Source organism: Cupressus sempervirens, chromosome 9 (assembly GCF_028749045.1).
Source record: "Cupressus sempervirens isolate cs-2001-9-10 chromosome 9, ASM2874904v1, whole genome shotgun sequence".
NCBI lineage: Eukaryota > Viridiplantae > Streptophyta > Pinopsida > Cupressales > Cupressaceae > Cupressus > Cupressus sempervirens.
This window is the reverse complement of record NC_143126.1, coordinates 654809331-654953509: the sequence shown is the minus strand read 5'-3', so window position 1 is coordinate 654953509 and position 144179 is coordinate 654809331. Positions and strand designations below refer to the sequence as shown.

General features: G+C 35.4%; 1 protein-coding gene across 1 annotated transcript; it reads right to left on the bottom strand.

Annotated features, from left to right (window-relative positions):
* Window positions 1-39140: 39140 nt before the first annotated feature.
* Window positions 39141-100155, bottom strand: LOC149540433 (microtubule-associated protein RP/EB family member 1A-like). The gene is made up of 8 exons (XM_089801541.1): window positions 99232-100155; window positions 69018-69086; window positions 68830-68916; window positions 43247-43353; window positions 42954-43123; window positions 42745-42821; window positions 40759-40872; window positions 39141-39745 (listed from the first exon to the last, which is right to left on the bottom strand). The coding sequence occupies exons 1-8, from the start codon at window positions 99343-99345 to the stop codon at window positions 39455-39457; spliced, it is 1029 nt and encodes a 342-aa protein (XP_089657667.1). The 5' UTR covers window positions 99346-100155; the 3' UTR covers window positions 39141-39454.
* Window positions 100156-144179: the final 44024 nt, after the last annotated feature.

Below are 144179 nucleotides of genomic sequence, written 5' to 3'. Positions count from 1 at the left end.
CAAGACCAAACATCATGAACTCACTCAATCGGTCTCAATCCGAGAGTATGGATTCTACACAAATCCCAATGATGTAACAAGACCAAACATCATGAACTCACTCAATCGACCTCAATCCAAGAGTATGGATTCTACACGAATCCTAGCGTTCACGAAACAAAAGCAAAGGTCCAACAAAAACATAACAAATATAAAATCACTCAACCGAACACAACGTCGAGAGTACGGATGCAACACGCATCCCAATGCAACATAAAAGTGCTAAAGTGGTCTGACTGATATCCAAATGGATCATCAAGGTCCACGACCCACATTGTGCCAAGAAAACTCGAGAAAATAGGGCGGCACGCAAAATGAGGTAAAAACCCCAAAAATTTGGAAAACTTCAAAATTAAAACCCATTTGGCCTTTGGGTTCAAAAACCCCAAAAATCCAAAAATAAATGAAATCGGACATCGTATGCAAAAACGGCTAGCATAACAGCGTAAAATTCCAAACCCTCATCTCAAAAAATAGAGAAATGTTCATACCCGCCCAACCGGATAGAACTAGCATACAGAAACGGAGGGGAACACTAGTTCTCAGCCTCCAAACAAACGGCTACCAAAAACATAAGCTGAAACGGAGCAGAAACAATAAAATGGGAAAGCCCTACCTCACAGCCAAAGGGGCAAAACAGGAATCTGAACCATAAAATAAATATCTCGCAGAAGTAGCTGAAAATTGCAGCAATCCAAGGTTTCCCCGAGCTGGATCCAATGAGCCCAACCTCGCGACGATCCCATGCCCATAGCTCCCACAACGAACAAAATAGTAAATCCTCATGAAGAGGATTTTGGGTTTTACTCTCCAACTTTCCAATTCAAAAGTGAGAAGTGAGGAATTAAATTCCTTTTTGGATATTTATTCACTTTTCGGGTGAATAATCGATTAGGGCATTTAACCAGCCAATCTAGTTAAACTCCGAATCGACCCAAACGAAAACAGGCTATTCTTATAAATAGGAATTCATCTATGGCAAAGCTGCCAGAAATATAAAATAAATCAATTAAAAAGCCCGAAAACTCAAAAACACATAAATCTCCTTAACAACTTTCGCGACAATGCGAACCTCTAAATGCACAGACACGCTTACTGGTCTAATCACATAATGCAAATGATTTTGGATTTAATAATCACCGAAAGGTTTAAATTAAACATTTAATTAAGGATACGTCGACCATACAAAGGCGACATTGGTAAAATATGAACGGTTGAATCACTAACTCCATGTGCCACTGCCAGGGATATAAATCCTGCACACTAAACAACATGATCAAGTGCAATTGCATATAATAACATAGCCGAAGCAATAAATGTATTAAATCACCTAATTTAACCATTTATTTAATTATATTAAAATAATCTATTTACATCACTCACGTTCGCAAAAGGATTTACATCACTCACGTTCGCAAAAGGCATAGCAACGCAGGAATGAAGTAAATAACCATAGCATTAAATCCATCACATAACAAAATCAGAGGTATGTCCAAATACCAAATAACCAGATAACATCATAAAACACACTGTCATCTCAAAATAGCATCATCATGCAATATGATTAACTGAACAGCATAGTAGTCTATTATCTATGATACTGGAATCAAAGAGTAACATTCGACCCTCAGGTCATCTCAAATGTAAAACATCACATGAGTAACAAATATCTCTCTAATCAAAAATATAACAAGGTAAAGGCCTGCAGCACATAACCAAATAAATCAACATGAACAATCCATTCTAATTACTTAAGAATTTAATAATGATTGATTACTCTGCATTAAAAAGGCATTTAAAACACATAAGCAAAAACAGTCATAAACATGACTAACCACTGCTATAGGAACCTAGTCCAGTGTAGCATGGTAAAAAGTACACAGTGCAATCTCTGCACACATCTTAGGGTAATCACGGAACAACCTCATGATACCACATCGATCCTAGTAACCACTGGCACAAACCTCAGTGAACCAAAAATCACATCATAATCTCAAAGATCAGTCAAAAGCATAATCAAAGCAACTGATATAGAAACATAAATCTAAATGCCTCAACGGTGTAGACCACTCAGGGTCACAATCATGATCCATCACAACAAAAGATCAGCAAGGGTGCATCCATCAGGACGACTTACAAAAGTCAAATGGGAGAGGCACTACAGATAGATAGATAGTTGTCTAGAACTATGGGAAGATTCTAACTATACTTTGCAATAAATATAAGATCTCTTTATTTCCTTACGTTTAGGTGTTCCAAAAAGGTATATAAATGTGTGTATATATTAAATTTTCAATACAAACATTTGAAACTAAATGGAATTAGATGCTAAAGTAAAATAATTACTCCTTTTTTTCATTAACTTCTGCATAGTTTTTGAAACATGAAATAATGAAGTAGTATCAATACTTTTATTTACCTTTTGCAACTATCAACAAAATTGGAAAGTGTTGTAAATGCTTAAATGAGGAGACAAATTTAGTATTTCTTGTTTTCTTAACTACTTCTATGCTTTGTTTGCAGCATAAAATGTTTTAATACATTTAGAAAAAAACATATTCATACGTTTGCAAAGTAAACATTCCAAAACTATGATGGAAATAACTCCTTTTTCTTTTACATATTTAATGTCATAGGAGCATTAGTAAAAGAATTTATTGAATCCTCAAGATCATTTGTTTTGCTTGACCTTTCAACTCAAAGGAGGATAACTATGTATTCAAATATAATTTCTTTTCTTTTCTTTATTATACCTTCAAAATTCAAGATTGATTAAGATTTCAAGGAAAAATAATTAAACTTTAATGCACAAGCCAACCTACAACAACAAACATAATTTCTTTTCTTTTCTTTTCTAACATCTTCATTTTCACTTTAATGCACAAGCCAACCTACAACAACAAACAACTTGACCATAGAGGCCCAATTCTCATCCTACGTCTTTACAAGGCCACCCTTGAGCTAGGAGATCTAGATTCTAAACATGGTTACAACCACACTCAAACACTCAAATAACCAAGTTTTACAAGCAATGTATCAACAATGAAGCTTTCAACCTAAGCCTTGCACACAAAGTCATTATTTGACTCAAACAAGGGGTGAAGGTGGACCAAGTATCTAATCAGAGAATAATGGTTTACAAAGTAACAAATGCCTTCATGGCATAAAACTCCACAACATAATACCTCTTGCATGAATCAACAAAAACAATTCTTATGACCCCGAAATGACCACTAGCTAAAATTCCCCTTTTGACCCCATTTTACAAAACATAGTAGTAACAAGGATCACATGATCCTCCTTGTTTCGTCTCTTTCAAGAAGAGAGACTCAACACTCAATGGGTTGTCACAAAGTAAACCCTTCACCCCAAGGATTCTCTTCCCTTCCAAGGGTGAGTTGTATTGCACTCCAATAAATAAAAGCATAGATTCAAATGATAACAACAACAAAATTGTGGGAGAAACTAGCTCCAAATCACATAAACGTGAAATACCAACATACATACAAATTCCAAATTTCTCAACAAAAAAGATGCACACATTTATCAAGAGCATGAATACAACCAACCCTAACTCCTACAATTGAAAAATAAAATTTGTAGAAGAGCTTCCTGATGAGAGCAACTTATGTCCCATATTATGCCATATTTTAACCTTTGTATAACCTTCATATTCATTTCAATTTCCATTTTCTATTCCATTTTCTCCTTCTATGTTGCATATGATCTAATATTTAGGAGTAATATTTATTATAGTTATTAGATGAAATATGTGAATAAATAGATGAAATTGTATTTATCTAACAAGTTGATAATATGTTATGGTTCTTCCTGTCACCCACTATGCATCTTCCTGAAGCTATTTTAGAAATACAAAGTTTCATCCACTTTGAAATATATTGATTGCTATGTCTTATTGGCATTCATTATTTCCTCAAAAATTTAAAGAAGTATTCCTTCCAAGAGTATTGACCAAGGAGTATGTTGAGAAAGAACTTAGCAGAAATAATTACCAACTAAAAATAAGGATAGTCAGTTTTGCATTCCCTTTTGCAAACAGATATGGATGAATCTCAAAAATCTGAGACATGGGTATTGTCCAGAACATGCCCAATTACAATCCCTCGCAATAGAATCTTCAAAGCGTGGATATTGGAAAAGTTAGAGGTTGTTTTCAAAACATGATTTTTCTAGTTTACTATTACGGGTTTGGATTTCAATTTTCAAAATTTGTTCTATCTTTTGTTGTTTTTACCAACTCAACATAGAACTCCTCCAGCTTAGTTGAATTCATAAGTGGACAATAGAGAATCCAATCAAGCATTGTTGCTAAGGAGATGAGATAGTCTCATGTGAAAATTAGAACCACTAAACTCCAAACAAATTCAAATATTGTTGCAAATCATTTTTGGTTGAAGACAACATTGCTACTGCAAAATGTTGGATATTATGGCATGGGTATGATTATTGTTTCCTCGATAACAAACCAATTTTTGTCCACCAAAGGAGTATGTGGGTATTAGTATTATAGGTTGTCTTCTATTTTATACTGTTCATTTTTGAAGATATGAGTAGCAACAATATCTTCCATATATGTCCACCATTATAACAAACCAATTTATGATTTGTGGGCTGAAAGAAAGTTTGTATGTACCCTCATATTCCCTAGATTTTAGCAAAAAAAATCATTTAGTTTGGTGCTATATTTGTAAGCTAAACACATATAAATATATGTGCTATGTAATATCAGAAAAGTAGGGAAAAAAGAACATTCTAATCAATAATATAAACATTGCATGACTGAAATTTCTTGAAGAAGAATCATTTGAATTTCATCACTTAACAAACTAAGGAGGAAGGGCCCACTCTGAAGAATGCTGGTGATTTTAGTAGCTTACATTTGGTTTGTTTGAGTTTGTTAATAGAATAAGATTTTCCTTCATTTCAATTGTTAGTTTTCATGAATAGTTTTGCAAGTAGATTAATATCATAGCTAGGTAAGAAAGATTATCACATTCTCATTATAGATTATTAATAATGACCAGCATATTATGAATTTGCTATCATATTAAGAGATAAATCAATATAGCAATATCATATTCATATTATTAAACTATTATATTAGATCAGTTATATGCCTAGTATTGGAATTGTTTCCTCTAGATTAGCTAGATTTGTAAATTATTACATTTGTTATTATTGTTATTTCTCAAATATTTATTTCAAGTTTTTGTTGTTGGAAGTGATAGTTCCTATCACAAAAACATTTCAAATTGGTGTGAGTTTATTTTTGTGTGTTATAGATGCATGCATAAACCCTCATCTCACAACTACCATTCCTTGATGGCATATTGCTTGGACACCTTTCACAAGCTTACACTCTCAGATTGACACTATAGAACAAGATTTAGTGTGCAAAGAACATTAACAATAAGAGAAACATTCACAAATTAAAACTAAATTCACATATAAGTTTAGACAAAGAAAGCAAACAAAAAATGCAAACCTCAAAAGAGAAAACACTCCATGCTTTCTTGATTTTGTAGATGTGTCCTTTGATGTGGATGTATGCTCAATTGCTTGCCCAATTGCTTCAATGGTGGAGATGGGTAATGGTAAATCGGTAGCCTTGTGAGCTCTCAATTTGGCATTATAAGGTTAAGATTGATGACTTTGGTCCTCAAAATAGCATGGTAACTTTAGCTCAAGGATTGTGATGAAATGGCTTGGGAGGGGATTCAATTTATAGGCCAAGGGGTAGAGGGCTGGAGGGCTAAGATGCAAGGATGGAGAGATGGTCAAGGAGGGCTAAGATGCACTCAAAGGGGAGCACATGGATTGTGCTTGTTTAGCACCAATGGGAAGGTGACACTTGTCACAAGGAGGATGAGTGTGAGAGGGTAGGATAAGGGGTTGGTTAAAGGCATGATGATGGATATTGAGTATGGAAGAGAGATGTAAGAGTCATGAGTGGGCTTGTAAGAGTCTTTTATGATTTGTAAGAGCACTCATGGCTTGGTGGTTGGGATATTTTGGAGAGGGGACTTTGATTTGGTTTAGGAAAGTCTTAAATTTGTTTAGGGAATGTGACAACATTAGGGGGTGGATTAGGCTTGGGTTTAAAATTAGATTAAGGATGTTAGAGATCTGCAAGTGGATGGCATTAATGAGGTTGGGTGAGTTAGTGGCTAAGCTAGGTTAGTATGGGTGGATGGGGTGGATTAGGCTAAATGGAGGATTAGGGATAGGTTAGGGGTTTTTAGATTTGAGGATTTTTATTTATCAAATAGATTTATTTAATACATGAGAATTTTTAGAATTAGATAGAAGAATAGGGTTTAATTGATAAATAATAGGTTATTTGATTTATCAATTAGGACTATAGATGATTAATTAAATTAATCAGCTAGGGGATGGCAAAGGATTAATTAAATAAGAATTTAATTAATGATGCCTTCAGAGATAACTAAATAGGATTACCAAAGCAATGTAATAAAATTTAGGTGTCTACATTTTGCCCCTCTTTGACATAGTGTTGAGACAACACTATTTCAAAGAAGTTTGAGTGAAGATGACATGAGGAAGATGTTTTAGCAACAAGGTTACCCCAATCTCGCATAAGAAGAGGAGAGACTAGATTTAGATGATGCTCCCTCAAGAAGGTGGTGGAGAGAGAAATGAGGCTCGATGGCTTCTTAAAAAGTACAAAAAATCAAGATGAGCAAAGACACAGATTGGCTAAGAGGAGGGGCTAAATTAGCTCAAACTCTCACTACGGGAGAATGATAAAGGAAAATCAGATGCACAAGCTTAAGACTTTCTAGGATTGGGGGGGGGGGGGGGGGGGGGGATGAAGGAGCAGAGTGCTATAAAAAAGGAATCCAGGATAGGGGGATGGATGATGGGGATGATAAAACTAATGCAACAGAATTTTAAAGAGTCGGATTGGTAGAAGATGGGTTTCAGAGATCCCTAGGACTAGGATTGTGGATCTCAAAAGATGAGGCTTGGTGGATCCCTAAGACTAGGATTGTGGATCCCTAAAGCTAAGAGTGATGATTTATTCAAAGAGATACTGATGCACAAGCTAGGGTAGGAGAGACAGATGTTGGATATGGATGGGGGATAATGGAGATGAAGGGAATCCATTGAAGCTTTTTTGAGCGGGGGGATACTTCAAAGAGAAGTACCACCATGTAGTTGAGCACTAGATTTGCTATAGGACTGTTGGTTAATTTCCAAGGTTACCAAGAACATCAAGGCCTTTTCACCAACCGTCCAAAGGACTAACAAACTGACTCAAAACAAACACGCAAGGATTGCCCCAATATCACACATGAATCCCAGAGGAAGCAGTGTGGAAACAACACTAGGTAACCCACAAGTAGAAAAGAAAACAAGCAAAAGACATGATCAAGACCTAACGCTCAGATTGCCCCATTCGCAGTATACCATGATATGGAAGATCGTGGCAACCTTGAGGAGGGAACAAAAAGATTGCTTAGAAAAGATACTTCAAGACCCAAAAGGGAAGATTCCAAATCAAAAGAAAGTGAAAATCCAAAAGAGAGTCGTTTTCCAATGAGATGGGTAGGACGAGGTACTAACGAACCAAGATCAGACATGAGGAAAGCTATATCCTACAAGGATCTATCGGAGAGCACCTATGTTGATGGATCTAGATGAGTGATGTGTCTAGCAAGCTGAACTAAGAAGGATAACACTTTGGTGATAGGAGATCTAGCTAAAGGATGCATTGGAATAGCTAACCAAGATGTGCAATGTGTGCAAGATGTTGATCAAGGATGAATTGACACGAACGCTGGATAGATATAATGGTACTAAGCTAAAGAGGATGTACAAGCTGACGGACCAAGATATGTTATAAATGTACAAGGTTGTTCATGTTTGGGCTTTTTGAGACGGAAATGATTATGAAGGGTGGGATGTCTGCAATAGTTGATAGGTGGATAGGTAGATGGTTTGCAAAAAGCTTAAGTGAAAATGGGATTCTTTGTGTGCATGTGATAGGATACAAGCTAGGATACAAGATTATTTACACGCTGGAATATGGTACAAGCGTTGGACAAGATTCGGATATATAAGGTATGGTACAAGATTTACAAGGTATAATACAAGCTTTGGTACAAGATTTACAAGCTGAGGTACAAGATTTACAAGCTGTACAGGAGGTATTTACGAGCTTCATCAGATTTTGGATATTTGGTTGGAACACCAAGGGAACAAGCAGGTGTTTTTATGAGATGGTGGGTGGATGGATGAGGGATAGGATAGTGATAGATAATGGATTTGGTAGGATGCATCCAATGATGATGATACATGTATGACCAAGGATGGGTACAATGCTAAGGTTGGTAGCTGAGCTGGTAGATGGTGCTAGAGTGAATGGCTAAGGAGAGGATGACATTGGATTTGCATGAGGATAGCCTAGAGCGAGTTACCAATGACAAGGGAGGATGGACAAGACAAGATCCCCAAGGAATACAGTGCCCCTAGTTAGAAGATGACATGTAGAAGGAGGTCTTACAATGGATGTGATAGGATTGAAGCTAGGATGGAAAAGCTGAAGGCACTATGGAGATGGATGATAGCGGAGATGATGGGTTGAGGTTGAGAAGATAAGTGAATAGTGATAGATAAAAGCTAGGAGATGAAAGATAGATGGATAATTTGGAAGATGGAGCTAGATGGCAAGATGTGACCAAAAGCATGAGGATGATAGGCTAAGCTGGGGATGGATGGGTTACGCATGACGCTTTTCTGCCAAGTTTTCATCATGGTACTTGTCCAAGGTGCTTGAATTGCCAAGTTTTCACCAGTGGACGCTTTCTTTTTCTTTTTCTTTTTTTGACTTTTTGACTTTGGACTTAGCTGGAATGATTTTGGCTTTCTTCAGCTATTTTTGGCTTTTTTTTGGAATTTTTCATTGGTTGTTGAAATGTTCAATTTTGTTGCTAGTTATTGGTACACCGGATGTGTGATTTATGCAATAGATTGGATTAGATGAGATTTATGGTAGGAGATGGAGGGATGAAAAGGTTGGAAAGGAGCATGAGACGAGGATGCTTGTAGGATCAACATTGGCACATGTTGGGATAGGTGTGAAAAGAGCATATGGGGGATAGATGGTAGATGTAGGCTTGATGGTGGATTTGTGGAAGCGCGCTTGGGGATATAGGAACCCAAGATGGAGTTAGGAGATGGGGGACACGAGTCACTAGATGGGGGATTAGCAATGGTGGATGCCATAATGCATTGGGTTTCAACTTTTTTTTTTGGGATCCACATGGTTTTGGATTTTCTTTTCATAGGCTTTTGCATTATTTTGCATTCTTTGATTGGATTTTTCCTATTTGGATTATGTTTTTTAGAATAGACATATGATTTCTTAGGATGTGGATTTTTAGCTTTATGTTTTTTTGAAGTTGGCATTCACATTGTTGTGGTAAGCTTTGGAAAGATGGTTAGGAGAAGCTTTATGAGATGGAGAGGATATGGAAGAGCGTGTAGGGGGATGATGATGGATGATGTGCCCTGATATGTGCCTTTGTTGATCTTGCATAGGAATGGAGGGAATAGGATTTGAATGATGGCTGATAGGAGGATGGAGGATGGTAGATTTTGGGACATAGGGACCCAAAATGGATTTAGCGGATGAAGGGGGGATATGGTAGGTTGTTTTGGGTTGCAAAGATGGTGGAGGGGGGATGACATAAGATTTCTTGAAGCAGTGATGGGAGGCTGGCATGGTGGGCCTAGAGATAGGCTTGGTTTGGGGATGGCATGTACCAACACCTTTAGATGGTGAGCCTTTGGATACATATCCAAGACAATGAAATCCTAGATTCTTTTGTGCAATAATAGGTTTTCTAATTCCTTGCTCTTTTTGTCCTAAACCTTGACCTTGATAATTCCATTGATTCAGCATTTGAACTAGCTGAGGATACTTTTTGCTTGTAGAAAATGGTGGAAGTACTTTATCAGATGTACTACAACATGGAGATATTGTTCTTAATTCTTTTGTTGAGAGGGGGCCACCATGGATGAATGTAAGTGAACCAAGAGGATACATTATAGATGGTGGAATAGCTTGGATAGGTGGTAGGATGGAAGCATGGAGTGGAGGAGATGGTAGGATAGGATCTTGATTTAGCTGATGGGATGAAAAGATATCCTGTAGTAGAAGAGGTATGGCTTGAGGTTTTGGAGATGGAGGGGATGGTGACTGCACTATGGATGGAAGACATGATATTATGATATCTTCGTTTATGCTTTGGTGGATGTCAACATTCTTTTGGGCAAGATCTTGATAGTATTGGTTTGGAGTGGATGGTGTGATAGGAGGTGAAGGGATGGATTCTTCAAAGGCAGCGGATGGATAGATGGGAGATTCAGTAGTGGAGATGAGTGAGTAGAAGATGGATGCATAAGGGGCATTACGGGAGATTTGGGAAATGCTTGGAGGTGATGTGGAAAGGATTTGAAGGGATTTGATAGGTGTTGGGATTTTGATGCTTGCGGGAAGTGGATGGATTTTAAGCAATTTCATAGATGGTATGGGGATGATAGAAATGGGAGATGGAGGTGATATTATAGATGGGGAAGCTTCATCACTGACTACTTCACATGGTTGGATTAGATGACATGGCTTATCGACTACTGGAGGCGACTTTTCGTGTATTTCCTCTAGGAGATTCCTTGGAGACTCGTGTGTCAGAGGTGGAAGTGGATTGACAAGAATAGCTAGTGTGATGGGGGTGGAAGATTGGAAGCTTGGTTGATTGGGTGATGGAGGAGAAGCTAGGATATCAGATGGCATGACTAGATAGTTTGGAAGAATACGCAGATTTTGGGGGATGCTTGGGGGAATGTTTCTAAGGCTTTCAATATACCCATCATAGTCAACAAGATTTTCATCATCATTGGAATAGGAGGTGGCGGGAGCAAGGACAATACAATCAAACACATCATGATAGGTTTGGGATTTCATGTTTTGATGATGAGTCGAATGGGGATGGGGTCTTGCATATGGATGAACATGGAAGCTCATGGTTGGATTTGGATTAAGCACAGATTTTGGATTGATTGATGAAGGATTTCCTAGGGAGAGTCAAAGTTGTATGATAGACCTAAGGAGGATTGGCTAGAGATTTTTGGCTTTCCTGTGGATGGAAGACTTCAAGGGCATGCTATCAAAAAGTGAGAGTTTTTCTTTCTTATGCGCTGGATTGGTGGAGATTGTGTCAACTTAAGGATAGACTAATGATCCTATGGGCATGACATGAGATTGACAACTTGTGGATCCCAACATTTAGCTCAAGGTGATGAGGGATACAAGTGACAAAGCTGGATTACCCTAGACAATGCTCTGTCAGAGGGATAACCTTGGTGAGATTGGTTGATTGGTAGGATTGATTGGATAGAAAATTTTGGCAGAATGACAACAACTCTCTAAAGGCTTGGGTGTGATTTTGGATTAGGTTGCTAGCTGGCTAGGGGGGATGATTTGGATGGACTTTGGATTTGGAATTTTTCTAAAGCAAAGAACTAAGGGAGCTTGGATGATCTTCTGATGAGGCAGTGACTATGCTAAGTATGCCTTGAGCTGGGAGATTTTTGCTTTTCTGGGATTTTGACCAAAGTTAGCAAACATTCTTTCAAAAGCTATGAACAAACAAGCAGACAAAATTTTGGAGCAAGCATGTCAAACACACCAACATCCTCACAAGCTTTCTACAAGGATGAAATTTGGTTTAGCTAGGGAGTCCTCGATATACACAAGGTACGTGAGGCCCAAATCCGTAGATGAAACAAAAAAGATGTCACATAGCCAAGAGGAGTGGTAGCCCACTTCTCCTCTTTCACTTCTCAAGGGTATAAAGTTTCTTGAGGCTTAGCTCGAGTGACAAAATCTTGATCCCAAGAGAGGTGTCTTTTGATTCACCTCCCGATTCTTATACTTCGTCAGAATGCTAGAGTTGAGGTCATCCTAAGGGGTGATGAAATCCCCAAGCAGGCCTCCTAAAAATTTAAACAAGATTTTGGATCCTAATATTATGCACCCAAGATGACCTCAAAACATGACAAGGGGAGAGAAGACTTGGATGATCTTGGGCTAAAAGACATAATTCTTTTCCAACTGACGCTTATGTTTTCTGATCTAGACTTTACAAGCACTCATGTTTAAGATGCAAATGTTCAATTCCAACTTGAAATGTGCCAACAAAAGTAAAATCGATCGAAGAATGCAAGCAAGAAGAAGAGTTAGGTTCAACAAAAAGAAAAATCGCGCGCTTGGAGGCCCTCCACGTCAAGTTTCGATTGATTTTCTTTAAGGCATTCAAGATTGAGTGTGAGTTTATTTTAAGCCCAAAACAAAGATGTGTGAAACTCGATTTCAAGCGCGCACCTGGAGGCCCTCCACGTCAAGATTTGTTCAAATTTTAATGCCTAAATGAAGTGTTAGCAAGCCTAATGTGCATTCAAGAAATTTTCTAAGTTAGAAAAACTAATAAAAATACAAGTGAAGTTTGATCTTTGTGGAGCACTTAAGACCCTCTTAGGTGGACCCATCCCCATAGATGGCGCTGAGATTGCAACTAATGGTTAAATTGATGGGTGATTAAAGAGGGTGAGTCCAACTACAAACTCACTTAGAGCATCTTTATTTGGTTTTTATAATTTAGGAAGTTTCTAGAATGTAGATTCTTTTTATGCCCAAAAATTGAAGTGTGAGACATTGTATTGATTCATTGATCCCTTGCATTCAAGATTGAGTTTGTTTTTTTTAAGCATGCATTCCAAGAAAGGTTGATTTTAATCCATGACATTCAAGATTATGTTTGAGCAACATTCATTCAAAGGAAAAATGTTTAAACATTCAAGTTCATTTTAGCAACATGCATTCAAAGACAAGTGTTTAAACATTCAAGTTCATTTTTCAAGCGCATTAAAACCATGTAAAGAGAACCTGCAAAAAATATGATTAGTGGTTTCATATGTACTCCAACCTACAATAGCTACAAAAAGCCTATTTGATTAGTAACCCAAAAATCTCAAAATTTGAAGCTTAAGTATGGGAAAAATAAAATCAACTTTTTTTGTTCTTTTTCCTAGGCGTAAAAATGCTTAAAATAGCCTCTACTCTATGGAACCACCAAAAGTTAAAATTCGATTTATACTCTTTTTTTTCTTTTTTTTTAAACTACAAAGTGTAGAAACAAAGATGTTAAAACAAAAATGCAACAAAGACAAACGGAGACGACAGTTCATCAGGTGCAGACGCCAAATTGCAGAGACGTTGATGTACGGAGACGTCGATCTGTGGAGATGCCGATCTGCGGAGACGACAGAGAAAGAGGCATAGACAACAATTCAGGTTGGCAATGGCGAAGACGACAATTCAAGTTGGCGGCAATGGAGACGACAAAGTATCTAGCGGAGATGACAGTTTGCAAGCACAGATGCCAATCTACCGAGATGATAGTTGAGGTTGCAGAGACGACAGAATAGCTGGCAGAGACGACAGTTTGCGAGCGCAAAAGCCAATCTACGAAGATGACAGCTAAGGTTGCAGAGATGACAGAATAGCTAGCGGAGACGACAGTTTGCAGGCGCAGACGCCAATCTACGGAGACGACACTACGCGAAAAGAACTGAAATGCACGAATTTTTTCAAAAAATAATAATAATAATAATTTTTGAGTTTTTAGAGGGTATGTCTTCTTCCTAAGTGTGTCTTTCAACCTGCAAAAATAAGAAAAACACCCTACAACCTATTCAAACAACAACAAGCATTAGAGGGTTAGTTTATAAAAGCAACATGTAGATTAAAATGGATAAATAAATGACTCATAGTGGGGTCCCACCAGGCGTGCCAAAATGTAGAACAAGATTTAGTGTGCAAAGAACATTAACAATAAGAGAAACATTCACAAACTAAAACTAAATTCACATATAAGTTTAGACAAAGAAAGCAAACAAAAAATGCAAACCTCAAAAGAGAAAACACTCCATGCTTTCTTGATTTTGTAGATGTGTCCTTTGATGTGGATGTATGCTCAATTGCTTGCGCAATTGCTTCAATGGTGGAGATGGGTAATGGAAAATTGGTAGCATTGTGAGCTCTCAATTTGGCATTATAAGGTTAAGATTGATGACTTTGGTTCTCAAAATAGCATGGTAACTTTAGCTCAAAGATTGTGATAAAATGGCTTGGGAGGGGATTCAATTTATAGGCCAAGGGGTAGAGGGATGGAGTGTTAAGATGCAAGGATGGAGAGATGGTCAAGGAGGGTTAAGATGCACTCAAAGGGGAGTACATGGATTGTGCTTATTTAGCACCAATGGGAAGGTGACACTTGTCACAAGGAGGATGAGTGTGAGAGGGTAGGATAAGGGGTTGGTTAAAGGCATGATGAGGGAGATTGAGTATGGAAGAGGGATGTAAGAGTCATGAGTGGTCTTGTAAGAGTCTTTTATGATTTGTAAGAGCACTCATGGCTTGGTGGTTGGGATATTTTGGAGAGGGGACTTTGATTTAGTTTAGGAAAGTCTTAAACTTGTTTAGGGAATGTGACAACATTAGGGGGTGGATTAGGCTTGGGTTTAGGATTAGATTAAGGATGTTAGAGATGTGCAAGTGGATGGCATTAATGAGGTTGGGTGAGTTAGTGGCTAAGCTAGGTTAGTATGGGTGGATGGGGTGGATTGGGCTAAATGGAAGATTAGGGATAGGTTAGGGGTTTTTAGATTTGAGAATTTTTATTTATCAAATAGATTTATTTAATAAATGGAGATTTTTGGAATTAGATAGAAGAATAGGATTTAATTGATAAATAATAGATTATTTGATTTATCAATCAGGACTATAGATGATTAATTAAATTAATTAGCTAGGGGATGGCAAAGGATTAATTAAATAGGAATTTAATTAGTGATGCCTTCAGAGATAACTAAATAGGATTACCAAAGCAGTGTAATCAAATTTAGGTGTCTACAGACACATATAGACCAAGCTCAATTTCATCATTTAAAGTATTAAATATTTCTTATTATCTACCCCAGTGTTAGCCTATCACTTCCTTAAGTCCAAAAATCCTCAAAACCTTCTAACTCTCAGTTGTCTCCAAAATTATAGACTAGGTGAACAACCTCTAAATTTTGGTGATCCCTCTAAAAAGGCTCTACACATTTCCCACAACTTTCTTGGGAGAAGGTAAGAGTTTCTATTGGTTGGTCTTCCCAACCTCTAACATCTTACTAAGAATGAAACAAGGAAAAAGTGACTCCAAAAATGAAGAGGGTGCCCTTTCCAAATGGGAAAGAAGGTTTACCTCTCAAACCAATCCCTCAAAACTTGATTTTCATCCATCTTGGAAAACCAACTTTTGAGGTGACATTATACTCATTTGAAAGTGGCCACGTGCCTAAAAATGTCCCTTACCCATAGGAATATTGTGTGGGTCTTCAAAAATGACCTAAACTCAACCTTAGGAGTTTATTTAATGTTGAAATGTGATTGAAAAGATCATTGTTGAGAAAGGGAGATTGTTGAAGAAGAATGTTTCAATCATTGTTTTGTCACTAATGTCAAACTTACTATTTTTTGGAAAGATGATTGCTTATAAGATTCAAGTACTATCACTTAGTTGATTGATGAAGAGGATTTAATCAATAAGATGTGACAATAGCACCTGGAGGAAAGGTTGAGTTATGATTATATAATGAAGTACAAGGATCAGTTAAGACAATGGTGAAATGATGTATTGATAATCTACTTGAAGATATAGAGGTTGGCTATACTTAGAAACTTTAGAAGAACAAGTTATAACAAAACTATCTGCAAAGCTTCACTGAAGATAGTAGTGGGTGTCAAGCAAAGTTAGTTCAAGCCAAGCAGAAAATCAGATGGTGCCAAGTGAAAAAAATTCTAGTGTGTGCCGAGTGAAGTAGTTGATGTTGAGCAAGTTTAGGTGCCAAGCCAGAAAAAATTTAATAGGTTTCGAGCATCAGTAAAACTTAGTTGATGCTGAGCTATTCAGTATGTGTCGAGCATCAGAAGGTTAATAGTGCCGAGCTATTGCATTATTTGAAAAGTCAAATATTTTCCAAATCTGAGTCAATAAGTTTTTTATCTTGAATTTTGTGAACTAGGTGGAAGATAAGGACGATGAGCTAGTGGTACATAATTTGAGGTTAACCATTTTTAGGAGATTTCAATTGAATTCTGTATGAAGTTTCTAGAAGAAACAAGACAAGGGGTAGATACATTGTATCTTACCTAATCCATCTAACCCTAATTTGGATGATGGAAAATAGAGTGGGAAAAGTATTATAATTTCCTATTAAAGGAATGATTGGTCAAGAAGCATAGTAGGTTATGTGATGGAGTGCATAGAAGAGCGAAGAATTGAGAAGGTCAAGAGGACCAAAGGGAAAATAGAGTACAGAGACTCTACTTCGTTAAGTGACCACAGGAGTGACTGCGTTGGCACAACAAGAAATAAGGCTTAAGGAGACAGAAGCTTGAAGAGTGAACAAGCTATCAGAGCTGTAGAAACTGAAAGCCAAGTAGAATTGGAAATAGAATTGAGATCTAAAATTTGCAAGATATATTGTAAGTTGTACCAGATCAAAAGCCCTCATTATTACTCTCTAGCAATTGTATCAGTTAGGGAAAAATCCTTTGGACTAAGGTTGGCTTAATAGTCATTAGAAAATCGTTTAACAGGGTGAAATTCCAAGTGAATGTTCTAAAGTCCTTTAACCAGGCTCACTTCTAATAGGGTGATTGAAATCCCTTAACCGAGTCACACTTAACAGTGAGTGTTGTAACCTTTAATAGTTGGTTGGCTTTTCATAGGTCATCACTTCAAAAGAGTGAGAAAGGAGTAGCATGTTACTAGTGATTTTCCCAAATTGGATTTCCACATAAATCATTGTGTTATGTGTGGTGATATTTCATGTTTTATTGATGCATGTTGATTTATCAATAATTTTCAAGTTTAAATGATTAGTTTTGATGCATGAATGTTTGATGAGTTCACTAAGCTGAATTAGATAGTTTTATTGGGACATATGGACCTTGAATAACTAATTCACCCCCCCACCCCCCATTATTCTAAAGAATATCTAACAATTGGTCTCAGAGCCATCTGCTGATAGAACTAGTTTGAAGGTACTAGAAGCATAAAGATCAAGATGTCCAAGAGAGAAGTGCCCAAGTTTAACAAAGACAACTTCCCTACTTGGAAAAGTCTAATGAAGTTGCATCTTACAGGAATAGGAGATCATGCACAATCCTCAATTTCAGTGGAACATGTTGATCCAGTTGGTATGCCTATTGCTGAAGATATGAAGAAAAAGAACTAGCATAATCAGGAAATGTTGGAGATTTCCTTAGCACTCAACTATGTAAAATTTGATGACGTCAAGGGATGTGAAACTGCATTCAAGATTTGGGATGCCTTGTCAACTATTTATGGAGGAGATTAAAATGTCCAAAGGGTCAAGGTAGAGATTCTTAGAGGTAAATTTGATAACATGAGAATGGAAGAAGGTGAGAATGCTGCGCAATATGTTTCTAGAATAAAAGAGGTTGTTAGTGTAATAAAAAGTGCTATTGGTCATTTAGATGATGATATTGTTCTAAGAAAAATCTTAAGAACTTTATTGTTTGTCTATGCTATTAGAGTCTCGGCAATCCAAGAATTGAGATGTATCCTAAGAAACAAACTGACTCTTGACAGACTGGTAGGAAGACTTACTGTTTTTGAGCTATCCAAATTTGACAACTACAAACCTGAGAGTCTTGAATCTTCTTTCAAGGCCAAGCTATTGTTGAAAGACTTTGAATAGGTGAAACCCAAGAAGAATAAAAGAAAGGTAAAATATGCATCCAGTGACATCAATACAAATGAAGAATATGTTGAACAATTGGAAGCACTGTTGGCTAGAAGATTCCACTGCAGCAAAGGTAAGTTCAAAGGTAAGCTGCCTATCATTTGTTTTAATTGCAATTAAGTTGTCCATATTGCAGCAAGATGTACACAAAAGAAGAACTATAGAGGAGGGAACAAGTACAAAAACATAAGAGAAGATGACAGCAGAGATTATAAAGACAAAGGCAAGAAGTGCTACATGTTGTTGAAGAAGATGATTCATTTGAACATGATGATGAGGTGGTCTATGTTGTAATGAAGGATGAGTTTGATGAAGATGAGGCAACTGCACTTGTAACCTATGTGAACAAGAATGACAAATGGATCATTGATAGTGGATGCTCACATTACATGACAGGAGACAAAAGAAACTTTGTCATCTTAACTTAGTATGATGGAAATAGTGTTACATTTGGAAATGATGTTCCATGTCTAATAAAATCCAAAGGTTCCATTAAGCTTATAGAAAAGATCACATGTGATAATGCATATTATGTTGAAGGATTGAACTACAATTTGTTGAGTGTTGCACAGCTAAGCAATGTAGGATGCAAAGTAGAATTTGGAAACAAAACTGCCAAGATATATGACATAAATGGAAATCTGATAAGCAAAGGAGACCAAACTTGAAGCAATCTATCCTAGACATAGAGGATGATGCCTGCCTTATTGTAAAATTTGATGATGTGTGGTTATGGCATAAAAAAGCTATGTCATGTCAAATTTGATAATCTAATCAGCATCTATAACCAGAAGAAAGTAAGAGGTTTTCCTAAACTAAAAAAGCCTGACAATGTAATGTGCAAACAATGTCAGCTAGGCAAGATGACTAAGTTAAGTTTCAAAAGCAAAACCTTTACTTCAAAAGAAGTATTAGAACTTGTTCATATTGACTTATGCAGACCCATAAGAACAGAGTTACAAAGGAGATAAGTACATAATGCTATTTGTAGATAATTACTCTAGAATGATGACAATCATATTTTTAAAGCAAAAATTTGACGCCTTTCAAATGTTTAAGTGGTTTTTGGAAAGAGTTGAAAAAGAAATAGGTAAGAATCTAAAATTCTTAAGATCGGACAGAGGAGAGTTCACATCAAGAGAATTTGAGATGTTCTATAATGACAAAGGAATCAAAAGATAGACTTCTGCTCCAAGAACCCCTCCACTGAATGGAATAGTTGAAAGAAGAAATAGATTAGTAATGGATTGTGCCAAAACACTCATGATGGAGAAGAATGTTTCTTTAAACTACTAGAGAGAAGTTGTAAGTGTAGCTATCTATACCCTAAACTGAGTTCAAATCAAGAAAGGTACTAATGCAACACCTTTTGAATTATGGTATGGTCACTCACCTCATGCGAAACATTTCAAAGTATTTGGTAGAAAAAGCTATATTATTAAGGATACTACAAATGGTAAATTTGATGCAAAAAGTGATGAAGTCATATTCCTTGGTTACTCCACAAGAAGTAAGGCACATAAGTGTTTAAATGCTAACACTAACAAAATTGTGAAAAGTGAAAATGTAAATTTTGATGAATCGACAGAAGTTCATGATGATGAATCCATCAAAAGACCAGAAGAATAAAAATCATTTGTATACTTATATGAGGGAATTCTTACTAAAGAAGAAGTTTCCAATCAAGTCAAGAACTAGCAACAAGTCTCAGTAACTATCAAGTCATAGCTAATGAATGTCGAACAAACTTCAGGAACTGAGTTGCATTCAGATGTCAAGTTGTAGAATGAAGAAAATGTGCGTTCTGACTCTAAAGTTGGTACATATGATAGAGATGTTGAGTTACCTGAAAGAAATACACATAGTAACTCTAAAGCTGAAGGACCAAATGGGAAACAAGGACTGAACCAAGACTATTCAAGTATGTCAGAAGACACCACCCTGCTAAACAAATCATTGGAAATAAAGATGTCAAACCAATGACAAGAAATAGACTAAGGAATGAATCATGCTTGCTAAGTTAGATAGAACCCAAAACAATGAAAGATGCTTTGGAAGATGATGATTGGTACAAGGCCATGAATGAAGAAATTGAGTAGATACAGGAAAAAAAAACTTGGAGTTTAGTTTCAAGACCAGCTGACAAAAATGTGATTGGTACCAAGTGGGTATTTAGAAACAAACTAGATGAAAATGGTCAGATCACAAGGAACAAAGCAAGACTAGTTTGTAAAATATATGCACAAGAAGAAGGAATAGACTATGGGGGAACATTTGCCCTTGTTGCAAGAATGGAAGAAGTAAGAACACTACTTGCATATGTTGCCTACAAAGGATATAAGGTCTACCAAATGGATGTTAAGTCTGCATTTTTGAATAGCATATTAGAAGAAGAATTCTACATAGAACAGCCAAAAGGATTTATGGATGATAGCAACAAAGATATGGTATGCAAACTACACAAAGAACTCTATGGTCTAAAACAAGCACCAAGAGCATGGTATGAAAGACTTCACAAGTATCTTGTGAAGATTGGATTTGAGAGAACTGATGATAACAGCAATCTGTACATCAAGAAAGAAAAAGGTAAAGACATATTGTTATCTGAATTCTTTGTTGATGATATAATATTTGGAGTAAAAGATACTCTATGCAAGGATTTTGCTAATCAGATGAAGCATGAGTTTGAGATGTCAATGTTTGGGGAAATCAAATTATTTCTGGGAATGCAAGTTTATCAATTGAAAGTATGGCATATTTTTTACCCAATCAAAGTACATTAAGGAGATACTGAAAAAATTTAGGCTAGAAGATTCAAAACCACTGAGCACACCCATGGTAATAGGATAGATACTATCGATGAATGATGAATCAACTGAAGTGAATCAAACACTATACAGGTCAATGATTGGAAAGTTACAATATGTTGTACACAACAAATCAAACATAGTACTATCTATTGGAATAGTTGCAATATTTTTTGCAAATCCAAGGAAAATCATCTTATGGCAGTGAAAAGGATAATGAAGTACTTAAAAGGAACAGAGGATTTTGGCTTATACTATAAAAAGAATGAAAATTTTGAATTAAAAGCCTACACTAATGTAGATTGGGGAGGAAACATAGATGATAGAAAAAGCATGAGAGGGGGAGTACTCTTATTAGGAAAAAGACTAGTTACATGGACTAGCAAAAAGCAAAGTTGCACCTCATAATCCATAGCTGAAGCTGAATATGTTGTTGTTGTCATAAACTATACAAACATTGTATGGATCAAGCATCTACTAAAAGGTATGAGAGAAGAGATAACAAAACCTATGATACTTTATTGTGATAATACTAATGCCATCAACATATCAAAGAATCTAGTAATGCATGCCAAGGCAAAGCACATTGCAATTAAGTATCATTATGTAAGCAAGCTAATTTAAGACAAAGAGGTAAGATAGAGTATGTCAACTCAAAAGAGAAAATTGTTGACATCTTCACAAAACCATTACCTAAAGATGCATATGAATACCTAAGAGGTAAATTGAGGGTGATACCCTTGTCAAAGGCTACTTAAGAAACATGGGGACTACTCTGCATCAAATGGGTTGATTGTTGAATGACATAAATTGATGCAGAGGATCTTACTTTAGGTATTGCCTGAAGTAATGAAAATGCTAAAAATTCAAATTAGTCACAAGCAAGGTGACAGAGGAAGAAAGTAGAAGTTATTGAAAATTCTATATTTGCATAATAAGATGCCAAAATATTATATCTTTGGCATTCTTATCAAAAAGGGAGAAATAGCAAGAAACTGATCAAATCTACATGATCAAAAGAAGAGAGGGAGAAATAGAAAGAAACTGATCAAATCTATAGGATCAAAAGAAGAGGGAGAAATAGCAAGAAACTGATCAGAAGATGAAATGACATAACCTAAAGCTCAACTCTAATCAAAGAAAAAAAAAGATCAAAGCTCTAATCAAAGCTAAGAGGGAGAAGATCAAAAACTCAAAAGGAGTTAGTAGAAACAAGTTCAGGATGACAGATCATAGAAAAGAGAAAAGAGAAAGAAGGAAGATCTACCTTGTAAGAGGAAGTCATAAGAAATCAGAAGTTGTTGATGAAAGGAACAAGCTTGCAACAAGTTTCCTTTTTGGAATTGCCTTACTATTTTAACTTAGTCAGTTTTTTCAAGCAAATCATTTAGGTGACTTAGTTGATCAATTTGGTTTTCCATCAATGCCAAAGAGGGAGATTGTTGAAATTTGATTGAAAGATCATTGTTGAGAAAGGAAAATTGTTGAAGGAGAATGTTTGAATCATTTTTTTTTCACTGATGTCAAACCTACTATTTTTTGGAAAGATGATTGCTTATAAGATCCAAGTATTGTCACTTAGTTGATTGATGAAGAGGATTTAATCAATAAGATGTAACAACAACACCTAAAGGAAAGGTTGAGTTATGATTATGTAATGAAGTACAAGGATCAGTTAAGACAATAGTGAAATGATGTATTGATAATCTACTTGAAGATACAAAGGTTGGCTACACTTAGAAACTTTAGAAGAACAAGTTGTAAAAAAATTGTCTACAAAGCTTGACTGAAGATAGTAGTGGGTGTCGAGCAAAGTTAGTTCAAATCGAGTAGAAAATTAGTTGGTGTCAAGTGAAAGAAAATTGTAGTGTGTCGAGTGAAGTAGTTGGTGTCGAGAAAGTTCAGGTGCTGAGCCAAACAAAATGCAATAGGTATCGAGCAATAGTAAAACTTAGTTGATGTCAAGTGAATTCTCAGTTGATGTCAAGCTACGTAGTATGTGTCAAGAATCAAAAGGTTAATAGTGCCAAGCTGCTACATTATTTGCAAAGTTAAAGATTCACCAAATCTAATCCGATAAATTTTTTATCTTGAATTTTGTGAACCAGGTGGAAGATAAGGATGATGAGCTAGTGATATAGAATTTGAGGTTAACCAGTTTTAGGCAATTTCAAGTGGATTCTATATGAAGTTTCTAGAAGAAACAAGATAAGGGGTAGATACATTGTATCTTACCTAATCCATCTAAACCCTAATTTGGATGATGGAAAATAGAGCAAGAAAAGTATTCTAAATTCCTATCAAAGGAATGCCTAGTCAAGAAGTATAGTAGGTTGTGTGTTGGAGTGTGTAGAAGAGCAAAGAATTGAGAAGGTCAAGAGGACCAAAGGGAGAATAGAGTACAGAGACTTTGCTTCGTCAAGTGACTACATTGGCACAACAAGCAAGAAGGCTTAAGGAGACAGAAGCTTGAAGAGTGAACAAGTTGTCAGAGTTGTAGAGATTGAAAGCCAAGCAGAATTGAGAACGAAATTGAGATCTAAAATCTTCAAGATATGTTGTAAGTTGTATCAAATCAAAAGCCCTCATTATTACTCTCTAGAAATTGTATCAGGTAGGGAAAAATCCTTTGAAGTAAGGTTGAATTAATAGTCATTAGAAAATCCTTTAACAGGGTGACATTCCAAGTGAATGTTCTAAAGTCCTTTAACTAGGTTCACTTATAACAAGGTGATTGAAATCCCTTAACCGAGTCACACTTAACAGTGTGTGTTGTAACCTTTAACAGGGTTGGCCTTTCACATGGCATCACTTCAGAAGAGTGAGAAAGGAGTAGCATGTTACTAGTGATTTTTCCCAAATTGAGTTTTCACGTAAATCATTGTGTTATGTGTGTTGATATTTCATTTTTTATTGTTGCATGTTGATTTATCAGTAATTTGCAAGTTTAAGTGATTAGCTTGGATGCATGAATGTTTGATGCATTCACTAAGCTGGATGAAAAAGTTTTATTGGAAAAACTAGACCTTAAATAACTTATTCACCCCCCCTCTCAATTATTCTAAAGAATATCTAACATTTAATCCTCCAAAAACCCACTTAAATTTTACATATTAGTTTCTCATAATTTGAGTTTACCTAATGCTCTCTAACCAAGTGGTTCTTAAGGGGTTCCAACATGGTGCTTTCCTAAGTCAACTTGGCATACACCCATTCCCAAATGGACATGTCATTGCCACATATACAAAATTCAACTGTCAGGTGACACCACAAAAATATACTTCACATAAACACATGACATGCCCACTTAGGAATAACATAATTTAAAATTTACAATATACATTTTGTTGAAGTTGATGAAAGCTCAACTCCACAACTCCCAAGAATCACCTACATGCAAACACCTATCATGGAAAGAGAGAAGCAAAAGCTATGGAGACTCAAATTCTCAGATCCATAGATAAGACATTCTTGATGAGCAAAAAGAAAAATTTCTATTATCGAAAGTGAATGAATAATTACAAAGAGATCAATCCTTATAAAGGAGATCAAAACCCTAACAGGAATCTAACCTAGGTTGAATGATAATAATTAATAAAAGAATTAATTATTAGATGCCTAAAGTTTAGCTTAAGTAGAATAGAGTTAATTAGAAAATATCTAATTACTCTAACACATTTAAGATAAATATACAAGCATTTATGTTTGAATAAAACACATTATATACGAGGTGTTGCCTCTTCATTAGATGCAACCTTGGCCTTATTATATCACATAGGTTTGGCCCTAGTTCTCTAAATTATTTCATGGTCACTATCTTTTACACCTTAATTCAAATATTAGTAGTCCAAGAAATCATATGCATACAAAATATATGAAAGTAACTATAATCAAACATTTAACATTTAATTCACATTTCTACATAAACAATCAAAGATAATCACAACATATCAATTTAACATCTTTACAACATTATATCCTTATAAAATTACTTGCACAAATAATTCATGTTTAACATCTAACATTAAGTTACAATATGAGCACTTCCCATCATTATACGAATTCAATTTCCAACTTTCCAAAGAATTCTCATGAAGCTATCAAATTGTATTACCATAATAACCATCCAAATCAATTATCCACAAAGTAAGCCTGAAATATCATAATGCATCAACATAGGTTCTTAAATCGATACAACATAAGATGTATAATAATTTAGTGATATCAAATCCTTGTCAAATAAGATCTAACCCATAATCTATCAACATAAGTATCAAATAGTAAGTCTAACATGAAACTAAATGAAATTTTATGATGAGCTTGGGGTGGGCTCTCACACCATCAATAAAGCTTATAAAGAATAAATAAGGGGGAAGGTGGACAACATCTTAGTATCAAAAGAAAAGAAAAGAATTAAATCAAAATCAAAAGGTTTAGTGGTGAAAACCATAATGTGGCATTGCTAGACCTAGAAAAAGTAAGAATAAATGATGTTCGCAAAGATAAAAACCTATTTGAACTGCACCTAAGGAAGATGGATTGGACACTTTACTAGCTAGCTTTATGATAAAAGGTATACTATATTAATTGAGCCCATGGAAAAAACCAACATTGGTAAAATAACATAGCCTAAGATTATAATTCTTGCAACATCAATAACTCCATAGGAAAGACAATAATTCATTGACTTTTTTAAATAAAGATGAGTGAACTTTGCATGGTCCTATGTAGATAAGATAGGGAAAATCCAAATCTCATCATGCATAATTTGAGTATAAAGCTAGGAGCTAATTTGGTCAAGAAAAAACTAAGGAAAATGCATCCTCACATTGCATTACTAGTAAAGGTTGAATTGGACAAGTCGATAAAGGTTGGTTTCATAAGAACTATTTCCTATGTAGAATGGATTTCCACTATTGTAACAATATTCAAGGCAAAAAAATCAATTATAATGTGCACATATTTTAGAGATCTCATCTTAGAATTCCCTAAAGATGAATTTCCATTAGCAAGAATTAATTATATAGTAGACTTGACACTAGGTCATTCAATGTTTTCTCACATAGATGGATTTAGTGGCTACAACCAAGTAAATATTTCTATTGAGAATCAAGATAAAATAACTTTTATATGTGCTTGGGGAACTTTCTATTGGAACATAATGCCCTTTGGTCTCCAACATGTTAGAACAACCTATCAAAGAGTCATGGCTACTATTGATCATCTCTTCAAACTTTGATATTTTATGTCATCTGTAACATCGAGTTCAATTATTTTTCTATGTATTATAGTAGTACCATTTGAGGGCAGTTGTGCACATTATAGTCTTCTCTACCTAGTCATATTCTATTTCAAAAAAGATTCTTCATATCAACAGTTACTCTTCAATAATGTTTGCAACTTCTTTCTACTTTGGTGGTGTTCTTGATTATCATTCCTTTGTTCCTATTTTTTGGGACATTTTCTATTTTGGAGGCTTCTTCAATCTTCCTCTAGTCTTTCTCTTTTGTACTTGGGTTCCTCATCAAGCCTAGTTGTCATGACTCATGTTGCTTTCTTACATTTTGTTCACATGCACTTTTAGTTCTTTGTTGTTTTTAGCTTCTCCCTAAGTTCATCTTAGGGGGGTATAAGAGATATCATGTTGTGGCTGATAATTATTTATTTAATTATCAATGTATTATACTCTACACTTACTAAACTTAGGCATCATATAATTCTTTAGGGTTTTCTCCTTTAGGGTTTCTAGTGTCCATTTATAAGGATTCTCTCTTTATAATTATTAGAACATTGTGTAATGTAATTTAATTCTTGTGTTGTACAATCAATATGACTCCTCTTTTCTAATCATAAACTTCTAGCCTCCATAGCTTTTTTACTTCTCTTTCTATTATACATTTACATGTAGGTAATTCTTAGTAATTGTGGAGTTGTTTTTTCATCAACTCTTACATCCTCATCATAAATCATCACGTTAACTTCTACTAGTTGCCCAATGGAAAAGCACAAATTGTTTATGTGGGTAAACACAAGGATCTATCAATGATCTTGAAACTAAACATTTGAAATTTTACCAAAAAAATAAAATAGCATTGACTAGTTTTGCTCCAAATTGTTTATTCAAGCTATTGTAGATTTTCTTGGATGCTTTTTCCACATCTACATGATATCAAATGAAAATTGAGAAAAAAAATGCCAATAATGGGTTCAAAATTAGTAATTATTATGACTTTACCATCTCTCCTTGTCATTAATTATTATCTTCTTATTTGTTATTCCAAAAAAATTTCATTTATCAATTTTGCCTAGATTTAGAAGCTTGTGAAGGGGTATTTTTCTTATGGAGTTTGTTAAAAATTGTCAATCAACATTATAAACTCAACTATTTGATGACTGCTCATGCATTGGCTTATGGATTCTATTTATGCCTCATCTACAACCATTTTGTGGCTAGCTATTTTCTCAAGAATCACAAAAATTCATTTTTGCCTTCAAATTTCAAAATTTCCAAGTGTTCCACAAGGGCACAATGCCTCCCCACTCACCCTCCCTAACCCAAAAAAATCTACATTTCTATGACAAGGACATCCACAAAACTCAAAGACTTGGATGGGGTTATGCATGTCATCCCATCACTACTAATTAAGACTTAAATGTTTCTGAAATGTCTCTTAAAGAGGGTGCAATTTCAACATATCCTCCTAGTTTGAGGTGTTTGAGAAATCCCTAAGATCTATAGTAGACTTCAGGGTCCCAACCATCCCCAAGATTTCCAAGCATCCCCCATGGTAAAAAATGAAAAAAAAAAATCAATCTTTTTGAAAAATGAAAACTTGTAAATTTTGATTAGTGTGCCACAACCTTAACCCTAATCCTATATGGACTCCACCCAAACCCTGCCATTCACAAGAAACTTTTAAATAGACATCAAATTTATAAGCCTCATTTCAAATCACTCCTAAGTTTCAAAATTAGTGAGTACTTGGTGTTGTAAGCCTCATTTCAGATCGCTCATAAGTTTCAAAATTAGTAGTGTTACAAAAAAGAAGTGGAAAATTGTAAAAAAATTGCATTCAACAAAAAGTTTTGTGTATAAATGAAGGCCTTAATTGACATTTACCTCCAAACCCCCATGAAGGGTGCTAGCCCTCAACCTTGCTGGTGGCTCAACCCCAAAACATTTAATGTTTAGTACTTCAAACTTTACTAGTATACTGAACTTTAATTTGCAATTTCCATACATCTTTTTGTAACTGAGTTTTCAAGCACACCCCTACTAACCCTCTATTGTCTCCAAATCTAGGCCCTTGCCCCTGCCCCCTCCCTCCCCCAAGCCCATCCCCTATGGTATTTTCCATGCAAAGATAACTCAAGAAAATTTGATTGGAAAAAAATGCTCCCATGTCACCACAACATTGCAATAGTTGTCACTTGAATTTATTTTTTAAATGCATTCCCTCAAACTGATTTTTTCTTAGTGCGACAATATTTTCCATCACTAGTGAGTTTCCGGTCCACATTATTTGCTAAAAACCTCATTAACACTACCTGCACAACTCTTATAGAACTTGTAACAAATGGATTTTCATAACAAAATAAAGACAATCGATAAAGAGTTTTCCTCAACAACTTATTGAACAAATAAATTGAATTCCTTTTCATGGGACATTAATTGCTTTTAACTAACAATGATTAACTAAAATAACCAAGCTTAATTGAAATAACTATATTAATGATCAATTGAAACAAAGATCAACTATAATAACTATAATAACGATTAATTGAAAATAACTGTAACAATGATTAAATGTAATAATTATAATAATGATTAACTGAAATAACTGTATCAATGATCAACTGTAATAATTGGAATAATGATTTACAATCCTTCCATACATATAAGTAAAGTAAATGCTTAACATGAAAAAGAAGAACATATGAGAAATATCAGGTGAGTCTTTAGTTGGTTGTGCAAGCCTTGGCTTTCAATAAGATGAGAAGCATTGACTTAGGCTTAACCTCCCAACCTCGAACCATACTTATCCCCACACAATCTATTGAATTAGAAAGGTCCTCCCTACCCAAGGATCAGACTTGGGATACTTTTAATCTAGCCACCTAAGCATTTTGGTGTTTAGAATGTTCGCACAACTATGGACGGACATGTCTAAATAACTAGCTCCATTGACATCAAGTGATCATAGATGGAAAACATGCCTTTAATCTCCAAGGTTTTTTTGATGAGTTCAATGACCCGATCACCACAGCTTGACTTGACAACAGGGGAATAATAATATGGACAATCATGAGCTATTAAATGAAATTAATTTAGGATTATTGTATCATGTTTGACTTTTATTTCCATGTCATTGCAGATTTCATCTCACCTCTTCACCTTTTCCATGGCTGCACAGTCGATGAGTCCTAGGTGCTTGGATCTCAGAGCAATCGGCTGTGTCTGTTGATTCATAAATATTATATGATTCCAGCCTGTCAAAATTTTTGATTTGAAGAATGTGTTCTTTAAGACTTGCAGAAAAAATGTCATTTGATTCTGATTTCTGGTGGCATAAATAAATCATGATTTCATAACATGGTTACTTAGCTTTTATTTGGCATAAACAACTCTAATTTAGAGAGGGTCTATCCTATGATGTTAAGCAAGATGATTTGTATCATGATATAAACTATAGCTTACTATTGTATAATTAGAATGCAGTAACCACTAATAAAGAAAACATATTGCAATACTTGGATTTTGGTTAACCACATAACTTGATAAAATCTGGAAAGAAGATGAATTCTTGTTGGATGCTTAATCAATCCACCTCACTCTTTATAGGAGAGATCTTGAACGTAGTTGTCAGTATGATCATTTCTCACAATTTTTGGCAGAACATTTTTATAACAGGAAAAGCATGGAAGGGGATTACTGCAATCGTTACTATGTAGTATACTATAGAGATATCAGTTGCTAGGAAACCGTGGTCGGGCGTATGAAAGAAATCAGGTATAAACAAGGAAATCAAGTGATAAACAAGGAAGTCGGGTGATGGAAAAATCATGTCTTCTACCTCTCTCAACTTCATAATTTAAAGAGATTATATATCTCTTTGGCTTCCAAGAAGTCGTAACATAAAAAGAAAGACTTGGCTCTTAGATGCCAAATAAATATGCCAAGTGTTCATCGGTTTCAAGCAAGAAAAAGAATAAAAGGATGGAAAAATATTTGAAGGTTATAAATTGAAAATAATTATGGTTTATATCTATCTATATGCATGTAGATATACTTATGAGGTGGCATCATACTATTATAAAAAAAATAATAATATTATGATGTCACTTTGTTCTTATATCTATGTGTACGCACATAGGTATTTATTATAATTATGTGGTGGAAAGATCAATCAAAATCCTCTAAGGTACGAATTATATTTTTATTTATTTATTTTATGTTTTAAAACGTTTATTTAATAGCTCATGTGGGTCCTTCAATTGTATCCTAAAGTTTGAGTCATTAGGTCCTTACCAAGGCAATTTAAGGTCATACTTGTCAACCTAATAATTGGACTAAGCTAGTATCTCATTCTGTTGATCTCGTTTAGCAATGCTTCCCCACTTCATCTTCTTCCTACAATCACCTGTGCAATATTTTCACAATAATATCAAGTTCCATAGTAATTTTCATTATAACATTTCACATAGATAAAGAATTTAGTTATTAACCATAATTCCAAAATCAAGCAACTGCTAAACATCACATGAAAAATAATGGATAGCGACCATCTTTATTAAACAGTTAACCTAATGAATACAATGATTTTAAATAACTACCTACTTCACATGATTATGGAAGAAAATTCTGTTAAATCTAATGAGTATAAATAAAATTAAAATTAGGTCAAAATTTGGGATGTAACATAACCTCCCCCTTAAATTTTTCATCATCCCCGATGAATATCACCAAAAAAAAAAAAAAAAAACTTCTAAACAATATCTATTTAGATCATTTCAAGAAAGAAAAGTTTCAGGCTCTAGCCCTGGAGAAAAGATGAGGGTATTTTTGAAAGATTTTGTCATAATCTTCACAAGGAGAATTATCTTCTATATACTGATCCTACCGGACCTTGCATTGAGTCACCTCTTGATTTCGTAAACGCAGCTTATGCACCTCGAGTATTCTAAGTGGTTCTATTTCCACCACCCCTAGTTCTCACACATGTAATAGGTTCCAATCAATTATATGATCATGGTGAGTAATGTATGACATATGGAAGATGGCATGCATCCTCGCAAGAGCTAGTGGTAGGGCAATTATGTAGGCTTCTAGGTTCATAACTTCTAATATTTCAAAGGTTTCCACATACCTTGGGGCTAACTTGGCATTCTTACCAAACTTGATAGTACTCTTCTGAGGTTTTATTCTTAATAGCACCTTTTCTCCCACTGAGAATTTTCTAATTGTTCTTTTTGCATCTACATAACTTTTTTGTTTATCATTGGCTTCCTTTAATCTTTGACAAATTTGGATTATCTGTTTTTCCATTTTCTTAAGCATTTTGGGTCTGACAATAATTCTATCTTCTAATTGATTCCAACTCACAAGATTTTTACGTTTGCGGCCATATAAAGCCTCAAAGGGGGCCATTTTAATGGTGGACTAATAGGAATTGTTATAAGAAAATTCTACCAAAGGTAAATATGTTTCCCATTGGTATTGTCGATCCATACAGTAAACTCTTAAAAGATCTTCTAATACCTAGTTTACTCTTTCCGTTTGACCATTTGTCTTGGGATGATAAGTTGAACTGATGTTTAGTTTAGTCCCTAATGCTGAAAATAATGCCTGCCAAAATCTGGAAGTTATCCTAGCATCCCTATCTAAGATAATTTTCTCTAGAACTCCATGTAATTCAAAATATCCTTTGTGAATTTATGAGCGATTTCTAGTGCTCCATCGGTTAGATCTCCTGGTATAAAGTGAGCAACTTTTGTCAATCTGTCTACTGCTACAAGAATGATGTTGTGTCTATTTCATGTCATAGGTAATCCTTATACAAAATCCATGGATATTATATGTCATTTCCATTCTGGTACCTCATTTGGGTGCAAATGCCCGTTGGGTAATGATGTTCTACTTTTACTCTTTGGCATTCTAGACATCTTGACACAACTTATGTTATTTCTCTTTTCATTCCTTTCCAAAAATATAGGGGTTGTATATCTGTCAACATTTTAGTTACTCCAGGGTGTTCTAAATATGGAGTTGAATGAGATTCTTCCAAAACCATTCTCCAAAGTTCAGTTTTGTTGGGTATATAAATTATGTCATGATATCTTAACAATCCATCCTCTTCTATCTTAAATTCTGAATACTTGGGATCTTGTGAGTCTCTGATGAGAGCTAGGCTGATCTCTACATAAAATTCATCATGCTCTAGGTGTTGTAAAATATGATCCTTTAATCTAAAATTTATAGTAGCCATTGTGGAAATGTGTCTTCTCCTACTTAAGGCATTTGCCACTTTGTTTTCCTTGCCCTTGATGTAATTTATGTCAAATTCATAGTCTGCTAGAAATTTCAGCCATCTCCTTTGTCTAGCATTAAGATTAGGTTGAGTAAAAATATATTTTAGGCCATGGTGGTCGGGTCAAAGATCAAAAGGTTTTCTAATCAAATAATGTCTCCACATTTGAAGAGCGTAAACAATAGCTGCCAATTTTAGATCATGAGGGGCATAATTTTGTTCGTAATTCTTCAATTTTCTAGATTCATATGCAATTACCTGCTCATCTTGCATTAGCACACCTCCTACTTCTTCTCCTGATGCATCAGTTATAATGAAAAATTTCTTTTGTGGGTCAGGTACTCTTAGTATGGGTGTTGTAGTTAACTTTTCCTTCAAACATTCAAAAGTTGATTGACATTTTTCAGTCCAAACAAATTTCCTTCCCTTTCTCTAAAGTGATGTAATCGAGTAAGCTATCTTGGAGAAATTTCTGACAAACTTCCTATAGAATCCTGTCAATCCCATGAAACCTGACTCCTGTCACATTTTTAGGAATGGGTTATTCCTTAATTGCTTTGATTTTTTATGGATCTACAGCTATTCCCTGAGCTAATATAATGTCCTAAATACTAAATTTCCTTTTGATAGAAAATGCACTTAGAAAATTTTCCATATAATTTATGTTCTCTCAACCTTTGTAAGACTTTTTCCAAATGTCCTTGATGTTTTTTCTTGTTCTTTGAATAGATTAGGATGTCATCTATAAAGACCAGTACAAACTTATCTAGGCAATCTTGGAATGTGCTATTCATTAAGTTCATAAAAATTGTTGGAGCATTAGTTAACCTGAAAGGTAACACTGTGAATTCATAATGCCCATATTTGGTTTTGAATGCAGTTTTGTGAATATCTTCATCCTTAATACAAATCTAATGATATCCTAACCTCAAATCAATCTTTCAAAATACTATAGTGTCTTTCATTTGATTAAAGAGGTCATCAATTCTAGGGAGTGGGTACTGGTTCTTGATAGTAACCTTATTGAGCATTTTGTAATCTATGCATAATCTCATAGTTCTGTCCTTCTTCCTAACAAGCACTATTGGGGCTCCCCATGTTGATACATTAGGTTGAATCAATTTCTTGTTTAACGTATCATCTAATTGTATTTGCAACTCCATTAATTCTTTGGTGATGATTCAATATGGTGCCCAAGAAATGGGTTCCGCTCTTGGTTGCAAATCTATGGTAAAATCAAAGACTCGGGCTGGAGGTAAACTGGGAGTTCTTCGAGAAACACATCCTGATATTTCTTTAGGTAGGGATATTTTTCTTCGAAAGATTCCTTTAATTTTTCTTTGATTTTCCCTTCTCAAAAAATGTAGTCATCTGCATATGTGGTGTTTACGGGATTTCTCATATCTTCAACTCTTACTGCAAAAATCTCGTAGCCTTTTCTTCCACATTTCTTAAGTTGCATGGCAGATATATGTTTTGATTTAATTTCATGTTTAATCCCTATAATGCTTGCAGGTTTGCCTTGATCATCCAAACAATCTATAGTTTTAGCAAGACAATCCACCTTGGTCTTATGCTCACTGGGCCAATTAATGCCTATAATAATATCGTAAGACCCAAGAGGTGCTACATACAGATTCAATTCAATGGAGAAATTTGGAAAATCAACCTGAGCCTCAAATGGACACTGCTCTACCTTAGCCCTTGACTAGTTTGCATACTCGACTGTCCATTGTTTTTCCATAAAACTAGATCTCTTTGAGAATTTACTTAATAGTTTTGGTGATATAAAACATTCAGAAGCTGCAATATCAATTAAAATAGAAATGGGGTTCCTTTAGATCTTACCTGGAGTTTTGATTGCTCCTATTTGTTGTTATGCTTGTCTATTGTCAAGGGTTGTGTGAATCCTCTGCTGATAAATGTGTTGTTGTTGTGGAAGGGGTGGTTGGTGCGGTTGATTAGTGTTGGTCTTGACAGGACATTTATTAGCATAATGATCTCCCCCACAATTGTAACATCTGAAAGGCGGCCCTTTCTTTTCATTGCTCTTATTATTCTTACCTGTATTAAAATTACTTTTAAAGTCCTTGACTCCATTCCCTTTCAATTCTAACTTGCTAAACTTATAAAAATTGTTTATTCTAAGATCCAGTAGCTATACTTTTTCTATTCCAGTTTATTTTTCTTTTATTATCCTGAATGGAATCATCTCTCTTGATTTTATATTCCTGTCGGACAGCGTTTTCTAAAGCTTCTTCCATAGTTCAAGGAGTGAGAACATCAACTACTATTATATTATTGAGACCCATAATGAATTTCCTCACTTTCATATTTCTATCTTGTTGATATGGTGGTACATACTTCAGTAATCGGGTTAATTTCTCCTAGTACTTGTGTGCAGTTAAATCTCTTTGCTTTAGGTTTTGGAAATCTAGCAACTTTTGGTCATAAAAGGTTTGGGGTAACCTATTGTTCCTAAAAATGGTTACAAATTTTTCTCAGGTAATCTCAATGGTTTTAATGTTTTGCTCAACATTGGTGTTTCCCCACCATGTAGCAGCTTCTCCAGTAAAGTGGTATATTCCCCAAACCACTTTTAAGGTTTCTGAAAAGTTCATAATTTCAAAGTATTGTTCCATTTTGGTTAACCAAGCCTCTGCATCCTCTTGGGATTCAAAACCAACAAATTTGGGTGGTTTGATCTTCTTAATATTTGCGGACAGATTACTCACCATCTCTTGTTTCTTTTGTTTTTCGATTTGAGTGAGTGAAGCTTCTGAGATTTTCTTCTTGTGTTCAAAGACTTCTATCTCCGTTCTGGGAGAAGGCGAGGATTGCATTTCCTCTTGATTCTGCCCCATCTGGGTTGCCATCTCATTCGTTCTTTTTTCCGTATTATCCAATTTCAGTTGCATTTCTTGCAAAATCTGAAATAATAAATCAGTGGATGATTGTGTTATTTTTGTAGACCATGTCATGACCTGCAACATTCACATCGCTGCTCATTTTGTTTGTTTACTAGTTTAACCTGGAAATTTACAAAATTTTGTGTCAATTTATTGTATATGTATTTCTAAGTGTGCTTACAACAAATTAAAAGAGTTTGCGAGTGACTATAACACACGAATAAACCAATTTATTTAATTAACTTTAATACTTCTATTGTTGCATTTATGGTAGCCTTATTTACAAAATTTTCTCTTCTGAGGATGTTTACATTATGGAATCTGAATTTTGTTTCTCAGCATTCAATTTTGATTCAAATTTTTACATATCCCACACCATCCAAGATTTGTGGAAGTGCATAAGAGAGTTACCCTAACAAGTGTTTCAGTTTTGAATTGGTTTGTTTCTATATGTTGCTTTACTAGTAGCAATCCACCTGACTCTTTCCTTCTTCATTCGTTGCAAAGCTTGTTTCAAAGTTTCGTTATCTTGGGGCATGGAACAACAAGTGTAGTCAAAGTTTGACATGCTTTTAATTAAGTACAAGAAGATGGGATGTCATGCTTTCTTACAAGGTGTTTTACGTACTTGCATCCTGTACAATTATTTTAAGAATTTTCAAGTTCACATGGAAAGTAGTGTGCCCTAGGTTCAGTGTTGAACCCAGCGCTCTAATACCATATGTAACAAACAGATTTTCATAACAAAATGAAGACGATTGATAAAGAGTTTTCCTCAACAAATTATTGAACAAATAAACTAAATTCTTTTTCAATGACATTAACTGCTTTTAACTACCAACGATTAACTGAAATAATCAAGCTCAATTGAAATAACAATATTAATGATCAACTATAATAACTATAATAAGGATTAACTGAAAATAACTGTAACAATGATCAACTATAACTATAATAACGATTAATTGAAATAATTGTATCAATGATCAACTGTAATAACTGGAATAACGATTTACAATCCTTCCATACATATAAGTAAAGTAAATGCTTAACATGAAAAAGAACATACAAAAAATATCCGATGAGTCTTTAGTTGGTTGTGCAAGCCTCGACTTTTGGTAAAAGGAGAAGCATTGACTTAAGCTTAATCTCCTAACCTCAGACCATACTTATCTCCACACAATCTATTGAATTAGAAAGATCTCGGGATCAAGCTTGGGATACTTTTAGTTCAGCCACTTGAGCATTCCAGTGTTCAGAATGTTCGTACAACTATGGACGGGCATGTTTAAATAACTAGCTCCACTGACATCAAATTATCATAGATGAAAAACATACCTTTAATCCACCTTGGTAAAGGTTTTTTTGATGGGTTCAATAACTCGATCACCACTGCTCAACTTGACAATAGAACAACAATAATATGGACAAGCATGAGCTATTAAATGAAATTAATTTAGGATTATTGTATCATGTCTAACTTTTATTTCCATGTCATTGTAGATTTCATCTCACCTCTTCACCTTTTCAATGGCTACACAATCAGTGAATCTTAGGTGCTCGGATCTTAGAGCAATCGCTTGTGTTTGTTGATACATAAATATTATATGTTTCCAGCCTATCACAATATGTGATTTGAAGAGTGTGTTCTTTAAGACTTGCAGAAAAAATATCATTTGATTCTGATTTCCGATGGCATAAATAAATCATGATTTCATAACATGGTTACTTAGCTTTTATTTGTCATAAACAACTCTAATTTACAGAGGGTCTATTCTATGATATCAAGCAAGAGGATTTGTATCATGATATAAGTTGTAGCTTACTGTTGTATAATTAGAATGCAGTAACCACTGATAAAGAAAACATATTGCAATACTTGGGTTTCAATTAACCACATAACCTAATATAATCTAGAAAGAAGATGAAGTCTTGCTAGATGCTTAATCAATCTGCCTCACTCTTTATAGGAAAGATCTTGAAAGTAGTTCTCGGTATGATTATTGCTCACGATTTTTGGCAGAACATTTGTATAACTGAAAAATTGTGGAATGGAATTACTGCAATTGTTACTATGTAGTATACTGCAAAGATATCAGTTGCTAGGAAATCATGGTCCCGTGTATGAAAGAAGTTGGGTATAAACAAGGAAATCGGGTGATAAACAAGGAAGTCGGGTGATGGAAAAATCATGTCTTCCGCCTCTCTCAACTTCATAATTTAAAGAGATTATATGTCTCTTTGGCTTCCAAGAAGCTGTAACATAAAAATAAAGACTTGGCTCTTAGACACCAAATAAATATGCCAAGTGTTCATCGATTTCAAGCAAGAAAAAGAATAAAAAGATGGAAAAAGATTTGAAGGTTATAAATTGAAAATAATTATGGTTTATATATATCTATATCACATAGATATACTTGAAGTGACATCATACTATTATAAAAAACATAATAATAGTATGGTGTCACTTTATTCTTATATCTATGTCTACGTACATAGGTATTTATAATAATGATGTGTTGGAAAGATCAATCAGAATCCTTTGAGGTACATATTATATCTTAATTAAATTATTTTATGTTTTAAAATGTTTACTTGATAGCTCATGCGAGTCCTTCAATTGTATCCTGGAGTTCAAGTCACTAGGTCCTTACCAAGGCAATTTAAGGTCATACATGTCAACCTGATAATTGGACTAAGCTAATATCCCATTCTTTTGATCCCATTTAGCAATGCTTTCCCCCTTCACCTTCTTCCTGCAATCACCCGTGCAATATTTCCACGATAATAACAAGTTCCATAATAATTTCTATAATAACATTTCATATAGATAAAGAATTTAGTTATTAACCATAATTCCAAAATCAAGCAACTGCTAAACATCACATGACAAATAATGAATAATGACCATCTTTATTAAATAGTTAACCTAATGAATACAATGGTTATAAATAACTACCTACTTCACATGATTATGAAAGAAAAATCCGTTAAATCTAATGGCTATAAATAAATTTAAAATTAGGTCAAAATTTGGGATATAACAGAACTCCTTCCATCCATGTCTCTCTACTAACAATCCAGCCCACAACTTCTACGGAAAGATTGTGAAAACCGATTTGCAACGTTTCCTTCTAATTGTGGCACCTTTTAAAACTTGATAATCAGCTAAATTCAGACCTAAGGCCTTCCCACACTTAAATTTCTAAAAATAACAATGAGGACATTTAAGTGATAACATGAAACAATATTATGAAATATAGAAGTGATTGTTGCAAAGAGATTCATCTCCTTATATAGAGTTTGCAAATTGTAAATTTCAATTAAAAGCACACCACAATATCTAAAAGTTGAGAATAGCTTATATATCACACACCCCAATAAAACTAGGGTGACTATCACAAAAGAAAAACCTTATATTCCAGCAAAAGCTCTCAAAGTATTGTTGCATTTGAAAATATAATGTGCAGTATAATCCAAAACGAATGAGAGACGTTGCTTATTTATAAGTGATTTCCCACTCTCACAGATAAAACATGTTCACATATCACGTAACCTGCAAAAGAATACTGCAATATTTATTTTGTCTCAATAAAACTGCATTATATCTTTACATAGAAGAATACATTCACACATGCTTGTCTTCTTTCTGACATCAGATGCACATTCACTACTGATTCCTCAATCCTTTAGTAGGCACCAACTTTGAACATGCCTTAATGATGCTTGTTCTTACCTAAAGCACCACCTTTGAAAATTGGCTCATTGTCTATACAGAAAACTTAGTAGGTACAATTTGTCCAAAAGGAAATATGATAAACCTATATTACCACAAAATTAATTTACTGCAAGAAACATAATTCACAAGATTAACAAGGTCAGATCATTTAACATCGAAGAAAATCCACAGGAACAATAAAAACACAGGAACAAATCTGAATACTTCTCTGTTATACCAATGCTTTTGCAAAGCTTCGAGCTCATGACAATTATTCTAACATTGGGAACATTTACATAGACTTAGCAAAACCCTCTTTGACTGTCCAGAAGGGAAAACAAAAAGAGATGTATTGGATACAAAACTTGGGCTGTTAATGGGTTTAAATTCCACTCCTTGGATTTCCACATGGTTTCTAATAGTATGCTTTTGTCAGAAAGAAAGTTAGTACAAACAAGACTGAACACAATTTAATGCAATTGTGGTAGAGTTCAAGAGAATATTTTTATGTTTCTCTAGAGTTGACTATCACTGCACGCTTACCGGTGAACCAGGTTGCACCTGCTCCCCACTGACACCTGAAAATTTAAATGACTTCCTATGCTGTCGTGGAGAAAATGTCTGTCCACAAGAGTCTGATTCGGATTTGTCTAGAGGTGTACGATCATTGTTCTCCATTTTCCCTGTGGAAACCTCTTCATTGACATTCTCTGTCCCATCCTCCGGTGCTGAGGATTTGCTAAGAATAGCTTGAGCATCAGCAATTACAGAGGAATCATCATCTGCCGCATATAAAATTTTCTGAATGGCCTCCGCTACCTGTGAACATATGCCACCAAAATTTGAACCAGTCAATCTTTCGTTACAGGAAATTAAAGAAGGGAAAACTTATAATATATGAACACCTTGACATGAGGTAAACAAATGCCATTATTGCCTCATGAATCCTTGATGGGTAATACTTAGGTCCACCTCTGTTTAGTCAAGGTTGCCTCTATTACTCAAAAGGAGTTAAAACTAATCTACTAATTGGCAGTTTAACTCTTGACCTCTTAAACAAAGTTCATCTCCTTATTGGGAATGATTGAGAAAAACTCATGACCTCTTGGAATATCATCTCCATGATTTATGCATTCAAAAGGTCTATGTGTTTGTAAGCAATCTTGTGTATTGTATCTTGTTCACATCCTCTATATTGGAATAACTGATATTTGCACTCTACTTATTCACATTGAATCTTACAAAATTGTAGTCAACATATTCACATTGAATCCTACAAAACCCAAACCCAAAAGGCTTTTTTCTGTGGGAATACATATCCACAAGAATTGAAGTTTCCCAACAAGAAGTTTATCATTAAGATTTGTCACTTTAAAAAAAAGGCTTATTAGTATGGCATGATCAAGGATGACTCCTACAGACTTCTCTCAGCTTATTGTTTACCATCAAGGTATGTAAGATGGTTAAAAATAATAATCTTGTATAACCTGCACTAATGATCAGTTTCTGATTCTCAGCTTTTAAAGACAAATTTCAATTAGGCTTTAATAGTTTGGCTCTAAATGTAGACATTTTGACATGCCTTAAATAATAAAAACCATAGAATCGTGGTATTTACATTCTTCTAAGGGAGACAACAGTTTTCATATCCAGATGAATAGTCTTTCCGCAGTCCATGAAATTGACGAGTGTTTCTGGACAAAACTGCGTTGTGGTTTTCGTGTCAAAAACTACTGCAGAGTTTTATCCAGAAACAAACTCTCCATCAATTTTCAGATCAGAAGCAAGTGTGGTCTTATGAATGAATTCATGTCACTTCAAAGAGCACATACCAGAAGCTGTTCCACCTCTTCATTCTGAATAAGGATTTCTATATCACGAAGCTTTGCAAAGTAGAAGTCCCTTTCTTTCTCAAGACTCTTCACAGATAGCTTCAACTCTGCTACCTGAAACATCTGAAAAACTCAGCTAGTTTGAAAGTTCAAATATATCTAAACATTTTTTTTTCCCTTTGGACATTCACACAAGAAGTAAAACTCAGGTACCATAAATGTGCATTGAAGCCACAGAAACTCAACTATGTGAAGAACTCACTGTTGAATATTTGTGGCAAAAATTTAAAAGAAATATGACAATTCATATAATCATATCATATATGAACCAATTTATGTATTATTCCTGGAAGCTTTGGCATCCTATTAAAACATATCAATGTAACACATGCCCTGGGGGTCTGGGAGACGAGGGCACAGTAGGGCAGGTTTGCAGAACTGGGGGGAAAAGGGTTTCAATTTGGGGGCACTAGGGGGAGGATGGCGGAAGGGGCAGGGCAGGGGGGGAGGGGGTCTTGTGTATACTTGATATTATACATATAGTACTTTAAATCTTAGCTATGAAAAGGTGTATAACAGTATAAAAGTAAATTTGCAAAATTGCAAATGCCAAATACTAAATATTTGAACATTGAACCAATGAACCATGAACATTGAAGTTTTTGAGTATGGAATATCAAATTACTAATTACTATTAGAAATCAGTACACTAAAAAAATTGTCAAATCGACAAATGGAAGATTTCTATTATATCAAAAATATTAAAAATATGATTACAATGAGTAGCATGATATCAAAAGTATAAAATGTCAAAATGTAGTGAAGAGAGATCTCTAATTATCCCTCAAGGAAAACTCCTCATCACTAGAACTCAGTAAAGTGGGTATAAAAAGCATAAACTTGATTCACATGATATCACCCTCAATTTCTTCTTTTGTTTTTTTAATTTACAAGTAGGAGTCAAGGGGAAACGCCCCTTCTGAGGTCTCGGGGCAGCGCCCAAGGTGCACTCCTGGGCGCAATACAAGGTGGGAGCAAGGGGTAGTGCTCCTCATGTCAAGCACATTTTCCCTCTTGCACTGCCTTTGTATTCTTCACTTTTGAAGCATTTTTCTCCTAAATAGAAATTTAAAAACGTGGACTTTAAATGGGTGGCAAAATGGAGGTGGGAGGCATGCCACATCCCCATGCTCCAATCCCTGAGACGGTGCTGTAGCGGAAACTTGGGGATTTAGGTGGGGAAAGCATCCCTCAGAAATATATTTTAGTTGAAATTGCTCTCCATTACCTTATCAATAATTCAAATAAATAGGGTGGAAGGACCCAATGCATGAGCATGTTCCAAAGGCTATGATAGCAGTTGTTGATTTAATAACCACACTTCTGGATTTAATGCTCAATATTTTTGACAACATTGCACATATAGTTGTTATTGCTGATGATAACTACCAAATGTTGAATGAAATGTATCCCTTATTCTAAGAAAAAACCAATCATGTGATGCCCCATCAGCGGCACAAGTATGACTCTCCCTTTTGCACAACCATTGGTCTCACTTTCTTTGGGGCTGTTTTGGACACCTTGGCAACAAGCATGCTGATGTAGCATCTTTGATGATGTGGCCCTGAAATCTTACTTATAAGCAGGAGATTTGTCAAGTAAGCTGCTATTAAAAATTGGGAGTGATATGAAATTTCCATGTAGGGTTTTGAGAAACACAAAGTCGGGGTGCTCCAACTACAGGTCCTCTCCACTCTAAGTTTTTTTTAGCTCACATAAAACTTGATCCCAAATTTAATGTACTTGTATCAAAAATAAATTTGTGTTTCTTCTACTCACATAAACTTAAGCCCAAATTCAATGTACTTGAGTCCAAAATAAATTTTAGAACAATTCCAAAAGGCAACCTTCATGCATATGCAAGGAGCTTCAAAAAAAACATTTTAAAGGAATCCCAGCAGAAAGGCTCATCCTCGATAGCCATACCTGTTCACTCAATGCTAGAACATGTTCAGTAGAAACATACCCAGGAGGCACTGATACATGCTTCCCTTGTTTGATTCCTACAAACACAAAGCAATATTAAGAATTGAATGATTCCATAAAAATGTGCACTAATACATGCCATAGAAGAGGACACTTCTTTCTAGGAGATTGATTTGGACTTATTTTCCATTTAAAATATACTGACTAACCACTTGTTCCAGCCCCAGAAACATCACGACGAATGGCTGGAGATGAGCTAGTCAGGGATGACTTTGAGACTCCTCCATTGCCCTTATTTTGGGATGATTGAATTGAAGAAATTCCCTTTCTGTGTACTTCCTTTCCTCCCTTGCCTCTTCTCTCCACAGGATTGTAATGGCTAAGAACAAAAACACAGCAATATTAAGATAACAAATATGTCTTTAATATATGACAATGCTACTGAGGATTGGCAAAATTGATATCAAATGAAAACTAGTTAATCTTTAAGCTTATTTGATACCTATTCACAATTCCACCTGTTACACAATCACAGTACCGCTTCAGCCATTGAAGAAGCTCCAGATTGTCCAATGGACGACCTTTAACGAGTTTGTTGACCTCTATATGCTGCTCAAAATATATTCAAAATATTTCAAAATGCATACATAATAAAACATGTCCCAGAATTGTACACTAAAATGACAATAAAATAAACAATACCTTAAGAATGAATGAAAATTTACCCAGAAAATCAATTGAAAATATCAATATCTTCCAAAAAGTATATCACAAATTGCTATATCCAACACTCAAGCCAGAGGATGGGCTGCTTCTCAATTCTCAGAATGTGCAAATCCAAGCATGGGAAAAGGTTAGTCACATGATACTACATATGACATTCAAGCCAGAGGATCTGGTGCTCATCGATTCTCGGAATGTGCAAATCCAAGCATGGGAAAAGGTTAGATAAGGGCAGCCAAGCAGCAAATCACTCCCATGATTCAGTCACAGGTTATCTTTCAATATTATACATAATATCCAGTATTAATTTTCAGGCATTACAGAGCAGAGTGTAAATCTAAGACTGCAATCATAATCTGTACAGTGTGAACAAGTACTAGTCCTATTAAAGAGACACTCGAAATCTATCCTATTTGAATTCTTAGAGTCGCTTTGGATTTCTTTTGACAAGATAGATCTAAGCCATTCTTGAGAAATTCAAATTATCTATGCCATTTGGAGGTGATGAATAATTTGGTGGCTAATTGAGATTGGCATGTCCCCATGATAAAAATGTCCTCTCCACACATTTCCCTTGTTAATCTCCTTTCTCTTTCTTTCCCTTGGCATGATCCATTAATAGCATCTATGTGCCACTATTTTAGAAAGAGAATGTACCATGGTCAAAGTCAAAATTACATAAGTTTGAGATAAGGATTATTAAGTTACCTAAGGCATACCTGGCATAATTGAGCTTATATAAGAAAATCAGAAAATGGGAGATATTTCCTAGAGGACTTGATGATAACTTTTAAGGATCCAAACCTTTTTATACACCCATAGCTTGATTTTTAATGTTTCCTATTAAAACCGTAGCCTTTTTTAACAACACTAATGTCCTCAAATTGGCCGATTGAGATTAAATTCATTTTCAGCCCCAATACATATAAAACATCTCCAGTGTGATTTTTTTAATTTTACCATTCAGAATTCTAATAGGCATTTCATTAATTCGACTTGCAATGCTGTACGATTTCCCAAGGCAACAAAATCTCCTTCAAATACATTAATGTTTCAAGATCACTCTTCTTCACCAGTTTGTGGTGTTTGCAATTAGACTCTCCCTTCATCATGCTTTGTCTCATACAAAAACTGTAAAGAGCTAATCTTCAATAGATTTGTCATTTGCCACATAAAGTCTTAACTGCTCTGTCATGTCAGTCTACTTCATGCAACTCTTAAAATTGGAACAAGCTAAAAAATGCTGAAAGCTCCTGTTGCACAGAAGGCAGACCGAACTGTACTTCGCAACCTGCTTCAAAATGGAACAAGCTAAAAAATGCTGAAAACTCCTGTTTGCGCAGAAGACAGACTGAACTGTACTTTGCAAGCTGAAGCAGGCTGGATACTCCAGAATAGATGTCCTTGTTTGTAGGATCTGAAAAATCCTTTTTTTTTTATTCAAAATGAAATTGTAGCATTCAGGAATACTTCAAAAATTCATTGGAAAAACTGTAGAGCTCTAATAGTAGATATTGACACAGAGCAAGAATTAAGTAATTGGCATCAATCAAAGAACATGAAATGTGAGTGTGCTGGAACTGATCCATCCTTTAATAATTTGCCACATTCAATGCATAAAGCTGCTCCAAGCATTTACACAAGCACATATTCTCAGCTTATTAAACACCTGTCATTAATGCATAAAAGAATATAAAACTAGTATTAAAACAGCAAGACATAATATTGAGAATATATCAAAACTTAAGATATTTCCATTGCATTCATTCTTCTTATATTCTCATATATACATTGCCATATATATAGATTTACAATATCATAACTGAAATCTATAACAGATCATAAACAGATAACTACTTATATTAATTAATGCTCATTATCCTTCATTCTCCCTATAATGAACATTGGGAGAAAAATGGTCATTATTCCATCCTTTCTCTCCCATAATGACATTTTGCCAACATATGTGCTGCAGCTCTATCTTGACATGGGACCTCTCCCAAAAATGTTGAATTTACATTCTCCAATCATCAATGCAATCACCCTGCAATCAAAGGCAATCAACCTACGATTGACCATCACGAATCACTTTGGTAGTGCTCACTCCACTCAGGATCATATATGGCCATCTCTTCTTTCTCTACGACCTCAAAATACTCATCCAAAAAATCTGAATTTTTTTAGGACCAAACAATGTCCAAAGCTATCACCAATAACTAAAACAAAATCTGGAATAAACCAATCATGTCTGAAATAAAAATACCAATAAACATTCCTACATCAACATCATCAAAACAAACCATAGGAATTGGTTCCTCCAACCTCACTTTCTGAATACATCTGGCAAGACAATGATTTCTTTTTCATATAGGAACATTTATGCTCGAATAAATTTTGATTGTACTCGTTATCTTGTGCCAACTCAATCCATAACAACATCCACAATCCATTTTTATGCATCCTAACATAGATTCATTCTTCAATTCTCTGTTCCAACATGTCTTCTCACAATGATTTGTCAATCCAAATAGGGTGCCGGGATGTAAATCCCAAGTCCTTTGTATGCCCTCTCTAGTTAGAATGAGAGCACTGCATTTCTTGAACTGATTTTCGGGAATCTCAACATTTTTTTCTTCACCTGAGACATACCTTGTGCCTTCATACTTTGGCCCCATTGTTATCTCAATTGACTCGCATTGCTTAAATTACAAATCAGAGAGAAGATTCTTCAAAAACTTCCTCAGCAATGATGAAAATAAGAATTAAAGAAGGCTTTGAACATCATCAATGATATAAAAAATATGAAAATAGATTTAAGTTTCTTTCAGATTTGGAGTAATGAATGCCAATTTGATGAATACTAATCTCAGATTTCTTGATTACAGGTTTCAATCAGAAATAATGATCTTATGTCAAGTGTAGATGAGATGTAAATTCAATATTAATAAATACTTTATCTTTCAAGTCTGAATTCTGCTTCTAGTAATACCCAATCTGCACTAGATAAACATTTATTGATTTTGATGTTTTCTAGGCAGATCAGATCGAGTATATATATTATGTTGAATGGATGTCTCCATGAATGGACATGTCTCCACACAGTGGAGATAAGTCCATTCAGGACATACCCTTTCTTATGCACCGATTCAATACAAGGAGAGACCCAATCACTTGATCAGGATTAGTTATGATTTTATCCTTGACCAAATAATAACATATATAGGAGATTGCTGATTCTGAAGGTGATATAAACAGACATAAAATCTGATTTATTTCTTGCATTCGATCATCACCAAGAACATCAAATAATCACTATTAGTCATCTATAATCTGGAAGTACAGATTAGTCAATATACTTGAGACTGTTCTGATGTTATGATCTGGTATGTGAATGATAGGTATATTCAAGCAATAACATGTAGATGTATATAATTTATCACTCATATATCTGACCATAGCTATCATACTTCAACAAAAAACATTGACTGGATAGACTTCTATCCATGAGAAGTTACTCTAACCTAATCATCATATCTGTAACTTGATGATTAATTTGATTCTTCGAACACGTTCCATTTCAATGCAAGTAGCTCAGAAAGAATTTTAGCAACAATGCTACCTCCCAAGTTTGGCTCTTTTATTCAACTTTGATGGAGCAGATGAAGGTGATTCAATGCCTTTTCTTTTGGTAGTTCAACATCAACATATAATACATCAAGACGAGGCTCTTGTTGTAGAATGGCTGTTAGAGATCTCATTAAAACCAATAAGGTGAAGGAGACTATGATTGTTATAAACAGGATCAAAAAAGTCTAAACTTCTAGCTGGCAGATAAAACTCAAATATTATTCTGAAAATGTCACTAACATCTCCAGCTGCATCTCCCTATAGCATCCATGGAGAGAAACACAACCCTTAACTAACTTTCTTGCACATAACAGGGGTACTCTTGGCATTAAGAACCAAAATCCTTAGTATGGGAATGGAATCATGGATAGAATAATGTGGTAGGGCTTAAATACTCTGTTAAAAAAAACATATCCCTTCACAATAAGTTTTTACCTTTCAGTCCCATATTTATTCTCTCTCACATACTTCTTCTCTACATCCTGTGAAAAATTGAGAGGCATCTGAATTCAACCTAAGTATTGCTATCTATATTTCAATATGGGGAACTTGAGGATTCTGCATCTGACATCTATTCATATGATATGATATGTGATTTGTCATAATTCTCGAGCAATGTGGCAGCCTGCTCCATATATTTTTGGCTCTTTTTTCTATCTATTTTCTTCTTGTATGTTGCTCAGTTCTGATGTTTGGAGCTTGGGACTCTTCATCCTCTTGTGGGAATATTTCTATATTCTCTAGAACTATCTGCTTGCTTTCATAACCCTCTGCTTCTCCAGGTTTTCTATCTTTAAAAAAATGGAAGAAAAACTCCTCTAGGAGCTCTGGGCATTGTCATAATCTTGCATTCAACAAAAATGAGGCTTCCAACAAAGACATTTGTAATGTCCCCTTTTTGGTTTTATGCTAAATCATGCCCTTGCAAAGTCTTCTGGCTTCCTCTCAAATAATAGAATCCATTATGGAGTTTTTTTGTAAGGATCAATTGTTCCTTGGAATGATCCTGTCTTCCTCTTAAATATGTTTTATCTTGCTGGAGGGTTGTCTCCCTTAGGCAGTTCCCCTTCCTCTTCCAAGAATAGTGTCTCTTTCATGTGCCTCTTGTCTATTTTAATTACATCCTGACTTTTCCAAATCGATGCCTTACAATTTTTGCTTTACCTCATTGTTTATAATTGCTGCATCTTCTGCTTATAGTGGATCATTGCTCCTAAATCACAGCTTCCTATTTGTTCTCTGATTGCCTTCATAATCTAATCTGCCCCCATCCCCTACCCCAATCTTGGGCAATTTAACTATATATATATATATATATATATATATATATATATATATATCTTGGAACATATGCTAATGTGTAGTCCACCAGAACAGGTTACGGATAGATATTTGGTTTATCTTGCATACAGCAGGTCGGTTAGCAAATATATATATGATTGCTGCCCTTATCCTGGTCAGGGTATGACAGCATTTGCCATAAGTTTAATATTAGCGATGCCATCAAGTAATAATATTGAAGAGAATTTCATACTCCTTTGAATTTTTAATGGTGGAAGTGTTGTTCTCAATTTTGACATCACAAAATTGAGGCAACCCTACGGAATTTTCTCATGGATTCATAGGTGCATCCTCTTTGCTTCAATGCATTAATGAGACATCATGAAAACGATTTGTTATACCCAAATTGTTCTTTGTGTAGTCTTATTTATACATTCTTTTGAGAGTTTTCCGTCGAGATTATCCCCAATTGTTTGTAGGTAAGAGTTTTCCTTCTTGCACTTCAAACACTCGATTTTTGGTAAACGTTTACGTCTTTTCTTTCTTTTTCTGTGTTGTAAATCGTTTTTTCTTTTGTTTTTTCCTTAGGTGAATAGCCCTTGGAATTCTGCTCGATTCAAGCTAACTTAGGTTCAAATCAGAGTTGTCTAGCTCAAGTTATAAGGGAAAAAGTGGGATTTTCAAGTCACCTGCATACTTTTATTAAAAGCCTCATAAAAGTGGGCTTTTTTTTGACAATTGCACAATATAAAATTATATTTGACATTTAAAGTGGTTTTTGTGGTCCATTTTAAAATTTCAGCTCATTCTGAGTTGCTTTGACCATAGTTTTTTATGTTTTATAAAAATAGTCTTTTTCCAGACTATTTTTCATGTTACTTTATTAAAAACTATAGTTAAATATTAAATATAATTACATGAGGCAACTTAAGTGTATAAGTGGGATTTTTATTTCATATTGCATATATCCAAATGCAAAATACTCCATGAAAATCCACTTTCAATGTGTGTTTTTTCAATGTGATTGCATATGTAATTGTGTTTAAAGTTCATTTTTAAATAATTAAATGCATATATGCTTTTAAATCACTATTTAAAGTGGGTTTTGAAACTCATTTACATGTAAATGTAAAATCAAGATGAGTTCTTTATTTATTTTAAACCAAAGTGGTGATTTTGGACCCAAATACATATGCTTTTAATTTAAAAATATATTTTCCTTTAATTATGAGTCATAAGTGGTGATTTTTTAACCAGCTACATATGTTTCATAAAACATGTAAATGCTATTGAAATGTGTGTTTGGACTTGTAAATTCCACTTGGAGCAAAAGTGGAGATTTTATATCATGTTGCATATATTTCCCAATATGCATATGCTTCCTAAAAACGTGTTTTCATTAGCAATTGAAATGGTCAACTAAGAGTGGCAATTTTTGGTGGATATGCATGTATTTTATAACATGCGTTTGCTCCCAAAAGTTGTGTTTTCCTCTATTGAAGGCTAATTGGCGATTGTTTGAGAAGCATATTGTGTATTACATGCTTTTCACTCATGAAATCCCGTTTTCCACTTGCAGCATGGACTTGGAGGGCTTTTGTGAATCTTTTTCACATGCAAACGTTCTCCAAAAGTGCATCCATGTATTAGCAACACATTGGCACATGTAATCCTTCAAAAAAGTCTCGTTATTTACCAAAATACAAGGCATTTTTGGGCTTTTTTCACAGGTGGCGATTTTTTGAGTGATTGCATGTCACATGCTACATGCATTTGGTCAGAAAAAGCCCGTCTAGGGCACATTTTTTTGCCAAAAATGACTCATTTCTGAGTGTTTTCTACTGTTAGCTTGTTCTTCATCATTTCCAAGCTTAAAATGATGCCCTAGATGCCATTTTTGAATGCATTTGCATATGGTTTTGATTTGGTCAAAATTTGTTGCCAATTTTGGGCATTTAATCTCTCCAACTATCTCCACATGTCCAAATTCAAATCTTGACTATCCTCAATGTTTGAAATTATAAGTCTTGTGATACTGGACAAATTTAAATCCTAAATCTTTTGGATTTATTGCAGATTTACTCAAAATTTGGATAAAGACTTGTTTTCTCATTTTTTATGGAGTTGAGGTAAAATTCCTTGGTTATTTTTCTAAGGCATTTGTATATATTTGTCTTGAAAGTTCTTGCAAATCTTTGTCATTTCCATTTTCAGATTTGCATTTATTTTGTGTATATGAAGTTGCTCCTTCTATCTTCCGTCTTCTTCTCCAAAGTTGTATATGCAAGGTCTCATCTTACTTGCATATGAAGTCAGAAGTAAAATCTCATTCTTAAAAGAAAGATAAGTTTTATTTTTCCCTTACATGCAAATGCAAGTTAAAACCCCACAATTACGCATTCCATGTACCTCCATATGGCTGCCCTATGGTTGAAGAAGAATTTCCCACATGCTTGTCGGATACATAGTATAACTTACACCTATTTAAGCATCCTATGTTTCCATTTCATTACACTTTATTCCTCATTTGCACATTTTAACACTCGCTGTCCGCATATGCAATCCACTCCCAAAAACCCGTTTTTGACTATTTTAGCTATTTTTGAGTCATTCTGAGTTTGACCCATTTGCTCCTTTGCTAACCTCAATCATTCTCATCCATTCTACCTACCCATACCTTGCCTAAACTCTGTGTTTTTACATCAAAGCTTGCCATGGACCCCTCACGTGACAGTGTTCATACACTATGGAATTTTCATGTGACAATTGTGCATGCACACCATTCAGCAATGTCAAGAGAAGTTACACCAGCGAAAAGGAATGAGACTGCTGCTGGATTGAATGACATTCTCAAGTCACTCAATTATCAACTCGAGATGCTAGACAGAATCTTGGTGCCTAGAACAATATGATGGAGATTGATTTAGACATCTTGTGTGAGTACGAAGTTGTCACGTCTGTTGAAATGTATCATGATATGCACATGTGATGACCAACAAAAAGAAAGTTCTACAAGGACTTGTAAAAGATACAAAGGCAGCAGTAGCCAGGATAACTAACCAAGAAAGCATGATTAGAGAGGCATTCAGAGGGCTATCATGCAAAATCATCACTGAAGATAACAGACTCAAGAATCAAGAAGATGTTCTCACAGAGTTTACAAAGGTCATTCGCTTACAGCATGAAGTGGATGACTTCAACATCAGTGTGTTGGATACATTTGCAAGCTAGAAGTATTCATTGAAGAATTTGCAAAATCAAATGGAGATTTGTAACAAAGAGATATCTGGAGCAGCAAGCATACTCAGGAAGGTTACAATGATCTCACAATGCACCGGTGAACCAGATACTGCAGTTGTACACGAGTCCCTATGGAAGTTTGGAGAGTTTGTTGATACCATGTGACTACTTCGAATCAGATTTTCATATGCTTTAAGTAGAATAGCAATAAGAAAGCTACATGTAAAGAGCATCTATGTTGTAAGTACAAGATAACATGCACCTATACAACCAGCTCATGTAGTTAAGTTGCAATCACATTAAGCATGCAACTTCAAATAAAGTCAAAGTAGTTAGTTAGATAAGTCAAGGTGGTGAGGTTGTTCCACTTTTTCCTCCACCTTTCTCTCTCCTATTTTCCTATAGAAAGAAGATAGCTCATTGTAAATAATCATCTTTTGGCAAGGCAAGAAAATTCTGCCAATTTATATGTGCACAAGACTATGTGCTTGGATGTAAATCTAAATTGCTATCAATAAAAAAGGCAACTTGGTTTCAGACTTTGCATTGATTCACGGTGTTATGTGACGACATTTTCTGGATATTGATTGTGAGTTTTAGAGCTTTGATCAATAGGAAATTGAAACTAATTGTGCAGAACTTGAGCTGCCTATTGCATTCAAAGCCAATTTGAACTTTTGAAGACTCTGTGCTACAGGAGGAAAAATTGTAAAAGATAGTAGTGGCTAATTACTTAGAGCTGAAGACTTTGGGCTTCAGTTGTAAGTGTTTTTATTAAATTTGAGAGCATCCAATAAGAGACTTTGTGCCTTAATGTTTATTCTGCTTGAATCCTTATTCGAGACAAATGCAGGAGACTTTGGGTTCCTAATTTTGTTTCACAAAATGTAAAAAGTAAACTGCTGCCCCTGGGGTTGTTCTTATGGCAATTCCAAGGTCACCGATATTATCGTAGCAATAAGGCACTTTTTGTTAAGTTGGAAAGTTATAGTTGTACGCAAATCATTCCTGAAAAAAGAGAAATCGATCAAGAGAACCATTCTTTTTGTATTTTTAGTTAAGTTCCTATTGACACCACCTACAGTAAGAAAGGAACCTCCATTATTGCTGAGAGGAGAGAGAAATATCATGAAATGTTGCCTAAAGTTACAATTTTTTAAGTCATAGTCAGTGATGTAAAAAAATTTTAGCCAACAAGAAGTTGAAATAGCTTTTGTGATCAAGCCTTGATTACACAAAGTGAATTCCTCCCACCCTGCTAATTCAATCAACAAAAATGCCCTTCGGCATCTATGGGCCTCCCCACTTTGACCTATTTTTGAAAATTGGTATTTTAATATAGTTCTGGCAAATTTTTGGTGAATAATTGCTATCTAATGCTATATTGTCACAAAAGCTTGCACCCCTGCTTGGTGTTTGACAGCAACCTTGTGAAACATGGAAACAACCTCCAAGTGTGGGAACTTGACAAGTGAGGTTGAGTCTTCAGAGAAGGCCAGCTTCTAGTGTTGAACCAACCTAAGACTTTGAAGGCTTGCTTCTAACCTAATCTAACAGATTGTAGAGGAAAAGGGAAGGAATACAGAAAAGTAGAGGAGGTGATGCACTGAATTAAAATGTGTTTCTCAATGCCTATAATTGCACAAAACATCAATAAGAGAAACTCCAAACGTACACAAATCTCTATTTTAATTAATCTCCAAGGATTCATATATGGTTCAGAATTTATGAGATGCTGAAAGGAAAGAGAGATTTACAATGCAACATTCATAACAAGATTGACACAGCATCACATATGAAAACAGAGAGACATAAATTTAGATGAAGAAGCAAGATAAATTTGCACAAGACACCTAAATGTGAAAAAAGGTAAAACAAAGATATTCCATTAATGAGAAGGCAAGACAAAATTACGGTTACAGGACATAAGTCACTGCAATAGAACAAAAAAGAACCTAGAAAATATGTTACAAAGTTGCCTTATAGACCAAGCATAACTCTGATATTCGACCTGAATCAAAACCCTAACCCAACTAGGGTTTGGTTGCAAAAGGATAATCATACAAATCAGATCAATGATATAAGCTTGGCATGTAGTTGACCTTGACAAGGAAAGGCTGCAATGAATGTATATCTGCAGAGGACGAAGGAAATTCGTGATCAGGATGGCTTTGAGACAGAACATGGCGTGGTTGTGCCTCTAACAGAGCAGAAAAGTCTTTTGCAGACCATAAAGAAGCATGGAGAGCGTCATGGGATCATATGTGTTGGGTTTGTGAAGATGTATGGCACTGCTAGAATCGATAAAAATGCAGATTGGTCGTTGAAAGTAACTGAAATATTCAGCATTGACCTTCTCTGCTTGGTAGAAACCCGTCATGACCATTGAAGTTTGAAAAAGGGTTGCAAATTGGAATGTTGACCATTGATGAAGATCTTAACACTCTATTCGTTGGCCAAGAACTGTTTGGATCTCCTCAATGCAAGAATAGAACATGACCTTCAATGAAATTGCCTTTATGATCAAATGGCCCATGTATCTTTGCAACACAAACAAGATGCCAAAGAATATTCTCGCGGAGGGGCATGTTACCATTGATGCATTTCATTGAATCGTCAAAGAGCTGTTGTGATGAAAGGGAATATGGCCCTATTATGTTGATTAGACAATCCATGCACAACCACAACATTGACCAGATGTCAGGGAATATCATTGCAGAGGTGCGGCCAATTCGCAGACTTTAAGCCTATTGAAGTTAATTGGATACATGAGATAGACTAAGGGTGGCATAAAATGTCAACATTTCTGACAACTTTGGGAGGATGCCAACCTGTTAAGTATATGATCAGTGGCCTTAAAGTATCCATTGGGCATTTAACCTTGTTTATTTTTTTATGCATCTTTTTGCTATTTCCAAAAACACAGATTTTAAATTCATAGTTTGAAGTTTTGAAGTTTTTCTACAAAAAACAATTTTAAATATATCAAAAGAAATTTCATTTTATATTGGGGTTCAAGTATGAAGTTTGTGGCATATTTTATTTATTTTGTTGTCTAAAGATGTGTATGGAAGATCTAATTGATTAGTTTATGTGTGCATTTGAAGTTATTTCAAATTAAGATGACAAATAATTGCTATTTTCAATGCTTTCCACTTTGCGAAGTCTGCACTGCATTTTGGCACAGAATTTGTGTCCAGGGGGGAAATGGCTACTGTCAATTATGATACAAATTCAAAATGCACTCTACAGAGAGTAAGGCATGGGAAACTAATGACTTGCATAAAATAGTTCCAACTAGTGATCAAACACATGGGGGAAGCATAACAAAGCAACTGATTCTCTTATTCAAGCATTAATCAACACTTCGTATGAAACTAGATTCTCAAATTCATGACAATGACAATTGAATTTTTATTTGAATTCAGCTGACCCATTTTTTGTGCCTATCTACAAAAATGTTTTATGTTCCTGATCGGTACCTCTCCAACAAGCTACTCTATCAAACTCAATGCCAATTGATACCAGTAGACATACTACACATACCTAATTTCCAATAGGATTAGTTACACACTTGGACTTCTGAACCAATTCTGCCCATATAATGACTCCCAAACAAGATTTTTATCTACACACTAGCACATCTCTTGTGCATGTGCAACAATTCAATCTGAGGCAGATGGAACAAGAAACTACCTTATATTCGACATGTTTATAGTAATCCTTCCACAATTTCACCACAGTGTATACCATGCATGTTTTGGAATCCAACCAAGGGTACTATTCACATTTTCTGTTGCACACCAACAATTTCTGAGTTTACTGTAAATGCAAATGAAAAAGACAAGGAAGAAGAATTCACTCAATGCATGCAATACATTTTCGGATCCAACTAAGGATGCTATTTGACATTTCCTCTTGTTGACCAAATTAGTGCAACAAGCACTATGATCAACATGGGGCCCCGCATTGGCAACAATGTTTGGTCCCAATAGCATTAGGAAGACTTTGAAGGCAACCATTGAAATATCAAACCACAACATGTTCCTTCCATTCTACAAAACAACTGATGAAAATGCATTCCAGTCTATGGTCTACCTCATTTGGGCATGCACTCGTTATTCAACATCAAGTTATAAAGTCATATACCATGTCCATAAAATTAGAGTTGAATCTAGAGTGCTCAGTATCCATTGCAAAAGATGGAGATTGATATCACTATAGCATGCACACTCCTAACTTAAAGTACCAATCCTGCAATCTCTCCAAAAAGAAATCCCTCAACTGTGGAGTGAAAAAAGGAGGACATTGTTTCTCCAGTTGAGGCCAATGATCCCAGAACAAAAATTTGAAATGAGAACAGCACTTTTTCCAAACAAAATGATGTGCAGACTCATTATACATAATCCACACATTAGAACCCTGTGCACCAGAAACACCACAACTTCTACATATCCACCTTCCATGCAGTTCCCAACCTGCACAGTTGTGCACCGGAATCCCAATTATTGTCTAAAGCCATATAAAATTTGAATTACCATGCAACCCCCAGCATACAAACCCACATGCCAGGTGTTACATCCTTTCTTTGTGAACCTTGTTTCTTAAATAACTGTAATAACTATTTCATGCGAAGTGTGATGACAGGCAGTTAAGTGACTTTCATTGATTTGAATTCATTAACTATAATTATGATGATTTAAATTTATGCATGTGAAATATTGGGAAAGAATTATGATGGATTTCAGTATGGATAGTCAATTTAAGTTTTAGTTCTATAAATGATTTATTATTACAATTTTCCCAATGATAATGGCATCTAATCTCTCCTTGTCAACAAATACAAGAGGAGATCCATCCCATGAATCATCAGCATACGGGGATGTGAATGCACTATGAAGGTTGGAAATACCATCCAAGCAAGAACCATAACTGTTTTACCTGTTATAAGTTTGGGAAGGGTGTTGCCTTAGATACATCTAGGAGGTTACCCTTTTTCTTTACCATTGTTAAATTAGAGTCTTGACCTTATAATTAAATTTAATTGCATTGGATCCTTCTTGTCAATTTTAAGGAACAACCATGGATACCTCTTCATTCATTTGTTTTCATGCTATACATTGTGACACTTCATATTATTTTTAATTATTTCATATATATGTGTGTGTATAATATATGAAGCGTGTGGGTCCGTTAATGGGCTTTTGAGGGATAATCCTCTTCCAGCTGATAAGGAAAAGAATCAGTGGGGTCTGCGAGATCCAGGATGGATTAAGATAAATTTTGACGGCACTTCAAAAGTGAAACCTAGGCCTTTGTGTAAAGTTTCTGCAAATTCTAAGTGATCAAATCTGAGATAATACCTTTCTCTATGCTTGCTGAAGACGGTCTTCCTTAATCAGGCTTGTATGAAAAAATATCTATAATATATTTATTGTTCTGAATTTCTTTATCTCTGCATTAATTCGTATGGAGCAGACTTGTAGTTGTTTGTGTGTCCTTTAACTACAACCAAACCCCACATATATAACGTAACCAAAGGGCATGTCCCTTGAAGGGACACAACCCTATCTAGGGCAGCCTTTACCTGACTTCCCATAATCGGCGCCAAAGGAAGATAATTAATGTTTGTTATCAAACTAAGGTTAGTTTCATTTCATACTTAAATATCATCACCCAAGGGAGACGCCAATCATGCCTTAGACAAGGAGCAAGTATTAATAGGCCTCTCATGCAAGAACAGATCTGAATGATCTTGTGCAATCAGATCAGTATGATATCAAGGTTAGAGATTTAACACTCTCTCTTAACTTGATAATAATACTGAGAGATAACATATCTAGCATCATCAGTTACAATGAATAAGCATAGAATGATACTCTATTTCTATTTGAATCTTCTTAGCATGTGGTATCATCAAACACATGATACTATGTCATATTACTATACCTATGATATGACATCACTGATACTAGTGATAACAGTATTGAGAAGAATACAATATACAAGATAACATCCGGAGAATAATTAACTTCTTCATTTATCCAAGTTGTGACTCATAGGTAGTGGCATTCCTATATCACAACATGATCCTGAGTTAAGATCTACCAGAACACAAGATAAACTTCGAAGAATAATAAAATTCTTCCTTTATCCAAATTGTGACTCATAGGCATGACAATGTCTACATCACAATGTGATCTTGAACTCATCTAGATCTGACAATAGATCTCTACTGTTTAGCACATTATCTAAAAGATCATCATCTCTCATAATGTCTTTTATACAAGTGTTCATTATCTCAAAGATCGTCACCTCTTAGATAATGAATTCAAATGGTGGAGCCCATAACAGTCAATAGCCTGACAATAAAAATTATTCTATTAATAATTTAAAGAATACAAATGTATTACAATTCAACCATACCAAGTCTTTTCCTGAAGTGATCTATCTTCACTCGAGAGAGAGGTTTGGTAAGAATATCTATTGTCTGATCTATAGTGCAAATGTATCCTAATTTTATAGTATTCTTGTCTACCGTATCTCTTACATATTGGTAAGAAATTTCGATATGTTTGGACCTATCATGAAAAACTGGATTCATGGAAAGCTTGATTGAACTCTGATTATCACAATGAAAATCGTAGGATTCATGGCTTGACCAAATAATCCCACAAGTAACTTTCTAAGCCAAACTGCTTCACAAGAGGCCATTGTTGCTGCAATGTATTTGGCTTCTGTGGAACTTTGTGCTACTAAAGACTACTTTCTACATATCCATGATATCATTGCTGAGCCTAAATTGAACCATCATCCTCAAGTGTTTTTCCTGTCAATAACACTTCCAGCCCAATCTGAGTCAGTGTGGATATGTAGGTCCAATTCAACTTTCTCATACTTGAGCCCAAGGTTAAGAGTGCCTTGTAAGTATCTCATGATGTATTTGACTGCAACTAGGTGAATCTCCTTTGGCTCACACATAAACTAACTTAATGCATTAACAACATAACAGATATCAAGTCTTGTATTTACCAAGTACATTAGAAACCCAATCATCTGTCTGTAAATAGTAGATTCTACTACTGCTTCCTTAAGTTTATGTAGATTAGTTTCCATGGGAGAAGACATAGACCTGTAGTTTCACATTCCAAATCTCTTCAAGATATCTAATGTATACTTTCCTTGATTGAGTATGATGTTGTCAAAATTTTGGCATACTTCCAGTCCTACTAAGTAATGAAGGAGTCCTAAATCTTTCATCTCAAATTCTCTAATTAGATCTTTCTTGCATTGATCTATGAGATGATCATCACTTGTTATTAGTAAATCATCAACATACTGAATCAAAATTACCATATCATCTTTATCCCTTTTATAATATAGATTTGGATCAGCTTCATTCTTGGAGAATCCTAAGCTGGTGAGATACTTATCAATTCTTTCATACCATCCCCTTGGAGCCTGTTTAAGCCCATAGAGAGCTTTCTTGAGCTTGTAAACAAAAAATTTTGGGTTATGAGTTTCAAATCCTTCAACTTGTTCCAAATATACCTCTTCTGTAATCTTTCCATTCAAAAATGTTGTTTTTACATCCATCTAATGTACTTTCCATCCCTTCGATGCTGCAATAGCTAGGACTGCTCTTACGGAGGCATATCTGGCAATAGGAGCAAAGGTTTCTTCATAATCCATCCCCTCTTTTTGAGAGAATCCCCTGGCTACAAATCTGGCTTTATATTTTTCAATGCTACCGTCAGCAACATGCCTGATTTTAAATATTCACTTTGAAGAAACAATAGATTTTCCTTCAAGTCTTGGAACAATTTCCCAAACATCATTCTTCATAATGGATTAGTATTCTTCTATCATGGCATCCTTCCAAGCTATATGTTTAATAGCATCTGAAACATTGGTTGGTTCTGATTTAGACAAATCATTCATGTTTGTTGCATAACTAGAAAATCTTTTAGGTCTTTTGCTTTCTCTAAATGTTCAAGATGGTGCAGCAAAGTCTTGTGCTTCCTCTACTGTCTTAATGGCCCAAAGTGGTCTTTTCTTAGAATTTTGAGTTTCTTCAAGATCGAGATTTCGAATTTCATCTTCAATTTCTTCAATGTTCTCCCTCTAAGACTTAGATTCAGTATTTTCTTCAGAACTAGGTAAGGGAGAGGGATCTCCAAAACTTAGGGCTTTTTTGAATGCTAAATCTTCTTCAAAACTTACATCCGTACTAAGTTCAACATTTTTCTGACCAGGTATGAAAATCCTATATGTTTTAGATGTTTCACTATACCCTACAAAATACCTTTCCTCCCAAAGGGTTCTAACTTAGTTCTCTTTTCTTTTGGAACATGTATATATACTGGGCACCCAAAAATCCTAAGATGACTTATATTAGATTTAACCTTAGTAAAGGCTTCTTCAGGAGTTTTATCTCTAAGGTAAGAGTGAGAACTTCTGTTTTGAATATAGACAACAATACAAGAGGCTTCTGCCCAAAGATAATATTCTAGATTTTGATCAAATATCATAGCTCTTGCGGCTTCTATAACTATCATATTCTTCCTTTCTACTAACCCGTTTTGTTGTGGTTTATAAGGAACGGTATAATTCCTCTTAATTCATGTTTCTTTACAAAACTCTTTAAACAAATCTGAGATATATTCCCCTCCATTATTAGTCCTAAGAGTTTTAATTTTATGTTCTGATAAGTTTTCAATTAAGGTTTTAAATTCTTTAAATCTTTTAAGGATTTCTTTTGATTCTTTACATTTTAAGAAGTAAATCCAAGTTTTCCTACAGAAGTCATCTATAAAAAGTAAACAGTACCAAAATCCTCCAAGAGAAGGAACAGACATAGGTCCACATAAATTTGAGTGGATTAATTCCAAAACATTGTTAGTTTTTCTAGTGCTATCATGAAATGGACTTTTGGTGTTCTTACCCAGAGCGCATCCTTTGCATATGCTTGAATGATCTTTATTTAACTTAGGTAAACCAGTAACCATCTTCTCCATAGTAGATAAGGTTTTGTAATTTAGATGTCCTAACCTTCTGTGCCATATTTCATTTATATTAGCAGCTTCATGAATTAAGGCTTGAATGGGTCAACTAGGTTTTGAATTTAATTCATACAAGTACCCCTTTCTTTGACAAATCAATTTTGCTTTCTTAAATGAGGAGTTCTTAGCTTAGGTCATTACTTTACCGTCCATGAATGCAACATTATGTCCATCTTCAAGTGTTGTAACCGAGATTAGATTCCTTTTTATTCCTGGTACATGTTGTACTCCTTTGAGATGTAGAGAACTACTTGACTTTAGTTTCAAGGTGCAATTCCCAATTCCTTCGACTGAATGAGCGGAATTATCACCGATGGTAACTTTGCCATCAACTTCTTCGAATATAGAGTCTAGGGCTTCTTTGTATCTTGTAATATGTTGGGATGATCCACTATCAATCACCCATGCATTGCTTGATACTTCATATGATAGTGCTGAATACAATACATGATTGTCAGGATCATAGTTATCTTCTTTAGTAATTTTTGTACAGTTTACTTGTTTAGAATTCTCGGGGCAATTAGATCTGTAGTGTCCAAACTTTTCACATTTGAAGCGTTTTAATTTGGATAGATCTTTCTTAGGTTTGTCATTCCTTTGATTACCCTTCTTCTTGAAATGCTTTTTCTTACTTTTATAGGAATTTGAGTTGAGAACATGAAGTTTTGCATCTTTAATTTTCAACTTTCCCCCTTTCTTAAGTTTTCTAGATTCTTCCTGTAGACAATCTCCCTTAAGTCTATTGAATTCAGGAAGATTGTCTTTGGCACTTAACTCCTTGTGCGAATGTTTCCTATGAATCTGGTAACCCATCTATAGCCATCAGTATTAGTTCCTTGTCAATTATGGTTCCTATACTTGCAAATTCATCTCTTAGACTGGCAACCCTTAGGAAGTAAGAATTCATTGATTCTCCCTACTTTATTTGTATATGATTTAGTTTCCTTTTGAGTGCGAGGACTCTAGTGTCATTGTTGACCTCATGTGCATTTAATAATGCATTCACCATATTAAATGTTGTTTGATGTTTCGTTAGCATGGGTACTATTTCATTTTTTACTCCATCTAATATGATCTACATGGCTTTCCTGTTTCCTTTACTCCAAATAGTTTTATTAGGTTCAATAGCAGGTTGTTTGGATGCTGAATCAACAAATTGTTTTACATCATTTTCTTCAAGAATCATCATGATTCTGAATTTCCAAATATCAAACTATTCTTTCCCATCAAACCTGTGCTCGAGTCTAATTGTGTATGCCATTGAAGATAGAAGAATGATGCTAGATATATGTCAAGTCTGATTGTTTAATTTGCAAAGCCTAGGTTCAACTACTAGAGCTATGATACCATGTAAAGTTTCTGCAAATTCTAAGTGATCAAATCTGAGATAATACCTTTCTCTATGCTTGCTGAAGATGATCTTCCTTAATTAGGCTTGTATGAAGAAATGTCTATAATATATTTATTATTAGAGACTTTCTTTATCTCTGCATTAATTCGTAAGGAGCAAACTTGCTTAAAGGAGCAGACTTGTACTTGTTTGTGTGTCCTTTAACTACTACCAAACCCCAAATATATAAGGTAACCAAAGGGAATGTCCCTTGAAGGGACATGACCCTATCTAGGTTGGCCTTTACCTGACTTCCCATAATCGGCACCAAAGGAAGATAATTAATGTTTGTTATCAAACTAACTAAGATTAGTTTAGTTTCATACTTAAATATCATCACCCAAGGGAGACACCGATCATGCCTTAGACAAGGAGCAAGTATTAATAGGCCTTTCATGCAAGAACAGATCTGAATGATCTTGTGCAATCAGATTAGTATAATGTCGAAGTTACAGATTTAACACTTCAGGCATTGGAGTGGTTGCAAGAAATGAGGATAGTAGTATTGTAGCTTTGGTGGCAAAGAGAGTAGCAGATGGCACAAACAACTAGGCTGAATGTCTCGCTGCAGTACAAGCAACATTGCTTGGAATAAAGCTAGGGGTCCATAAGATCCATCTCGAGGGAGATTCGCAATTGGTAGTCAATGGAATAGCAAAAGGGAAAATGGACACTTGGTACCTAAACAAGCACATTAGACAAATTCCATCATTATTGGAAAATGTGAAGGAATTCAAGGTTTCACATTTCCTAGGAGGCAAACGATCTAGCAGACAAGTTATCAAATGTGGGTGTACAAGGTTCGTTGAATGATAAATTTGAACTTTTATAAGACTTCAGAGGACTTGTCCCAACGGACTTTGATTTTTAACTACATCAATGTTCATAGGTACACCCCTCATAAGAAAATGGAGGCGGAATTGACAGGGATATCTATCTTGCGATAATGTGAATTTGGCACGTGTGTACTCCGTAGACAAGATAGTTTAACGATGAAGCTTTTATTGGAAGTTGATCCTTTTGGAGGCTTTGCTTGTGTCGTTGTATTCTTTATTGGTGCCTCATTTTAACATGTGCAATGCAGAACGAGTTTGGAAGTTTGCAAAGTTTAGGGATTACACTATGGATGCCAGTTTCTCTACGCACCACAGGACAGATTCCTGCCTTTGAGGGATCAATTATGGTGAAGTGCTTGCACAATGTGTTCAAGTTCGATGATGAAACTTTCTGGGAGGCAGTCAAGCTAATTTTTGGTGAGGAATATAGGTAAATGACTAGAGGCCCTGCTCGAACTTAGACATATTATCCTTGTTTTTGGCATTATCTTTGATGGTGGTTGAAGCAAAGATTGAACTCTTGGGGGTGGTGAGGGAGTGTGTAGAGTCAAAATGGGGAGTTGGTGCAGAGGAGGTTGTCAACAGGGCAGAAATTGAGATCGGCCTACACATGGGGGACCGCATGTGGCGTCTCATTGGCAGCAAGTTGGGGGAGTTGCAACTCTTGTTGCTCTGGTCATCTACGACCCCAATAGAGGTGCATCAACCTGTAGCTCATATGGTGTGGAATAAGTTGGTGTTTTTCCTACAATCCCAGGAGTAGGCTTCTGCTTTAGGTGCTGGAATTTTCCATAGAAAGCACAACATTACCCCTATAAAGTATTCGGCACATGTGGGTGATGACGGTCATCGTCTAGTTTGTCAGTAGGTTCAAATGAAACCGTGTCACAAAAAAGGGTGAAGAACACTGGTGACTCTGCTTCGGTCTGTGGAGGAATTGTGGTGGGTGTGGATGTGTCTCTCGTGGATGACCGTCAGGAGGTACCTGGCAGTGGGCCTGAGAGTCTTAGTGTGCTTGTGTTTGTTGTGGAAAAGAACGATGGGATCCCCAATTTCTCCCACGAGGAGGCCATAGGGTGGTTCAAATGAGCTCTGCTTGCAAGTGTGTTTTGATCTTCATTTTTGTGGGTGTGCATTTCTGATTTTGTAATGTTCAAGAAGTAGTATCTAGTTCGGGTTGTAGTCATTTTTCTGGTGGCAATGCCATGGTCACAAGGTGGCCCTTCATCTAGATGTACTCTTTTTAATGTTTAATATAAATACTTATTTTGCCGATTAAAAAATATATGTGCGTATACATATAAATAGATGAATACGTTCTTGCCAATGATCCTTAAAATGTGTGAATATAAACAATGCAACCCTACATGGATCCATGCATATGGTCACATTCTAAGACGATGGTGGATGAACCCATGATAATTGAATAATTAAATACACAAGTGAAAGTTTGCTTACTGCTATACTTGGTAGACTACAACCATGAAATAATATTAAAAATGGCAGTGCATATCAGGTATAGGAGTAAAATATATCTTCATTCACTCATGAATTTTTTACAAAGATGAAAACTATAGAGATGGTAAGCCATTCCAATTCATCCCACTATATGCTACCCCCTTCCTTGGAGGTACATAACATATTTAAAAGACTTGATGGTTGCCAAGAGGGACATAGCTATCAACCTACCAACATACAATTACCCGAGAGCGACAGTCAACAATCAATGAACAATTAATACATTGATGGATAAACAATATATGAAACATAATAATAAGCATTGCGCACCTACTACAAAGTTGACAACTTGATAATAAGTCATGGCATGTATATGTCTAGTCATTTGGTGTACACATACACATGAAATAAATACTGAACCATATGTTATATATATATGAAACTATACAATTCTTATTTTCTCCCTTGAGCATGTGTAGCTTGATGGGAGTGAGATAATTATTCCAGTTTATCAACTTAAGGTTCAAGGGAGTCTTTGGGGAATGTTGGCAGAGGTGGCAAGAGTAACTCCTTTTGCCACCACGTGCAAGGAGTTGTTCTCTCACCTTCATGACATTCCTTTCTTGGAAATCATATATTGTTGAGCATTATTAATGGTGGGAACTTGGGTGGAAAGCTCTGGTTTTTTATGTCTTCTTTGGTGTGAGTTTGGCTTGGAATTTAGATATTGGATCTTTTGTTGAGCATTGGTCTCTGTTGTTTGAATAGGAAGTGTGTATTCATCTGAAGCCTTCATTGTCTACCAGCTTGGTGAAACAATCCTTGATCCTGGGCATTGAACCTTGCTCTTTTTATTACCATTTTCGTGAACTAATGCAATAATATTATTGTTATGAGAAAGAAAGGATCATTTGATCATTTACATTAATTATTATTTGGAACTAACACTTCAATGTGCTGCAGTATGCATCTTATGCAATAAGCTGTTGTCTCAATCATTTAATTTGAAAGTATGGATTCTTAATCCATTAGATTGAATCATTATTCTTCTATCATATCTGCATGATTCCTTGTGCATAATGCTTGAACATGGAAAATAGAAATAAAGCTTGCTGTGTAGTGCATATCAAATAGCATAGAAGAGTTCAATGAATCAGTTCCATAACATACTCTATTTTTTAGCATGGAAAATAGATTTGTATTCCTTTCTTCTCTTACTAGTTGTTGACCAAAATTAAAAATAATGAAGCTTATCATCCTGTCACAAGTAATGGAATAATATGCATACGAGAAAAACCCAAGTTTTCCCTAGAACCATAGTATAACAGTCAACCCTTTCTTGAGGCCATGCTTGTTTATCAATCTGGTTAGAAGAATCTGATTATATTTTATAGCAATGATGTCTAATCAAGTTCTACAAGTTCTATTCTACTCCTACCCTAAGACTTATCTGATTTGAGTGAGATCTTTAAGTCTGTAGATATTCAAGACAATAAACTACCAATCCGATTACTTGTCACTTGAGTCATCAAAACAATTTGATCACCCTAGTAGGCGGGTTAATGTATTATGGCCAAAATAATGGGAAAACATGTCTGTCTTGGATGATGAGTCTAATAGGGTTGTGGAAACCTAAATTAAGAGGTTTTTTTTACTCTTTATGAGCCTGATGGTGGCATTGACAGCACAAAGAAGTGCCTGTACCCTAAAACCTTGGCCAAGGTGGTACTATGCTATAGGTAGTAGTCATCAATCACTAGAACCAGTAGGCCAATGTCTAGCTTAAAAGGTCACCCTGATACATTAAGATGTCTATAGGTTGGTTGGCTAAGAAAGTCATGGGTTCCACTCCAAATCTCAGATGGCGAGAAATTTGAAGCTGTGTTCACATGCCCTTGGGAAGGACCAGGCCACTTCTGTGTGGAAGTTGTGTAGATGAGCATTAGGTCACAACCACAAGATCAAAGGTTAGGTGGGAAAAAAACCTGATGATACTCTTTCACCCTTTGGAGGCCGAAAGCTCAAAGTACAGCATAGAATAATCCAACAAGTTCAGTTTCTATGATTTATTCTTGCAACTTATAAATGTTGATTACATTTCATAGCTATCTCAAATGAATAAGTGTTAGTTTCTTATCATATGAAAGTTAATGTTACATTCTTATTGATTTTGTTTTGCTTTTATAGTAACGTAAAAAGTTAGTTAAATCAGATTTATGTGAAGTTAGTTGGAAAGTTCTCCTTTCAGTTAGTTATGGCAATTCTTATTTATGTTCACAATAAATGGAAGGAAGTTTTTTTTTTTTATATGTTAAAGGCTTAAAGCATATTTCCTTTCCTCGTAATAGAAGATTTTACTTTCTGTTTATTTAAGGTGGTTATACTTTATAGATAGTACGTTAAACAGGAGTTGATATTCAAAACCATTAGCAAAAGATAATCCCTTTTTTAACCAAGTCTTGTAACTAAACAAAACATCATAGCATTATTTAGGGAGTAGGTCAAACAACTAACCTAGTCATTCTAGCACTTGAAGGAAGCTACACAATTCTTTTCAGTATAGGATTTCTCAATGTTACTTTGTTTGTATGCATCATGGACAAGTCACTCTGATGTTAATGGAAGAGGATTTATATTATATCCCTTTATCATTTGAATGTTTGTGAATGCTTCTTGTTTTTTGTGTGTATTCTGTGGGTTCCTAATACCTATACACTCCATATACTGAGAACCCCTTAGAGCTGACTTATGTTCTAACACATATTGGGTACAAAAGCTATAAATTAATAATATGGTTATGCAAAGCATAGCCTTGACAGAGATAAATACTACATTTCAAAGGAAATGCAGCACATTTTTCAAATGGAGATATTCACCAAGATACCAACAATTTCTTCCCTGAATATATCATAAAGAAAAATAATATTTTGGTAAGCAAACAATGTCGGATTGCTGTTTCCCTCGGAATCTCCCTTGTTCCTCATTGCATTGAGACAAGAAAGGGTGGAATTTGGAAAGAACCAAGACAAGAAGATATTGAATGTTTAAGTGTAGGATCTCCAGAAGGAGGACAAAGCTTGACTCAACCTCTTGCATGATAGCTAGTTTTCATTTCTGGATTATGACTTACCAGGTTTTGATAATGGTCCCCAGCTCTGGTTTGACCCAAAACTCCATCGATTATGCTATAAGCCATTTTTTACATCTATATGCTTTAATTTTAGTCTCATTTCTTGCAGTTCATATCTTTATTTTATAAAACAACTAGAGGTTTAATATTCAGTCTATCCCACATTGATTTTCCAAGGGTCAAAGGTTTGAAGTGGTTGCCTTTTGTCACCTTTTTTAAATTGCTTACTCACGCTGTATTCCATCATCTTTTAATATCCAAAAATGTATCATTTCTAGTGAACATTATTGCCAATGTAAGAAGATAACAAAATAATTATATCCCTTTTACAAGCCTCTTCACATTCTCCAATACCAGCAAAAGAATAAAATCACCAAAATATTGGTCTACTCAATTAAAGAAAAAAATGATTAAAAAGCCATGAAGTAGATGCACCTTCGAACGGTGACCAAACACAAACAAAATTGGAATTGTCTCTGAATTCCCTAGATTCAAAAGAATTTAACTCATTTTCAAGAGTTAGGCATAAAAAATGACCCAATACAGAATGAAATCACTGTAGAAGATGACAAAATCATTTAATGACCATTGACAATGGACATTTGATGGACTGTAGATTATAGACTACTATCACAGTCCACAGATATGACAGATGATAGTCTACACTTTCCCTTTAATTCAAACCCAAAAAAACAGACTATTTCTACAAAAATGTTCATAAATGGTAAGATATGATAAGGAATAAGAAACCCGGCATCCAGGGGTAGCAAAGAAAATTGAAATAAAAAAGGATGCACAAGAACCAAATATATCTCCTTTTTAAAATTATTCAGGCAAAAACATGATACATTTTTCCTTTTAGTCTTTTCCTCAGATGAAAAGGATTAATAATAATATATCTCTTTATTTTTTTATCAGATTAGAAAGATTAATATTTTAACAGAAATGTTAATAACCTGAAAAGTACGAACATAAAAAAAAAAATTGAAATTTCTATTCTGACATTGCTTTCTCTTTAATCTGCATCCAAACGTAATGCTATTCACATGAAAGGTAAGCAAACGAGACATTCTTGGAATTCCTATTCTGCTGCTGTTTTACTTTTCTCTTTACTCTGCATTCTCACCGAAAACATAAACTAGAACATGAAACAGATTCTGCTTCAAGAATCAAAACTATATCTCATTGATTTCTAACAGATCTATCATTGCATACATGTTTTCAGTTTCTAAGAGTAGTTTTTTAGGATAAAATGACAGTTTGAGATATGTGTCTTCCTTTTCTACCCACAAAAAGAATCTTGAAATTAAAAATAAGAGACTAAATGCTTACACATACCTTTTCTATTTTTAACTTTGAAAATATTTCTTGCAGTAATTTGTAATTCTGGATCATGTCATATTCTGTCTTTGCTTCAAAATTTACCTGGTCAATGCAAGAACACAGGTAATTCTAAATGCAATGAAAGACTTCTAACCTAGCCATAACAGCAGCATCCAATATCATTCTAAATAAGAGAAACTAACCTTGTGCATGGGAACCACTCCAGGATGTATCATATCCATCATTTGGCAGTGAACTGCTCCAGAAGCTGCCTGCATATAATCAGTAATAGATTTCAACGACTCTGGAACTTGAAAATCATGAAAATTGAAGTTCAACTTACAATCAATAACCAGTCTCCAAAATGAAATCAATAATTTGCTATTTCCCATTGTAATTATTAATACATTCCATAGGTCAGAAACACATGCCACATTCAAGCACAAAGGAAATATATTCCTCCAAAAATATTGAGAGCATAGATGGATATAGCTGTTACCCTTCTTTTTCATAGTGCTACATACCTACAAATATTTTGTTCATATGAGCATCAATATGAGACCAATACAATTCCTTGCAAACACAACCATGAGACTAGTATCAGCTTCTTTTAAGGAACCACACATGAAACCAACTACAAAGACCAGGAGCCTCGACATAAAAATCCAAATTTTCAGAAACAACCTCCATACTAGAAGCCAACAATGGAAGACCAAGAGTAACAAGCTAGTATTCCATATTGAATGTCCTTTGTGATTTGGACTAGGATCTCCACAAAGAGAACTCAATTCTTTGGCCAATTAAGTTCAACCCTTTGAATTCTGTTACCCTGCTTTCCCAATGATTGCATGATAAAATGAATGAAAATGGCAATAGAATGACTATTATTGAGCAATTACAGTGAATTATCTTGGCAGTGTTATTTATTTCTTAACCATCAAGCAATAATCAAAAATTTCCTGTTTAGTGAATTCCGGTTGCTAGCAAGTGGCCTTTGAGTCAAGAAGGATCCATTTAAAGCCAGTTAATTTGCCAGAAACACCTAGTTGCATTATTACGGAGACCATTTTAACAGACTCACTGGTTCTGGAACCTGGGTTATGGTCACAATGAGCAATATGTTGCAGTGTTCCAGTTTTTCTAATTTGATCCTAAGGGATTTTTAACTCCATGTTAGGGTTTATCTTTCTGTCTGGTCAAATCCCTGGTCCCTGTTTAGTTTTCATGAGCTTTGTTGTGTTGTGCTTCTATCTTGAAGGTAATTTCTATGTAGATTAGATCTTTAAAATGCTGCTTTTATCATTCCTTTGTACTCAATTGTTCTACTCGCCATCCTTCGCGTTAGCATGGCACTATCAGTTTGTTTTAATTAGCTAAGGTAGTGTGTTCTACTTTTTCTTTAATACTGGGTCCCAGTTAATTTTACACATGTCAATTTGTTATTGTATCACAAGAGGCCTTTTCATCGCACTTTTGGTTTCATACTTATTGTTAAGGTTGTATGACGCTGCATGCTTTAATTCTGAGTTGTCCATTGCTTACTATAATTTGTGCACTATTGTCCTGGTGCCTCCGGATTGATTAGTCAATGTTTGTTTGTACGTATCAAGGTAAGGAAATGGGGATTCTTATTGTATATTCTAAGAGGTGCTTTCCTATTGCACCATAGTTTCAGTTGTCGGTTTCACTTTTATCAGCATGATGCATGATGGCCCTTGTTAAGGTGTGAATAATATAAATGTTGTCAGTTGTGAACAAATGGCCAATTATTATTGCATTGTTGAGGTTCAGTGTACTGAGATTTCAGTTGTGGATCCCACTTTTCACATTTGCCAGTCATGATGGAAGCATTAGGGTAACAAGCCAATGCATTTTGTAACTTAGCTGTCAAAATAAAATCATTTCATTTGGCAACATAGTTGTCACCATGCTAAATATACACGTCCCGAAGTACTCCAAGGTGTCAAAGCATGAAAGGGAATTTGATGCCTATCAACTCTACCTCCATTTGCCAAAAGAGCGACTTGCAATAGCCATCAACCTAGGCCACTAAAAGGAAGCAAATGCCAGAATTAAAAGTTTAATTGAAGATTTAACATTTGTGCTGTTCCCTGAATGAACTCATATATGCATTTAGTGCAAAAGGTGGCCGGCCTAGTGAATTTATTTCATTTGCATTGATCAGGGTCCTTCAAGATAATTATAGGGGAGAAAAAAATATAAGCCTCAAGGATTACAATGAAGAAATTATTGGTAACATTCTTGCCATTCAAATCTAAGAGGGTATACATCTGCAATCTCTCGGCAATTGGAATCAATCGATAACAGGCAAGTTCTTCTAAAAGGCTTCGAGAATTTCTTCAAATTTACAATCCACTGTTTGCATGATCATATCTGTTGAAGTATAATAACAACTAGTATATTTGGAAATCTGCAATTGACCATCAATCCCCAGAATAGTAGATTGTTAAAAGACTCTTGCATTTGCCCAAAATGAATCATACCTCCTAAGCTTGTAAGGCTAATAAAGGTGTAGAATACAACTTAATTAGTCAATTTCCTGTGTCTACCAAAATGCCAAGCATGTCCAAGGTACCATTATCCTTTCCAATAGATTACAAAATAGGATTGAGTCGATCAAACTGTCATCATCCTGATTCCTGATTATTGGTTGGGAACTGTTTGAATATTGTCATTGACATGGAAGAAGACCTACCCCTGTATCCAGCATATGGCAATTACACCTGGGAAAATTGGCAGTCCCAAATGTGTTTGTCCACACTGTCCTAATATATACCCTAAGTAGCCACTTCAATCCAAAATCCAGACAATTAATGGGCAAGAATGGAAATATACTCTTCACTTCGAATAAATTGTTCAGGAATGTTTTTCACCTTATTCCCCAGATGAGAAAGAGTTTTTGGAAAAAACCGTGTATACTAATGTTTAAGATTGCACGAAGCAATCCATCATCAGAAGAGAAACAAGAGATAAGAGCAGCTACAAAGTCAAGTAGTTACCTAACCACAAATTGAAGAAAATAGAAGGGAGAAGGTTAATTCTTCCAAAGGAGAATGAGCCTTTCAAAGTTGATACCATCAGGAAATATTTCCAGATAAATGAGCACAGCACCGTGCCAAGTTATGGGAATAGATTAACAAGTGCATGTTGTCAGGAAACTCAGGTAGTTGAACAGTTGGTATAACTGAGGGAGTTATCCCCTTGGGCATTATATTTATGAACTCTCTTCATAGAATGGATAGGGAAATGTGGAGATACTGTTGTATATGGTGATCAATGAATAAATGAAATATTGTTGAGTTCTCTCTATATTCTGTGTCGAATACCTTGCTTTTCTTTATGTATGCAATGAGTTCTTGTTACCCCACGAGAGTAAACATTTGGCGTCATCGCCGACCAAATCTGGGAAGTGACAAAGGTAATGGAATATGTGATGTCCCGTTTCAGGACATTAGGCTTTAAAACAGTACTGCACATATATTTTCTGTTTTTCTCCTTGATAATCCCTTCTATATTGGTCTCTGATGGAATTAATTCAATCCTCCATTTACATGGGGGCCATACACCACAATCTGAGGCTCTTGTAAAATCTAATGCACAGTGTATTCAACCATTTTGAATTAGATTAGATATTGATTCAATGTTATTCATTTTTCATTTTAGGATAACTGTGTATATTGTATTCACCGGCATGTTCTCACAGAACTAATAGGATGTGAATATTTATTTTCTATCATATCCCTTGAAATATCTTTTTCCACAAGTCACTACTCTCTACTCCCTTCTATTGGACATGGTAACTGTATTTTCATTTGTAGTCATTGTCTGTAGAACTCTTCTCTACATCACGTATTGATGGGTCATGCCTTTTTGGACGTTTCAATAGACTTACAGTTTCTCAACTCCATACAGTGAATATTTTGCAACCAGAATATTGGATGTGTAAAACTAAAACATATACCAGTTCAAGCTTATTTCTGCCTCTAGAAAATGAAATTTTGCTCTATACGATAACTCTAGAAATGTTGATATGCCTTGGACGTAGTATTGTTCAATATATGATATTGCTCAATCATATGAATATGAATGCCTTTTATTTTTTCACGGTCTGGCTACCACACAGGAAGCACCCGATATTCAAAACAAATTAAATCTTTAAAGAATGTCCACTATGCTGTGTGAGAATATCTGGATCATCCATACACACAGATCATGTTTTCTCAATGCATTACCAAACATCTTTGAATATCAATTTTCTATAATTTTTTGCACAATTCCACAGGACAGCAGGATCAATGCTCTGATACCACTTGTAATGTCCTGTTTCAGGACAGTAGGCTTTAAAACAGTACTGCGCATATATTTTCTGTTTTTCTCCTTGATAATCCCTTACCAAAGTTTTATTCAATATATATATATATATATATATATATATATATATATTTTTTTTTTTTTTTTTTTTTTTTTAAAATTTTATGGTAAGAGTTATGTCTTCTCACAATATAATAATTATATTAATTATATTGATACATATATATTATTTATATAAGTTTAATAATATATATATTATATCTATAGTGATATCATTATTAATAGTATTAGCGTTACAAAATATTATTTATTCATTTTATTAATCTTATATATCATATATTGATATTTATTTATTTATTTATTTATATTATTTATATACAATAGTATATTATTTCAAATATCTAATACATATATAGTCATATGATAATATATACGATTTATATTTATATACATTATTAATATTATAAACTTATTTATTATTATATTATATATGTCAAAAATGGGGATATCACATAATACAGTGAATAAATGGGACTACCTATTAACAAGAATATCATAACCAAGGACGATGGAACTACAAAGCTTTTTGAAGGGGAACATGCCCTGACCATGAACTTCCACATTTTATTTCAAGCGGCCATTGAGACTTTGGTATGAATGGGAGGTTGCACAGGAAAAAGTTGTCGAGGATACAATGTGGAACGCATTAAACATAAGCCCTGCTGCAAATAGGTTGTTGCACCACCTGCCCTGTCTGTTAGCACAAGCATCCCTTGCACAAAGGAAGAAAAGGGAGGAAATCAAGTAGAAACAAAGCTAGCAGAAGAACTTAAGAAATTTTGCCAAAAATAACCGTCGGAAGGAAGAAAAACCCTATGGAACCCAACAAAGGACTAATGCATAAACATTCAACCTTTGAGAAGGGAGAATAAAAAGGACACTATAAACTTGTAATGACAAGGTCACACAGTTGACCCACATACTGAAACACGACTTAATAACAAGTGTTATGTTTAAACATGATGTTTTGTTAGAGAATTGATGCCCAATATATTGAATTAATATAGATATAAGAGGGGAAAAACCGATGCCTTGGAAGCCACACACAAAACTATAATCCTTGCACAACAAGTAGAATGTCAATAAAGGTTAAGGCAACTCGCCGAGAGACAACCAACCGAATGGTTGCCCGAAGGGGACCATAGAGGTACCATGGTAGGTGATCATGAGGGTGCAATTGAAGAGGAACACTAATGTTCGCCAGAACACCAACAAATAAGAAGTAACGAAGAATTACTTGAGGAAACACTACAAAGCCTAAATTTGATTGGAGAAGAGGAATGTGATGGGTGGCGAGCAACAGGGCAGCCAGGATATCCTAGAGGTCCAAGTCCGTTTAGACATAGTGGGGCCCAATGTCGTAGTCACTATTGATACTGAGCTTTTAGATGATCTACCACCTCCAACAGGTCCCTCAAAAGTGACCATGAGCTCTTGGCTTAAACAAGGGTTCGCAATGTCACTTTCCGAACTAGTCGGCACAGCAATTCTTTCTCCACGACGAGAGGAACTTTGGAGATCATGGACATAGAGGTCATAATCCCACTAGATGGGAAGCACATTGAGCACTTGCCTATGGAAAAGAACTGGACAGAAGAGTTGGTCACTGAGCCAGTAGTGCATAAGGTAGATGAGACCCTGGCGGTGGGTAAGGTTGTGCACTTGACTGAGGCAAGGATGCAATTGGAGGAAGATGAGGTGGAGGTGTCTTAGGTAGAATTGGTTACCAAAAGACGTTGGATGGTGGCTTTCGCACAGGCTCAGGCCTTGGGTGATGTGATTGCAGACTTACAACGTCTCCTTACCTTTGTACGACAGGATTGTCCCACAGCTTTTGCAGAATGTTTTGATCAAGGGTTGTGGGCTGCTCAAGAGACCCCGGAGATGTTTCAAACATGGACTGTCCCCACACCAATGGAAGAGAGCGAGGTACAGGTTCTTATCCGCCAGATAGAACACACCTTCCATGAGGGGTACTATGGTTTGAGGCAGTCAAAGTAACTCTCAACTGGACATGAAGTTGCATTAGTGGATACATAGAGAGCTTGGGAAGAGCTGATCACCAGGTTGGAGGCAGTGGAGTGAGACTTAGCTCAACGTACCCAAGAGATGGAGGTCGAGAAGGCACCAGGCGTGGCTATTGAGGGCAGGACTAGCCAGAGAGACAGCTTTGTTTGAGCAACAATTAGCAGTGGCTGATACTGAGAGACAAACTTTAGAGACTGGCCTACTCCAAGTTGGGAAGGAGGTTGATGAGAAGGAAAAAGAGCTTCGAGAGGCTACGGTGATGGTGAAGTCTACCCTGGAACTTCAAACTATTGCTAAGCACAAGCTGGAGGCAAGGACTGCACAGATTTATGAGTTGCGTGCTCAATTGGGACCTTACATGGTGCAGCGCACCTCTTCTACTCTAGATAAATCAACATTCTCTTTAGGAACACTTTCCATGCCCCATTTTCTTCTTCTTAGTCACAAATTTTGTAGTTGTAATCATTCCCACATTTTGGATGTTGTCGTCCGGAGACAACTTTCTTTTTTGGGGGGATGATGTTGTTAGAAATCTTGGGTAGTTAAACAGTTGGTATAACCGAGGGAGTTACATGGGTGCGACGATTCGCCTCACATCCCCTCGGACCTTATATGTATGAACTCTCTTCATAGAATGGATAGGGAAATGTGGAGATACTATTGTATATGGTGATCAATGAATAAATGAAATATTGTTGAGTTCTCTCTATATTCTATGTCAAATACCTTGTTTTTTGTCTATATGCAATAAGTAATGTTACCCCACGAGGGTAAATAGTGCAAATGTCTCTTCATGTTATGATAATTATCGTTGACATTCAACATAATTTTGTCAATGGGCTTTTGTGATGGAGGGAATTCACAGCAGCTAACATCCCTCAAGGTTGAAAGCAGAATCACATTGTTTAGATAGTACTCTATGTTATGTCATGTCTAAGTATATTTCTTGGGAGAGAGACTTGGGATCCTACTCTCAAAGTTGCATGCATGTCATCAAAGAACATTGTAATGCTAATTCAAGAAAAAAATTATGCGTGGGAAGCCTTGCCAAAATTCAGATTATTGTGTTTTTACTCTTGAGCACTTTTTTGTGCACAGAATTCTGAATATGCTAAGACATGAGAAGAACATGTTGCTTGATACATTTGTCAAGTTCCTAAGATGCATGTGGCTTGAGCCCGTTTCAGATTATGAGCACAATTGGGGTGATTTGTTCTATCACATAGATAGGGCAATCTTAAAAACCTTTGGAATTGAGGTGAGGCCACATGTTCTTCCTTTTTGGGTGCCAAACAATTTTTTTTTCTTTGAAACCACGTAACAACTCAATTAAGTTGTTAAAATTCATTTAAGACATAATTGAAAGGGATCTTTCTTCCCTTCCACTCTATAGTTTTCTTATTTTAATGTCCCTCCCAAAGAGGATCTTGAGCTCTTTGAAACAAAATTGATAGAATATAAAATGCAATCTGATGCAGCAAAAAGATATGACCCCTACCATCTTAAAGATACAAGCAAAACAAAAGTGAGTGAATCAAGATATGAGCATTAGTTGCAAATTCAAAAGATTTGATCAAAAATTGCCATACCAAAAAAGAAATCGAAGCCAAAATAACAATTGGGCACATATCCTCCACAACAGAAAAATGAGAAAGGCCCTTGCCACAAACTATCCAAATAAATTTAATGATGTCAAGGACTGAATTCCAAGATGCAAATTGTGTTGGAAAATGTCAATGTTTTGGCAAAATATCCCCAACAATTTTCGATCTATTCCCATGTAGGACATTATGGTAATACACAAGCATGATAAAGATTGTATCAATTACTGAGAGAACACCCAACAAAGCCTGCAAAAACGGAAAGGGTCTTATCTCTAGTTGACTATGATATTACTAAAGTTGGTGGTGAGAATGTTATTGAGGACCAAGAGATTAAGAAAATTGTTATTTACCTAGAAGGCCTAGTGTTGCTAGCACCCCTTTTGAAAGAGCATTGCTAAATTTGGAAGAAGGGGGGGAAGCAATGCAAGATGTTAGAGCCTTACCTTGTGAGAAGTTCCTTTTAGATAATGCCTATACTAAGTCTGATGAGTTCAAGATGATGCTTGTTTACCGTACAGGGTAAAAGAATACTATCACATGTAGTATAGTAAGATATAACACAAAACAAATACTTTATTCATATACGCAATATGCACTTCAATGCTTACAATATGATTATGCTCATTACATGATGATGATGATCCAAAGTCCCTTCCAGACAATGTACATATGCTTTCTCGAAGGGGTGACTCAACTATCACGCACCCGTTCGGATACAAGTCTACCCATCGGCTACAATATAGAATTTACCGACATCATCCCCCCAAAAGGTAAAGTCACCTTTAGACGACAATTACAAAATATGCAAGACAGATTAACAAAATAGAATACACTAACTATGACTAACTATAACAGAATAGAGCTTTTTCTGTCACACCATTTTCACATTCGTCTCATGCCTGCACCAAACTAGTCTCCAAAACACGTTGCATCTGTAGCCTCAGCTAACATAATACTATCTCCTTAGCCAAGCTGACCTTGATAGCCACCCATACCACCTTCTCTGCTTCCAACTCCTGGGTACACTAAGCCAATGTCACTCTACTGCCTTCACCTGGATGATTAGCTCCTCTCGAGCTCTCTATGCATCTACCAAGACAGCCTCAAGTCCAATCAACACCTACTCCAAATGTCTCAAAGCATAGCATCCTTCTCGAAAGGCTTGCTCCAATGCTCTATCCACCTCTAACATACAAACACTCCATGCTTGCAGCAGCTTTAGGTCTCATCAACTAGTCACACTTCCCACAACTGATAACTAAATTAACTAGGGGTTTAGAGGGCAATGCCCCCAATGGGGTTGAGGGGCACGCCCTCGCCACCAAGACCAAATTAGCACCCTCAAACCCACACAAAAGTCCATAAAAACACACCATTTTTGTGATTTTCTTCCAATCCCATACTCTTTCTGCCAACTGCTTATGTTTTACTACCTATTTATGTCTTTCCCTTCCCTTTGGTATCATATGTTATTCATTGTGAACTGTTTTGATTTGTCGTCGTTTTTTTTTGTTTTTTTTTTTTAGAACCTTCCTGCCATACTCTGGTATGCTATAATTATAGCCTTGTTTCCTTGATTGCGTTGTCCATACATTACTATTTTATGTTCTGACTGGCTTCATTTTTGCTTGTCGTACGGTACCCAATGTGAGATGTGCATGTTGCACGATGTTTGCTTTAATGTGCCTTTATTCATACCTAGATCCATATGCTTTCTGCCTGTATAAGTTCTATTGCTGCCAATACCATATGATGTACGGTTACATCATTCACTACCTCCACAAGCATTCCGTATGATCACACAGAGTATGACTAACTATGGTTGTACGGCAACATTTGTCTTTTACAACTAACCATACAGTGCTCTTCCCAAGCCATACAGACCACCGTACGGTAATTATGTTACTCCCTTTTGTCGTACAGTCATACGATTTGCTTCCTGTCGCCACCTCTCTCTGTCTCCCTATCATATGGTGTATCAATGTACTGCCTGTGCGATTCTACTCTTTGCTTGGTCGTACGGTGGATCACTGTGATTACCTACTGACTCCCCACATGGTCGTACGGTCCAAAATATCCCCCTATTGCATTTTGTATGTCTGCACAGCCCTTAAGCTTGTTACTCCTTTTATATTTTCTTCCTTCCGTACAGTGTTCATTCTGAGTGCTTCCTGCGTACGGTAGTATGGCCGTACGGCTTCCCAGTTTGCATGTCCGTACGGTATTTGCTTGCACCTATTGTAATTCCTCTTATAGCGATTTATTGAATCCGTACAGTACTATTATCCCTGCAAACAGATCTTCCAACCGTACAATGCATTGTATGGCCTTCAGTTTACTCTTTTATCATTGTTCTTATTAACAAATTACCATTTCACATTCTTTATTATTATTTACATTTACTTTTACATATATACATTAGTAATTACTATTTTTATACTGTCTCTTACTTGTTACTTTTATACTTTCGTGATAGATTTTCAACTTCGACCCATTCACCGCATCGGCTACTTCCTTCCCATCAAGCGTCCATAATTTGATTGCTCCATTATCATTGACTCTGCGGATTGTATGGTCCTGCCCACTTCACTTTGAACTTCCCTGGTTTGATTTCGTTCCACCCATTATACTTCAAAACTAACTGGCCTAGTTGAAATTTGTTCAACTTCAAGTGCTTGTCATACCATGCCTTACGCCTATTCTGTGTAACCTTTGTGGCCCATTGTGCCTGCAATCGTTGCTCATCAAGTTTATTTAAATTATACAGTCTTCCCCTCAGGGTTTCCATATCTCCTGGCTTGTTTTCGATCGTGGTTCTTAAACTTGGTACCATGAATTGCGTCAATAACTGTGTTCTTGATTCTAGAACCTTCAGTCCGTATTGCTAAAGTTTTTATTAAGCCCTTCCTCTTTGTTACTATGTGTTTTCCTTGCTGTTGGCACATTTCTACTAACTTTGTGGTGCAATGTATCATTTTCTTTCTGCGCGGTACGTTCACTGTGTATCGTACAATGGAATCTTTCCTTTTTCTAGATTTGTACGGTATGTTCTTCCTCTTGTACCGGCCATATGATATGTTCTTTCCTTCAGCTTCAGCCGTAACCGCCTTGCCTTCTTTCACTTCTCTATATTCCTTCGGACATTCATTTTCCTCTCCTTTATTACCTTTGTCGACCCTTAACATATTATAGCTCGGGAAGAGCTCGTAACCCTCCATCTTCCAATGGAGTAGGGCTCACTGAGTCTAGGTCGTCATCATTCGACCCTCCTAATCTCAATACTCCTTCGTCCTGTTCCATTCTCTTCTTCCCCTCGTCGTCACCTTCACCTTCACCTTTGATATCTGACGATGTTGCCTCCTCACCTACCATCTATGTGTGCAAGTCAATTACAAATCTACGGCCTTTGCTTTCCATGGATAGGGTATTTTATTTCCAATCATGTTTCACTTTTGCTTGCACCAACCAACCCCATCCAAGGATAGCATCATACCCTTTTCTTTGTAGCAGAATGACCACAAAATCTAATAGAAATGGTTGCATTCTGATGGTTACCAGCTACGCCATCAAGGTTCCCAACGGCTTGATTCCGTGCTGATCCGCAGTGAGTAACTGAAATGTAGGTGACCACAACGTAGGTTGTCCCGACTTTCTCCATATATCCTTTGGCAACATGTTTACGCCTAACCCTCCGTCCACGATTGTGTCTGTAAGTACGGTTCCCAGGATACCCATCTCTACTACTGCCAGATGTCTTCCTGTCGTGAGTGCCAATAGCATTGGGTCTACTGCAATTGTTCCTACCATCCTTTCATGTTTCCTCTGTTGCTTTCAGAAGTGGTTTCATATTCAGAATTGTCATCCGTAACTGAGGCATTGTAAGGTTATTTAATTTTATAGGAACTTCTATCCACATTACTTGCCTTATCATGTTTTGTTCAGCCAAGTTCCTCTTCGAGGTATCGGCAATGTCTTTTGCTTGCAACTTTCCTATTTCTATCTGTTTTTCCAACTCCATTCATGCTTGCTGCAACTTCTTCTTTTCTTCCTCTGCATCAAGGCACTTTTCCTTCTTTGTTTGCTCGCGCGTAATGGCTAGTGTTTCCTCATCACATGTTTCGATGCTTAACAAATTCACCCCCTGCTTCAGGCATTTCGAATCTTCGCGGCCTCCCGAACCACACCATTTGCATAACAGCTACGGCATCTCCTTCGTGTGCAATCTCTGGCGAAGTGCCCCCAAAGGTTGCACATATGGCATTGTATCATCGGCCGTCCACTTGAGTCGTATTGTATTCGACTTCAGCCTTCATTGTTATTATTGTTATTATTATTACCGCCCCTTCTGCGCTAGTTGTTGTTACAGTATCCTCCTGAAGTTGCATCATTGTTTGTGTTTGTTTTGGTGGGCACTTCTTGCATCAGTAACACTTGTTGGTGTCCCTTCATCTTCATATTGAACAGGCATTCCTTTGTGGAATGTCCCGCAATCTGGCAAATATTGCAAAATTGTTTTTTTGGGCAGGAGCCCTTTGTGTGGCCCACCTCCTTATAGTCCGTACACCACAATTCCCCTTTCATTGAGTCAAGATTCTTTTTCAGATTTTTAAATTCCTTCATCATCCATAGCATATCCTTCTGCAACACTCGAACTTTCTTGCTTGATTCTTCATTGTTGTTGCTACTTTCAGAAGATGAATTGTTTGAGTCTGATGATTTGTGCTTCTTCTTCTTGCTTGTTTTTTGTTCTCTCTAGATCCATCGCCCGATTATATGCATCTGCGTAGGATGCTAGAGGTACAATCTTTATTTTCTTCTTCAAAGTCAGTCGTAACCCCTCAACAAACCATCGTTTCTTTAATCCATCAACCAGTGGGCTCCCCATCTTCCCCACCAACTCTTTTAGCCTTCTTGCATAGACACGGATCATTTCATTCTTTCTCTGCTTTGTGCTGTATATTTCTGCTACAATTTTGTTATCGTCCCTTAGCAGTCGGAACTCTGCTATGAACTCATTCCTAACACCATGTAGTTAATTTTTGAGGATCCGCATTTGCAAACCAATCAATTGCTACACCTCGTAGGGTCGTTGGAAACTGTCAGACCCAATCATCCTCATCTATTACACACCAATTGTCGTCCATATTGTTTCACGTCTTGCAATGTTTGATCGGATCTGTTGTCCTGTCACCATTAAACTTCAGCAATTTCTCCTTTGGTCTTGCCATTGTTATTTTTTTCTGATTTTGTGGTACTTGTTGTGTACCGCATTGTTCTAAGTACCTGCATTGTTCTAAGCACCTGCATTGTTCTGCACAACCGTCCTACTTCCAACAACCGCGTTACCTGGTGAGAAAAGATCTTCCTCAAGCGAAGTTGTTCGATTCATTGCTTGTATCCGTTCGTCGGGTGTATCGAAGAATTCACTCCATGCCCGTGCTCTTTCGGCACTTTGAGCCGTGTGAGTTACTTCCCTTCTGTTCGTATTCTCTACCCTCAACGTATACAAGTTAAGGAACTCCTCCTTTGTCTCGTCCACCAAATTTAATTGTTGTCGAGTCTCTTCTAGCAATTCCTCGGCATTCCTTCGTCTGCTGGATGAATGCACTCCCTCTATTTGTGCTCCTTCACCTCCTCAGTGTCTATCAGTAATTTGCTGAAGCTTTTATCTATGCTCTGTCTGTTGTGCTAAAATTAAAACTTCTTGTGTTGTGCGTATTTCATCCTTATCTTTTATCTTATTCCTACCTTGTTAAGCAAATTTGGCATTAATCTTCATAACACTTCTTTCATTCCGAGTTTGACTCGCAACGGCGCCAAATTTTTACCGTACAAGGTAAAAGGATACTTATCGCATATAGTATAGTAAGATATAACACATGCACTTCAATGCTTACAATATGATTATGCTCATTACAATGATGATGATGGTCCAAAGTCCCTTCCGGATGATGCACATATACTTTCCCGAAGGGGTGACTTAACCGTCACGCGCCTGTTCGGATACAATTCTACCTGTCAACTACAATATAGAATTTACCGACAACAATGCTAATGAATATAAAAACAAATGCAGCTATGGAGTGGCTAAAGGAAAAGGAAAAGAAAGGTGCAAAAAATGTGGATGATAACATTCCTCAAAGTCTCCATAAATCAATTGAGTTTATCTGGCTAGCATGACCCAAAAAAGTGAGGAGGTGACTTCTCAGAGAAAGTGGACGCTTGTTATGATCTGGATGAAAGATCCCTGATGGATCTCTTCTATTAAACTGTTGTAATTTTTTCATTTAATTTTGTTTTCCTATTTATTTATGTTTTCTTGCAGAACTAGACAGAAGTGTAGAAAGGTTTGTTTGTTTTTGATAGTTTTATAACATAGAAAGGAATAAGGAATAGCAAACATGAAACAAGATTGGAATAAATAAGGTATGCAACAAAAATCAAAATTATTGCAAACCGTACCAGGCAGATTTGTTTGAATTATAGAGCCAAGCAATAAATCCAATGCATTTCCCAAAGCTCACATACAAATTTGATGTCAAACTAGAAGGTGAAGATTGTTCTCGAATCCAGCATACATCTGGAGGTGAATACAAGCAATACTCTATACACCACGTGGTGTGTCTGCTGCAAATGGCGTCCCACAGGCTGCAATGAACCACATCCCAACTGAAAAGATGATATGCCACGCTGAAACCCCAATGAGAATTGATGCCTCTTTCCTTAATCACCACGCACAATGCCTAAAAAATTCGGTGCCAAAGATTGCTGAGGGCTACGTCCCAGCCAATCACTAACCTGGGGTTTGCATCCCAGACTAGAAATCGCCCATTCAGAGCAAATTCATAAACCAGTTGTCAAATATTCAAAAGATGATCATAGAATGAAGCTTCCATCTCCTTATAACCCCTCTCAATTGCAAATCAAACCCTAAGTGTCTCCAAGTGGCGTTGTGTAGTGAGAGTGTTATAATTTCTTATTTTAAAGTGGTCATGTTACGAGAAAATGACCTTTTTCCTCATAGATAGAATTCCATTCACTGAATTGCCCTGAGACCAAAGAGAAAGATTTAGAGAATTTCGAGACCTTTCCAACGAGCTATCACACCATAGGATGCGCATCCAAATGAGGCCAAAAAACTCTTTATTATTCCAAAATGGCTAAAACTTAGCCTTATTTAATTATTAAACACTAACTTAGGAAATATTAAAAATATAACCCAAATAGCCACAAAATGCCCAACTGACATCACAAACCATAAAATCATCCTATCACCTGTCTATGACTAAAGTAGGAAATCAAGGATCCACTGGCAGTCTCATCCCTAAAATCTAGGGATGATCCTAAAATTTAGGAAACAAGCCCTATCCCTCTGAAACTGAACCCAAAGAGTAATCTCATGGAGACCCAACCCTGGGCAAGATCATACCTCCTAAAAAGTAGGAACTGCCTCCTAAAAACAAGGAATGTCTCCCAACTAATCAATAACTCCCAAAACATCAAGTCGCCCAATACTGAATAACCATACTGGGTCTCTATCCAACCCTGTCAACCTACAAGACCCCATAATAAGTTGACTCACAGGTCTCTGCTAGATTGAGCTAGAGTGAGGACATGACAATCCTCCTCTCTCGAAGATGCTTGCCCACAAGCAACTGTAATGTTGGATGCTGTAAAATGTTCGCACCCTCCCAGGTGGGCATCCTCTATGAGAAGATCTCTCCATCAAACCAAATACTCTCGAATCACCTGGCTTCTTAGTTGCCGTTCCCTCACCCCAAGAATCTCATCAGGAACCAAGATCAATTTGCCTTCCTCATCCATAGGAGGTAACTCGGGTGAAACTATAATATGCTGTCCAAGGGCCTTTTTCAGGCAAGATACATGAAATATATTATGAATTATGCTGCCAGGTGGTAACTCAACCTCATATGCAACCTCTCCCACTCGCCTGAGTACCCTGTATGGACCATAAAAATGTGGTTTGAGCTTCTCAGCTCCCCCACTTTTTAAGGTGCTCAGTCGATATGGCTGTAAGTGCAAAAAGGTTTGTTTGTTTTTGATAGTTTTATAATATAGAAAGGAATAAGGAACAGCAAACATGAAACAAGATTGGAATAAATAAGGTATGTAGCAAAAATTAGAATTATTGCAAACCATACCAAGCAAATTTGTCTGAATTATAGAGCCAAGCAATAAATCCAATGCATTTCCCAAAGCTCACATACAAATTTGATGTCAAACTGGAAGGTGAAGATTGTTCTCAAATCAAACATACATATGGAGGTGAATACAAGAAATACCCTATACACCACCTAGTGTATCTGCTGCAAATGGCATCCCACAGGCTACAATGAACCACATCCCAACTGGAAAGATGATATGCCATGCTAAAACCCCAATGAGAATTGATGCCTCTGTCCTTAATCACCACGCACAATGCCTAAGAAATTCGGTGCCAAAGATTGCTGAGGGCTACGTCCCAACCAATCACTAACCTGGGGTTTGCGTCCCAGACTAGAAATCGCCCATTTAGAGCAAATTCATAAACAAGTTGTCAAATATGCAAAAGATGATCATAGAATGAAGCTTCCATCTCCTTATAACCCCTTTCAATTGCAAATCGAACCCTAAGTGTCTCCAAGTGGTGTTGTGTAGTGAGAGTGTTAAAATTTCTTATTTTAGAGTGGTCATGTTTCTAGAAAATGACCTTTTTCCTCATAGATAGAATTTTGTTCACTAAATTGGCCTGAGACCAAAGAGAAAGATTTAGAGAATTTCGAGACCTTTCCAATGAGCTATCACACCATAGGATGCACATCCAGATGAGGCCAAAAAACCCCTTATTACTCCAAAATGGCTAAAACTTAGCCTTATTTAATTATTAAACGCTAACTTAGGCAATATTAAAAATATAACCCAAATAGCCACAAAATACCCTACTGACATCACAAACCATAAAATCATCCTATCACCTGTCTGTGACTGAAGTTGGAAATCAAGGATCCACTGGCAGTCTCATCCCTAAAATTTAGGAAACAAGCCCTATCCCTCTGAAACTGAACCCAAAGAGTAATCTAATGGAGACCCAACCCTAAGCAAGATCATACCTCCTAAAAAGTAGGAATTGCCTCCTAAAAACAAGGAACGTCTCCCAATTGATCAATAACTCCCAGAACATCAAGTCCCCCAACACTAAATAACCATACTAGGTCTCTATCCAACCCTGTCAGCCTACAAGACCCCATAATAAGCTGACTCACATGTCTCTACTAAACTGAGCTAGAGTGGGGACATGACACTAGATGGGGTATATCCATGGCTAATGCTTTGGATACTATTAGAAGGCGAGATGCCGAGAAGGATGACTTAGAGAACGAGGAGCAAGCATTTTGACATTAGATTCAGCACAAAGCATGAGAACTAGCCATATAAGTTATAGCTCCAAAAAAAGGTAAACCTTAGGTAGCTGTAGACATCAATGAGTTGGGGGAAATCTAATAGTTAGAAGATTAGAAGAAACATCTGCACCACAGGTCGCCTTACTAGCTATAAGTACTATGCTGATTAGTGAAGTTATACCAAGAAAATTGCAGGCAGATTTTGGTAAGATACAAAGTGAGAACAACAAACTATTGCATGAATACAATTTCAACAAGTCAATGGAGGCACAGCCAAAGCTTATCATCAATGAATAGGTATCATCCTATTTGCCTTCAAGTAGCTTGTCTCAACAAGGTGGGGACACCTTAATGTTATGAATAAAAAAATTGAAAAAAATTAAAGGATAAGTAGAAGACAAGTCAAGAAGCTGAACTTGAAGCTAAGGCAAATGGTTCCAAGGAGAATACAGAATCCAAATATGGCAAGGACAATCAATCTGAGCATAGTACTACTTTGAAGCTAATTTTGGACAAATGGATCCCAAGGATTCTTACAATGAGTTTATTCAAGTGAATGCAAAATACAATCTTTACACCCCTGATGGAACAACAAGTATGCATGAGATGGTAGGGTTGTTGAATGACATCTTAGCTTACCAAAGTAGATTTGATTTGATGCTTAAAGGGAAATTCCATGATTTCAAAGTTTTAAAAGATTGCCAGCTTCAACAGATTCTTGACAATGGCAATTGATTTAAAATCACTAGAATGCTTAAGTTCAAGGCATCATTCCAGTTTTGGTCACATCAATCATTTAGTGGGCTAAAATTGACCCAATTTTATGTAAGATGTGTTTTTTACAAGTAACTCGAATCTTAGTCTTGGCTGGAAAATTTTGTAAGAGAGATTGAAATACTGCAAGAAGCAAGATATAAGACACAGCAGCATAAGCTGGTAGTTGCCCTAAAATCCAACTGCCCAAGTGAGTACTTTGCCAAATGGGTTGACAACTATTCATAAGAGTTGAATGATTTAACATCTTGGAATCCCTAATTACACATGGGAATATCCTTTCAAGCATGTCAACATATTTCCTTCAGGTTTTAATTTTTTTACATTAGTAATCAAAATATGGCAGATGTCATTAAGAAGTATTGATTTGTGTAAAACTCAAATAATGCAGAATCAGGAGAATAATTGCCAACACCTCTTGGTTAGAAAGGGCACTCTAGGTTTTCAGTTGAATTATAACTTGTGCAGTTTTTTCAAGAGGATTGGAAATTGGTTGAGAGTTTCACAGGTTGTTCAAATGTTGATTGCAGTTGTTTGGGATTCTCTTCTTCATTTTTTTTCTTACATTGATTTTTCTAGAGAGGAAGAATTTTTTAAGATGGACAGAACTGGAATGAAATGCACCAATTTCATTTTGCAGCTAGGTAATTATCCATCTTTTGTCAACTCTTGCCTATCATGGTGGGGTGGGAACATTAGAGAAATTATTGGTGCATTCCTTTTCACGTCCTGTGACTTATACTCTCCTTCACCAGCACAGTTTAGGATGACATGTTGCCTGAGACCTATTGTAGTGACTTGAAAGAGGATGGTGCCTTCTTTCCATTTAGTTTTATTTTCTCCATCTACAATGATCCAACTTGGTCATTCATTCGCCAGCTCCAAATTCTCAATTCTAATTGTTGCAGTCCAAGTGGCAAGACCAACTCCTCCATGATTGTATTCTTCTTCCACATTTGCAATGCCAACAGTGCCAATTAACTACAAAACCTCCTCTTTTTTCCACATCCATGATAGCCCATGTGTAGGCCCTCCATTAGCATGAGAAGAAAAGCATGATCTAACTCTAGCTTTTTAACAACTTGCAAAGGCTTGTGAACATCACCCATGTTCTTCACATTTCTTTTCTTTGAGTGCCCCAAAAAATCGAGCTATTTTATGGTGACAAGTGTAACCCATCTATGGGCACTATTTTGTAGTTCCATCTATAAAAGGATTGGAATCTTCTAATGTAAAGAGAAAATTCTGTAGTACATCTCTGTTTCAAGAAATACAAAGAAAATTGTCCTCTATTACTGCTTTTGTAATATTTATCTATGTATGTTTGAAATAATACGTATGCATGTTCTCAGTTAGTGTCATCTCCTATGCACATTGTATGCTCTTGGGACAAAGAATTAAGGATTATATGGTTCTCTACACTCGCTATGTAGAATTATTGTCTTGTGCGGAGTAAGGTAAGTCTTTCACAAACAATAGGGGGGAACGTGAATGTTGCAGAAGATTATTAATTAGGATCTAGATTCTTTGATCCATATTCACAAGTTTCAATGTTGTAAGGCAAAGATCAATATTCAGAAACTATCAAAGATGTCCTTGTCAAGAATGAATGTTGGTAGTTATTGATTGGCATTAACAAGAGGAGACTGACTAGCTAAGAGGTGCAGTCAAATTTGATGATACATTTAATTGTCATTGATGGCAATTCAATATTAACAGAGCAAGACTGATCAGTGACCCAAAGCATATGATTGGTGAACAGAAAGTTGATTAAGTGTCACAGCCGATGTGTTAAGGTAAAGTAACATGAAAGTGGAATGTGGTGGAAGCAATCATGAGGAAGTATACATAGCGTGGTGTGATCATAAGAAGAGACTCTACGATGTTTTAGAAGATTAAGTTCATGATAGCAACTCATAATGATGAGAGTTGAGCAATAATCTACATGTTAGAACATGATTGGGTAATATATTCTTAAATTACCTATGACAAAAGCATGATTAGATGATCAATGAGATCGATGTGATCGAAGACGAAGAATTGATGATGTATCATTAATCAATTAAGAGTCGTGATAATTTGAAAGTTCGAAGATGGAAGCAAGAATGATGAGAAGATTCGAGAGGAAGCTTGTACAGGTCAAACACGTTTTGACTATTCTAGGGAATTGCATAGGATAACCTAATGATGATCAAGGCAGTGATCGAAAATGTGTTAAGGACAAAGGGATATCTGAATTGAACAAGGCATGAGTTTGGGAAGATTGTAACTCGAATTAATGGTGAAGATTAAGCGGCAAAAGAATGAGAACCTATATGTTACAGTTTGAAATAAAGAGAAGTGTTTATGAGAGGGCATTGAGTGTGTATGGGATTACGATGTAATGAAACCTAGTTGTGAAGCAGAGATTGAACAGACGGAAGCTACAGAATGAGTAGAGCAAAAAGGATTTGACAGGCAACCAGTGCTATAAACAGATCATTAAATTTGTTATGTAACAATTGCAGCGAGGGCAATCCCTTGATTGGGTGGATGTTAATTGGTCTCTTTGTTATAAATCTTTTGACAAGGTGGATTCTCAAAAAGAGTTTTAAATTCTCTAGTGACATAGATCCTAACAAATCTTCTTGTCCTCCTAACAATGTACAAATCACTCCTTACAGGGTGAACCCCTAAAAAAGGCACTTGTAAACTCCTAACAAGGCAAACCTTTTTACTACAGTGAAAGGCTTGTGAGTATCATCCCTACCATGGTTTTCACCCTCTAACAAGGGTTTCCATGATACCAAAATATTTGTGTTATGTGTGTTGCTTCTGTGATCGATCGGTAAATTGACCTTGTTTCATTTCAGCAGTTATTTGTTAAGTGTTTTAGAAGTAAAGTTTGAGAAAACCAGATCGCTAGTTTGAATTAGTGATTTACCTGTTATACTGATTCATCCCCCTCCCCCCTCTCAATAGCATTTCATACCAACAATTGGTATCAAAGCCTAGGTCCTCAAGAAGATAAGCTTAACTGCTAGAGGCAAAGATTCCTGAAGATGGATAGAGATAGGTATTACAAGGAGTTTGAGGAACAAGCCAATATGATTCATGAACTACAGGAGAAGATGAGAAAATCTCTTGCAGTAAGAAGAGAATTGACTGGAAGGCTAAATAAAAGTCAGAATTAGATAGAACAGTTATCTGAAGGAGCCATGTCTGAAGAATTTGAAGAAGGCCTTATAGAACTAGTGGAGAAAAATAAAAAGCTAAAAGAAAAAGTCAAAAATCTGAAGAGAGAACTTGAAGGAGAAGCTGTAAATGCCGGTGAAGGTCTTGAAGCAAAGAGGGTTGCACAAAATGCACAGAAACATGTTGAAGATGCAAAGAAAGTGGTTGAACATGCATTAAAGGCAAAAGAGGAAGAACTCAACCAGCTCAAGAGAGAATTAGCACTCGTACCGAAGCAAAAGCAAGATACTACTAATGAAAACTAGCAAGTTGTGAATTAAAATGAAAGGCTAAGGGAATAAGTTGACAAGCTGAAAAGGGAATTGACAAGTGAGAAGGAAAACAATGAAAGACTGAAAAGGTATGATGAGAGTTCACAAAAGCTTGATGAACAACTCAGAAATCGAAGAAGATACAAGGACACAACAAGTTTGGGCTACACTACTCGAGGAACATTTGAAGCTGGAGAATCATCTAGGCCAAAGGAGACTCAACAGGATTCAAAGGTACAAACAAACACCACTAAAAGAAACCATAAAAATCTACTTGTTTCAATTGTGAAAAGTTGGTCATACTGCTGATATTTGTAGAAGCGGACTAGTAATTGCTAAACCTCGAGTATTTAATGGCCATTGCTACAATTGTAGAAAGTATAGTCACATGGCATATGAATGTAGATCTAGTATAAGTGGTATTTCTAATGGAAGTAGAATTGATGGTCACAACTAAGCATGCAACAAGTATGGTCATAAAGTTGAAGAGTGTAGGTCAATAGTATAGGTTCGTCGGTCCCCAGATAGACCAGTGAATACATTTGGAAAATAATGACAATTCAATGTCACTTGTTCAGTATGTGGACATTATGGACATATGGCTATCATTGCAGAATAAGAACACCAAGAGGTAATGCTAGTCCTTGGAGTTCAACTGGTGTGGCATGCTTTGTATGTCACAAGATTGGTCATCTTGTAAGAGACTACAGGTTCAATAACCGGTCTCCCAACCGATCAGAGAATAATAAAGGAAAAAGGGTTGTTGATGTGGAAGCAGTAAGAGATGAGATGAAAAAGATGCGGATAAAGAAGGAAAGCAACAAGGAAGAGGTAAGGGCAGCAAATCAAGAGCCATCAACCTCAGGTGTGATAGATTCATCATCAAACTAAGTCAATACTTGGCTTCGGCGGAGTACTTAAGGGAATATCATCAATCGATCCCCTAGAGGTATGTATGGTCATTTAAAATCTGCATAGAAAGATGTGATATGATGACTAGACCATAGTCAAATGAGTTGTCAAAGTAATAAGCGATCATAAAGTGATCACATTGAAAGATTGACACTTCAACTGGTGGAAGAGATTGGTTATAACAGCTAATAGTATTAACCAATGAAAAGTAATGTTTACCATTAGAAGAAGTGCAACAACTACTTTTGAGGATAAATAACGGCAAAGAGAGTTCATTTGCCTCGTTTTGCCTCGTTGCTTTCTAGAAACACTCTTAAGAAGCTATCTATTACAATAACTGTGATTGATACAGTGATAAGTGTGAATTGTGAACTGAAAGAAGGATTTATCTATGAAAGACGTCAACCGGCAAAACTTGAAGTATATCTATGAATAGTACAAGATCAAGATTTCATATTCAGATTTGATCGTGGAACATAAAGTGGATACCCCTATCCTAATCGATGTGATGGAGAAGCCGCATCCAATATTTAAGCTACATCCGATGAAGGCAAGTGAGATTGACATGATAGAAGCCATATCTTCGATACGTCCTGGCATATTATTGGTGGAAGATGCTTGGTCATATACCCATTGCAAAATTGAAGAATTGGAAGTGCAAGATATAAACAAAGCATTTAGAGAGTTGTGTGTTAACAATAGGTTGAAGAACAAGCACAAGCATCTGGAAGCAAAAGGTTTTGCATAGGCAGTAGACATACCAGATAGTTTTCACCATGAATGGGTTAGATAAGTGCTCAGTAGATCGACTTCATGAAGAACTTATGTGGTTGGGTAGACCACATAAGATTACCAAGATCATTCACGCAGTAACAAGACTTTATGTGATTGGTGAATTACCTACCCCAGGAGCTACAACTGCAAATTTAGTCACACGGCTAACCTAGGCTAAATCTGATTCATGAGCTATGAGGGTTAGCAGTATTGAAGATAAAGAGGTGAGATATGCAGCCATGGTAACAAGTTATAGAGTCTACCAATCTAGCAGATTAATTAGAGTACTCGGTGGAGCCATCCATGCAGCATACAGATTGGTAAAAGAAAATGCAGTCTATGATTTGTGTGAAATGTTGAGGAGTCAACTATTTGTAAACAAAGATAAAGAGAAGAAGGACAAGAAGCAAATGCTCAAGTCTAGATCAATCCTGGTATGTATGTTTTTCTACTTGCAAAATTACTTTCCAGGAAAAGGTGTGGTTCAGTGGTCACAAGATAAACCAGTTATGGTGCAAAAAAATGAATTCATTAGAGAGTTAGGAGACGATTTCTCTATAGTTATGTGGGAATATTTTAAAGATTTCTAGTCCAGAATGCATAAAAGAGAGAGAATTAATGTGAATATGGTTGAAGAGAATAAGAAAGGCAATGTTTTCTAGTTGTCACCAATGCATGTATCTTACAAGCAGTTCAACCTAGAACGTTTTGGTTACCTTCTGTGGGTTATGAAGTAGATGAGGACATAATAAGAACTTATGCAAATGAATTACTCTCTAGACCGATAAATATTACCACACCAAGGTTTGGAATCTATGAAGAAGCATTCCCAAAGATCAAAATGGAATTAAAGAAACTCATGCTTCAAAGAAAGTCAAGAAGAATGATGAGTATGTTGGAAGAAAGGTTTGGTAGTGCAGAACCAAGCACACCGATTGTTACCATTGAAGAATCTGAACAATCAACTCCGATTGAGTTGACCTGTGGAGAAGAAGCACATGAAATATCTTCAAATGAAAGAACCTATCAGAGAAAAGGCAAAGAAAAAGCACATGGACCCCCAAAGACAAGAGCACCTAAGAAAGGAAAGAACAAACAAGAAGAAACAGACGTAGAAGCTGCAGTAGAAGCTGAACCTAAGAAGAAAGAAGAGGAATCCAAGGAAATTGACAAGGAGAAAGATCCCAAATTGGAACTTACTGTCAAAGAAATAAAGAAAAATGGCAAATTAGAGGATATATCCGGATTTTATGAGTTATGCAGTGAAGAAGACAAAAAGGTGATTGAAGAAGCAATAATATGGAGCCTACACAAATTCTGCAACCCTCCAAGTAAACTCTATGGCATCTTTCCTAAGGAACTTTATAAGCTAATTGATGCCAGATGGAGAACAGCATTGAAGCTTGACAGAGAGATTATGGCGAGATCACTTATGGAATAGTTACAGAACTAACTCGTGCAAACATTGAGATAATGGTTGAAGAACACAGACAAGAATTCAAAATCAAGAATAAGGTTGCAAGATTCCTACTAGAAGATACACAAAGTGTACATGATGGGACTGTGGAAATATGGAAGAAAATGGTGGCTACACAAAAACAAATTGAAAAAGAGAAAGAGGAAATGGACATAACCAGTGAAGGTATGATGGACAAACCAATCCTAGTTCAATCCTACATTCCATTGGAAGGTATTGGACAAGTCAAATCTGGAACACCAACACAAGAACATGTAAAGTTTGAAGCAGAACAAATTGGTGATGATATATTGGTTATAGAAGATATACCATATGAAGAGATTGATCATACCTCCAGGGTTCAACCAGTGATAGAACTAAAGGAGGAAAGTGTTAAGACAGCAAAAGGATCGGTAACAATGAAAAGAAAGTTAAGTTTTAGCAGCATCAGTGAAAGAAAAAGGAGCAGACCTATTGCTAAGATTACTACAGATGAGGAAGAAGTAAAGAAGAGGATGAAACTCTGCAGAATGTGGACTTAAGAAAACTGAAACCCAAGGAGCTACCTAAATATTCTGAGAACTTGAAAAGAAAGGTAATAAGGGACAAAATGAGAGCCAAGAAAAGCACAGCCAGAATAATGGAAGCAACTAGAGACGTTCTAGGAGAACTAGTACTTGACATTGAATATGATCTAAATGCAAGTCTGATCGACCAAATGGACAACTTGATCAAAGCCATAGCAGAACAAGTTCCAGAGTTGGAGACAACAACACTCAAGATGGTAAAGGAAAATTATGAGAAGAAAAAGACAGCACAACTAATGGAAACAATAGACAGAGACAGGATATCACTACTAGAAGAGGTCAATGAAGTAAATATCATATTGAAAGAAGTTGGACAATTAATGCTCAAAGTGACTAAACTTTTAGAATTTACAGATGATTTGGAGAAATGCAAGAATTTAGCACAAAAGCAACTTAACTCGTTGATTGAACAATTTGATCCAATTTCAAGTTTAACATTGAGTATAACTCAAAGGTAAAATTGATCATCTAGAAGATAAAGCAAATGCAAGTTGAAGAAGAAAAGAGGATGACTACATTATTGGAGCTATAATTCTATCTTGCTCGTACATTGGAGAAAATGCAGCTAAGTGTAAGTAATGCAGAAAGACTACTTAGGCTACCTAACATGAGCACTTTAGACTCAATGGAAGAACTGGCATCTGATTTATATGGACAGATAGTCACAATAAGATAATTGAAGAAGTCATTGGAAGGACCCATGGAGAGAGTTGCGAAAGATTTCAAAGATATATTTGACAAGTTGTAAATTACCTTTATCATTGCTGACAAAAAAGAGGGAGACAATTGTGAAAATTATAAACAAAAAGGAAGTGCCCAAAAAGGGGGAGAATTGTGAAAGATGCAAACAGCAAGGGGGAGCAGCTACATCTACATGGTGGAACATTTTCACAACAGAATATGGAGTTTTTCCATCAATGCCAAAGGGGGAGATTGTTGCCATTTGGCATTAACAAGAGAAGATTGACTAGCTAAGAGGTGCAGTCAAATATGATGATATATTTGGTTGTCATTGATGGCAACTCAGTATTAGCAGAAAGCAGGATTGTTCGGTGAGCCAAGGCATATGATCGGTGAACAGAAAGGTGATTAAGTGTCACGACCGGTATGTTAAGGTAAATGATGTAGAGATAAACTCAACGGAAGCCAAAAAAAAAGGAACCAGCACTAGAAAGAGAGATAATAATATTCTTCTATTGATTTATCAAATGAACAGTATATACACTTGCTCTCCTATAGATTTCCTTCTCTCCGTAACTTCGTATCCAAAAACTTGACTAAACCTAAACCTAAGAACTCTATTTATACTTGCTAGGATGGTCTACGGAACATTCTAGATTATTACAAAATAGGAAAACCGACCCAAAGAGACTTCCCGACAAAATAGCTTACAAAATATTCTAGATCAAAATAGAATAGGGAAGAATGCCCCACAATGGTCTGAACAAATCCCAAGAAAAGATCTTATCCTAATGACAAAATCGGGATGAATTCCTCAAGTCAGCTCGTGCAGAAATCACGTCCAAAATAACTTTATGTGGGTGCTCCTAAACCAGTAAAGCAACAAGAAAGTGGAATATAGCAGCAGTGATCATGAGGAAGTACACATAATGTGGTGCGATCATAAGAAGAGACTCCATGATGTCTTCGAAGATTAAGTTCATGATAGCAACTCATAATGATGAGAGGTGAGCAATAATTCATGTGTCAGAAGATGATTGAGTAATATGTTCTTAACTTACCTATGATAGAAGGATAATTAGATGATTGGTGTGATCAATGTGGTCGAAGACAAAGAATTGATGATGTGTCATTGATCAGTTAAGAGTTGTGATAAGTTGAAAGCTAGAAGATGGAAGCAAGAACGGTGAGAAGATTCGAGACGAAGCTTATATAGGTCAAACACATTTTGACTATTCCAAGGAATTGCACAGGATAACATAATGACGATCAAGGTGGTGATCAAAAACATGTTAAAAACGTAGGGATATGTGAATTGAACAAGGCATGAATGTGGGAAGATTGTAATTGGAATGAATGGTGACAATTAAGTGGAAAAAGAATGAGTATCTGTATGTTACAGTTTGAAATGAAGTGAAGTGTGTATGAGAGGATAGTGAGTGTGTATGGAATTACAGCGTAATGCAATCTAATTGTGAAGCAGAGATTATGCACAGAGTGAGTAGAGCAAAAAGGATCTGGCAGACAAGTAGTGCTACGAACAGATCATTCAACTTGTTGTTACCTAACAGTTACAGCGAGGACAATCCCTTAATGGGGTGGAACTTAACCGGTCTATTTGTTGTAAATCCTTAAACAGGGTGGACTCTTAGAAGGATTTCTAAATCTTCTAGTGAGGTAGATCCTAACAGATCTTGTACTCCTAAAAATGTACAAATCACTCCTAACAAGGTGAACCCTAGAAAGGGAACTTTTAAGCTTCTAACAAGGCAAACCTTTTAACAGCAGTGAAAGGCTTGTGGGTATCATCCCCACTGTAGTTAACACCCTCTGACAAGGGTTTCCATGATACCAAAATACTTCTGTTATGTATGTTGCATCCATGATTGATTAATGAATTGAGCTTGTTTCATTTCACAGTTAATTGTTAAGTGTTTTAGAAGTAAAGTTTGAGATATTTAGATCAGTAGTTTGAATTAGTGAATCACCGCCACCCCTCTGCGCCCCCCCTTATCATTTCATACCAACAAGGTACACAAGAAACCTTCTTCAACTACACACTAGGACAATAAAGGTACAAGAAATAGATTACATGGGTTACTTAATCCCCGCTATCCTACAAATCCTTGCCTATCATAGTGAGGAATAAGATGTCTAAAAATTTTTTCCTTAGCATTGATTATTTAAATTATTTTATTGATAACTTACCTATGTAAACAAATTACATGTTTACCCAATGATGTCATTTGTGGGAGTGGCACTTTAAGTTGTCATCTTTCATGTGATGAGGCATGAGTGACATGTCCCACTTTGTATGGATTGACTAAAGACATTTTTGATAGTTAACTCGTGTCTGACAGTTACTAGTGGCAAATTCTATTGTAGAAGCCTATTCTGGAAATTGCTAAGACGACGAGTTGTACATATAGGCACATTCCATGCAATGTTTTAGTTTACATCTATACGTGTGTCTTGAAACCTGTTACAAGTTGGGTAGGTTGCAGTTTTGCATGTGCAAGTTGAGATAGCACCCTGGATGTTCATCTTCAGCCTTGCATGGATGTAATGAAGAAGATGATGACATGTACCATTCTTGGGTGTATCATTTTGGAGACATCTAATTTATCCATAGTAAACTCCTATATATTTTACACTTGTATTTAGGAGTTGTATTATGTTATAATCACAAGTAACATACCAATATGCTGCTCCAATACTCCAGAAGCCAGTTAAAAAGAATGGTTCTACAAAAGCATAGCTCTGCAAGTCTACTGTAAACTCTATAACTGATAATACATTGGGTTGTGTTATATGGAATGCGCATCTGAACCTGTAGGTATTAAGGTGTTAGAAAAACTTTGCACTGTCTCCTCTACATCGATTGGTGTAGGAAACATCTTCCACACACTTGGCTTCTTTTCAAATACCTGTGAATTTTCTTATCTATTTTACATTGAAATGATTCAATTGAATTCTAAGAATTGAAAGTTTCTTGAAGGGTCGCCCAACTAGGTCTTTCTCAGAAAACTTTTTTCTCTCATTCATTAGCCAACCATTCAATATTCTTAATCATTGGGATCTGCAACCCCTGAGAGAATATTGAAAAAGTGTTTGGAGCCAACAAATCTCATTCTGCCACTATAGCTCATGGTCTGGTGCTTGGAATGGTTGTAATTGCCGAAGATATAGTATGTAGCATAAGATCCATGTTAATATTTTGTTTTTACTGTCCTCCCATGGCTTGGGCACCATGTCTAGATTGATGCCACACTCTGGTTTTTTACAGCTTTTATTACCCAGTAGGCAGTTAAGCTTTTTGCTTTTACTAGAAACATATCTCTACCAGAATTGTTATATTCCACCAAATGACCATACAATTTGAGGATGACAGATATCTCTGCTCCCATTAAACCTGAAAGTCTCCAGCCCTACCTGGCTTCAAGTAATCATTTTTCCCCCATAGAATTAATAGAGAATTCATTCTGTGACTCTAATATCAAGGAACTGAAATCATGCCAATATCAGAGAATAGCCCTATATTCTTTATTTGAAAATTACAAATTAACAGATTATACAAGGGTCAATAACATTAACTACACTCCTCACCAAATTGTTTGGACATTCTATTGTGGAAATTGCCAAGGTCTTTGATATAAAAATGGTTAACCTTATTCTATTAGCTTGAGCTTATACTTTCTTCTGCATTGCTTCTTGCCTAAATCTATTAGCTTCTTCATTCGTTATAACAGATCTTCCTTGGGCTTATTCAAATCCATTTTTAATATTTTATCAATTATCAAATTATTTGAATGTGATTCTATTTCTGCGATTCCCAAGGTCTTTGATGTAACAATCAGGATCCTTCTTCCATCAGCAAGCATATTTGATGGGCATCAATGTGGCTGATTTTGATCTAATAAAGGTTTAAATTGGGAAGAAATGGTAGTCAAACAAACAAGTAAACATTGAGCCATTTAAGTCTCTCGCTGATTACCAAAGGACCAATGTCATTAACGGCGCCGCAATGGGCATCCAATGGTTCAGTAGACATATTAGATTGGGCATTTGAATAAATTGTAATTCGCAACAAATCAGAACTTGGGAAGCAACGGAAGGCAGACAAACAAGAAAACCATTTGGCAAAAAAAATCAGTTTAGATCTGCCTTTCATCAAATCCCCCAAGAATAATTTAAAATAGATAGGCATCAAATCCAGTTCTCAGAAGAAAACGAAGCAGCTGCCGCCCATTCTCTGTTTCATCCTAAGTAGGTTGCCTTAAAGTGAAGAAATGGGATGCCACAGTAATATAGTTAAAAAATTACCTCCTCCACTTTAGTGAGATTGAGTTGCAAAGTAGAGTTAATCCATGTCAGAATCTCATTCCTGCCTACAAAGTAAGCGCTATCCATCATCCCTATGTTTGCTGCCATTGTCATCTTCAATGCCTACCTATTCTGATGAGCCTCCGCCAACAACAATGTCCCTGTCTATATATCACTGACTCCCAAGCTGCAATGCAATCTACAGGATGAGTGAATGAGGGTGTTCGGAATTATTTGATGAGCAATATGCCACTTTCAACTATAAGCCCCGTCCTACAAAATAAGCATTTAACAGCCCCACTCAGAATGCACTGGCATATGGGCTGACCAATGGTTATATGGAAAGCAAGCTGAGGATGAAGAAAGGAGATTCTTTTGACACTGAGCGGAACGAGAATCCATCTAATCATCGGTCACCGTTATAACCCTTTGCAGGAAGAGTGCAATAGTTTTGGTGTTTTTTGAAAAATGGGTAATGCTCTCGCATTTTGGGTATTTGGCATAGGATATCTATAAAATGCCAATGTAGGCCTTTATGAGTGATGGGTAATGCAAATGCCGAACGTGAGAAATTGCCAATAGAGGTCATCAAAGGCGAACATCATGCACGCTCAGTACAAAATGAAGTGGAGTTGGTAGTAAATAAAGATGGAGACCTGGAATCTTGTTTTCAATGCTTACAAAAAGAGCAACGCATGTATAAGACGGCAAGTGGCATCATCTTATTTGGGCGAGAGCCACATATTATGCTTGGAAGTGACTCGGGGGTTGATCAAGAAGCAGCGTTTGACCCCACATCTCTGTTGATAACATCAAGGCCTGCTTTGCATATGAATATATTAACCGAAAACTTTTGTGGTGTTCCACGAGATGGTGACATAAGGATTCTTCCCTAGGAATTAGTGAAATGGATAAAAAGGCCACAGCATGACCCCTTCCATTAGGTCTTTTAGTCAAGTCTAAGTCTACGATTGAAATGTCTATTATATATATTATTTATGTCATAATTATCATTTTCCATTTTTCTTTTATCCTAAATGCCTTCTTGTGTATTAAGCTCTACTCGTGTTTATTTCAATAATCTAATTTTTAATATTCTTTCCTTTTCAAGATCGTGGTTCTCTTTACCCATCACATTGTCCTACACTCTTCTTTCAACTCTTTCCTTACTACTTTATATTCACATTAGGTCTACACCAAAATATATAATTTGACGGTCACCTCCCATCTATCATATGATTATTTTATGACGGTTTGGTCATTTTGATTGTCATTTTTTATTTTTGAATGATCAATATTATATATTTTTAGATTAAAATTTTATAAAGTAATAATACATAATAAATTATAGAGAAACTCTTTTTTTTTTCAAATAGACAAATATAATTATAATATAATTGTAAATTTAAAATATAATGGATTGTGGAAATTTGTTCTCTTTAATTTAAAATATATGCAAAAAAAATCAAATTAATTAGACAAATTTTAGATTTGTATGCTTTATTTTAAAATGATTTTAAATTAACATAGATATATGACAAACAAAATAGAAACATTACTAATATTATAAATTAGTAATATGTCAAAAACAATATATATTATATACTAATATAATAGTTATTAATAATAGCAAGTTTCTAAATTCATATTAAAATACTTTTAAGTTTAGAAACATTCATATCTATCACTTAAAAATATATAAATTAATAGCATGTATTTATATTATAAAATAAAAAGTACACACTCTATAATAAATTTTAAAGGTTTACTTGTTAATTAAAAGTGTCATATTTACGATTTTATAAAAATATACCATGTCACTCTATATAGTCTACAAATAAAAATTACAGCCATCCACTACTCTACTTTTAAGGCCTTTTTATCATTATGATGATGGAATATAATGGGAAATATTGATTCAAGAAAACATACGATTGAATTTCTATTATAAAAAATGTCATAGATTATATCAACTTGATATTATTAAGTCTACAATTAATATTGTAATAGGAAATTTATATACAATAGTATTTTTTTATTTAGCTTTATATAAACTATATAATTTTGAATAAGGTTAAATTTTTTTAATTCTTTTTTTTATCGTAAACGGCCAAGACCATGTTTTTTTAATCGTATTCATTTAATTATATAAAATATAGTGTTTGATGTTGAATATCTTTCCAAGATTTCCTCATCCTTTTGACAAGTCTTAATAGAAAAATTGTATATTATTTTATTTATTATTTTATATATAAATTATATGTTAAATAATGTTGAATTTTGTTTTATATTATTATTTATTTATATTATATACATTTTCACATTGTTTAGTTATATATTTTGTGTTTGGTTATATTATTATGCATTTTCATTTATTGTGTCTATTTATATATTTATTTTCAAATATCTTATTTTTATCTTGATTCTCTCATCTTTTTATCTTGGTAGGCAAAAGATGGTTGTCCACTTTGTTGATCATGACTTTTGAATTACAAGTCATAATTATAAATTACTATATGGATAAGACAAAAACGTAGGAGTGTAGAATGTTATTTTTTCACTCACTCACCTCATGATCACCTACAAAACAAAAGATAAACTTCCACATGGGAGTATGAGAATAGTTTGTTTATGTAGCATTAAAGAAAGTGGAATATGGTGTATGTATGCAAACTTGGAGCTAGAACTATTTCCTTTTTTTAATTACATTATGGAGAGTATATCCAATTAGATCAACCTCATTTTGAGAAGGATTCAGTAAAAGGTGGGTCTAGTGGTCCTTGTTTGATTTTAACATAATTATGTAAGAGATATGAATTTTGATGCTAGATATGGGTTCGGAGATGAGAAATTGAGGGTTTTTAACATACACTAAAAGTCACACAATAGATATACAAACAACAAAAACAAAATTGGAAAGAGGGGACATAAAGGAACTCGTTGTTGAAATTTGGGGTGAAATCAAAAGTTCAATGTCACTTGGGGTGTCTTTGACCAAGGAATGCTAGATGCAAACATCAATTATGTTTTTGGAACTTGCTTAGAACATTCCCTGAAAGTTTTGTTGGAAATATACAAGTCAAGGTTGGGTAGAGAAATCGAGTGACCTATCTTTTTTGTAACTCCAAAAACTTAATTCATGGGCTTGTATATACTTTGTTTGATTCTAGATCTGTGTCTCTTGATCTTGTTGCTTGTATATGAAAAGGGAAAAATTACTAGGGTGATGGTGACTGGCCTAGGTCAAAAACTAATTAATCATGAAATTGAATTGAAAAGAAACCAAATTAAAAGCATATTTTAATGGAGTAAAGGCTACATTTGAAATAATATACCTTCATTAGTTTTCTTTATGTTGAACTCTTCATGAAAAGGTTGATATTGAATTGTAGAGTTGAGCTCATAATAGGTTGATCAAGATGTTATCATGAATGCTTAAGATCTAAACTTCTTGTTTCTAATGCCTTGACGATGCCTAATTATTTTCTTAGCAATGTCTTGCTTGGATTGATTTCGGAGATGATTGATTAGTTCATGATAAAGTCTTGAATGAAAGGGGTAGGGTTGGTTTTACATCACCCCTTGTGAAATGTATTCAAATTTTTGAAGTCAGTTGATAAGGAAGAGAAATTTCCATCCCATAATTTAACTATTGGAGGATACAAAATTAATCCCTTTTTGGTAGGTTGAGAATGTCCCAAGAGCCATTTACTATCCAATCAAGGTTGGTTTAAGGACCAACAATTAATGAGTTGATATAATTGCCAATTCTAATCCAATATGAGAAAGTGTGATAAGCACAAAAGGTCAAATACACTAAAATGGGGCATAGGTGGGCATAAAATTATATAAGGATACAATTTATGATGATACATTTAGTCTCACTTTAAAAGGAGAATGAACATGCATTTATACTTTTAGCAAAGTAGAAAGTAGCATTGAGAAACTTTCAGAAACATATTAAAGCAATGAAAAACATCAAGTCCCCAAGGGACTTACAACTTTATCCATCTCATATCAAGATAAATGGATAAACACATGAATAGAAAAGAGAGAGCATGACTATGATAACCTAGTTAGATTATATTGTTTGTGATTCCTATAGATAATCAGGGAAAGGAGAATCAAATAGTTTAGCAAGTTGTGTTATGCTAGTAAACTCATTCAAAAAATTGATGCAAAAGTTTACAAATAAAAAGGAATAACTTGCAAAGTAACCTGAAAAAATATAAGTAAATACCAAAAAAATGTATCATGGTGGTGCACTAAGTGTAACAAAAGTGAAGTGGGGCATTTTCTTTAAGGTAGCATAAAGTTGGAAAAAGTGGAAGGGAGTTTATGTGCTCACTATCTTATGTATGGAAACTAGGAACTAAATTTATTTAATTCATGATTACATTAAGGAGACTAGATTGAATTGGCTCAAACTCAAATGTGATTGAAAAAGATTGAGCTCAGGGTCATTCTTTATTTGAGTTAATATGATGATATGTGATATATGAGTTTTTATGCTAGATCTAGGGTTGAAGATGAGAAATTGAGGTTTTTCGACATAAAAACAATAAAACTGCATGAAAGATATGTAGACAATAGTTATAGATCTTGAAAGAGGAGACAATAAGGAGCCTATCTCTATAGTTTAGGCTAAAATTGAGAGGTTAGTGCCACGTAGGGTCTCCTTGACATAGAAATGTTGGATACAAATGTGAGTTATATCTTTAGGGCCAAATTGATGCTAAAAACCTTCCCTAAAATTTTCATCAAAATGGTGTGTTGGTGCATTTTCCCTATGACTCTCCTCAATTTTGGTGCCCCTCCCTCTCATTTGACCTCCTTTTTTTTTTTCTAGATGTTCATTCTATCTATCTCTACTAAAGTGCTCTCTATCATCTTGAGGATAGATCATAGAGTGTGATCTGAAATGTTCATGCAAAAATTTGATACACAATCGAATCCAGAAACATTACAAACATATTGATAAATTGTGGAAGCTTATGTAATTTAAAATGGTAGTTCAATCATAGGTAGAACAACATTGTCCATGCAATTTTGAACCTATAAAAGCTCAATTTGCAAGCTTTTTCTTACTTGGTCTCATTGCATAAATTGTATCACAATCTTGCCTCATCCACATACAAAGAGATGAATTGTTGAATTGTTTGGTATTTTCTTAGGTTAAATATTGGTTTTGGATTAACTTATAACCTTGAAAAGTAGTTGAATTGAAAGCATACTTTGAAGGAGAAAAAACTAATTCTAAAATTGAATTGCCTGCATGAAATATTATACCTTCATAAGTCTCTCTTGTGTTAAAGTCTTCATGAAAAGGTTGTTGTTGACTTGTAGAATTAACTTTGTAATAGGTTGATTATGGATGCTATCATGAATGATTGAGATCTAAATTTTATTTCTTGCTTGAATGCTTAGATGATGCTTGATTATTTGTTTAATGATGTCTTTTTTGAATTGATTTAGGAGATGATTTCCTGATTCATGATTATGTTTTTAGGATTTATTTTATACCTCTCCTCATGAAAGCAATTCATTTTTTTAAGCAAGTCAAAAAGGAGGATAAATGTTTTCCTCTATAATCTAACCATTCAAGGGTCCAAATTTTAGATCTTTTGGGAAGTCAAGGGTGCTCTAAGCAACACTGAATAAAGTAAAGAGTTCTCTAGGAATCATTGACTAATTTCAAGTGTTATATGGGATCCATTGACTAGCCTGTTAGGCCTAGGTCAAAGACAAATAACCAATGGGTTGGCAAAGTTGTCAAATTTAAGGTGGTGTAATTAGAATCAAACATGGATGGAAAGAAGCACTAAAATGAGGCCTATTCAAGAATGAAAATATTTATGAATATAATTTATAATGTTATTGTTACCATTTTTTTGGAGCCATGCACAAAATGGATAAGTTGATAAGTATCCTTCATCTAGGGTGGTGGCCATGTATTCACGTTCATATGTTGACCCATTTATTGCCATGCAATTAGGGATACCCAATTAATGTTCAATTATTTGAATATTCAAATATTAGGGCACACAAAAAATATATTTAAAAATCTTGGTTATATGCGTTATATCCTAAGTCCCAAGGGTTAATTCATGTTTTAATATTCCAACTGGCCCACACTTTCCCAATCGTCAAATCAAAGGTGATCTATAGTTGACACTTTTTTGCATTTTGAAGTTGCTGAATGTTTAAACAATGTGAGCAAGTGCCTTGCCACCACATAGACAGGTGGGTTCAGTTCTCAATATGGGCCATAAACAGGAGGGATATCATTTGAGTTGGCTTGCGATGGGCATTTCATTAGTTGAGGTACTAACATGGAGAATGAAGTTGGTTGCATGTTTTTGGGCCATTAGATGTAATAAGATTGATGATTGTCGCTTCCTTGCTTTATAAAATTGCTTAAACTTTAGAGAATGCGGGGAAGCAACATCTCAACACATGGATTTTGTGATGTCATCTTCCTTGTGGGCCACAAAAGTGAGCTTGTCAGAAGAGCTCAGAGACATTTTAGGGCACGTTGGTAGTTTGGTGTTACATCATTGGGTGAAGTTGATGATTGGACCAAGTCATAATGCAATTCTCTCACAAAAGTCGATCATTCATTGATCGATGGCTGTCGCTTCCTCGCTTTATGAAGTTGCAAGGTTTTTAACGAATGTAGGGAAACGACATCATGCCATGTGGCCATGTGGGGTCAGTTGTTCTGAAGGATGCTAGATAGTGGTAAGGTGAAATATGTGTCAGTTAGTTCATGTTGATTCGCCAGGAGAATTATGTGTCTGATGAGGTGGATGTTGAGTGTTCAGTGGGCCCAAAAATAGTAAAGAGAAGTGCAATAATACTAGGGTCTCTCATGATCGTCAATCATCTGGTGATCAACAATCATCACTTTCCTGAATTTTAAAGATGTAGGGTGTTTAAACAATGTAGGGAAGTTCCTATAGGACACATGTCCTAGTGGGTCCAGCTAGCAAACCATCATAAATATAGTGAATCGATGGCCAACACATGGCAAACCATCAACAAGGGGTGCCTCATGATCATAAGATCATAATATCATGATATCATGAGTCAACCTAGCCAGCGTAATGATATATTGATATAAAGACAAATGGGTGGTGGGTCTAGCCTATCAAATGCAAACATATATATATATATATATATATATACTTGGCAGCCAGCTAAATTTTGACCCCGGGGTGGCGCAATATCAATATAGAAATGAAGTAGGGTGGGTTGGCATCGATCGAAGGGATGAGTTGGCAATCCAAATGGTCCAGTTTTAATGAATATTTGATTTGCAATTGACCATGGGTATGGTGGAGATCAGATTAGATCATTTCTGTGGGACAATCACCAAGAAGATATGGTTTATCTTGAAGGCAGTTGCAGCTATTAATGGCTATGCCAGGGAGGTGGTTGAGGGTTTGATCTTTGGATGACACAAAAAAGAGAAATAAGTTAAGGCCCTCTTGTATCAAGAAACACTTGGCCTTACCCATGATGGGGAGAGTATATAACATAAATGTGAATGTAAGTTCTTGGGAATATATGTGCTCTTCCAATGAAATTCTAACATGTTCCCCTCCCATCTGAAGCTTGTTGCAATCCTGGTCTATTTAAAGATTCCCAGGATGTGGAGAAAGGGTCGGCACTTTGAAGTTTTATGCAAGATAGTATTGTCAAGATCTCCCAGGAGTCCTTTGTGCTTTTCTTCTGCACACCACTTTATTTTATAGTCAATTTGGATGAATTTTTTTCAATGATCTTTGAGATTTGAATGAAGGAACAATCTTAGAACCCTTATTGTGTCTCCTTATTGCTTCAGTAATTGATTTGATATAGCTTTTTGTGATTTAATCCTCGAATACATGGGTTGTGTCTCAATTCCAATTGCAATAAAGGTCTGAGGTATTCATATAGGTTATAAGTCGAGATATTATGTTTTCCTTCAAGTTTGTGACATTGTGAACGTTAGCATTCCCTTTAACATATTGATTGAATTGTATCCTCCTTGTGAAATATTTATATGTGAATGACCCTTTGCAATATTGTGTTCTTGTTAGCTACCCAGAAGTGTTCCATCCAGTCAAGCCAACAACGTCTTCATCCTACCATCTAGTTTATCACCCCATTTCACTTTTTAAGTATCCACCTTCAAGCAATCCTTCTAACCCTTTCCCACTCAAGTTTATTCTTCTTGCTTGAAGAAGTAAATTAATGAAACATCAAAAGGAGCCAAATTATAAATTGAAGATTCACTCCTAACTTAGGTACTTCCCACTACCTAGGAGTGTTTCCATGTTACTTAAAGTGACTGAATACTAAAAATTGTAGTTTCAATCTAGGCGTAACTTTTAGAGATAACAATTCTGGCACACTTGGTGGGATTGACATTTTCAATTACACAAGACAGTTGGAATCCAATATAATCTTCATTCATTGAGAAATTGGGTGTTTTTCTTGATGTAATCAACCTTTGGAGGCAATCAACTAACATCATGGTGACTCTATGCATCTGTCAGTTTCAACAGACCAAGTGTTGGTATGACTCTCAGTTCTATGTTTTCCTCAGTATTTCTATGAAATTATTCTCTTAGATGCCTTACCATGGATCCCATCTATTTTTATACCTCCCATTTTCCCTCATATCATCAAGAGGTTATTCCTTAGCCCGTTCATTCTCTATGTTAACCACAGCCTGGTTATGACCAACATGATCACCTAGAACACTAGGAGGTCGATTTTGTTCCAACCCATCATGTCATCTTTGGCCATGCATGTGTTAAGGTTTCCCCCAACAAGTATATTTTAGTCCAAGAGTTCCAAGAGCAGCAAGAGAGGAAGGAAAATTTAGACCCATATGTTTATTCCTCTTTAGGTTTGGTTCCCCTTGCAATATCAAATTATCAACCCACCCAATCTTCCTCAAAACTCTATAGTGATCCTAGATCAAAGGTAGGAGAGATTTTTGACTGCTTGAATAGTTTGGGGCTCAGGTTTTTTGACTTTGAAAAGGATTTAAGCCATGTTGAAAATTCATACCCAGATATAGTTTGTGGACATTTTTCTTATGTTATGCTCATTATGACTTCCTAGGTTAAGGAGTTGTAGAGTGAGAGAGGGATGTGGGAGAATGATCCTGATACTATACCATGGTGTTTGAGGTATTTGATATCTTCAATGAGACTCAAAAGGCTTTTCTCTAGTTGTTGGAGAGGAAGAAACAATCAAAGAAGTTTGAGGAGGGAGAGATTAGGCTTGCCCAAATGCAGAAGGTTGAAGCGCAAGAGCCCCCCAAAAGGAGGTTTTTTGGCTTTAGAGAAAGCAATCCTCCCCATATTTTGACCCCAAGCTGCCTTGAACCTTGACTTGTAGTTCAAACACATCCACATGTCAATGATGATGGACCCCAGTATGATTAATGTCCCTTCTTTTTTATTCGTGAAGAAGTGGATATATCTTTGCCCACATCAAAGACAACAAATGAGAAACCATCCATTAAAGAACTCATGCTGCAAAAGGGGATTAAGAAGGGAGATTGTCAAGATGAAGTCCCTCTAGCATGGGACAAAATAGACTAGACCTATGACTATGACTTCGTTATTTTTTTTTCATGTGGAGAGAAAATGTTGAAGAATGGTGGAATCACACCTTGAGAACTTGCTCAATGCGTTGGAACCAACCCTATACAATGAGGAAGCATGAGAAGATATAGAGAGATAAAGAGAGTCAGATTTGATCTAAAAGTGCCAAATATCATCTTCAAACTCCATCTGATGTTGTTACAAAGATTCTCTCATCTCTCTTCCTTCAACTAAAAATCAAATCCCCATCATTGCTATTGAAAAACAACTTGAAACTACTCAATGATAAAGGAAACAAACTGCTTGAGAGGAGCCAAATATGTTTCCAAAACTTGTGCTAAAATGCCCACTAAAAGACTTTTATAATAAAATAACACTGCTAGGGTCATCCATGTCATCTTTGGAGACAACCCACTTCAGGGTTTGCCAAGAAACTGAATTTGAAGCTCCATTGCAAAAAATAAGAAAACTTGTTTGAAAGAGCCCTATTTTACAAAATTATTTTGCAAAACTAAGAATATATTTTACTTGGTTGGATTTGCACACATTCTGACTGCAAAATTGGATTCCTTGTTTTGAGACCTTTCCAACACTATATGATTCTTGCATCTTTGGATAAAAATCATGCCCTATGTGCTCATTTGAAGTTGCAGACTATAACAATGAATAACACCCTCCCCCCCCCACTTAATAGATTTCACTTTATTCTATAGTTCAAAACCATATAAATAAAGTGTGTTTATTTAAAACATATAGGTGATTTTCATCGGTTAGAGGTGGGCCCCATCTCATTTCCCTCCAAGAATTTGAACTTTATCACATTTCTTTTAACTTAATCTCCCCTTCATGTGCATTCAATTTTGAGGGAAATGAAATTTTAATAGTTACAATTCTCTCCAAAGTGGCCTATTGGTCAAATCTAGTCTACCACTAATTAGATACCACATGTCATTACTAGATTGGTTGTTCATAATGCATCGCCTCCACCTCAAATCCATGTTAGCACCCATGCCATGTGTCTCAATGCCGCATCTTCCAACCTTGTTGGTGAGACCTACTCAAAGCATGGAGAAGTCACGCTCATGAGAAAATTGTAGTATCATGACCCTTAACCTTATATTGTCATTAACAATTGTGAAGTTGTGACTAACCACTAGTGGTTAGTAGCAAATTTGTAGCATATTATGTTGCCTACATCCAAATTGTTGCAAACTCACAACCAACTATACGCAACATTAGCACTGACCCCTTGTAATAGTAGGGGGCTACGGATTCTATCAGTTTTAGTGGAGGGAGACCCTAGACAAAGTGTTGAGTGAACTAAGCCAGGGAAAGGGGGACTGGTACTAGTAACAAAGTATCCTTGACTCATGAGGTTACAATCCACATTATCACTATGTCACAACTGTTTCCAACCAATCATGCCACTGAACAAAGATGTTACACACACATTGGGAATTGTATCACATTGCATTTTCTTACTTATTGGTTAGGTTGATGCCACCAAGTCATTTCCAAATCAATGCATAGTCATCATTATGTGTGTACAAAATATCCTTATTTCCCTCTGCCCAACTGACTTGGCCCCACGCAAGCACACCCTCTTTGTGTCTATAAAGCTTTCACTTTAAAACATTCCATCTTGAGTAATGTTGCTTAAAAATAGCTAAGGATATTGTTAAATTACCAATCTGGGATATTAAATCCTAATATATCTTCATTTTAGTCCATCGGCAGCTTCAAAAATGATTTATCACCTCTGTTATGTGCATTTCGCAAGTGATTACTTCTTTGTAACAATGTTTGGCACCTCCAGTCAAGCAGAATTCACATCATTGATGGGTATGCATGGCCTAGAAATTCATATTGCAATCACATGGTACTTAATGCAAACTCACAACACTTCAAACAAATCCATGCTTCACAATAACAACTTGGTACATGGGCACAAAAAGCATTTATAGGGGCTCATTTAGAAAAGTTTTCAATATGATACCCAAAATCATTTCTCAATTTTGAGACCCACCTAGATGATTTGTCATGGGCTGTACTATCTACTCTAATAGCCTTATGTCTATTCTGGTCTTTATAGACATCTATTGTATACATTATTGAAAATGCACTGAGGTAAAGTGTCATATTGCATCTATATTTTGATTTTAGTTATTTTGTCTAGTTTTTCCTTATGATTTGAGCAGTGTCGTCTAAGGATACTCATACATATTATTATATTATTTGGATCTACCATATCTTGTGTCTTATTGTACATGCACTACTCTAATTAAAGTGCCATGTGGGATTGATGGTTTTCCTTTGTTTGTCATCTTCTTTTGTATAGTGAATATTCCTTCCATGAAATTAGCCTCATGACATGTCTAAGATTGATCACCTTAGTACACACATATGTACTCTTTTGTGCATCTTGATCATGATTCCTAGACATGCATATCTTTTGGCCCACTTTTCTAGTTTCATGTCACCTCACCCTTGTCTTCATTAGGAGGGGTTCTTTTGTTGTTTCTCATGCTTCCTTGGTTTGATGGAGTGAGCTATGTATTTATTATTTGTTCCTAAGTACTAGGAAAATGCAGTGGCTTGGTACCTATGCATTTCAGTGAGATGGACCATCTACCATATAGATACTCAATTTTTTGATCTGACTTTGGTTGTAACCTTTCATGTTCGATTGATCATCTCTTTAATATTTGGTGTTTTATTCCATCTATATCTTTGATTTTAGTTGCTTTCTTGTGTGTGCCTCCTGATTCAAGTAGTGTCTTTTGAGAGCACTCATGCATATTACAACCTTCTCTACCTGGTCAAGTTCTATTTCAATGGAGGTTCTTTAGATCAACAGTTATATTTTGAAAAATCTTTACAACTTCTACATGCTTCAGTGGTGTTCTACATGATAACCTCTTTTGTTTCTATCTTCTAGGACATTCTCTAGTTTTCAGACAATGGAGTGAGCTATGTACTAAGTATTTGTTCCTATGTACTAGGTGATTGCAGTGGTTGGATACTATGCATTTCAGTGAGATTGATCATTTACCATATGGACACTCTTTCATTCCTATTTTGGAGGCCATAAATATATCTTATTTCTTTGATTGATCAACTCTTCAAATTTAGTCTTCTCTACCTAGTCATATTCTATTTAGTGGAGGTTCTTTAGATAAATAATTTGACAATGTTTGCAACTTCATGCTTCAGTGGTGTTGATGCAGGAGCATCCAGTGGTGTAAGGGCAATTCTATATCACCCAAAAAATATGCTTAGAGATAGTTTCTATTTAATTTTTTTTTCATTTCTAGATACCCATTTGGGTCAAATAAAGGTTCCAACTCTCACAGTTCCACTATTGGTTTTATGGGTTAGAGTTTTATTAGTTTTTAAGCACCTTGGGATACATGTAAATGTAATTAAGCCAAAATTATGATGAGTTAGAAGGTGTAAGTTGGAGGGATGATTATACTTGTAGTTTTAGACACTCTAGAAAAAGAATCAGGTTAAAAGGCTTTACGGTTAGAAAGTTATTGTAGTTTTAATTTTCCTAGAGACCTCCTAAGAGCACTTCAAAGTCAGATTCGGGGAACTAAATGGCCTTGAATGGGACTAAAAAATGGGGACAAGAAAAGCATGTTAATAGGGTTGTAGTTCAATTCAAGAGCTTTCTAAAAATGTAAACGATTTGTTAATCGAAGTTACGGTTCAAAAGTTATGCCTCCTGGAAGTTGGACTACCATTTCTGGATTCTTCTAATTTTACACCGACTTCTAACATGATTTCTGGAACCTTTTGTTTTGGCAGCGGATGCCAACTGGCATATTCTAGAATGTATTCCTAATCCTAAACCATTTAGGGCTTATTTAAGAACATTTTTGGTCATGTAAAGGCAGTTCTAAGTGGGGTTAGAGAGAAGGTATTGTGTAGAGGATTTCTTTCTCTAGAATCATACTATTGTAAGCCCATAGGGCATTTTATCATTGATAATAATATTTTCCCTTTTCCTGTGTGTTCATTTTGGTTTTTGGTTGTGTCTCCATTAGGTGTTCTTCATGATCATCCTTTTGCTCCTATCTTCTGGGATATTCTCTAGTTTGGAGGCTTCTTCAGTCCTTCACTAGTTCTTTTAATACTCTTTCCATCTCTTTTTGGAGTAGGGTTTTTTCCATGTGGTTTTCTCTATTTCTCCTCTTTACAGATATTTGGTTGTTCTTAGGTACACCTAATCAGACCTTTGTTGTTGGGACCCATTTGTTTTTCCTTTTAATAGTAGTTTCTAGGTTTGTAGCTACTACCTAAGTTTATTTTAAGGGGAGTGTTAGACTAATAAAGTATTTCCTTATTAATTAAATAATTTTGATATAAATATTAAGTCACTTATTATCTCTAGTTTACTTAAGCTAAACTTTTGGCATATAACAATAAATTAATTTATTACTTATTATCATGCAACCTAGGATATTCCCCTTTAGGGTTTCTACCTTTTAGGTTTTACTTTTCTCATTTCATAAGGATGACAATTGTAAATCTATTCATTCATTCAATACAATTTACAATTCTTTTCTGCACATCAAGAATGTCTCATTTTTTGTGGATCTCTGAATTCGAGCCTCCATAGCCTTTTTTCTTCTCTTTTTGTGATAGGTGTTTGCATGCAGGTGATTCTTGGGAGCTATGGGGTTGGTCTTTCATCAACTTCAACAAAACCTAATATGCAAATAGGACCTAAGACATAAACTAATTAGGTAAAAAATATTATTCGCACCAAAACCCCTTTTAAGAAAAACTTAGGGAGTGGTGAACAAATGCAAGATGCAAGGATGATAATTATGGGTCCAACCTACTAGTTCATGTTAGGTACACATTTACAAATGATCTCTCACAAATAGTGTTGTTGGTGTAAATAAGTATTTACTATTTACACTTTACTTAAGTTTACTTAGGATAATGCATTTTCATATTAGTTGTCATGTAGATACCTAAGAGTTTGCATATTCACATGAGTTATCATGTAGACAAGATATTAGTTTGCACTCCAATTGAGCACATGTTTCCTACTACATCTCTTTACGAGATACACCTTTGTATTCTTATCCTCTCATTGTTGCATGTATTTTCATGTACAATGGAGGATAATCCACTTTTGATGGATATGTATTTAGTTGTTATGATTCTCTCTTTGCATAACTCATGGTCATCTTGATTTCCTATATATTAAGGTACTTCTATGGTGTATTCATCTGAGTTTGATTACCCATTATCATTTGATCAAATATTGAATCATTCATTTGATCATATTATTTTATCTCTGTTGTGCTATCAATTGAACTTCTAGATCTTGGCATTTTCATTCTCTGCCTTAGGAAAATTCTTACATGGTATCAAAACTTGAAGTATATCCTTACATGGTATCAGAGTTGAAGAAGCATTCATTTCATAGCCATTAGAGAGAAAAAAATAAATTGCAAGCCAAGATTGGAGCTTGCTGGTGCAAATCAGATATTGGCATCAAATCAAAAAGGTCCAAAAATCCCTAAATTAGCTCTTACTTCATCTAAATCAAAGATCTGAGGTGAAATCTAGAGTTATTTGAATTTTGGAGGTGCAAAGACAAAAATTTAGAGAAAATAATTACAGAGGTTGTTTTTGAACTCTATTTATGATTTTTTTCTTAAAAGCACAAATCTAGATTTTTACAACTTTAGAGGCTTCGTTCAGGCTTATATGAACATAGTTTCAGGTGATATTTTTTTGAAGTGCATATTTTCCTGACTACCTTCTAGATCTATATCAGTTTGGAAAAATTATTAGTAGGCATAATACTTTCATAATTTGGTCTCATTTTGACCTATCAGGTACTTGTACTTTGTGGATCCTTTAGAGATGTTGTGTCTTAAGTGTACGGAGTATGTTATTGCTTCATATTTTTTGTTGTAATAATCATATTCAGAAGTCCACTTTGGCCAATTTGAGAAAGTGGCAATTGTACTCACACTACATATAAAGTTCCAAATTCATATATTTAGGGGGGTTCTTTGATTCATTGCATTTTGGCGGTACATTATTAATGTAATCATGAAACATCTTGATGTCATACAGTTAACTAGGGATAATTATGCATCATGGGAAAAGGGCATCATCACACATTATAGATGGCTTAATATTTTGCCTAATATTTATGGTCTCATACCTGACCTAGAAACATATTGGAAGAGATATGCTTGGGAGATTAAAAATGAACATATTAGAGGTAAAATTAAATCAAGTCTCCAATCGTTTTATACATCATAAAATCTACCACTTGGTCATGGATGATAATAAGTTCATGGCTTCCCCTCTCCTAGAATGGAATATTATTTTAGAACACTTTGGAGATCCAGACATTCCTCTAGTATTAGTTAATCTAGTTACATTTTGTCTCATTCCTCTTGTTGATGCAACTAATATTCCCTATGATAATGACACATTTGAGTTTATTACATATTTTAAAAAAATGGAGCATCATGATGAGATGAAGCCAAAAGTTACATCACCTACTCCTCTAGTTGAAATCACATCTACTATTGTTCTTGATGATACTTACATGGAGGAAAATCATTTAGATTTCTTGGTGCAGTTTCAACATTTATCTAGTAGCATCTTTCATGGGTGTAGATTCTATATTGAGGGGTGGCTTCTTTGCTTCTCTTCTCACTTCATCTTTTGAGGAGACATCCTTTTCTTTTGAGTTTGAACCTTATTATTACATGGATCAGTTACCATTGGTTCCTTGTTTGACACCTTCTTCTTTTGTGCTTAATCCTGATTGGTTTGTGTCATCTTCATCATTCAAGGACATTATGACACATCAACAAACTTTGCAAAGTTCCTACTTCATATGGATTCCCCTTCCATCTTCCTATCCATAATGGGAAGCATTCTTGGACTTGTACTTGGTGTTTTCTTCTTCCTAAAGGAAGAAATATTATTTGTAGGCATTGGATTCTCTTTTGTCTTCAAGCACTCGTCATTTTTTTAGGAGATCATTCACTATGGGGGGGATTTTAATTCTCCTTGTTTCCTTCTTATGGAGGGATTTTCCATTGTATACTCATGATGTATGTCATTATAGGGGGGTCTTGATTACTCCATCCTTACATGCATCTTGCTTTATTTGTCATCTTTCTTTTTGGGGGAGGTTTTTCCCATGAGGTTTTCCCTCTTTCCTCACTTTACAAGAAATTGCATTGCATATCTTTTGCACTTGTAGTTTGTACATGGGTACCTAACATGGCCTAATAGTAGAGACCATCTTGCATTATTATATAGCTTTTGTGAGCTTAAGTGCATTCCCCTAAGTTGCACTTTAGAGGGGATGTTGGTGTAAATAAGTATTTACTATTTATACTTTACTTAAAATGTTGCATTTTCATATTAGTTGTCATGTAGACACCTAGGAGTTTGCATATTCACATGAGTTTCCATGTAGACAACACAATAGTTTGCACTCCAATTGAGCACATGTTGTCTACTACGTCTCTTTACAAGGTACACCTTTGTATTCTTATCCTCTCATTGTTGCACACATTTTCATGAAGAATGGAGGATAGTCCACTTTAGGTGGACATTTGCTTGGTTGTTATGCTTATCTCTTTGCATGAATCATACCCATCTTGATTGCCCTATATTAAGGCACTTCTATGATTTATTCATATGAATCTGATTACCCATTATCATTTGATCATATTATTTTATCTCTCTTGTGTTATTAATTAAGCATCTAGATCTTGTCATTTTCATTCTTTTCCTTAGGAAAATTCTCATTGGTATCAGAGCTTAAGGTAGATTCTTATAAGTGCAAAGGAGAAAAACCTAGTAGGACAAAAAATCTCTACAAAAATAAGAATCAATAAAATAATCATATATAAGTGATGAAATGAGTGATGAATGGACAACTCATCAATACCACCAAGGTATAAATCTATCCAAAAGTCACAATTGGAAACCTCTCATGTGAATTAAAGAGGAAAATCACGTAGTTGTCCCCTCCCCCACAATATGTAGTTTCTTATAGAAATGATAAGTATTTGAAGGCAAAATATGATATAATATCTCCAAACAACTTCTATCCATTATAGAAGGAAAAAAAAGTATAGATTCAAAATTTCTTTCCATTCTAAATAGGAAATAAAAAAATATAAGCAAGTGATTTATGTTGATGTCACACAATTAGATTTGTAATAACCCTCAACAATACATGATCTTGGAACTTTATATATAGTGCGCTTGCTCTTTCTATTTGCTAACTCTTTTTTCTATCTCTATACATTATAATTTCATATTTAGCCACAAAAATGGAGTACACTTTTTGACTTAACCACAAAACTATGAAGTACATGAAAAAATAATGTTACTTTATGAGGCTAATTAGATCCTCAAAAGTTTCCAAATTAAAAGATATACTTAGCAACACTTGCGAAAATCTACATTTTGTAGAAAAAACTAAACAATGGAATAAAAACTATTTGTACTCTTTCAAGCCTCTCAAAATTATGGCTTGAATAAAAAAACTAATCGCAAAAAAATATCTCATGTGAGAGAATGAGACCCTTGAATATCAAGTAATAAAATCATAATACCAATGGATTAGGGGTTAGTTGTAAAGGGTTATTGATGTTGTAATTACATAATATTCATCCTCTAATAGAATATTATCTATCGATACCAAAACTAATGATATATTTATTTAAAAACTACCTTATACATGCAATACTATTGTGTTGAATCACAAACCAACTTTTTTTTCTAATGAGAAGTCACTTATAGGTTGTTAGTAGCTTGATGAGCTAAAATAACTATCTTATGGTCTAGAAAATAAAACTTTGATGATTTTCTTGTCTTAGCAAGGTCACAAGTGATTAGATGGCTCATGTGGTGTCCTCGTGAGAAATGGGTGTTAGAGAAATTAGGATATTATTTAATTAATTAGGTTATTTAATTGTTGAATTATGCAATAAAAACACCTACAAGCAATAAAATAAGAACACCTTTCACACAGAGAACAATGAGAAAAGATTTTCTATATTCCTCAAAAGAAAAGATTTTTAAAAAATTATAATATAATGATTCAAGAAAATCGTGTTTCTAGAATTAGAGAGAATATCTAAAAAGATTAGATATGCAAACTAGAGCTAAAAAATAAAACTAGAGCCCAAATAGATTTAACTGAACTAATTTGGGATGAACTAAGAGAGGTTAAGTGGACATGCATGTGCAAACATGTGCTCAAAGATTCATATGAAAATATATGAGAACATCAAATGTGCATGATGCAAAAAAACTATATATGAAGCAACATAAATGCTTTCTCTAATACCTCCCCAAAGTAAAAGTTAGAGAGGAAGAAATATCCAAGGACTAAATGAAAGAATAGGTCTACATAATAAAAAACTTGATTAGGTATCCATGTACAAACCAAGGTAGCTCTCATGGAGAAGTCAATAAAAACCTAGTGGGAGAAACTCCTACCCAAAATAAGAAGAAGAGAATGAAAGACTAAGATCCCTCGAAAGATACAATGACCCAAAAGAATAGGTTCATGAAGAACATCTTCTAGAGCATGATGAAGCCAGGTACAAATGTCAAAATATACTTTCTATAGTATCAAATGAAGTACCTTCTTTGAAACAAAGATGATGATCATGATCAAGAAGACAATAATTTGCATGAGTACCTCCAAAGACACAACTTGAAGAGTAGAAAATGGAAAATAAAATACAAACATCTAGAAGTCAAAGAAATAAATGAGACATGAATCTACATGAGTGACCCTAATAACATCATTGCTCAACTATACAAAAGTAAACTACTAGTTAAAAATATAGATTTCAATAGTTTAATGAACTCACCAACTATGGATAAGTCGCCTCCACAAAAATATAGAATACAAGTGTCTATATGATAAAATCTCCATCTCATCAAAATATAATCACTATATTTGATTAGCACATAGGAACAAATACTAATTATATGGCTTCCTTGAAAATGAAACCAAAAAATCATCAACACCAACAATAGAGCCTATTGAAACCTGACTGACTGGGCAACATTATGCCCCCTCAGCACAAGTGACAAGGGAGATATATGATAGGTCCTTTGGAACTATACATTACCATGTATTACATGAATTATAATTTGAATGTACCTAAGAATGTACCTATAATGGCTTGTTTAGGGGCACCTAAGGGTTGATCCTTTTGATGGGGATATAGAAGTGGGTAATGTTGAAGGTAAGCTAGGAGAGCGATGGTTTAAAGTGCATTTCAATAGAGCGTCTAAAGGTAACCTAGGTAAGAGTGGAGTATTATGTATTACCCTAGACCCAAAGAATAACATTCTATCAAGTGGTGCAAAATATGTCTTGGATGGAACCAATAATGTAGTAAAATACTCTATTGCTATCTTCACACTTTATGTGGTAATGCGTAAAGGCTATAAAAAAATCCATTTGCAAGGCAATTTACAAATCTTCATAAATGGAATTGTGAAAAAAAATGGATACATGGTTTTTGGAAAAACATGTTAGATACATTAGGAAGCTTTTGGAATGCTTAGACGAATTTGGTGTATCTCACACATGATGTATAGGGAACCAATTTGTGGATAAGTTGGCAAATGTGAAAGTTAGATTGGTGGGAAATTTAAAGATGGTGGTTGAATTCTCCTAATTACCCTTGAAATCCTATGATTACTTGGGATAAAATTATCATGATGTCAAGTATGCTGCATACCATTAAATGGTGAATGACTACAGTAGGGCACATGAGTCCTTGGTCAGAAATTTATGACAAATGTTAGAGTAGCAAGCATTCATGACTTTAGATAGAATGCCTGTAGAAGATTATAGATGTAGGGGATGCTTTAAAAGAAGCAAGTCTAGAAATTCTTGGAAAAACTAGGTGCAAGCATTGTAGAGGTGTGAAAGATGGAAGATAAATTTTATTTAGAAACCCCAAAGAAGAAACAAACACCCAATTTTCTTACAGAGATAACATTGCATAGGTTGGGGGAGGTGTTTAAGATTGGATAGGATGAGTACTTTTTTTTGGTGATTAAAATTTTGGGCAAGGAGTTCATCAAAGGAGACCTTTTCCCACACACAAATGTGGATATGTCTTCAACATTCTCTGCATGGTCTTTTTTGTTGTCCCAAGATAAAGATAAAGCATTATGTATGGTGGAAGTCTACATTGAGTTGGAGTAGTAATTGGATGTTGGGAAATGGTTGAACTTGGGTTCCACACAACAGAATGTTGGTGGTGCTGCATAGAAGGATCTCAAGAAGGATTTCATACTTTTATAGTTTTCGACTCTTTGACTCTAATTGGGCAACAGGTCGGTGCAACCCCAACAACATAGATGGAGATGATGGTTTTTTTCATTAGTGGGACACTAAATAAAGGAGGATAACATATTAGAGGAAGCACAAATGCAAACACACTTTGAGCAAAATTCATGAATGTAATACGGGAGAGATTCCCTAAGAGGTGCCAAGGTTCATGCTTGGACAAAAGAGATTGATTACTCTTAGTAGGATCATTTTTAATGAATCATATGAGGATATGATGGTCAAATAAGATTTCAAATGATGATGTGGAGGTTTCTATGTTTGCCTTTCATGCTCATTTTGCATAATAAGGCTATGTATAATCCTATGTCTTTGTGTAGTGTAGGTTGTTGATATGTTAGGGGTTTGTTGTTTAGTGGCAATAATGTTTGGGGTATGCTAAAAAAAATAGGCTTATGGCCTTATTTTGACAATTGTAAACTTCTCTTTTAAGTCCAATAAAATATTATCAATTATCCAGAAAAAAGAATGTACCTAGAACTAAAAATAGTATGCATACATGGGACAAGAATCACAAGGATCCAACCATGGACACTAATTAAGAAGAGGTGTGGAAACAAAACAAGAGACACTATGCAACATCCCATGGAACTTTATAATATAATGCATATAAAAATTAAGGCACAAAAAATGTATGAAATCTGTTAAGAAATACACAAAGGTGGCACTTTTTCTTAGTGAATATATGAATAAAGAAGTGCATGTAAAAGATGTTCAAAATTTCCAAACAAGGAATAATGTTGGAAATACATGTAGAGAAACCAAATAATTCATATCCAATGTAAACAAAAAAAATTTACAATCCAAAATTGTTAGGATCAATTAACACTAAGAAGAGTGGCGGGTGAATTAGTGTTGCAACACTTTCAAATCAATTAATAACTTTACAACTTAACTATATGCACCCACATATAAAGGTACATGAAAGTAAAGAATAGAAAAATAAAGAACTCATAACACTATGATTTATTTTCAAGGAAATCCTAGCCAAGGGAAAACCTCAATGGCTATGGTACCCACAACTGTGCACTAATCTAAAAATTCTTTGTTAAGAGGTCTAACCCTGTTAGGAGTAATTACATAAAATTTAGTACAAGTTATTATTAGAGGACTAGCCTTGCTATAGGTATCCAACCCTATTAGGAGTTTCTAACAAAAATAAATAGCATACAAGCTTGAGAATGAAGGTTAAGCGACATTTTGGACTCATTGTCCAATTACAATGAAATTATTACAATACAAAATAATCTACTTGACATCACAATGCCTAATTAATTTGCAATAAAAACCATATCTGATCTAATCTAGCATCTAGGCTCTCATATATCATAATATCATCATCATGAAATCATTTTATATCATTATCCATGGTCGCATATGAAACTGAACTTTCCTTTAAATCCTTCATTATTCTATATTTAGTTTGCTAGCAAAAACCTTCCATAAAATATGTAGCACAAAACCCAATAAGTAAATCCATTATACCTTAGGGTTAACATCTAGGATATTGTACGTACATGCCAAGAAATTCAACTGGTCAAATCAATCAATTTACTAGGCCAATTTTTCATATCACAAAGTCTTGAACAACTACTATATTTGTTGGAAATGTATGGTGGGTTTTGGTGGGGGGGGGGTTGGTGGTGAATCAAGAACCAACAAAACTTTAACTTCAATCCACCAATTAATACTTTTTAAGCTAATTTGATCTAAGTGTATGCATGAAAGACTGAAAGCAATAAAACATTCATAACAATTGACACAATATTTGGCAACCCAAAAACCTTCCAAATATAAGGTAAAATTGGGGTGGGGATGATACCCACAAGCTTTAGTACTGCATTATAAAGTTGGTTTGTCAAGGCTTATAAATGTTCACTTCTAGTGATTTTCCCTATTAGGATCAATAAGGATTGTAGGTCCACCTTATAAAAGGATTTATACAATACAATGAAGTATGCACTTGATTAGGAGATTTAGTATAAGACTGTTAAGTCCACCTTGTTAGAGGATTTGACTGATGCACCTATCAAGATGAACCAGTGGCTGATCTCTGCTCTACAACTTGGTTTGCTGATTGAGATTCCTTTGATGCATAAATGATCACCTTGTTGTGATAGATGAGACTCTACTTTTCCTTATATTGCTTGTAACCTTTACTCTTAATTCACATTCATACTTGCATATTCACTCTCTCTCATTTGGATATGACAAAATATCTTCCATATATACCAATCCAAATAATTACCTTCTAAAATTGAATACAATACCTAATTCAACAATCTTCCCTAAGTCAACTCAGTGTTGTAACTCAAGTTTTGAAGGCCACTCGGTTGATATTTTGACACTTGGCAACAAAGTCATCTCAGCAAGCTTTGGCACTTGATTGACACTGGTGCTTAGTCCACATTGATCACTCAGGAGTAGGCATGAACTTGGTTAGCACTAATGAATTGATGGACACTGGAAAATATGGTTGACACTATCTTTCTGTTATGCTCAATTAACACTTACTTTCTACTTGGTTGATATTGCAACAACTTGATTTATAATGTGAGGCTCAGTTAACATTGCAATATCTTGATTAACATTGTAAAGCTCGGTAAAAATGTGACCAACCAAATGCTTAAGTATTTAGGCACTAATTGACAAATGATTTGACCATAAGGTCAACAATCTCCCTTTTTTGCATTAGTGACAAAAACAATTATCATACCAAAATTCTGAATACGTTAACAAATATAAGTCAAAACTCCCCCTATCAATTTTCTTGGGTTTATAACTCGGTTTTGACTACTGTGCTGATACTCACCTGATATTGACTCTATTTTTGCTATTTTAAATTTTTTTCTATAGTTGTACCATACATAACTATATTTTCCCCTTTATGTATTTCCCCTTTGATGTTTTATTCTTCCTTATATACATATGCTATATTATGTATTCCCTCTTATAGATATATAGATATATTCCCCATTTTTTGACACAAATGCCCAAAAAAATGCATAATTACAAGATAACACCAACATGTGAAAGGAAATCACTATGTACCTTCAAAATTGTAGATAGTGTTTTATCCCAATTATCTTGCAAAACTTTGGAAGAGTGCAAAGCTATTTGTACTTCAGTAGATAATTCCATCTTATGGTCAACAATAGAAAATTTGTTGTCATGGATTAATGTTTTAGCTTGAACAATATGTTTCTACATTACATCCATATTGGGAATTGTAAAACTCTGAATATCTACTAGTGTAGCCCAAATTCTATCTTCTTCTCTCAATAATTCTACCTGTAAGTCTGTTAAATACCCGATCTTGATGAAATATGTAGAGCTAATGCTTGGGTCAAGTAACAATTGATGTACACTTTCCTTCATATCAATATCAATCTTATACATCTTCTCCTTTATTTCCTTGGTGGAATTTGCAGTATCACTTAACTTCACAAGTAAGGAAACAACATTATTTACAAAACTTTCAAAATTAACAAGAATAGTGGAGAATTTCACTTGATCAATGACAATCTTTTGTGTCACTTTCTCCAAAACTTTTTTTTATCAAACTTTCTTTATGCCCTCTGCAGTAGTTTTTCTTGGCCACTCAGATCTTCATTAAACTTGTGAACCATGTCAACAAGTTGGTCCAATATAGGTTTCTTTTCATCAATTTGAATACTAAGTGCATCAACAAATATACCTTTTATGTCTTCTAGCACTTGATTCCTCTTCTTCCTTTATGCTCTCAACTTTTGTTGTTTTGCCCTTTTCTTCCAAATCTCTCCAAGGGTGCCCATCACCTTAGAAGTGAGATTAGAGGTATCCCAATTTGGCATAACTATCCTCGTCCAGGTCAATTTCATCAGTAGAGGCATCTACCTCTTTACCCTTTTCCTTTGAAACAAAGGAAGGAATAATTTCCTTTCCTTTACTCAAATCCTCATTGCTTGGTTGAGGCTTTATCTCAACTTTCATTACAATTACTGTTGGAACACTAGTAGCAAAAACAACATTATTGATTTAAGAAACAACAAAAATAGTAGGAGTATTTACAATACCTTGTTGTGACTCAGTCTGGCCTGCAGTTGTGAAGAGTGGAGCCTACTGATCGATAGATGAAGTGGTAGTAACAACACTCATCATTGTACTCAGTAGGATAACTCCAAAAATCAATTGATTGCTTAGTGGAACAATGTTTAACTTAATTATCTATGACTTGGTAGTAGTCTTCTCTGACCTTGATATAACCAATATTTTTCTCGAAGAATTAGGAAGGGAGGCCATTACCTCTGTTGCAATCTTCTTAGGATCAGAATCTTGGATATCCTAAATCTCAAGCAATTCCTCACTAATTGTTTAATCATTTAATTCCTCTTCATCAAGATCAACATCATCAACATGTACAACTTCCTTAGCATGCTTTACAACATGCAATCCATAGATGTTCTTCCATGTATTTGAATTTGATTGCACAACACATTCAATATCATTGGACAAAATTAGGAATACATTGAACTTCAAAGTTAGCTTATGTTCATGCTTGGTCAATGCTTCCTTCACTTCCTTGTCTAAAATATTTGGCATAACCTTCCTCAAGTTTTGTTCCCTGATATCCTTGGAAATTGCTATAGCATTTCCCTATCAAGGTTTAATTTCCTTTAATATGATATCTAGAACTTGGCTTTTCATTTCACTCAGAGAGTATTTCCATTTAGCTATTTTTAGTACTAATGCTTCTTCAATCTATTTTTTCTCTTCCTTACTCCTACTTTCATAATTAAGCAATTTGAAATATTTCATACCTCCTCCTTTTGTGAGCCTTCTCAATCTTTCTTCAAAGGTAGGAATTGTCATCCATTTGTGTTGCTAGGTCTTTTCTTCTTTTCAAGGATTGAGAAAGCTACTCCTTCATTTTCTTGAAATGTTCCATGGCCATCTGTAGATCCAACTTTTCATTTTCAATAGCTTTCTCAAGTCTATACACTTTCATTGCCTCTAATCTTTTCTCAAGCTACTAAACTTCTGATGTGAGAACCAAATGCTTTGATACCAATTGTTGGAAATGTATGGTGGGTTAGGTGACTAAGGGGAGGGGGGAGGAGGTGGGGGGGGGTGAATCAGGAACCAATAAAACTTTAACTTCAATTCACCAATTAATCCTCTTTAAGCTAATCTAATCTAATTGCATGGATGAAAGATTGAAAGCAATAAAACATTCATAATAGTTGACAAAATATTTGGTAACCCAGAAACCTTCCAAATATAAAGTAAGATTGGAGTGGGGATGATACCCACAAGATTTAGTACTATAGTATAAAGTTTCCCTATTAAGGCTTACAAATGATTACTTTTGGTGATCTTCCCTATTGGGAGCAATAAGGATTGTTAGGTCTATTGGGACTCAAAATTGAATCCCAAATTTTGAGTACCATTGAAAGATCAAGTTCTATAAGTGCTTTTTGATGCATATGTACCTAGCTATCCATTTGAGGCCTAAGAGGTGTTTTATGTTTCTAACACCTTGAATTCAATGCGTCTATGTGTTTCCTGAAGATAAATTTCCATTCCAAGCTATTCTTTGAAGTCTCGTTTTGAGCAATTTCCAATTCTGCATTTTTGTCGAAGTGTCAAAAAATGATAGGAGGCCATGTTTACAAGTTAATATCTCACACCCAGTAATGTTTCATGAATCTCCACTTTGGAATTGTTTAGTGTCAAAACCAAAGAGCCTATGTTTCATGTTTTGAGTCATTTTGAGTCTATTTGACTAGGTTTTGAATCGCTCAAAGTTGGTCATTTATCAATGTCATGCTGGTGCAATTTGTTCTGAATTCTAGGAAGCCTTGTTTGACTTGTTATAACATTGACCTAGTTGACCAAAATGCTAAAATTCCTTTTGCATTACATTCTAGTGTTAAAGACTTGCTATGCTTCAATTTTGAGCTTATGACAAATCTGTTTGATCAATTTTCAAATGCGATTCCAAACACAAGTTCTAACCTTTTTACTGGTGTCGAGAAAGACAAATTGGTTAGTACCCCTGTTCATGATGTCATATCTCGAGATCCATGATAGGTGAGATCAAATGGATTATACCACCATGTTCTCCTCTAAAACTACTTCAAGTATGTTAGTTTGTAAGTCTTGACAAATCCATCTGCACACTTTCCCAAGTCCATTCCATTTGCAAAAAATGTTTTTCTACCATTGTTTCTAAGATACAAAGTCTGAGTAGCCCACTTTGACCGCTTTCCATTTACGCCTAGTTATTCATCATGAGCTCTAATCACATATTCATACTCTTCTCATGATAATGAACAAACTTCCCAGTTTTCATGCCTCCAAGTGTTAGTTTACCCAATTTTCAAAGCCAAATCCAAATGCGATTTATTATTTTCTGACATGTAATCTTCTAGGTAGTTCTAAGAGGGTAACTTTGACAGTCAATATCTTTTGGATGAGAATTCATCATGAGACAAGATTTGACAGGGTAAAAGTATGTGGAACAGAGAATCAATATGTTTCATTTCAGAACCTGGTTAGACATTTGGGTTAGTTTTTAAAGCCAACCGATAGGCCTTGTTAGCAAAAAACCATGATTTGTAGTTAATGTAAATTGAGTTAAAAAATGATGTTTCAGTGGTCAAGTTCAGAATTGATCAGTACCAAGTGTTCATCAGAGTATTTTGAGAAGTCAGTTGTCTGAAAGGCAAAAAAAATTTAACCGAACCCATTTTGGGCCCGATTAATTCCATCAGATTAATAGGATGTTTGGTTCTATCACTTCCTAAGCATGACAATAAAATAGCTTTTGGATCAACACATGATTTTAATATGTGGGTGGACCCACATAAGCACTACACTACAAGCCAAAGATATTGCTAATCAATGTCTCATACTATCAGCCAAATACTCGCTCGTTGAGTTTGCAACACTGCTTCTTTTGGATATTTGTTCAAATTCAACCTCAATTAGTGGTGCAAGGATATATATGCAATATCATAGAAAATGGTATCTTTTTTCATTTTCTTGGCTGGTTGATTGGGTTTGCACCTAAGCATCAAGTTTTGGACCATTTCAGTGAGGATCTAATGAAACATTTTTATATTGGACAATCTCTACATTGTAAAATACTAAAGGTTAATGAGGAGCTCTATGTTTCAAGAAGACATCCATGCCAAGGAAAGATAAAAATGCAGGTGAGAGAAAAGGTGTGTGAATAGAGACCTACGCTAAAGAAGGAGTCTGAACACACCCGACCCAAGCTAAAAAAGTAGAGCCCACTTCAGATGGACAACCTATGGTAGAGCAAGGGAGCTCACAGACCACAAAGAAGCTCGTGGCAAGAAGAGGTGGGGAAAACCAAGAGAAAGGGAGATAGTCAACACCCATCTTGAAGCCAAAAATGCATAAGCAGTAGGAAGATAAAGTTCCAACATGGAGGAGTCTAGTTAGTCATACAGAAGACGTGAGTGATGAAAGAGCTTCAACGCGATGGAAGAACCCTATCAGGCAACGTGAAATAGTGAAGACCATTTTTTTCCTTTTTTCCCACATTGGTTGTGGGGTGGGCTTCTTGTGTGTTTAAATATAATTCCACAAAACATACATAATGTCTTAGAGACATATGGCTTTTGGAGGTCGTGAGTTACAAGGTGGGGCTTGTGGTCGGCCAGAGGACCTCGAAATTTGAGCCTTGAAACAAATTTTAAACAAACTGACCAATTAGCTGATGTGGCAAACCAAACGATGGAGGCATAGGATTGCGCCACATAGCGCATCCTATGGTGGGCACTTCCCCGCTTTGGGAAGTTGCTCGGAGGATAAGCAATGTGGGAATGCACTTGGGCACCGCGTGGCAGTGGGCCCAGGTCAGAGATGAGGTGGCAGTTGACTAGGTGGACATGTGGGCCAATCAGGTGCTACAACGTGGTAGTCAGGTTAAAGGGGATTTGACCCGAAATTGTAAGCCAAAATTCAAAAATGTTAAAAAATATTTTTTCAAAATGCTCATGTACCAATTTTTTTTAAAATCAAACATGGATTAAAGCTAAAGTTTAAACATTAGAATATTTTAAATTTTTGAAATTTTAAAGTTCAGACTAGAGCCATAGCAGGGGGGTCCTGTTTTTCAAAATAACTTTTCAGGGGTTTTTGATAAGTGAACATAGGCATATTATATATCACTGGAATCGGGAGAAGATGAACTTTTCAATTATGGAGTTTTTTTTGCATAGGAATTCACTGGTTCAAGTTATAGGTAGAAATGTAAAATTTGGGCCTTCTCAGTGAAATGGGCGAAAATTGAAAATGCAGTTATAGGCTTGGTAAAACATGGTAAAAATGCAGTTGGGGTCAATTTTGGTCACCTTAAAACAATTTAAACCCAAATTTTTACTAGCATTTCATGATACTTTTAGATATTTTGGCAAATAGAATGGTTTCCATCAAATATCTGATATATTTTGTGCTTTTGAGAGCCAAAGTGGTGGAGGATTTGCTATGCAGTTACAGAGAGATATTAGAGAGATGCTTTTAACTTCTAGGAGATGTTTTCCAAGTGGACACATGTCAGATGCATAATAGATCCAAGAATTCACTCTTCTCTATATCATTCTCTTTCTCATTCTTTACAAAGGTTCCAGTTTTTCATTGTGAAATCAATTGGTTCCAATTTTGGAGAAAAAACTACTCACTGCTATGATACCACATGTGCTCCAATCTTGAGTTTTCTCAGATTTATGAAACCAAGGTTCCAGTCTTGATGTGTTCTCATCACTGTTACACCACATTCTTCAACATATTTTCTCTTGTATGAAAACAATAGTAAAGATAATATAGAAAGTTTAGATCTATCAGGTGTTTTTTTTCATGTTTTGATTTCATGTATCTAAATGTATAGTTTCAAAGAAATGAATACAAGTGAGCAAGAATTTCTTTAGTTTCATTCTGATCCTTGTCTCCTATCTCTATAATATGTAGTCTTACATGGTTTAGGGACAAAGAACTGAGACCCATTTGCATCCCCTTAAGGTTGTATGTCATATATGTTTTGCTATTGGAACAAAGGGCCAAGCAAATGCTTAATGTTCTTGATAAGGTTGCTAGTTATTTGAGAAGGATATTTCATGAGAATGAGGTCTTGATGAACACCAATGTTTGATTCACAAAATGATAGGATAAATCTGATGTTTGGGTGTATGAAATATGTCCTTGATATCACAGATGTATGTATTTAATTCATGGAATTATCTAATAGATAAGGCACTGATTAGTTACAGGATCACTTGTTCATACTGCTGCATATTTGGGGTTTTGTTGAATTCAACATCATTAATCAAATGTTTTTCCCTTTCATGTTGAAGACCTAAAAAGGATGCCCTCACTCAACTTATGGATTTCACAGAGTTACAATTTGCTATTGCATATCTTTGTTATTGCATAAGTATTAGGAGATATAAGGGTTTTTATTTTCTTTTTTAGATTCAGGAATCTGTTTAGCACTGGTACCATATTAATTGGATCTAAGGTCCACTCACCTAGGTTTTGCAGAGCCCAAAGTAGAAGAAGGATCTAGCCTTATAGTTGGCCTAGTGTCTGAAATGGTATGTTGAAGATGGGAGTTAGCTGCCCCTAGATGTATCTTATTCTTATTGGGGTAATTTGAAACTTGTAACATTTCAAAACAACAACAAGGTCCACCTTGTAAAAGGATTTATACAATACAATGAAGTATGCACTTGGTTAAGAGGTTTGGCATAAGACTGTTAAGTCCACCTTTTTAGAAGATTTGACTGATGCACCTATTAGGATGAACTAGTGGCTGATCTCTACTCTACAACTTAACTTGGTGATTGAGATTCGTTTGATATAGAAATGATCCCCTTGCTGTGATAAATGATACTCTTCTTTTCCTTATAATACTGGTAGCCTTTACTCTTTAATTTGCATAATTCTTACATATTCACACTCTCTCATTTGGATATGAAAAGATATCTTTTATATATACGAATCCAAATAATTACCTTCTGAAATCAGCTACAATACATAATTCAACAATCTTCTATAAGTTGGCTCAATGTTGTAACTCGGGTTCTAAAGACCACTTAGGTGATACTTTGACACTCGGCAATATAGTCAACTTGGCAAGCTGTAGCACTCAGTTGACACTGGTGCTTGGTCTACATTGATCACTTGGGAGTAGGCATAAACTTGGTTAGCATTGATGACTTGGCAACACTAGAGAACTTGGCTAATAGTATCTTTTTGTTCTTCTCGGTTTACACTTACTTTCTACTTGGTTGATACTACAACAACTTAGTTTATACTGTGAGGCTCAGTTAACACTGCAATATCCCAGTTAACATTGTGAAGCTTAGTAGCAATGTGACCAACCAAATGATTAAGTGTTTAGGTACTAATTGACAAATTATTTGACCAAAAGGTTAACAATCTTCCCCTTTGACATTAGTGACAAAACACTTATCATACCAAAATGTTGAATACTTCAAAAAATATAAGTCAAAACTCCCCCTATCAATGTGCTTGGGTCTGTAACTTGATTTTGACTACTGTGATGATACTAGATTCATATTGACTCTATTTTTTCTTTTTCAATTTTTTTTTGTAGCTCTAATGCACATAACTATATTTCCCCCTTTTTGTATTTCCCCTTTGATGTTGTATTCTTCCTTATATACATATGGTATATTTTATATTCCCTCTTATAGATATATAGATATATTCCCCCTTTTTTGACACAAATTCCCAAAAAGAAAATGTATAATTACAAGGTAACACCAAAATGTGAAAGGAAATCACTATGTACCTTTAAAAATGTGGACATTGTTTTGTCCCAATTATCTTGCAAAACTTTGGAAGAGTGCAAAACTATTTGTACTTCAGTTGATAATTACATCATATGATCAACAATAGAAAATATATTGTCATGGATTAATGTTTTAGCATGAACAATACATTTTTGCATTACATCCATGTTGGGAATTATCGAACTCTAAATATCTACCAATGTAACTTGAATTCTAACTTCTTCTATGAATAATTTTGCCTGCAAGTCTATTAGATACCTAATCTTGATGAAATGTATAGAGCTAGTGTTTGGGTCAAGTGACAACTGATGTGCACTTTCCTTTAGATCAATATCAATCTTAGACAACTTGTTCCGTATTCCCTTGGTGAACAAGGAAACAACATTATTTACAAAAATTTCAAAATTAACAAGAATAGTGGACAATTCCACTTGATCAATGGCAATCTTTTGTGCCACTTTCTCCAAAACTTTTTCTATCAAACTTTATTTTTTCCCTCTATAGTAGTTTTTCTTGGCCACTCAAATCTTCATTAAACTTGTGAACTATGTCAACAAGTTGGTTTAATATAGGTTTCTTTTCATCAATTTGAATACTAAGTGCATCAAGAAATATACCTTTTATATCTTTTAGCACTTGATTCCTTTTCTTCCTTTCTATTCTCAGCTTTTGTTATTTTTCCCTTTTCTTCGAAAGCTCTCCAAGGGTGTCCATATCTTCAAGAGTGAGATTAGAGGTATCCCAATTTGGAATAACTATATCCTCATCCAAGTCAATTCCATCAATGGAGGCTTCTACCTCTTTACCCTTTTCATTTGGAACCAAGGAAGGAATAATTTCATTTCCTTTACTCAAATCCTCAGTACTCGGTTGAGGCTTTACCTCAACTATCATTGCACTTACTATTGAAACATTAGTAGTAGAAACAACATTACTAATTTGAGAAATACCAACAATGGTAGGAGTATTTACAATACCTTGATGTGACTTGATCTGGCCTAGAGTTGTGAAGAGTGGAGCCTGCTACTCAATAGATGATGTGGTAGTAACAACACTCATCATTGCACTTAGTAGGAGAGATCGAATAGTCAATTGAGTGCTCGGTGGAATAGTGTTTAACTTAATTTTTTGTGACTTGGTAGGAGTCTTCTCTGAACTTGATATAACCAATGTTTTTCTTAGAGAATTAGGAACGGATGTCATTACCTCCACTACAATCTTCTTAGGATCAAAAACTTGGATATCCTGAATCTCAGGTAGATCCTCATTGATTGTTTGATCATTTTGTTCCTCTTCATCATCATCAATATCATCAACATGCATAACTTCCTTAGTGGACTTTACAACATGCAATCCATAGATGTTCTTCCATGCATTTGTATTTAATTACACAATAGATTCAGTACCATTGGACAAAATTAGGAATGCATTGAACTTCAGAGTTAGCTTTTGTTCATGCTTGGTCAATGCTTTCTTTACTTCCTTGTCTAAAAGATCTGGCATAACCTTCCTCAAGGTTTGTTCCTTGATATCCTTATTAACTACTATATCATTGTCCCATCAAGGTGTAACTGCCTATAGTATGATACCTAGAAATTGGCTTTTCAATTCACTTGGAGAGTATTTCCATTTAGCCATTTTTACTACTAAGGCTTCTTAAATACCTTTTTTCTCTATCTTACTCCTAATTTCATACTTACAAGATTTGAAATATGTCATACCTCATCCTTCTATGAGTCTTCTTAATCTTTCTTCAAAGGTAGGAATTGTCATTCATCTATGCTGCTAGGTCTTTTCTTCTTTTCAAGGATTAAGAGAGTTGCTCCTTCATTTTCTTGAATTGTTCCATGGCCATCTATAAATCAAACTTTTCATTTTCAATAGCTTTCTCAAGTCTATACACTTCCATTGCCTCTGATCTTTTCTCAAGCTACTAAACTTCTGATGTGAGAAATAAATGGTTTGATAGCAATTATTGAAAATGTATGGTGGGTTAGGTGAATGAGAGGGGGGGGGGGGGGGGATGAAATGAATCCGAAACCAATAAAAATTTAACTTTAATTCACCAATTAATCCTTTTTAAGTTAATCTAATCTAATTACATGGATGAAAGATTGAAAGCAATAAAACATTCATAACAGTTGATACAATATTTGATAACCCAAAAACCTTTCAAATAGAAAGTAAAACTAGGGTGGGGATTATACCCACAAGCTTTACTACTGCAGTATAAAGTTGGTCTATTAAGGCTCTCAAATGATCACTTCTGGTGATCTACCCTATTAGGAACAATAAGAACTGTTAGTTCCACCTTGTAAAAGGATTTATACAATACAATGAATTATGCACTCAGTTAGGAGATTTAGTATAAGACTATTAATTCTACCTTGTTAGAGGATTTGACTGATGCACCTATTAGGATGAACCAGTGGTTGATCTCTGCTTTGCAACTTAGTTTGTTGATTGAGATTCCTTTGATGTTGAAATGATCACCTTGCTATGATATATGAGACTCTACTTTTCCTTTTTCTATTTGTAGCCTTTACTCTTTAATTTTCATTCATACTTCTTACATATTCACACTCTCTCATTTGGATATGACAAGATTTCTTACATATATACCAATCCAAATAATTATGTTATGAAGTCAACTATAATACCTAATTCAACAATCTTCACTAAGTTAGCTCAATGTTGTAGCTCGGGTTCTGAAGACCACTAGGGTGATATTTTAACACTTGGAAACATAGTCAACTTGGCAAGCTCTGGAACTTGGACATTGTTGCTTGGTCCACATTGATCACTTAGGAGTATGCATTAACTTGGTTAGCATTGATGACTCGATGAACACTAGAGAACTCAGTTGACACTGTCTTTCTATTTTGCTCGATTGACACTTACTTTCTGCTTGGTTAACACTTACTTTCTTCTTGGTTGATACTAAAACAACTTAGTTTATACTACGAGGCTCAATTAATACTGCAATAGCTTGGTTAACATTGTAAATCTCATTATTAAGTGTTTAGGTACTAATTGACAAATGATTTGACCATAAGGTCAAAAATATTATGTTAGTTTCACTTTTCCCTACCACAAAATATGCCAAATATTACATTAACACTGATGACCATAGTTGAATAATTTCTGCACTATATATTTCACATATCCAAAATTGTAGTGATGTTTGATAAGTATCATGTGCTTGTTGGTTAAAAGTGTTTGTTTGTATCAATGTTTCCTACTATGTACTTAAGCATTTTTCATGATTAGCTTTCAACAAAATTGTCTGCCTTGACTTGTCAAAAATATATGTTTTTATCAATGAAAACAACTATTTCTTTGTCCAATGACCACTTACCAAATATTTATCCCTTTGGTATTGATGGTAACACTTAGTGAAAAATGACTAAGTATCAATGCCAAGACAAAAGAGCCCTTAACAACCTTATAAAATATTTCTCTAATAGTAGTCCACATTTACATTATAATGTATATACATTAAATTTTCACTACACCACTCCCTCTTTGACATCAATGGAAAAGGCAAGGTGCAAACTTACTTACAAGTCAAAATTTGCATCTAGTCAATCAATGAACTACATAAACATTAAGAAATCTACAAAATTGACCTCTAGAGCTTGAAATTTTTTGTCATATGTCTTATTTAGATTATTGACTACTTGCATTACACCATATAAATTACATGCTACAACTTTTTTTTGCCTCCAAGTTTGTAGGTTTGAAAGTACATAAGACTTATGAGTAGTCTCAAGCAATTCATGCCCCTTTTGCATTCTTTCTAACTTTGGAGTAATTAGACTTCTCAAAAAGGAAAATCTTTTCAAAACTCAATCTTTTTCCATCCATAATATACTATTCTTGTTCATTATTTTACTAATATTCTAATCAAAGTCTACATCTGAGTAGACTTCTCATATACAGATTGTAGCTTTTCTAATTTTTATCTTCCTCCTTAATACATTTTTCTACATCTACTATATGTCTAGCCAATTAACACAATTGATGTAGATTTATTTCCCTTTAGCAATACAATCCTTAATCTTATGAATTTTTTCATAAACTAGTTTATATAACTGGTGATAGAAGAACATACCTTAGTAGATATTCAAACCTTTTATTCTTTACCTCTCATGTCCTTGGCTACTAGTTCAAGTGATTGAAAATAAGCATCAAACTCATCCAACACATTTTCCACTATATCACTACCTCAAAACGTTAAGTGGCATGGGTAAGACCTTGTTAAATCATTCAAGCTCATTATTCAGTATTCATGCCTTCTTCTTTGGTCTCTCATTTGCCTTAGCAAAGGTTGTCACATATATCTTTAGCAACTAATCTTAATCACATTATTCTAGCTCACCTTAATTTCCCATACTAGCAAGTGCCTTACTCAAATCACTTGCCAACAATGTTTCTACACTTGATGTTGTAGGAGTCGCCATGAGAATTTTCACCTTCCTCTTTATCATATCAGACTTTGTAGTAACATTATCTTTATCAATAAGATCAATGCCACTCTAAACTCTCTAAGGTGAAGAGTGTTCCACGTGATTTCTATTTTGATCTACTATATCAATTATGATTAATGAAGGTTTACCTTTATTGATCACTTGATGGTGAATTAGTAATCAACCTCCTAAGAAAACTATTGACCTTTTAACCTTTATCTCAAGAACAATTTAATAGCATCACACAAATCATTCAAAACATAAAAAAAATATCCACAAGATTAACACATAGATTTTGGTGTCACTGCAACCGAACTTGATTGAAAACTATAGTAGCCACAAATGTTTTGTTTTTTTGAGCTATGCTCTATGAGGGGATTAACCCTGTTAGGAGTTACAAAGACATTGTTATGTGCCACCCTTTTGGGGAATTTACCCATAGCCTTTTTAGGAGATTTACCCTATTAGGATTAGCCTAGTTAAAGGATTTTAACCACTAATTAAAGTGTCAGCCTCTTAAAGGATTTACAACAAATGAACTATTAGGATCCACCTAGTTAAGGGATTTTACTATTGTAATTGTTAGGGAATAGTAGAAAAATAATCTATGGAATAACATTACCTCTACTTGACTAGATCCACTTAATCTCAAACACACTTCACAACATACTCAACTCTGCCCTGAATTGATCACAACTTGCACTCTTCATTGTACTTACTTGACCATGATCCACAACAAAAAACTATTTAGCTTCTACCAATATATATTGGACTTTCAATTCCACCACCATAATTAAGCCATAAAAATTAAAAAGAATATGAACTTGAAATGTTCCACTTGGATCCAACATGCCACAGGGCAAATATTAAACCACAAAACATAATTCTAAGATTGCACCAACCAATTCATAGAAATATGTCTTAAGAGGTCAAACATTTTTTGACCAAGCACTCGCTTCCTCTATTATAATATTCTCTATGCACGATCATCAAACAATGTAATGTAAAATCATCACCTCCAATCATGAAGACATGTCTTGAGATCATGATTGATAAAACAAAATCCATTGAAACCTTATCACTAATCACCAATCATTAATTTACTATCTCTCAAGAACTTGGCACACTTTAACCCGTTCAACAACTCTATTACTGCTTCATCGATCACCTATCCATTCTTTTATTACTTCATCGATCATGCTAATAATTTTTTATCATAGTTGTTTCATCTAAATTGTGTGGATTACACCATCCTAAGATTGTTCCATTTGACTCATCAGAGATTTGATTTGTGGTGACTGATTAGGAAAGTACTTGATCAAGAAAGTATTGTACACTTTTCATAAGTCATGGGGTTTGGGGAATTAAACTAATTATTTTTTTGGTTAACTTATCATGCATTTTGAGTTGACTCATCAACCATTTCCCAAGGTTGATTAGTCAAGTATAGTTAGGGTTAACTTGTTTGGCCGATTTTAGTCATGTAATATTGGCTTAGGGATAGGATTTTTCCTAATGTAAATATATAGCTTCTTGTAGTGGTATTGAGTTGTAAGGGATATTGAAAATTGTAATAGGTTGAAGTTACTACATAATAATATTAGACTCCCTATTTGGTGGATGTAGCCCAAGGATTGGGTGAGCCATGTTAAATATTTGTGTCTTATGTGCATTTATGTGTGCTTTATTCCTTTGTGATATTAGTTATATTTGCATGTACCTATTATTTTTTGTGTATCTAATCTGATGCAGAGTGACAATAGAAGCAACTTGAATGACTCTTTTACTTGTCTTTAAGCAATAGTACTTGTCCCAACTTGCAGTCCTTCTGTCCTTCAAGAAACCAATGCCCTTACACTCCCTAAATGGTACTACCACAAGAAACTTTGATTCTTTTGGATATTGTTCCCAATACACTGTACTCCAATAGTCAAGGGTCCCTTGAAGGGTTCTATGTGCCTTAGCCTTGACAAGTCCCTATGACCATCAACTCTGCCCAAAGAATACTAGACTTACAGATAACTAACTTACTGCCCACACAGATTATATCCAACCATCACAGTGACAGATATAACACAAGTGTACTTCCAAAGGTTAACACAAACCTTGAAGACCCCAAGTCACTGACCAACTTTAGACTATTTAAGACTAGCCTTTGGTGTTTCTTTGAAATCACTAACACAAACCCATACTTCTTGTTGTCCACCTTTAAACCAAATAGCCACTACTTGACTATAACAGTTATTGCAAAATTGTACCTCACTATTCTATTAGCATCCTTGGAACATTCCAAATCACTGATCTGACATAAGAAAATGATTGTGGAATCTCTAAACTCAGTCTTGACAGGATTTTGAACCCACAGACAACGATAACTTCAAACTCTATGATTTATGACAATCACACCAATCTATGACTCTATTGTTCTTGTTGAAAAACGTAGACTTCCAATCCTTGACTAGACAAAGGATGATGAATCAATATATTTTAAACAATTAATGGTCTTCCCCCAACATCTAACATCTAGACTTACTCCAACGTAATGAAAGTATTCAATGCACATGTAGTCCTAGCAGGCCTATCTAGGCTTGATTGCAAAGAAACCCCACCAAAATGGGTACATAAGCTGAAATGCTAATGTTAGGAATGTCTTACAATTTCCTCATGACTTGTATAGTCCTCCTTGACTGATAGAATCCACACATTTGGTTTGTGAGTCCAATTTTGAACTATTCCTAGGCCAAACACACCCGATTGCTTGTCCTAGGGCACAGGTTTAAAACTAATAAACCACATCCTCCTAGTCTCTCCTTCTGGAATCCCTTAATAGACTCATCAAACTATACTACACTAGAATTTCAAGAAATTTGGTCGGTTATTATAACATATCCACGCCCATTTGCATGAAACCTCAGATTAGTGAAGGTTTCTGACCCAGTTAGAGTAAAATAGCAGGAACTCGCTCCAAACCGAACCAAATTCCTTCAAACTTGTTGCATCCAAAAGAAGACTTAGAGAAGTATTCGTTCCTATGACTTTTAAACCCATGCCAATCCGTACAAGTATGGAAAAGTTGTCTGCAACAACAAAATTAGAGAGAAAACAGAGAAATTTTTATTGAAATCAAAAGAACCCATACAAAATGTTTGAACTCTGCCTTGTGACAAGTTCACCAATGGTTTTAAAGACTTCCTGCCTGATCCAACTACCTTGGATTGTAGGAATTAGTTGAACTACCTGACTAGTTGCAATTTTTCCATTTTGTAATAATGAATATATTTTGCAAAGTTGACAAATATTGCATTACAATATTTTTGCAACAAGAATGCATTTTTGAGCAACTATATAAGGAAAGTGCTCTTATTGACCAAAATTAAGACTAACTCCTAGCCTACACTCCTAAAATGTAAATGTGTGAAACCTAAGGCCTAGATGCCACTTGGCATAAACCTAAGCCTAAGGGTCCTATAGGTGAAAAGTCATTGGTTTATAAAACACCAAGTGGCCTAACACCTTTACAATTGGACCAAAATGACTAAACATGAGCTAAACCTATCTTAATGACCAAATAAGCAATGAACTTTATTTTGATGACCCCTTGACATAAGGGTGCCCTGCACCATACTGCCCAACTTCAAAGAAACTCAAGTCCCTTGAGTTCGTATGGAATGAAGGTTGTAGCCAGCTTTCAAAATCTTTGCTTTAGTCAGCCATGTAGCATCCTCCAATGGTTTATCCTACCATTTGACTAGATTTGAATAATAAGTACCCCTCCTAGTCTCGTTGAGAACCTTCTTGTCAAGTATGCATTCAATATTAGGTGGGATTACCTTTGGAAGATGTGTGAGATCTACCTAAATATCTGCACCCTAAGAAATAGTTGTACCTACAATGTCATCAGCAATAGGGGGTTTGAAAGCATAAAGATCAAAAATATTAAAAATAGGAGATAAACCAATGTTAGGAGGCAAATCAATATTGTAGGAATTGTTGCCACATTTCTTCAGAATCCGAGAAGGGCCTGCTTTCTTCATCATTAGTTTAGTATACTACCCTTTGGGTAACCTTTCTTTCTTTAAGTTGACCATAACCAAGTCTCGCACCTTAAACTATAATTCTCTTCTTTTCTGATCTGCTTGCTATTTGTACTTGTCATTAGTGGATTGTAATCTATTTTTGACTTGATCATGGATATCTTTCATAACCTGAGCAAAGTCCTCTACTTGTGCACTTCACTTATCCAAATCCTTCACATCTCTGAGTTCCAAAACTCCCCTTGGGTGGCTACCATAAACAATTTGAAAAGGAGTCAAACTAGTGCTTCTATTTATGGAGTCATTGTATGAGAACTCTACCTGAGATAAAATGGAGTCCCAAGAACTGCCATGCTGCTATGTAAGGCATCTAAGAAGATTGCTTAAGGACCTATTAATAACCTCTGTTTGCCCATCTAATTGTGGATGATAGGCAGATGAAAATGAGAGATTTGTTCCCAATTTTCTCCATAATGTCCTCCAAAAGTGTCTTAAGAACTTAGCATCTCTATTTGAAACTATTGATAGAGGTAACCCATGTAGCCTAACAACTTCTTTGAAAAAAAATCGACAATGTGAGATGCATCATGTGTAGACCTACAAGGAATAAAATGAGCCATCTTGGAGAATTTTTCAACAACAAAAAAATACTGTCATATCCACCTTTTGTTCTTGGAAATCCCAGTACAAAATCCATGCTAATTGAATCCCATGGTCTGCTAGGAATAGGCAGAGGGGTATAGAGTCATGCATTGGAGGTATATCCCTTAGCTTTTTGACAAATTAAACAACTTTCAACAAACTTTCTAATATCTGATTGCATTCTTGGCCAATGATAAAATCTCCTAACTTGTTCTAAAATCTTGTCAATTCCAAAATGACCAGACATGTTGCCACAATGTTTCTCCTTTATAATATTTTCTCTACAAGACCCCTTAGGTACACATATTTGTCCCCCCTTGAATAAGAGTCCTTCCTGGATTAAATAATCAAAAAATTTAGTATGGTATCTATCTCCCATGTCTAGACATACCTGATAAATTTCTTTAAAAGCATCATCATGTGCATACATATTCTTCATGTGTGTTATACCAACACTTTTCAACTCAATATTTTGGATCAACAAATTCCTCCAACTAAGGGCATCAACAACCTTGTTGACAACTCCCTTTTTATGTTTGATGGAGAAGGTATAAGATTGCATGAATTCCATCCATTTAACATGCCTTTGACTCAGCTTGTCCTACCTATTAAGAAAACTCAAAGCTATCAGTAAAAATGATAAACTCTTTTGGCAAAAGGTAATGTCTCCATCTCTTTAAAGACTGCACCATATCATACAATTCAAGATCATAAACAAAATACTTTTGTTTTGCATCATTTAATTTTTCATTGAAGAAGGCTACAAGTCTGCCTTCTTGATTGAGTACTCCTTCTATTGCCTTAGTACTAGCATCACATTCAACGGTAAAAACTTTATTAAAATTAGGAAATCTCAAGACTGGTGCTTTAGCAACTTTCTGTTTTAGAATTTCAAAAGCATTTGCTACTTCATTTGTCCAAGAAAATTGACATTTTCTACCTCCTTTGATAGTGTCAATTATAGGTGCACACAATCCACTAAAATTCTTGATAAATTTTCTATAGAAATTGCATAAACCATGGAAATTTTTTACCTCGGAAGGACAAGTAGGAGGAGGCCAGTTAAGTATAGCTGAAATCTTTGAAGGATCCATCTTAAGGCAGTCCTTTGAAATAAAAAATCCCAAGAATATGAGTTCTTCCTTCATAAAGGTACACTTTTCTAGATTGACCTTCAAATTCTCATCATGTAACCTCCTCAAAACTTGGTCTATATGTTTCACATGCTCTTCTTGATTCCTGCTGAAAATTAGAATGTCATCTAAATACACCACAAAAAAATTGTTAAGAAATGGTTTGAGGACCTCATTCATGAGCCTCATAAAAGTACTTGGGGCATTAGATAACCCAAACTGAATTACAAGCCATTCATAAAGCCCTTTTGTAGTTTTGAAGGTAGTTTTCCATTCATCTCCCTCTCTTATCCTGATTTGGTGGTACCCACTCTTAAGATCCATCTTTGAATAGTAATTTGCTCCACCTAGGCAATCCAAGAGGTCTTCTATTCTGGGCATTGGGAACCTATATTTGATTGTTATCCGGTTGATAGCTCTAGAGTCCATGCAAAATCTCCAAGTACCATCCTTCTTAGGAGCTAAGACTGCAGGGACAACACAAGGACTAATACTCTTTCTTATAAACCCCTTTGATAACAAATCTTCAATTTGCCTAGCAATTTCTGCATTTTGCTTAGGAGTTAATTTGTAAGCAGCCTTGTTAGGTAGAGTGGCTCCTAGAATCAAGTCAATACAATGACTAACCTCTCTTTTGGGTGGTAAAGACTCTGGTGTACTTCCTGCTACTATGCCATGGTACTTCATCAAAAGTTCTCTAACTTCATTAGGACCAACATTCTCCCACCAATTTTCCTTCTTAGGTTTATCTATTGGCTTCATGAAGACTTCACTCTTTGGTTTGGATACTATAGCAAAGCATGGAGTGTCTTTTTCTTTTATGGTTTGCAAAAATTCTTTTTCCCCTACTAGCATGACTGAACTGACTACATAATCTTGTTTCCCCTCATCTGGCAAAGGCCTCATGGTGTAATTTATACACCCCTTGGTTATATAGTAGATATTTGCTTCCCCATCATGTTTTTCTTTTACATCATATTGCCATGGCCTTCCCAATAGCACATGGTAGGCATCCATATTAGTGACATCACATAGGATTCTATCCACATATTCTCCTATATTAAATTCTACCCATACTTGTTCATCTACCAAAGTTTGTCTATCCTTAGTCAGCCAAGATACTTTATATGGTGTTGGATTGGGTATCTTATGAAGTTTCAATTTATCTACTAATTCCCTAGAAGCAAGATTATCAGTGGAACCAGAATAAACAATAAGTTTACATACCTTTCCCTTGACTTTGCATGTCGTTCTAAACAAAGACTTCCTTTATGAAGGTTCTACCATTTGAGGTGCTCTTAGGAGTGTCCTTTGCATCATGAGTGCTTCTCCTTATTTAGGATCAGTAGGCCTAGATGTGGTGGTGCAGTATGATGAAGTGCTTTGTCCATCTTCCTCTTGAAGCAACTGCACTCTTCTTTTTACACCTTGTCTTGAGTTTTGACCAACCTTATGAGGGCATCTAAAAGATTGGTGGCTTGGTTGGTTGCAAGTAAAACACTTTCCTATGAAGATACTTGGTCCTCTACAACCAAATCTGCCCCTACTATTTGGTCTTCTTCCTCTAAATGCTCCTATGTTGCTGGAGTCTCCATCTAATCCTAAATTACTTGTCTCCTCTTGATTCTTGCTTGGTGTGCCTCTCCCTTGGTATCTACCACCCCTTCCTCTTAAACCACCATCTCCTCTTCCTCTAACATTCTATCCACTCCTTGTCTTTCCTCAATTTTGAGGGCCATTTGATAACATTTATGGATAGTATCAGGATTGAATAGACTAAGTTCATCCTATATGCTGAACTTTAGACCATTTAGATACCTTGCTAATTTCTGACTTTCAATCTCCACTAATCTTGATCTCATATTTTTTTTTATGAAATTCTTCAGTATATGCATTAACATCTAAATCTTTCTGTTTTAGATTTTGCAACTTTTGATCTATAGTTACCTCATAACCCTCAGGAACAAACTGCTTTCTAACTTTAGTCTCCATCTTCTTCCAAGAAGTTATAGGATTCTTCTTGTTCTCTGCCCTTTCATGTTGGAGGAAATTCCACCAACTGAGTGCTACTCCTCTCATTTTAGATTTAGCAATCTTCACCTTTTGATTGGGTTCAACTTCTTCACATTCAAAGTAGGTTTCTAAAGCCTCTATCGATTCTAGGCACTTTTCAGCATCTAGTTTCCCATAGAAGTTGGGAATCTCTCCTCTTGTATCCTTCTTCCTGAGCTTACCAAGAGCTTCAAGAAAGATTTTATCCTGCTGTGTAGGGCCTCCTGCCCGTTCCAATCCCTTTTGTGGAGAATTTCTATCTTCTTCATTCTCTTCTGAGGAACTTTCTTTTCTACTGGCTGACTTGATCCCCTTTAGCCTGGCAACTTCTTCTTCCAACTTTTTTGTTATTCTCTTCAAAAATCTTGCTTCTTGCTAAGTGACCCCTCAAGATCTTTGATATCTCCTTGTTTGTGACATTAGCATGAAGACTAAACTCATTTGGTCCCTCTTGGTCTAACATGATGAAAACCAAGAACCTTTTCCTAGGCTCTGACACCACTTAATACAGGTGGAAATGGAAGCAACTTGAATGCCTCTTGTACTTGTCTTTAAGAAATAGTACTTGTCTCAACTTGTAGTCCTTCTATCCTTCAAGAAACCAATGCCCTTACACTCCCTAAATGGTACTACCACAAGAAACTTTGATTCTTTTGGATGCTATTCCCGATACACTATACTTCAATATTCAAGGGTCCCGTGAAGGGTTCTATGTGCCTTACCCTTGGCAAGTCCCTATGACCATCAACTCTGCCCAAAGAATACTAGACTTATAGATAACTAACTTATTGCCCA

Excerpts from the sequence above, each read along its gene's own strand:
- LOC149540433 (XM_089801541.1), bottom strand. The coding sequence starts at position 99,345 with ATGACAATGGCAGCAAACATAGGGATGATGGATAGCGCTTACTTTGTA. Across the intron at positions 69,087-99,231 it reads ATCTCACTAAAGTGGAGGAG|GCAGCTTCTGGAGCAGTTCA; the intron begins GTAATTTTTTAA and ends GATTATATGCAG. Across the intron at positions 43,124-43,246 it reads ACAGGTGGAATTGTGAATAG|CCATTACAATCCTGTGGAGA; the intron begins GTATCAAATAAG and ends TTTTGTTCTTAG.